This window comes from Haemaphysalis longicornis, unplaced genomic scaffold (assembly GCF_048455015.1).
Source record: "Haemaphysalis longicornis isolate Haplotype H1 unplaced genomic scaffold, Haemaphysalis longicornis Haplotype H1 scaffold_4, whole genome shotgun sequence".
NCBI lineage: Eukaryota > Metazoa > Arthropoda > Arachnida > Ixodida > Ixodidae > Haemaphysalis > Haemaphysalis longicornis.
In genome coordinates this window covers 8,606,396-8,750,574 of record NW_027526361.1, presented here as the reverse complement: position 1 = coordinate 8,750,574, position 144,179 = coordinate 8,606,396, and the positions used below count along the sequence as shown (strand labels likewise).

The window sequence follows — 144,179 nt, the reverse complement described above, 5'->3', positions numbered from 1 at the left end:
GCCAGTCACTTCCTGTGCGCACCCAGCGTCGCATTGCGGTGTTGTTGAAGAAAGGAGTCCAAAGGCACAGCAAAAGAAAGAATACCTCTATTTACATTGGACCGCTATGAATATGGTGGAATGGTGGTTCCAGTAAAATGGCGCGTACCCACTCAGGGGGATTGGCCAGGAAATGGGTGCCTCACCGAAGGAAATTAGGTAATTTTTGAAGGGAAAGAAAAATTTTTAACTATTAGGATGGATCAGCAGTAGATGAGTAGAAAAATAAAAGTAAGGAGATTAGAGAAAGAAAGAAAAAAAGGTAAAAACGAACACCATTTAATGAAAATTGGAAGTAAGAAACACGAAGAAAGTGGTACAGACGAAGCAGTGAGCTTGGCGTGCATATTCTTGACAAGAAAATCCAGTTAAGCTAAATGCTGTCTAGCACGGCAGACGGCCTGATTCCAGGATGAATGAGTGCAACGCACTGCAAAGATCCCCGTGGCAGAATCCCAGTTCCTTCGCCCCGAATGACAAAAGAACTGTAGCAGACAGCGGGAGGTTTAGCCGGCTGCATGTACTTTCTAAGTATCTTCGTCTTATCGAGGAGAACCGTCGGCAGGAGAAGAAGAAATGGTCGATTGTTTCTGGTTCTTTGCAAAAGGCGCATAACGGCGACAGGGCCAGATTAGAGCGGTGCAAGTAATAATTTAAATTTGGCACGCGACAGCGAAAGCTAGTGAGGGTTACTTCACAAGCTCGCGACTGGCTAATGCTGCACTTCCATGAGTACCGGAGGTGCTCGAGCTCCGAGTCGTCGTAAGTAGAATCAGGCAGACTTTGAAGTAAGCACAGCCTACGGAAGCGAGCCGAAGTTATGAGGGAAATGGGCGGCAGAACCTCCACTACTGGACCGCTCAATGCCATTCCCGCCAGAGCATCCGCCGATTCGTTAAGCCAGATACTTGCATGTCCAGGTACCCAGACCAAACGAAGTTCACGAAGGGAGGAAGGCGCTAAAGAAGCAAGGACTCGACGTAGGGGGGATGAAGTTGAAGAAGTAAGGGCAGAACAAACAGAAAATGAATCCGTGAGAATTATTGCCTGTCGTTTCGAGGAACCAAGCTTACGAAGGGCCAAGACTACTGCGAGAAATTCTGCGTGGAAAGATATAGTAAAGTTAGGCAGCCAGAGGGAAAAGGCCCAATCTAGACCCGGGAGAAAAAATACCTACGCCTGCCCTCTCCTCCCGGACAGAAGCATCGGTCGCAACAATAGCGTGGAATGGGAAACCGTTCAGATGATCCTGTAGGAGGCCTGTTAAAAGGTTCAGAGGGAGTAATTTCGCGTTAGAGGGAAAGATTTCATCAAAAGAAATATCTAAGTGTGACACTCTGTCAAGTACTGGAGCCGACAAGAGGGCCACATTTAATGGGCCAAGCAGAGATTGTACAAAGACCGCCTGTGGATGTTTGAACCACGGCCATGAACTACCGAAGAACAACGAAGGCCATGTAACGAAGGCAGTTTGCGGCCTGGATATGGGCGATTCCATGACTACATGGCTTCCATTGATCCTTTTCTTTTCTTTCCACCGTACGCTGCTTCATGATACGTCCTCTTCTTCATTAAAGTGATTGCCCTATGTCCAGTGCAACAGAATGCAACAACTGGGTCGCTTGGAGCACTCGTTCTATTCTTTTGAAGAACTTCTGAAGAACTCCGCTGTTAAACCTCGAATGTCTAGGGATAGAATCACTGGTTTTTGAAAGGCCGGTGTTCACACCCCAGCAACACCAATTTCATTCGGACGACCTGTGAGTTTTTTTTTTTACTTTGCATGTTGTCTTAGCTTACTTTTACGCTTCATTTTCGTAATTAAGGGTCGTTTATTACCTTTTACGTCAGTTCAGGAGCGGGCGCAACATACGAACGCGTTTAATTAAAGTTCTGCATTGCACCAAAAGTGACAATAAAAACTGGCACCGACCGAGAATGTTTAAAATCCAAAAAGGCCAAAAGTGCCGGCCTTCTACCTATCTTTGAACGGAATATGGCTTCCGAGAATGCGCTATTGTTTTCTTTTGCAGCCTTATGTCTCCTTTTTGCGTAGACGGGAAGCTTTTGCTAGGGAGAAAATTACTCCACCTAGTCTGCTGCCGAGACCCATCCGCGGAACTATTAAGTCCTCGGTAACGTAATGCGTTCACGTTATTAAGGGGCGATATCACTACGGCGCTTGTCATTTGTTGAACGGCCGTTATTTTATGCGAAAAAATAGCAAGAGAAAATATCTCGCCAAAATACTTTCACGAAGTCAAACAATAAAGGAGTCATATTGGTGCGCCTGCAACGATAAACCAGGAGAAGTAATTAGCTTTCCCAAAGGAACAAAGTAATTGTCCCAGCATGCCTACTTTCCCAAATATTGCTTTTATTGTGAAGTGACACATGCAAGGTTAGATTAAACCAGTTGGCATTTAACCACTCTACGGAACACCATAAATCGAGTCAGAAGGTCGTAATTACTGAAGCGGCCGACCTACATCGCATATGTGATGAATGACTGGGAAGGTGGCGTACCCTTACGAAGTTGGTTAGAAGGCGAGTGACAGAAAGACCAGAAAGACCTCGACTGCTATAAATGGGCTGGGAATGCGTGCAGATTGCTCGACTGCACCCGAAGATTGTACAGCGCTCATTGTTCTGATACACAGTGAAGCATTAAACCAACATATTCGCAGGAAAAAAAAAACTGAGTAAACGTGCACACAGATTGTGGTTACTGTAAAATACGAGAAAGCTAAAATTTTCCTTGTTAAAGCCTGGTTACCAGGCGGGTATGTTGTCACATAACGCCAATGTTCCTACGGGTGCACTTTCACGGTAGATAAGCAATGCGAGGTAAACCTAAAATGTATAAATTCAAATGTGCAAAAATGTAGAAATACGTGGAAAAATTCGAAATAAAATGAAAATACAGACAGCTCTTCAGAATTCTCTGCGGAAATTTTGGAATTTGAACCTTGTGTTAGGCAGTTAGGGGTAGGTACCTTTCTAAAAGCTCTAGAAAAACTCGCTATGGCGAAAAAAGAGGGGTAAAATAAATGAAAAAATCTCTCTCACTTCCAGAGCTGAGACTAAATTCTTCAAGCTTATTGCAAGAATTATGTAAAGTGGAAATGCCACAGCGGCCATGCCAGAGACAAAGTTGATTCTTAGCAGCAGTGCCTAAAGGGCGCTTAAAATTTATACAAGTCTTGAAATTCTGAGGAAGATAAAAGACGAAACGTGTTATATATCAGTTAAGACGGTTACTAATGGTTTTGCATTTTGAGTATTTATCTATACGCATTTCGTGATTTGTTGCTGTCGCCCAGCATTGAGCAGTCGTTACCCGCTTCAACGACGATTGAGAAAATTGTTGCAAAAGAGTTCGTCATTGAGCAAGTTGGTACTCGGCTAAACAAGACATTAGAGCGCAAATAGCTGCATAAGACTCAGAAAAAGACAAAAGAGAAGTGTTTGCACTGAGTGTTTTCGCAAGGCTCCTCAACTTTTCGTGCGTAAAACAAAGTCGTTTCATGAACTACGGGGAGTGCGAGTGGTGGCGCTCGAGCAGGGGGAGCGCCGCTCGGTTTGACACAGCAGCACACGACGTGCTTGGAACACTCCTGCCCGCAGTGCCACACAGCTAACATCCCGAGTGTCGCTTTGCAACGCGTTTTCTTGCTCGCGAGGCATCCTTTTCCTCCACACTCCGACCGAGCGACGATGCCTATCGAGGCTTCTTCTTAGCTGCCGAGAAAACTGCGGCGAATGCTGGCCGATGGCTTCAAACACCGGCATGGTTATGTTCCAATGCAACGCGCCCTTGACCTTTATTGATTGATTGATTGATTGATTGATTGATTGATTGATTGATTGATTGATTGATTGATTGATTGATTGATTGATTGATTGATTGATTGATTGATTGAACTCGTCAGTCACCTGAAGTGGTAGAGTTGACTAGCTATTGCGCGTATGTGCTACTATGTGGTTGTGTAACACTCTAATAGGTTAGAAACACCGGCATGTTCAGGGTTCAATGGCACGTGCCCTAATTGACATGCTTCATGCATACGCGGGCCACGAGAATCTTTAAGGAGGGCATATGCACCCACTTATAAAAGAGAATAACAATGTCTTAAAAGAAGTCCGAACCCCGAACTCCCTCTGAAACATAGCATTCATGGACAGACGCGCTCAAATAGAGTCGTTAGAAAACAAAGCAAAGCTGAAAACGTAAATTTAGCGCAAAATATATGAAGAGAGCTGAGTAGTCAGTGCTAGCAAACAGGCAGGTTTTCCATTTTTTTAAAGATGCTTTAATAAAAACCTCTCATTGCACTCATTGCTGAATGACCATTTGAATATATAGAAATCTGCACCCATTTCAGGCATGCATCCAGCTGGTGGAAAAAAAGAGAGGGGGGAAACGGCGTCCTGCTTTAAAGGTGGAAAAGCACCTTAGGAAAGCCATCTCATATGAACATGAGCCCATCTGTCACCTGTTTGTACAAGCGGCCTGCAAAGGTTTCGAATAACTGCACGTAACTCATCAGCCCACCGAAACAGCCAAGGCGTGACGGGTGGCACCTGGTCGCAAAGTGAAGCCTGGTCGCGAGGACGAGAATTCTATCGTGCATGCACATGCACTGGGTGCTCCGTGACGTCGTGTTTTAAGGGGCTGAATAGCGGGAGGAAATCTCGCGTGATGTCAGCGGTCAAGACGCGACCGTAAAGGGCAGCCGGCCGCTTTTGTTCGTGCGCCCACGTGCTTGCAAAGGGCGACTGGGCGGTGAAAGGAGTGCGGCGTCTGGGGATGTCCCGAGGCCAGACGAGCCAGGCATCCCGGACCTGCGTGGGGCGGTGGCCGGCGATCGATGGCGTCGCCGGGGGCAACCGACGTAGACGCCGATCTGTCCGACGCCCGCTGCCCCCGAAACTCCGCTTCAGGTTCTCCCAGACACGGAGGAAAGCGAGGAAAGCTGCCATTGGTGTGCAGTTGGGCACAGGCGCTCGGGAAAGTCTCAAGAACCGGCCGGTTGGGGGTCGACGCTTCTGCATATGGAGCAAATGGAAAAGCGAATCGGTAGCCGTATACGCTAGGCCGTGCCCAGTGCCCGCCAGTGCTGATGAGGCCCAGACTTCGACGTAGCGTAAAAAAACACTTCGCCTGGACTATCGTGGGCGTGTATTGCGGCGGTACAGATAGGCTACTCCGGGCAATACCATGCTCTGGTAATAACCTTGTCGAAAGGAGGGGGGGGGGGGGGATCTGAGGGTGATAATGCCAAAAGAGAAAGGACGGAAATCAAAAGATTTTACGGAATTCCGTGATTGTATCTCGGCGGTCCTTAGCCCGTCACACCAGATCTCGCGCGCGTTAGGCAATCCCAAAGAGTATATTCAGACATGCATTTAGAGTTAAAGTTTCGGTGCTCTACGCACTAACTGCGTCCCCCCCCCCCCCCCTCAGTGGACAGTGGAACCACGTAGGAGTTTGTACCGTTAACCGCCCTTATCCTGTCACACCTGTCGCGGCGTTAAAAACAATGCTATGTAGGTATGTATATGCATCTAGATTTCGCTATAAAGTTGACTTTTGTAGGGGGCAGCACAGACTCGATGCCTCCCTGAAATCGGCCGCAGAACGAACAGGCTGTAGCGCATGTCCATATCCTGAATGGTACAGCACATGTACATTATTTGAACACCTGGCGTCAACTACTGGTTTGCTCTGAACAATACCGAGGTCCTCACTAGCAACTGTCCTCCTTCTCCTTTCTATTCCTCCTTTTTTCATTCCCCCAGACACCAATATGTGTCAGTGCTGGAAATAGTGTCTGACCGCAAAGAAATGCATTTTACCATTGCCATTATCACCTGCAAAGAACTCACTGTTCAGCTACCATGACCTAACAGTCAGCTTTCTGACAGGCATTACTGCAATGAAAGAATTGCGAAGTGACGAAATACAACATTGATTGATTAATTTATTTATTCAGTTTCATTTTAAGCTTTGACAGGGGAGCTCGGGCGAAGGGCCTTCGTAGTTTTCCTCGATCATGAATTATGGCGCCCTGGTCTGGGCAACTACAACAGCTGAGAACATTGATAAACTATCGCGTTTACAGAAACGTGCAATCCGCATAACAGCCAAGGCCCATTACTATTCTCACACAGCAGAACTGTTTAGAAAATTTAACATTATCCGTGTGCACTATTTATACACCTATAGACTGACCCGTTATTACAAGTCGGAAATAGTTAAGCATGACAATTCACTAGCTGAATTAGCCGGGCTCACGACGCACCATCCTGCGTATTGTACAAAAAATCCCGAAAAATGGAAAGTTAATGTTTGCCGCACTAATTACGGAAAACAGAGGTTAAAATTTCGCTTGCCGTCAACCCTGAACGAACTCTACGAGAAACATACTCCAGATGTGATAAATAAATCATTTAAAGATTTACGCAAAACATTTCTGTAAACCGAAACAATGTGCAGGTAGCAATATCCTGAGTTCGTTTTCTGTTTTGCGTCAGCTGTACCGTGCCAGTGCTTCTTATCGCGCGCATTTTGTACTCGCGCATACTGTGGTTTGGTGTAACGCGCATTGTCCTAGCGTTTTCTTTTATGCTTCTTTTAATCTTACGCATATTATGTAGATCAGATTATTCTTGTTCTGTCATCCTGATATTGTTTAACTCTCTTATTTATATCGCAATGTTTGTGTGTACATTTGTGTCCACAAGCAGCTGCGTCTGCAAATTCAAATCTACTAAGTTTTTTTTGTTTTCTTTTGTGCTCCGCTTTTACTGTATGCCTTATAGGGGGCACGGACCCCTGTCAAGCCTTTTTTGGGCTTTTTGTCCGTGCCCCTAAGCATCCTAGGATGCTTGAATAAAGTGATTTGATTTGATCTGATTAGTATATAACAATGAAACTATCAACGACTAGGCAAACATTCAGGTGGGGGCCCCTTCTTCAACAAGTGCGAACAATAAGGAAGGCTCTGTCTTTACCGCCGCGAACGCTTTCTTTTCTCTTTTTTGTGCAATAATCACTCTCTTCCCTCGCGTTAAAGGAAATCAATCTTCTCTCTTTTATCGACACTCGATGGCGATCGCACCAAAGAATACGACCAAAGCTGCCGCAGTCATTAGGACCTTGCAGGAAAAAGGCAAACGGTCACGTACTTGCGGCACGGCGCCCTGGGCTCAAGTCGGTGTCGGAGCGCGAGAAGGGTTGCGGGCGGATCGTTGAAGACTGTGGTGCTCCACACGGTGTCGGATCTTCCTTTGATCTTCTTTGCTCGCCTCAATGGTGGGCGCGTTCACGGTGGGGCAATCGCGCCACTTCTAAAGAAAAAGCGTGGAGTATGGCGATCATTTTAAGGCTCAGCATTTTCTGATTAGTAATCTGGGCTTTCGGCTGGTTGGGAGAAAATTTTTGTCTCCGCTTTCTGTAATGCAGTGATTTTTCCTGCAGCAAAAAAAAAAAAAAAAAAAAAAAAAAAAGGAACCAGACAACGGCACTTAGTAGTTACCGCCATCTATGCGTTTTTTATAATAGTGAGCCAGAACACAAAGCAGATATATAGGCACAACCTTTCCAAACTACAACAATCGGTGGCACGATTTATACATGTCAATACTAGTTAGCGACCTGGTGTCTTGGGCAGGCCTTAAGCAAAACACAAGCGCGAAATTAAAAATTCACATCGGATGGGCCTATGCTGAAATAAACAAAAATACAAAAAAAAACGTCATCCAAAAGAGCCGAGATAAATGCAGAAAAGAAAAAAATTGCCACGTATTTGCTTACTTCGCTGCAAATGTCGTCGAAAGACGAAAATCTTCTGCCGCTTCTGTGACGTTAATACCCCTTCTCTCTCCCCCGCCCATCCTAACGCTCTTCCCGTCCCTTTTCGCTCTTCCCCCAATAAACACGGAGGAGATCCGCTAAAGTCAATTGAATTTTCCCGCGTTAGATGGCTCGAGCCATCTACTGGAACCTTTTATTACTGCTGGGCTCGGAACATTGCCACCAGGTCTACGAGCGATTTTTGTATTTTTGGCTCAACTTATTGTTTTTAACGCGTATTTTTTTTTTTTTTTTGATATCGCAAATGTCAATCAGACTGTTACTTTCAATTAAAAGAACGCCGCGAATAGGAGTTGTGCAGGGATGTATTGCCTCAAATATGCCTGATATTTTCTTTTTGCTCAGCATTGTTAAGAAGTATGGAGTATGTTTCCATATTTAGGGGTTTTGAAAAGTTTTGCTTGTATAGACGTCTCATTCTAGTATTCTGTTAACTTTCGGCCGCAAGGATCGTGTGTTGGCTTTGAAAAGTGTGCCAGAAGGATGAAATCTGCAGCAGGGCTCAACGCATCGATTGGCGTCTCTGTGAAAGGCGCTACTATACACTCAAATACTGACGGCCGGCATCTTATAGCCATCCCACAAGGGCAACGTCACTGATACCCGTAGAGGAAGCATTGTGGCAGCGTGCCCTGATCATATCAAGGGAGAGCATCTCGGCAGCGCTATGCCTAACGGTCGCATTTACGGCCCAGTGTTCAGATGTAAAAATGTGTACCTTTACTAACACCGTACTAGAATAAAAAAATTGCACCGGTAATCCGTTTATACGCTATAGTTCTTCGTGGTCAAGAAGCACAGCGCAATCCCATCCCGTGGCCAGGAGGTCGCAGACCACGATTGGACGGAAGTGTCAGTCATTAAAAATGATAAATTTGTCGTCTCTCCACGGACGCTCCTACCGCCAGGAACAGGGGCCCCCTATTCCTACCGCGAACGTTACCAGACAATATGCTACGCTCACCAGACGAGCACAAACGCACTCTCTCGCTTGTGACATGACGGACAGCTCCACCCACAATCTCTCTGGAACACCCCTTTGCCAAGTCTGCAGTAGCTACCCTAATAACGTGCAAAGATAATGGGAATTGCCGAGGGCTCAACGTCCCACGATCTCTCTTCGTTTCTGAAATTCCATACACCTGGTGCAGCTGTACCGCTCCACAAAGACACCTCCAGCCCATACTGTACCCGCTTGTCTTGCAGCACATCCAGGGAATCCTGGAACATCAGGACCACAAGCTAAGACGCGACCCGGACTACAGTCGTTACAATAAAGTTCTTTTCCCTCCCCCTCCTCCCCTGTATGCTTATACATTCTAAATTTTCTCTCGGTTGCAGCGCTTTGCAAACCACGCCCAATAATGTTCTACAGGTGGCATTGCGTTATATGCGCCCTTGTTTACAGCGCCGCCAAATTAGTGGGCTACTTCAGCATTTGTCATAATTAACCCGCAACAACTAGATGCCGGCAATTCCACACATCTCTGAAGTGTTAGTACAGTCGGACCTCGTTATAGCGAAGTAGTATCGGGACAGCAAATTAGTTCGTTATATCCGATATTCTTTGTAACAGCAGAGGTAATAATCGGCTCTTAAAATTCGAAAATCTGCCTCGCGCAAAAAATACTTGATATCAAAATTCATTTTGAAGCTTCCATCCCACTATAAACAAGGTGGCCCTTACCTTTCTCCTTGTTGCATTTCAAGCTAAAGGAGCCGGAACATGAGTGCGTGAAATTACAACAAAACAATATTCACTTGACCAAACAGGCCTGCGTCTTTATTTATTTGATGAAGGATGGGATCTTAATCTGGGGGCTACTCACAGCACTGAGCAGGATGGAGTTTTGCACAGTGTTCACCAACAAAAGGGGCATAATACTTATGCAGTTTCGGGTGCCGGAGGGTTTTTCCAAGTTGCTTCTCAGCCTACTGGTCAAATATTTTTTTCGTTATATCGAACATCGCGCACGGCTTACGGTTTTAGTTTCGTTGTAAAAGAATATAAAGCGTGACCAACCTAAGATCGTATTTAGTTCGCTATAGCCGACAATTCGCTATATCAGTTTTCGTGAGAAGAACACATACGTATGCGTTCTTCTCTCCGCTCGTTTGTTTGGCTATCCCCGCACTGCTGAGTACTTTGGGAATAACCTTAATGAAATATTTGCGGCACATATATATTAGGAAAAATGTCTCCCCGATCAACAAGATATCATCTCGTGTTGGAACGGACCACGCCTGCGAGAATCAGCTTTTTTTATTCTCTGTCAATAGGCGCTTTACTTTCTTTTTTCGCGTGCGGGGCGTATAACCCAAGTGTTACATACACCGTGGTGTCCTTCCAGAATCTTCCATAACCCCTGAGTGAATTAATCGGCATCGCATGCTGCCCCATCTATTACTCCCCCTCTTGACTGCTTTCTTCCCGAACCTTTCTTGTTTTATACAATTGATAGTTTTTCTTGGGCTACCTAAACGCGAAAATTCCTGTCTGTAACTCGATTCAGCCGCCCGGATAGCGAAACAGATTTGAGAATGCTTTAACATGAAGTATACATAGGAAAGACCGTTCCAGACCGCTGAAACTGCTGTCGTGGCTCATAGATCTCGACATTCCCGAATGAAAAGAAAATCTCAAGCATATTTGAGGCAAAATGTAAGTATGTAACTGAGCGAGCAGAGTTATTTTAATTAAGAATACTTGACATATTGGGTTTTACGAAGGTTAATAAAAAAAACTGGTTAAAAGCTCTACCGAATAGAGGCGAGATGGTAGCAAACAGTAATACAAGAAAGCTCGAGCTCTTACAAGCGGAACAGAAACAAACGTCCGAACAGATGGCTTGCGAGTAGTGCTAGCGCGAAAAAATTGAATTTAGGAAACCACTATTGCATTCATTCTACCAAGAGTGAGATGGCAGGAGGAGATCTGAGGGTTGCAGAGAGAGAGAGAGGTACATATTTAATGTACTGGTGAGCAGGAAGATGTTCTTAGGGCCTCCACCCGGTCAGAGGTATCTTTATTCCAAGATGTCTTGGAGCTGGCTGGCCGTCCGGGCCCGTTCCAAACCAGTCGGAGCTGGTCAGAGAGCTCGGAGCTGGTCAGCTGCTCCCCCCACTGCTCGTGGAGATTGAGGGTTAGAGTAGGCATCCGTTGGCACTCCCATACCCCCATACCACGTGGTATACGGTGCCAGCAATAGGGCAGAAGTTACAGGTGGGAAGGCATTGGGTGGGGTACCGTTTAGTAGAGTGTTATGGGGACATGAATTGGTTTGTAGGCGCCGGAAAGTGGTTCCTTCGTCACGTGTTAGTTATGAATGAGGTGGTGGGAAGCGACGGCGGTTGTTTTTGTAGTGGGCTAAGATTTCGGTGTAGGTGTGGAGTGGTGCTGGCTTTGAGGTGGATCGGTCGTTCTGTTGTTCTCCTTATGTGGAAACAAAGAGACGGGGAAGAGCGGGTGTTAAGAGCAGAGGCCGCGAAGATTTAACGTCATTTGCAGGAAAACACTCTTCACCTCTGCTCGTTAGCCACTTTCTCACCTTTCATCCTATTAGCCCCGGATACGGCGCTATACCGCTACTAACGCCCTCTTTAGGAAGGATTTTTTTCTCTCAGCTTGACAAGGTATTCACATTTTGCGAACACATAGTCTCATCGTGAAAAACGTTTCACGTTTGAAATTGTCGATTGGTTTTGTATGACAGTTGCGCTTACCGGAGTGCCTTAAGCAAATCGGCGTGGAGCAGTAGGGGGAAACGGCCAGCACGGAGCCCCTAGGGTGCGTACCAAGCAAACACTCCGCTCTGCGTGCAGCGGTCATTGCAACGTTCCCTGGCGTGTTTCTCAGCGGGTTGCGAACATTGGCCTGACGCTGGCCGCGAAACAAAGTGTTGAACTTGCTCTGGGCTACAATATAAGCCGGCTGCGTTCGTATCGGTTGGTCAGATAAAGGCAGTTGTGTTTGGAAACAATGATAGGCATGTCGCATTTACAGCTCTGCCCGTCGCATTGCTGTGACGATACGTGCGTCCGCGTAGCAGTCATAACCGTGCGACACGGCCATTTCGAAGGCCTTCGAACCAACTGTCTGTAGGGTGGCACCTTGACTACCTATTAGGCGCACTTGTAAGTCAGTGTTCAACTGTCAATTGGAAGTTTCCGTGTAGCACAAGCACTAGTCATGCGTCTATTGCAGAATCCTGTCAACCGCGGCCATTTTAGGTAGTATCATTGCCCCGAGCTCTACTTTAATGTTCAGTGTTGTTTGGACACGTTGAACCTTACAAAATAGGTTTGGTAAATACGTGGTTATTTGAAGCTTAATCCGGGAACATTTCTCATGTTTGTGACTAAGAGGAATAACTAACGTGCTGTTTTAATAGGTCAGTTATTAAACTGTTCGCACGCTTCGTAAACACGCTACAACTTGTAACCCTTGTCGGGAGTGCCGAAACCTGTGCGCCCTTGTTGCCGCCACTAGCACGGTCATCATCACTGTCATCTTTGTGTCCACTGCTGGATAAAGGCCGCTCGCGTAGACATCCAGCCATTCCGGCCTTACAGTGCACGTTACATGAAAACTTGATGTGTGTGAACTGTTAGGGTTTTTATGTCCACTCCCACGCGTGAACTATGGTGTGTGAGCCTCGTGCCACGGACATTATTGTAAAGAACCTTCGGTGCGGTGTACTAGTTGTTTTCTGAACTTGTGTGATGTTCACTTCCTTTCCTCTGTGGCACATTGCGTAAATCCTGTGCCCTGTCGACCCGTGTAGTAGCTAACTACAGCGGGTCCTAGCTGCAACGTGTTTTTAATAAATTCTCTTTATGTTACATGAAAACTGACTGGATAATTTTCTGTACTTAGCGCAGCGCTGCTATCACTTGTCGCTGCACCCTGATATGTGAATTATAATAAATTCTCTGTGCCCCCCCCCCCCACCCAGATTAATCTCTTCCCTCTAATTTTCTTATTCCACCCCTCCATCAGCTGTAATGTTCCCCTTCGGTCCGGTTTCTCCGGTCCGGTCTCTCGGTTGTCAGCTCTCCATATTGCCTGCCCATGCCAAGGCCACTTGCTTCACTTAATTTGAGCTGCAGAGTACATTCCACACTAATTTGTTCCATATTTCAAGACGCTTGTTTCCTGTGCCTAATCGTTCTTCTATCAGCCTTCCATGGCTTGTTGGGCTGACCTGAGTATCCTTTCAGAGTGATCAATAAGGCGTTTACTGCCCCTTAAGTGTTCACAGACTGTACGCCTTGGTTGCATACCAATTTTTCAATGACACGGGTAGACTACCGTTTATTACTTGAGAGTACTCATCGAATTCCCCTCAACGCACAGAGGAGGAGGAGGAAATAACATTATGGTATCAAAGGTTTTCAGTTGATGGGGCCCTTGGTGGTGAGGGGTCTTCTCATTCCAGAAGTCCGTTTGCTGTCCCCGCCAGCGAAGCCCTCTTGACCAGCTAATATTTGTAACATATTTTGGATCAGCCCTGACAACTTCCTCCGTATTGTTGTATTCAACCACCTGTTCGAGCATTTCATTGCGTAGGCTACATGTCGCACTTTCTGCATGCCTGGTTACCATTCTTTCGATTTCTTCATAGTCATCTTTCGCGCCACTACAGATCTGTCTAAGTGCAGTGCCTGAAAAATTTTGCGCACATGTTCTCCAGCGTTACTGAACAAAAAATGTCATCCGGAGATCTCAAGTGCCTCAAGCATTTTCTATTTACTCGTACTCTTCACTTATCGCAGTGAAGTGTCGTAAATACCTCCTCGAGGCTGGCTGCAAAGACTTTTGCTCAAATTATGCCTGGTTGTGTCTTTCCCTTTCTGTTAGACAACTTTTCTCTCTTGTGGAGGATTACCCTGCCTTATGTCCTGCCTAAAATATCCGAAACGAATTCGCTTTGCATTTCCACAAAATATTGAATTTACTAACAATGCGATGCCTAAGGTCAATACTTAAAGAGCAATTGCACATTTATTCTTGATATTTGCAAGCATAACATGCCTCCTTGCCAACAACTCCAATCACCATCAACCGATTTAAACCGAGTCCTTCATTGAAGCCTCTCTCCATGTTTAAAATTTTTTACCATCTTAAATGGGAAAATTAAAAAGGAGCAAAAAGAAACATATAAACAAAATTTTAGCTTGAGTAAAGATTCTTGGTATTCGTCTGGTGGTATTTACGTTGTTTTATCTAGGGAGCTTGCAAGCTAAAGCTAACGTGGGAGAGAAAAACAAAATACTGAATTCTCAATCCAGGACCTGAAATTGATGACGGCGATCTTGCCGGCTGAAACGAGAGGGTGGGAAAAGTGGGAACTACACCGCCTCATGCAAGAATTATATTTCCATAAAATATATGGTGGATTTGTTGGTAAAAAAGCCGCTCTAGGCAGCTTGACAAGCCCTAAAATCCATTGACAGAGGCAGCAGCAGGGGCGGAGTGAGAAAGAAAAGAAAAACAAAGAAAGAAACCTTTTCGAAAGGAAAGGAAAATGAAAAAAAAAAATAACAAAGAAAGAGAAGAGGGACTCCTCCCCTCAAAAAGAAGAAACATTATCAACAGCAACTAGTAGTACTACTACAATAACAACAAATACAGAAAAAAGAAGAAAACAAGAAACCGGCGCTAGAGATGTACAAGTCAAGGCATAGGGTAATTCAATTCAATGTCACAAGTATAACGGCTCGAGCGGGACAGTGTTCAAGCTAGTGACAAGTAGAACGCTTGGGGCAATGCAGAATGAAGGCGACAACCACTGGTAGAGGAACAAGAAGAGTGCAGCTTACAGGCTTCAAACATCAATGATACACAATGCGCATTACTAGAGAATTCAAAGACAAATGTGGTTTTGGCATGGTGGGGAACAATATATCAAATGATATGAGCGTCAAAGAAGAAAATTGGTTCCTGCGCTAAAGAAACGCATTCCAAATTTCAGGCAGGCATAAGAAAGGAAAGCGTGTCACTACAGAAAGTACATACGAAGAGCTGTTAAGGATGTGGATGTGACGTCTGTACTACTTGAGTGAAGTTTATTCAGTAAGATGGGAAGAGTAAAGCTTAGCATTTGAATACCTTAGTTTGTTCTTGGGCAGGGTACATGCCAAAGTTCCGGTGACCGTGTGTTGTAGGTTAGGACGTTTGCTTTCAGATTTGCCAGGGAAGCAATAAAATTGGTCCCACTTTTCACTTCTTTGCGATACGCAGATACTAGTCGGTGGTTTAGCAGATTATGTACTTCCATCAGGGACAGCTCTTGGAATAAGGGCTCAGATGGTGAGCGGTAAGGCATATTCGAAATTATGCGCGCGCATTTTTTCTGCAGAAGAAACAAGTGGTGCAAGTTTGTAGCGGAAGTGGTTCCCCAAACACAAGAACAATAATTTATATGACTTAAAAAGAGAGCGTTATAAATCAGAACTTTGACTCTACGAGGAAGATTTTTAACTGAATACAAAAGCCCGACTGCTTTGGAAAGCTTGCTTATTAGAACATTAATATGTTCATTCCACGACATGCGATGGTCGAAGAGAATTCCCAATGTTTTAGCACACTGTACGAGCTCAATATTAGAGGAAGAAAACAGAATATCGCTACCCACAGATAAGTCTTTGTTTTTCGGCTGGAACAAAATTGCTTTCGTTTTTTCGGTGTTAACTTTAAGACCGTTATCGATACACCACAAGCGCAGTTTCTCTAAAACCGCATTCGCGGTTGAGGCAAGATCATGAGCATCATTTGCTGTGAATAGTAACGTGGTGTCGTCTGCGTAAATTATATATTTTGTGCTGGTGTCTATGTTTACTAGATCATTTATGTAAATGTTGAAAAGTAGAGGGCCTAGGATGCTTCCTTGTGGTAAACCTGTGTGAATTGATTGTATCTGCGAGCGGATGTCGTATTGCTACGTATCTACGTATTGCTGTCTAGAGTTTAGGTACGACTTGATTAGATCGAATGCTACGCCCCGAATACCGTAATGTAATAGCTTCTTAAGTAAAAGTTCATGATTGATGCATTCGAAGGCTTTGGTGAAATCAACGAAAACTCCTAGTGTTAGTAATCGCTTTTCAAAGTTACTTAAAATAAATTCTTTTTGGTCTATTAGTGCAAGCTGAGTTGATCTGTTTTTTCGGAAGGCATACTGGGAACTAGTTAAAAGGTTTTTCGTTTCAAGAAATGTTGATATGCGGTTAAAGATAATTTTTTCAAGACCTTTGGAAAAGACTGGTAGTATTGCGATTGGTCTGTAGTTAGACGGGGCTGTTCTGTCACCTTTTTTATAAAGTGCCGAAACTTTTGCAACTTGCATTTGGTCAGGGAATATTCCGGACAACAGTGACAGATTATATATGTGAACGAGAACTGGTGCTATGATATCTAATACATGCTTTACTGGCCTTATCTGCAAGCGATCGACGTCACAGGCACTGCTATTTTTTAGATCTTGAAAGACGCCAACTACGTATCTCGGATTCACTGGTGGGTTGAAAAAATATAGTCTGAGGGCAACCAGCGCAAATGTTGTTGCAGGCACGTGCATCTACTGTACTGGTCCCACAGTTAACGAAGTAATCGTTAAATGTATCTGGCAGCTGTGCTCCTGATATTTCAATATCGTGGTCAATGATTTTTTGGGTTGGTATTGCTTTGGATACGCGGTTTAGTAATTGATTCAGAGTTTTCCACATTTTACGACTGTCGTTCTGGCATGCGTAAAGCATACTATTGTTGTGCTGAACTCTTGCTCTGCGCAATTCGCTTGTTAATTTATTACGATACTTTTTAAAAGCTCGTAGATCTGCTAAGTCTTGGGTATTAATGAATTTGTTATGCCAAGCGTTCCTTGTTTTCATTTTTTTAAATAGTTCGAGGGTGATCCAGGTTTACGGATTTTAGAAGAGCGACTTTTACTTAAGTACGTGGGAAAAGTTTTGTGATAACAAGAAAAAAATTTGTGAAGGAAGGTTTCATAGGCTGTATTTGCATTTTCTAGGTCATATACGTCTGACCAGTTATTCAGGAGCAAATTTTGACGGAAAAGTTCTAATCGATCTTGACTGATAATTTGTGTGGTATGTTGCAGCGCATTTTGCGGTCTATTGTTCCTCTGAAAGCTCAGAAAAATAGGCATATGGTCACTCAGACAACAACTGAGAATGCCTGCTTTCACAAAGTCAGAGCCTATGTTGGTAATAAATAGGTCAATGCAAGTGGAGCTGTTAGGCGCAATTCGTGTAGCTGATGATATAACATTGGTACAACAGAAAGTATTCAAAAGTGTCTCAAATTCACGTGTTATTGGTGTGTCGGCTAACATGTTTACGTTAAAATCGCCTCCACAGATTACTTTGTATTTGTTCTCCGATACAAATAAGAGGTACTGTTCGAGAAACTGAAAGAAGAGCTGAGAGTTGCCATTAGGGGGACGATACATAACAGAGTAAACTGTGCATCCGCACAGAACAGATAAAGCTTCATAATCATCTGTGGTACAGCAGAAGTCTACAATACTTGTCACATTACGATCACTGTGGGCAAGCAAACAAACTCCGCCGTCACGCCTACCAGTTCTTGATTTTGTGTAACATTGATAGTTGGGTAGATGCCAGATAGCCGAACTTTCTTCATACCATGTTTCAGATAAGAAGATAAAGTCAAAGTGAAAATTTAAACTACTGCAAAACAGATCAAGTTCATCTTTTTTGTTGTTGATCGATTGGCAGTTTAGATGGAAACAAAAAGTAGCCTTACAATGGCCCGTACCGATGTGTTGCTGCAGAAAGTTAGCAGGAAGTACCCATTCATCACTTTGCATATGATAAGATGTACTGTCCGGTTTGACACAAGAGGGTTTGAAGTTGAAATAGCAGGTTTCAGGTTCAACTAGTGGGAATTATCCTTCAGTTTATCGAGGTCAGCACCCGTATAAACTTACGCATGGAACGGGACCAACACATCCGTGAAAACTGTGGTTAGGCCTTTACGTAACACAGGCAAAATGCGGCGCGCCTGCGCTAGTGCGTAATGTGAGCTCTTCTAGGAGATAGCCGCTCAGCTTGCTCAGCTTGCGCTGTCGCACGAAAAGCGACACGCTGAAGGATAATTTTGACAGCTAGTCTCTTGGAAAAACGAGAAGTAGTAAATGTTCACTTCGGGTCTTATATACCTTAAAAGGAAATGAATCGTGTTTTTACCTAAACAGTTCAGCCCTTGTTCTCGACACGAAGTACAGAAAGCTCTACTCGGGAGGCAAGTACAAGCAAACCGTTCGCTCAGAACCCTGAGCTTCCAACTCTGCTTTTGTTTTGTTTACGGTAAAGTGTGAATCTGAATTCACGAGGAAACTTATCTGTCGCCTAGAAAGTAACCGTATAATTATGGCCTTGGTAATATTCATTTCCCTCACCGACTCATGATTGCCTGAGCTCATCTTATTATTGTGCGCAAAGCGGGCGCCAGGTCTGTTTACGCAACGTCGCCTTCGAGTTGCGGTAACCAGAGATAACCTGACTTGCGGCGCGGAAGCTCTCCTTTCCCTCACCGGGCTTCCGTCTGCAAATCCTTTCGCGATGTTTTAATGACGGCCTGATTAATCGACTACAGTTCGTACAAAGCGCCGACGCATTCGAGCGGAGCAAATGCCGGCGAGAAGCTGGCAGGCAGGATTTATCGGGTGGCAGGAAACAGGGCCGCCTCTGTCAACAGTTTTAATCCCTTTTTCTGTATTTTATTGTGGCACGCGGTTGGCGTGAAAACTTCTTTGCCTTCGAAATGCGCCCAGTGGAGCCTTTATAGCCGGATTTCAGAAGATCAAAGCCGCTTACAATTTGCGTCCCCGGCAAGGATTTCAAGAAACAAATTGTGGAGCTTAAGAGCCAAATCTAGGCCATCCTATACCCGGGCAGATGGAGAGCGTCCTTCGTAGTTGAAACGTTAGCGCGCTTGTAATTTGAGGTTTAAAACGCTCGGAGACAATCGTTAATTATGTTATGATTTACATTTGCTTAAAGAAAATGATTATGGCTTCACAGTGACATTCTTGGAGCGAAGATTAGGAGCAAAAAAAAAAAAAAAAAGGACCCGGTAAAATGGCCTTTGAGCTGTGAACGAATAAGAAGAGTATTTTCAGTGATTCTTGCATTCAGAAAATATTTGCAATAAACGAAAGTAGTCGATAACAGTCAAGTCTGGCAATAAAAAAGGCATTCGATTTACACAAAAGCCTCATTGAAATATGCAAGTGGTGTCTGGAAGAGCAGGTGTCAAAGCGCTCGAAAAACCAGCCACCCATTGTTGGCCTGACTTAAACAAATGCAAGCTGATCGCACGCAGTGCCACAATGAAGGAAAACTGGCGCCTCCTGTGTGTGTGGCTCTCTGGGTGGGGCGTATTAGTTCACGCTTACTGCCTGCAACTACTGTGACTAATACAGATTAGGTTCCAAACACACGCAACATTTAAAAACTTGCACTTGTATGCTGTATGGGTACTGCTAAAGAACATGTCCACAAAATAGGAGATCGTTCAGACAGCTATCAAATAAGTTTAGTATAGATGCCGCAATTTTTTACTGCGTGTTTTTAATTCTCTTAAAAAAATGTATGCAATAAGCTGTATTATGCATGGCCTCTTTTTTTATCACAGGGCTACATCGCTAAGCTGGTCTTTTGTTAAGAGAAACACCGGGTACCGAATTACTTGAAATTATTCACGAGCTTTTCATTAAAATATAACCATAAAAATAGGTTTATTATAATGGACCAGAGAAAACTACAGCGTAAAGCTTGCTCTATTTGTTTAACGGAATGAGCTCGTAACTTGAGGAGTACGTCGCCGAGGTCAGCCGCTAAATACGCAATGCCTTTAGATATTGCAATCGAGACAATAGGAGTTCCAAGGGTGTTAATTTATTGGTGTGCGAGCTCTCTTTGCATCAGACCGAATGCGCGCAAGAAAACAGCGGAAGAAACAAACAAAGCCAGTAATGTCTGCGAGGATAAAGTACAATAGCAGTACCGGCAGTTTAATTAAGCCTAAATGTATTCCTACACTGTTTTATCTTTTTTTGGACCTTAGTATTTGGTTTCGTAAGACTGGGCACACCAGTGAAGCGGCTTCAACCGCTTTTATTGAAACAGTGCGCATTGAAATGAGATGCAGCACTTCCGCAGCCTCTCTGGCGGCCGGGCTGCCGCTTGCAGGCGCCCCCACCGGCGTTAAGTTCTTTTTTTTTCTTGTTGCCGCTTCCGGCAGTGCTTTTGTTTTTGACCTGTTTCTGCGGAAATTCATTCCCGCTCTCTCGCTCCCACCGAACACAAAACACACGAGACCCCAAGGATTTCCGCCAGTCGCTCTGTTTGGGTGTTCCGACCCGCGGCGCGCACTTCGAAAGTGCAACCCCCCCCCCCCCCCCCAAACACACAAACACACACAAAAAAACACACACACACTCGATGTGTTCGCCTGCAGTCACTCTGCCAGCAAAAAAAAAAAACACTAAAAGAGAGTTCACCCGCCTGAAATATTGTGCACTGCGAAGCGTTTGCAGTGCCTCTCCACGTGAGCGCTTTAACAAGCAAGCACTGGGGTCTCAGTTCGCACGGCCGAACCACACGAAATGAGCTCTTATCACGAGGTGGAAAAAGATGACATTCACACAACAGCAGAAGTATTTATTTTGTCCCATGTGCAGAGTTCTATACCTATGGTAAATACGGCTAACGCGCATAAACTGTAATGAAAAAGTTTCTTTCGCCTTAGGACTGGGGCAATTCGTACGTCAGTCCCAAGTAGCCAGACAGAACGTGCTGCCCCGCTTCAATTTCTCCCAAAATGCATTCTAGCCCTTACAATTCATGCCACCTCCTGAACTGGTTGTACACAGGCAAGTGTCTTGCGGTAGGTGCTACTCCTCAACGAGGATCCCCCAACTGTACCTCTCTGGTTGAATGTCTTACTCATTGTCTAGGCAAAACAGCGCAAAAAAAAGGCAAGGACAGAGAAAGATACACCACAGGGACTGCGCTGAACTATCAACTGGTTTTATTTTGAAAGATAGACAAAATATATAGCCGTCCAACCTAAGGTTTATCTGCGCATGCGCAGAAAACATTTTTGTTTCTCGGACAGGGTGGTAGAAGCCATGCTGACGCATGCCACACCAAGCGTTAGGATCAGTTCTGATTAGATAATTTCACATGAGAGCCGTTATTTGCACTTTCTAATGATGGAAGTGTGTTGTAATTCTGGCAAACAGTCCCTTCAAGTCGAGCAGTGGCTTTCCAGGAAGCCCTCCGTATGTTTCCTCTCCCGCGCATTCTTCACATTGTTCGCGTGCTCCCGTAGCCTATCGTTGACGCATCGCCCAGTTTGGCCAACGTACACTTTTCCGCACGTTAAGGGAATTTGATAGACTACCCCTTCTGCACATTCAACAACAGGTCGCAATGATTTGTGCCGCAGCCGCTTTGCTGTGTTGCCTCCGGGTCAATCATTTTGCAGAGCTTAGAGAGCTTGTGAAGGGCAGAGAAGGCAGCGTCCATGTCATACCTCTGGGCCACTTTTTTCAGATTATGTGAAATCGTGTGTATACGTAGGGTATCACAGCTACCCTATGCCTAGGCTCTGCGCGAGCAATACACGTTTTTGGCTTGGCGCGAATTTTTGCCAGGGGGATCTCTGCGACCGACACCAGGAGGTGCTGAGGGTATCCGGCACTAAGCAGTCTTTGGGCTTGTTGGCTGAACGCGTCCATGAAACAGTGGGGGCAAGATTTGCCAAGAGCGTTGTTGAAGCACATCAAGGCTATAGCCCGTTTGACGAGCTTTCAGTGCGCCGCGTTGAAAGGCAGAAGTTGTTTGTTGGCTTTGGGATCATCGCTCCAACAGATACCAACATTTTTGAACCGAAACCGGATGTCTAAAAATCTAATTTGGCCATTGACTGGGCGTTCGTGCGTTTCCTAACACGCACATTGCATCATGACACAATTCCAGCACCTGCGGCACAAATCATTGCGACCTGTTGTTGAATGTGCAGAAGGGGTAGTCTATCAAATTCCCTTAACGTGCGGAAAAGTGTACACTGGCCAAACTGGGCTGACCAAACTGAGCGATGCCTGGGGAGCACGCGAACAATGTAAAGAATGCGCGGGAGGGAAAAGATGCGGAGGAGTTCTTGGAAAGCCACTGCTCGACTTTCAAAGACTGTTTGCCAGAATTACAACACACTTCCATCATTAGAAAGTGCAAATAACGGCTATCACGTGAAATGGCCGAATCAGAATGGATCCTTACGCTTGGTGAGGCATACGTCAGCATGGCTTCTACCACCCTGTCCGGAAAAAGAAATACATTTTCTACGCATGTGCAGAAAAACCTTAGGTAGGACGGCTGTATATGCTGTCTCTCTTTCAAAATAAAACCAGTTGATAGTTCAGCGCAGTTCCTGTCGTGTATCTTCCTCTGTCCTTGTCTTTTTTGCGCTGTTTTGCCTAGATTATGTACCAACACGCCCAGTTTTCCACGTTAATCTTACCCGGCGTGTCTTCAGCTCCTCCAAGTTCACGCGGATAGATGGTAGCTGGCATCTTCTGCTCATTTCAACCTACAACTTTTGCTACGTTTCGCTGTGAAGGGGTTCTTCCTCAAAACATTTGCTTTTGTTGGGCTGTGTTTACGGTATGCAATATCACGCAGTTTAGGCCACAAAGCCCGTTTGAAAATCATGAGTAATCGCAGCCTGACAGACAGAGCAGGAGCAACAAAATAGGGTGCCAAAGGCCAACCAGCCAGGCAGGCGTTTGAAACCACAATGAGCAGGCAAACAATTTTTCGTGCGAAATATGGCGTCCGGGTGCGGCTTCATTGCATGGTAGGGCACTGCTGACCGCTAAACACGCACCAGGTGCAGAACCTTCGCTGCGAGCGCTTCATGTCATGACTACAACGCTGATGCCACGGTGAAGAAGGTAGCGCATTCATTTCGGGGAAAGAGGGTTTAACGGGCTTGAGTGGGTTTCGTTGGGTCAACGCCATGCACCAGTCATCAGAATTATCTGCGTTGGTTTAGTAAGAGACAGTTTTTATTAAGCTTTTATTGAATCTGCAACTGTCCTCTTAACCTTTCATTAAGGAAGGCGGTTTCTGAGTTTTTGCAGTGCTTGCAATCCCAGCCCGCGCAGGAGCTCTGAATCCATATCGGGAGGCCGAACTGCGGTTCATTTCCTGGTATCGACGGGAACAGAGTTATCAGGTGTGAGGAATCAGCGCGCTGCCTTTGCTGGGAACGCCATGTAGAGTTTACTTCTGAACACTGAACGCTGTGAGAAAAAATTCAAGGCCATTCCGCCCTAAAATGCGGATGACTGGTGGAGTGCTAAGACACTGTCACTTGGTAACGACGGTATCCATGGGTTCGTTGTCACTATGATATACGCTGATCCGATTATTCGCAACTGTAGACACATTCTTGGATAATGTTAAATCGATGCGCGTACGCCGCTTGCACGTCGTCGGGTGGGCTGGATCGGTTTAGCAACGCAAGCAAAATGCTCCTGCCCCCTTTTTTCCCGTCCCGACACATCCATATTGAAATCACCCGTTACGACCACAGGGGTTGTATCATCGCAGCCAACTCGCAGTACGAAGGAGTCTGGGGTTACCGGAGCACTTTAATTAGTTCTTAATTAGGGAGCATTCCTGCACAACTGAACGCCTGAGACCTCTTGCATCCTCCCCGCTTATCGAAAAGCTTCGTCCTCATGATGTTTGATACTATTGATTCGCGAGCTGCTTCACCGTACGCTTTCGAGTTGCTTCGATCTGTCTCCCACGCGTTGCGCCGCTACTCGTCGCGGTTAAATGTATGCAGAGAGTTAACGACGACTGTGGATTTGCTGCGTGACTGTTCGCTGGCTTGGCGGTGTTCTTCCGTTTCATTACTGCACCTGTCATTTACTGGCGTGGAAGGCCACCTTTCGCAACTGCCGCTTTAAATGTATGTGTTATGGAACACCTTGTGCTGTGGAACGCCTCGCATTATAGGAAATTTATGGAAACCTAGACACGTAGTGCTCTAAAAGTGCTTTCTTTCCGAATGTCAGTAAATTAAAGATTCTTTCAGCAGTAGGCAGATGTACAGACCTAATTATTTCGGGGTAAATGTCAGTAAATGCAAGTCGCCTCTTGGCCTGGCACAATTGTTCGCTGTTACCTCCTACTCGCCGCTATTACAAGAAAAACATACCGGAGTGCGCGTACTGCAAAAAAAATGGGAATCGCATAAATGGTAAAGTTTGCTTCGCCGCAGCAATATACTGTGTGCTGTGGTGCACCCTTTACAGGCCAGACGGGGATACAAGACTGCGGGTAAGAGGCTCGCGTCATACGCCCGTAGTCGCAACGCCAGCTGCTCGGATATTGCCAAGTACATGAAGTAGGCAATAAGAACCCTCGCATCACTATGATTCTGTTTTGCAACGAAAAATATCCTCTCCACAGCATTATGATATTTTTATTATATATCATCAACTAATTATGGCCAACTGAACCGGTTCCCGAATTCATTAATTTTAAAGAAGTGAAAGACGGTGCAGGCGGAACAAGCGAGACAGGTTTCATTCAGTTATAAAGATAAGACCTGTAACTTCCGGAAAAAAGTTCGTCAACCCGCACGCAGTGGTCTTTCTCTCTCTCTCTCTCTCTCTCTCTCTTGCTGCTGTCCGACTTTCGTTGCTTGCGCCTGACTTGCCCCAGGAAATAGGGCCGGAAATGAAATTTTTCGGGATACAGCTGAGAGATAATAAGCTACGGATTTCTTTTTAATGCCGGAAGGATATGAACCGAACCCATCCTAATATATTGCATCCTATGCTCCGACCAGCCGGGATATATATGTAATAAAAGCGTTGGAAGAGGCAGCAAAAAACAGACTGCTTAAATTTGCGCGAACACAGCCTGTGTAATCCCTCATACAGGCAGCGTCACAAACATACACATTGTTGGTCATCTCTGGCCAAGTCTGCACGCTGCTACACCGGTGAAAAGACGAAAACCGGCGCAGTTCTTTTGCAATGGCGCAATAGTTTCGAGAGTGATGGTGTTCACCTGGCCCTGCACACGATGACGCTGCAGAAGAGGACGCGGCGGATCCCGGCGGATATGGGGAAGGGGATGCTTGTAGCCAGCGGAACCTCTTCTCAGATGACGGGATGTTTTGGTGGGAAGCAGCTAAACTGCATCGTTCAGTGCCGCACGAGCGTGTCAAGTTATCATGACTGCTCAAGAGAGAGAGAGAGAGATTTACATCTTTAATGGGCAGGCGAGGTCAACCAGGCTAGCCGCCCGACTTGCTACACCGGATGGGGGTGAAGCTGAGACGAAAATAACTGAAAAGAACTCTCGCATACACATGAATGCTCTAACGCACAAACGCACATGAAAAGTACACGCACAAAATCAGGCGAAATAGTCATTTGTCCGAGAGTTCATAGCTCACGATCAAGTCCAGTGTTCCGGAGAAGCGTAAAAAGCGCCTTTGTTGCGCGGCATGCCATTCCTATTGTAAGCCACGGCCCACGAACATGCTTCGAATATATCTGGGCGGACACGGGCTGGCCCAGAGAAAGCTTACGTGGGGCACGCTCAAACGTAGCGAGGAAATGCGCAAAGAATGTGCTTCAGGTCATCGTGGACTGCACAGGTCTGTCACTGAGTTAAAAAACAAAATGCTTAGTTTAAGGTGCATTGAGCCTTATCCGCTAGAGCACATCTTCATCTCGCTTGCACAGACAGCTTGGCTTTCGAAATCGGCAGTCTGGGTCTCTTGTACGAAACGGCACGTATATGTTGTTGGGGTCGTTCCAGAGCAAACGCCTAGAACTCTTGGCAACAGAGGAAACCAGAGCCGCTCGGTCGCGCCTTGTGAATGGCACGGCAGTAATAACATTGCAGGAAGCCGCGTTGCACGGATGCAGCAGCTCTTCCGGCTTCATCATTGCCAGCCGCACCGCAGTGAGATGGAAGACACTAGATAACAACAGGGGGTTGTTATTTAATGCGTGCGTGTGCAGGTCATTAATTTCTTGAGCAATCTGCTCTTCTGTCAGGACCATCAGGTGCTCTACGCCGATTTGTCGAGGCCACGTGCTGCAAGAAAGGTTGCCATTGAGTTAATGGCCCTTTGATGCCTTGCGCGCAAAATCCGCCGCTTCCTGATCACCAAATGCATATGTCGTTAGCATAAAGAAAAATCTGAACGGCTGGCTGCAAACACTGCTCGATTCCAATTAGACAAATGTTGAGTAACGTCGGGCTTAAAATTCCTCCCTGGGGGACACCTCGACACACAGTCTGAATATCTGTGTCACTGTCCTTCGTGGACATGTACAGGGACCTGCCGGATAGATAATTGCAGAGTTATGCATACTTTCGGCCTCGAACTCCCATGAACTTCTATGGTATCTGGATGGCTTTATGCTACACAAAATCAAATGCTACTTTAACATTGACAAGCACCGCAATGGTGACGCCAAGCAAGGGTTTGGCTCGCTTGACATGACTCACGAGGGCCAGGACATTGTCAATGCTGCTCCTGCCTTTTCTGAAACCAGAAATCTGCTGACGATATATGTGTCTGGTCGTCAAGTCCTCATTTGGGCGTAGGTGCACCATTTTCTTCATGAGATTACCGACACAACTCAATAGAGTGATCGTTCTGTAAGATTTTATGTCCGTGTGAATACCCTTCCGGTTTTCAAAACAGGTACTACGAGACACAATTCCCAGCTGGCCTCTAAACAACCAGAATCCCAGGAACGACTTAAAATGGCAACTAGAAATGTTTTGGACTTGTTTCCAAGGTGAGCTAGGGCTGCGTATGCAATGGGGTCAGAGCCAGGAGCCGAATCTCGGTTAACCGACCTAGGCGCAGCTAACAGTTCGGCCATTGTGAACGAAAGGTATGTGCTAGCAGCATTCCATTGTGAAGTGTGAATGCAACTTGGACAAGTGTTGAAACAATTTTTGGTGCCGAGGTGGTTTGGGTGCAAAGTTCTTCCGCTACGTTCACAACACTAACACGCGGATGGAGGGTACAGACTCAGAGGGACGCCGCTGTATCGGCTGTATTCGAAGGGTTCGGATCAGGCTCCATATCCGGAAAAGAGTCTTTGGAGTGTCCAGTTGAAGCAGAATTTCTGCCATTTCCGCTAGCCAATTTTTGCAGGTGTCTGTGAATGTGCTTCTGCAAACAATGGGAAGCCCGCATGTCTTCTAATGACTTCCTTTTCCGGGACCGTCGTTCTGCTCTACGACGTAACGCGCGGAGTTTCTGGTACTCAGCGTCAGTCACAGAGTTCGGTTTTGGAAGCTGTAGAAATCTGGTGGAGGAGCGTCGAACACGTTTGATCTCGTTTATGAGATTTTCGTACGACGTGAGAGATAATTCATACTCATCGATGGGGCAGCATACATCCCCCAATTAATGCAATTGACTGCGCGTCTGTGCTGGCTATTAGAGACATCATCGAGACAAGCATATGTTTGTACATGATCGCTCCCATGTGCCTCCCCGTCCACGTGCCCGTGTGCCGCGGGCAGCAACTTGAGGGAAACAAAGGCAATATCGAGAGCACTTTATGTTCTGCCGTGATAGAAGATGTGGTCACCGGTGTTAATTACCGCCAGTTCATCCTGATGACAAAGGTCAGAGAGACGCCTCCCTTTCTCTATCACTGACATTTTAGGGCTTCCCCAAGATGGATGGTGCGCACAGAAATCACCAGTCAGGATATGTGGGGGCGGCGTTACCTGGATGATGACAGCGTAGTTCCACAACGGGTGCCAAGAGGGACGAGGTTTGGGCCTGTTTGTGACACATAATGAGATAAAACGCGCTAACAAGACGAGGACGAAGAGAGAATACACAAGCACAAGCGCGAACTTTCAACAGAATGTATTTCGGAAAGAACCCCTTTTATACACTTGCTCACACCACAAGGAAGTATCGCGCATGCGCACGTTTACACATCTCGTAAAAAACAAATTTCTTTTTCGGACAATGATACAGAAAGCGTGCTTACGCAGTTTGCTTTTAAGCGATCTATCATATCTGCTTCTATGATTTCGCGAGTTATTTTTTCTCTGTTTTTCCTGATAACAACACATTTTTGAAAATCCGCTTCACACCCCCCTTCCCATTCGCACGTGCTGCAGTGGTGCGCCAGCCATCCGCTACTCCCATTCCTCACATTAGCGCAGTGTTCACGAAGCCTATCGTTCACGCAGCGCCCCGTCTGCCCTATGTACCGTTTTCCACATGAAAGGGGTATTTCATAGACAACATTTTCCACGCATTTGACATATTTTGTTTCGTGGTTTTTGGCACATTGGAGGGGGGGTTTTCTAAAAGGATTGCTGGCTTTACACAGTTTGGTCAATTTGTCCGGCGCAGAAAACACAACTTTGATATTGGCTCGCCCGCCAATTTTCTTTAGATTGTGGGAGACACCGTGCAAATACGGTATAACGGCGAATTTTGGGCGGCCGTTTGTTGCTGCGATTGGTTCCTCCCGCGTTGCGGCACGTATCTTTTTTAGGAGGGACTCAGCAACCGAAATCTGCACGTGGACTGGATAACCAGACTGTGACAGCCTTTGCGACTGTTGACTAAGGCTTTTAGTCATGGTATGGGCACACGATTTTTTGATTGCATTCGTGAAACACATGCTCGCAATACCTTTTTTCACCAATTTTGTATGCGCTGAATGGTAAGGTAGGAGGGGCTTATTGCTCCGTGGCTGATAAGTCCAACAAGTATGATCCGGGTTAAAAGTTAAATTGATGTCAAGGAACTGGATGGTCTGGTTAACAGGGAGTTCGTGGGTAAATCTAAGCGGTTTAAAATGTTCTTTGACTATGGTTAACACTTCAAGGGCACAAGATTCCAGCACATCAAATTTGCAATCGACAAGGAACAAAAAATCATCAACAAAGCGAAAGACACGAATCACCTTCATTTTGTCAAAGAGGCCGGCAACACCATTGTCTAGTTTAGATAAAAACAAGTCGCTAAGAATGGGGGCAATGCATGAACCAATGCAAATTTCTTCTCTCTGAAGACACGGCATACCATCGTACTCAATGTAAGTGGAACGCAGGTAAAACGATAAAAGCTCTAAAAAACCGCTAACCGAGACCCCAGCAGCATTTTGAAAGGCCACAGCAGCATTTTGAAAGGCCACAACGGGTGTCCACAAAGTATCGGCTGGGTTTGAATAGCTCACCAGACTTGGTGTGGGCGTTGTCGCTGGGCTTGAATTATGGCGACATGGTGCTGTTGCTCTGCCCTAATATTTGTCTTTTCTGCTATCAGCTCGCCCGTTGAAACATGCGCGTTTTAGAAGCGACATCAGTGATTTGAGGTTTACTCCTTGTTCAGATCTTTGCCGCAGCTGTCGTTATACTTTTTAAAAAGAAATTACGGAATGGCTACTGAGGGACGGTAAACAAGACAGTGGAGGTCCAAGGACTCTATGAGGGTGTAGAATCTCTTTGAAGAGGTCACAGCCGCATCGCCATCGACCATCATATGCCTGTTTCAGCCAGCCATTGTTTTTAATGAACTGAGGTCAATCTCCCTTGGCTCGTATCGTCGTCATGTCTCGTGTTTCATGAGCGCACACATCGCCTAGCAAGAGTGCAGGAAGGAGTAGTCACCAATTTTGAAGATTACGTTCATTTAAAACATAATTTGAGTTCCCGTTTTTGCGAATCTTGTCAACGCGAGGTCACATTAGCAAACTTCAGATGTCGAGTCCCCCAACTCAACTTTTATATGCACCGGGCTGGTCTCGCCTCCTCCTCCCGATATGCTGTTTGCGGTGAATATGAGACTTTAGAGCACTTCTTCTTGCACTGTCGCGGCTTTTCTATTATGAGGCAACGTCTCGTTACCACGCTATTGCAACGAATTGGTCTTCCTATTTCCGTGTCTGTACTACTATCCTTTGAGGCCACATCAATGGGATATTGTCACCGAGGGGTGGCTGCAGCCATTCATGCGTACGTTTCCGAGACCAGGCGCCTGCCCTGTAAGCTTTGATCCTTGCTTGTACTTTTTTCCGGCTCGAAAAGCTTATTGTTCTATTTCAAACTCTACGTTAAATTCTCAACCAAGTTTATTTTGTAATAATGCCCTTTTTCTGCATATAAATCGCTAGGTTTATAATTTTCTGTTGTTTTAAGCGGGCGCGTTAGCCCTCCTCACGCCCGAATCCTGGCCAATCCCCCGCGTGGGTATGTGCCAAGACACCGTGAACAACAACACCAACAACAACTGATGCTTCCTTTTCCCTTTCTACCCTCGGTGTTCCGTTAAACAGACCTCGATGGTCGCTCTTCTCTCCCCTTGACGCTCGAGTCTCGTCCCTGGAGGCCGACGAATGCTACAGAGGGACAACTGCGAAAATTCGGCGGCAAAGAATGGACTCGGAAAGCCTAGGACAGCAGAGGCTGTAAATCTTTCGGAGAAGCCTTGCTCTTTCAGTAGACACAAACAGGCTGACGATGATTACGATTATGATGATGACGTCGTATATGATGTTTCTGAATACTGCATCATCTGAAGCACCCTATCTTCATCAGCTTACAATGTTACGCTGCGTCAGTAGTCTGAACATAGCATTGCGGTAGTTCACAACGGGCCAGTTTCTACCATCTGAGGTTCTTTACGTTGCGAGAAATGTCGCACTAGCGGAGGTCTTTGTTCTTCTCAGGAAATAAAGCTGGTGCTGCTGCATGGCATGGAACCAACAGCATCACGCCTAACGGCCGGAGGCTTTCATATCCACGGCGAATTTCTCTCGCTTATTGGGTCAGTCGATCCCCTGACGTGAACACCGCAATCGACCGATGGTTAACACACCCGATGGCTCAGTTAGGAGTGAGCGAGCAACCGGATGTCCTGGGAAACAAAAAAAAAACATTTAACAGCAACACCCTTGAGGCTGCACTTAGGCACCGTTATTACAGGCAATCTTTACTCCGTCATTGATTGGACCACTGGCGCAAAAGCTCGACGAAAATCTTTGATGATTTTCAGCAACCACCTACCGATCCTGATGAGTATAGTGGCTACTTGTGGGAAAACGCGGAAGCTCGATCATCTTCTTTAGTTTTGGCGTTCCGACCGTTCTTATCTCCTCCACGAAAAGCGGTATTGATCCCGATGCGCTCACGAGAGCAACGAAGGACAAGATAAGGGCCCTCATCCATCGAGTTTTAAGCGTTGACGAAGCGGCCTCTTCCCAAATCGATTTAGTGTGAAAGGGAGAAGAAAAAAATAGCCCAGCACCCAGACACTCTCGACGTTGAAATCGCGGAGGCAGCCGCGGACGCAAAAAAAAAGAGGGATTGACCTTGATATCTTTATCCGTCGGGAAGAGAATAAAACAGTTATTCCCCGAATGAAAAAAAAATACAACCTTGGTAGAGATTGTGCGGGCAGCGGCAAATTTTATTGTTACTTTTGGCGGCGAGGGTTGCACGAAAGTTTGATTAGAATTGTAATGAGGAGTTGGGCAAGGTTTATGACGATGATTCGATGATGAGTGTAACCAAAAGTTCTACTACGAGGTCGTCGAGATGCATTAAAAGGAGTGCAACGAGAAATGTAGACAAGTTTGGCAAGGTTTGTAATCAGGAGAATGTGTTGAAGGGACTCTTGACAAAGCGTGGGTCCGGTAGGGTTAAGTTTATAGATTGTGACGAGGGAACTGGAGAGAAACGTATTTATAACTTCGTCAATGAGTAAGGCCCGGATTCTCACAAAAATTCTGGCGATCAGATCAAGTTGTTTGACTAGCAATGTGAGGAAGGCTGTTGCACCAGAAAGGAAAAGGGGTTGTGAAGTACGAAGGATAAGAAGTACAGAAGAGGGCACCAACTTAATGCTGGCTCCCTGCAAGTTCGACTAAGCCAGTGACGGGACCCGCGACACTGCTGTCACGGGATTTCTTTTTTCTAGTCCTCTAGTCTTTTACTGATAATATAGGGCTGTGCTGACATGTTCTCTGAGACAAAACACTGAAACACAGATGAAGTGCGACTAGTGGTGTGAGGAGAGGGTTTAATTCTAGCGTAATGCAGATTATAGCCAGGTGCGTCAGCGCGACAACGAGTCATTCCCCCGTAGAGGGTATGTGGCGATTGCCGAGCAACAGTTATCCGCATCAACGTACATCTTACCCCTTGGGTCCTGCGACGAAGAAGACGCAGAACACTTCGCTCGTGTGAACATACCGCTGGCTGTCTCAGCTGTTCTTTTAAGTGGGGTCTAAGCAACGACTCCGGGCTTCCGGCTACGCCTTTTCAACTGAGAATAAAGCCTCCTTAGACTAGCACCCGCCCTTGTTATGAATTCCCCATTTTGTGTGAGAGGCTTGGTGAGAAGCCAGATCTACCTGATCATGCTCACCACGGAGGCTCTTGATAATCCTTTCTCTTTGGACACACGTAAGGAATTCCATGCTGGCATCTCGGTCATGCCTCGAATACCGATAGATTCGAGAGGATGGGGTCTGCAAAGTTATGTTCCGACTTCTAAACAGTTGGGCTCTGAAACGTGCTTGTTGGTAGCTGTGTTTTAGTTACACCTTCAATGCGCTATGGTTTAGGTAGGTTTCTGTTTTTATTCATTTTTATTGTACGCATTTTTCAAGACTGTGACATGGGTTACAAGAATACCATAAAAAGAGTAGAATGACGTTCGTGCATTGCATTTTCTTTACACCGCGGGTGGCGGTTTCAGTAGATGTATATGAATACATGCCGCAGGATATTTACTGCGTCTGTGAGCAGGCTTTACGATAGTCTTTATGTGTATTGACTGATGGCGCTGTAAATTTTCATGGTAGCCTTTTCTGACGACGCCGAGAGCGGTCTCCAAAAACGAATAAACTGCCGTACAGAGCTAGGACACAGAGTCTTGTATTCATGAAATTGCAATAAATACAATGTACAAAATCTACAAAATACTTTTCAATAGATCTGCGACCGATCTCCGAGTTTCACATAAAATTTTAAATAAGGCATGACACATTTCACATCTAGGCAAATAGTTCCTCGCGTATTTTAGCGGGTTAGTGTACCCCACAAAGGTTTATAATAAGTAATATATGTTCAGACAACCATTCAATCAATCATGCAACCAATGGGCGACGTGCTTCGTTTTACGCTGTCAGGAAAAGCAACAAGATACGTGTACGATAGCAGACTGACTAGTGCGCGTTGCCCAAGACGCTGCCGCCTCGCTTTGTCCGCAACGATGCCCAAGTGCGTATGTGTGAAATAAATACATAAAAAGAACTCGGATCGTCGTCTGAAATGTTTAAAGAAGAAATGTGATGCGTGGCCGTTCTAATAAATGAAAGCAAAACAAACCACTATTCCAGGGGATAACGTAGAAATTAATCAATATCGAGATCCCGTAAGCAATAAACGCCGTGATGGCGTGGTTATAAGGCGTGATTATTTTCAGTGGCTTGCACTGCGCTGTGGATAATTCAGTTTCTTGCAAGTTAAAAATTGGTGTTCCAAATGAACCCTTCAGCCCCGAATGTTTTTAAAGATTGCTTATCTAAACAAGTATACATAGAAAATAAACCTGGCCACCCTAGCTGCCCACGCTGCGGTCACGGGTACCCTAACAACCAGCACTACATGTGGGACTGCTTAGAGATTATACAGACAAGAAACATATACACAGACTCACTTTCCCCTACTCCTGACACTTGGGCGGAGTGGCTTGACCCCCCAGAGGATCCCCCAAAACAACTCAAACCCGCTCTCCGCAAGCGCACGAAAAGCGCCGGCCGGTACGCGCCCTCAGTCCGGCAATTGACCACCTCCTCATTACGACTGACAGAAGAGGAGCACTGGGAGGCCCTCCTCCAACACATTGAGGCAGTTCCAACACATTGAGGCAGTGACAGCAGCTCCTTCCCCCAGCAACGCAGAAGCCTTTATAGAAGGGCAAATAAAGATGTTTTCCTCTCTCTCTCTCTCTCTCTCAAGTATACAACCATGATTTCTTTATACGACGGCGTTCAGTGTAGACGTAAAGGAAAGTTCATTGTTCTGCCTCTCTTTAAAACGGGCATATAGAAACTAGACGCCATTACTAAAACGATCAATGGCCGGGCAGCCAACTGAGCTGAGTGAAAAAAAATATTGAAAGCTAGCAGGATCTTATATCCTCGAGGAACTATATATATACTTGGTGATATCGTATATGGCCTCTTAACCGCCGTGCTTAGAAAGTGACACGTTCAAAAAAAAAAACGCAAAAAAGCTTGAGGAAATATCAGCACCACTCCATTAGGGCTTCATGTGTGGGTGCCGTTTACTTCACTGTAACCCGCAAAATGGCGGAAGAAGTAAACGCGAACAACTTTCACGTGGCGGCGCTGTGAATGGGAAGTGTCTTGAAAGCTTCGACAATCCAAATCAAATCAGGACGTACATTTATTGCTACACCAATGGAGAAGCATTCCCAACTAAGAAACGCCTGGGGGCACCACATGACAGGGCAGCCGTCGTAAACTAAGGGAACATTCAATAGAAAAGGATTTTACGAGCCTGTACACGACATGCTGGCCATCTCGGCAACCAGAAATGTATGCGAAAAAAAAAGGAAATAGAAAGAAAGAAAAAAAGGCGTAGTGATAGGGAGATAGATCCAGAGAGAAAGTGAGAGCGGCGGCGTCTATTGAAGGGCAGCCGAAAACGAGAAGAAAAGGGATCCAAAGTGGCGCGTCCCTCTCCCAGCACTTGAAGGGGAGAACCTAGGGAAAGAAATGTACGGAGGAAGCGAGCTAGATATTTGCTCTTGGGTCCGCTAGTGGCAAACGTGACGGAGAAAAACGCCGAGGATCTGTTGCTCCAGGCGAGGCTTGCTTTGGATTTGTGCGCTTGGAGTCTGTGGCCTGAGGAAGTCTCCACGCGGTCACCGGAGAGCCTAGGAACAAAAAACTGCAAAGGGTGGTGCTGCGTAAGTAGAACTATGGACGAGCGGCTCGCCAAAAAAAAAAAAAAAAAAGGGGGGGGGGGGGGGAGATTGTGACGATAAAAATTGAGCGCAAATAGCGATAGCAGATATCCACGGTGGCAGCCTGGATTAGGGTCACCCTTTCTTTTCTGATCCTTATTGGGGAGTGGTGTTTCAACTCTTTCCTCGATGCGTTTTTTTTTTCGTCGGCGTAAAGACGTAATACATGTAAGTAGAAAAAGGCAGAGATACACAAAGGCGGAGAGATATACAGAGAGAAATTTATCTTTGAGTGAGCGCAGTTTTTTGCAGGGAAGAGCCTCCAAGCTATGGGCTTGCCTAGTTTTTAGCGAACTTCTGAAATAAGTCAACACGTCTAACACTTAAACCTCTGAATGATCAGTTGTATGTACACGGTCTCGCCGGGGTGTCGACCGGTACTTCCAACTTGCATTTAGTGACCTTCGAGCACGCAGAAGGCGTTCCCGATATCTGTTGCAATGTAGGAGTGAGGAAGGGCCAGTCGGTGCGACCACCTCCGTCACTTAAAAACCACGCTTTGCAGCGTCCCTTCGCTTCAGGAAGATGTTGAGCAGGTTGAGACACTCGTCCCACCTGTCACACGTTCACGCTTAGGGAGGTGAACTAGAAGGGCGGCGCCATCGGCGGTGCTGGCCATTTCCGCCAGCATTCTTTTTCTCTTGAGAAAAAGAATCTTTTTACACTGTGGTTCACTCGAGGACATTGAAAGTCGACTGAACGGTTACACTCGGAGGGTTTTGCCTTAATAAATGAAGAGAAATTATGAACGAAATTTGACGGTGATCAGAATTTAGGAAAAGAAAAGCCGGCAGTCAATAACGCCAAGAAGGGTGTAGAGAAAGTAGTTCATTTTATTTTTGTGTGTAAATAAACGCTTGAACTGTGAAATGTTCGAAATAAAGTCAAATCAAGAAACAATTGCTTCCAGAGTGGGAATTTCGATTACATGCCTCTCTCTCACCGTGTGTGTGAATATATATATATATATATATATATATATATATATATATATATATATATATATACACGTGCACCGTAAACAATATGATGCTCCCGTTGCTGCGGGAAAAGGGAAAAGTGCACTTCAGTCGCGCAAACTCGTGTGCAGAACATAATAAGTGACCTTGACAAAGGCCGCACACTAACACACTAATATAACTTTGTTAAGCTTTTTCTCTTTATTTCGGGTGGTTTCACCGGGCAGCGGTTAGCGGTGCTACTCATACAAAGGCGTCTGTTTATTTGTCCCGAAAAGTTGTCTTTCGGCTGTCATCTGCCCTGATCTTCCTCTTTCTCGGAAGCTGTTCCGAATGTCAGTCTGAGCCGCATGAAACGTCAGTCAGCCACGGAGTCTACCGCAGCACCTTTTCTTGCAACTCTTCACTGACATTTGACGTACGGTTTAGGATAGCTTGGGATATCTGAAACAGCCAGGTCATGCCGTGAACGCCATCTTAGGGAAGCATGACTGCCCGTGACACATAAGCAGAGGCTAAATGGTCAGGGTGGTGGAAATGCATAATCATTAAACCGCCACAACTGCCCCCTTCCTTTTCAGAAGTGTAACATTTTCAACGCTCGTTCTAAACTGCCAAAGTAATTCGCTACAGACTATTTTTGTTTATAAAAAAAACTTGAACTTTGATGTTAAAAAAAACTTGAACTTTGATGTTCACGGCATACGCAAATCCTTTCCAGTAAACTGTAATATGGGCTAAAAAGTTACATTAAAGTTAAAAAGCTTAAGTTACGTATCCTTGTTAACACGCTCTATCCACAGACCGCGCAGTGGCAACGCTCCTTCTTAGTTTAACGTTCTCTTTTTTTGAAGTGAAGGCCTGTAAGCACCGCAACTCTAAGACATTATTGTTCATACAACGGAACAAATAAAAGATGAAACAACCAGTTGATAATTCCAGTTTTAAGTTAAATTCTTTTCTGGTTATAAATTATCAGCAGCAAAAATGTGTCAAATCCAGGAGTAAAAGTAATCTGACCTCATGATTCATTCATTGCGAAAGTCTGCGAAGTGGTCGCTGTCCGTGCTGAGACTACTCGACAGATGTTTTTTTCTCCCTTTTTTTATTTACTTAACTTCTTCTTCCAGTCACCTTGTCAAACACGACTGTTTCTTTCAAAGTTTTTCCCCTGCTGCCTTTCAAATGGCTCAACAGCCTGTCTACAACAGAAAATAAAGCAAAGAGAAAGACTCTGTAAGTTCCTAATAACGGTTGGGTTCCCCGCCAAGATATGCAGGACGAAACAAAAACAAAAAAGACGGAGATACGGAGAGGAACAAAGTCTGAAAAGGGCGGCCGATGTCTATGGCGATCGATGGCAGCGCCATTTTCACCCTTCGTAGAAATGCGAGGAAACGGGTTTCATCGAATGGCCGGGGCGGTTTCTAATTTTTCTAGTGTCAACTGCCACCTAATAGAAGGAAAAAGAAACAGACAAATTCAGCGAGTGGTCAGGAAAATAAGACGTGGCTTGTTACAGGGGAGTGCCTGCTGCGATCGGACATTTTTACATTTCTGGCTGTGCCGGTGTGTGCTTGTAATTTCTGAATGTTCGACGGTATGGAAATATATCGAGAGACAAATTATTGATGTAGGTTTAGGAAAACATCTCTCTGCACATCGCAAACAAAGGGTTTCAAATAAGAACAAAACTTTTTCCGCCAGAAGTTACGCAAAAATAGTTAGATAGCATTACATGTAGTTGTAATTTAACAAACGGAATTGGAGCAATTTATATAGATGAAACAAAGGAAACGTTTTTTTTGTCCCGCTGACCGCCTGCGTAGTACTAATCAAGGATTTCATTGCAGTTCGCTTATTATATTTGTGGTCCCCAATAATTTCTTTCATTGCTCTTGGTGCCTGTCTTTTCAGTATTGCAAATATGACTGCGTGCTGGGCGTGTGTTTACAAATAATGGCAAAAGCTGGGCAGCGGTCAGGGTTTTTTTCTTCTTCACTTTCGTGTTGTATCTTTTCCTCGGTAAGAAAGCAAGAATTTACTTTTGTTTTTGCTTCACAGTCGGAATGGTGAAACTACGGTGGCAATAGCTTATCGAACTAATAGTTTTTGACATTCTTTTTCACGATAGGTGTGCGCGGTAGCGTTAAATGGAATTGTACTCTCATTCTCCCACCCCCCTCGCATTTTTCTATTTCATTGCTACCATTAGTCTCATTTATTTGTGAATTTCCTCGCTTTGAGTATTTATGGTGGCGTGTTTTCTTGCGAGGTCCACGGATGTCTCTCCAGCTGCAGTCTTGCGCCTCCACACATATCATTACAACCCCAGCTTAATACAGGCTGCAGAAATCCGGGAATTATCTTTTAGTGCGTGAGTATTCTTACACCGCTCCTCCGTTTCACTATCGTTATAGTGACGTTGAAGACCAACGTCACCAAGATAGCACCTTTTTTTTGCTTTTCTTGCCTTTTTAGTTAATCGCATGAGGGCACCTGATCCAATAGACTTTTTGTATATCGTGAAATTATTTTATGTTTTTTTTATATTCATATTTTTTATTGTGTTTGAGGAAATCAGGTAAGAGCACTGGATAAACTATCTAGTCTTTGTGATTTTGTGGGTGAATGTTTGGGGGGACTTTATTAGCAGGCGAGAGCCCTGGATTAACTATTTAGCATTTGTGATTTCGTGAGTGAATTGTTTTACTGACTTTAATTGCTCTTTCTCTTCTCTTTTTTTGTCAACGCAGCGAAAGCTGTTTATTTGTCCTTTCTTTGCTTCGTTTTCAGTTTCTATATTTTCATATCTCTCATTTGTCTAGTTTTATGCGATGAACGCTGATCGCAAGGCTCAAATGTCAATTGCCGACTTTTCCAATTTGGCTATCGGCAGAAAACTTTGCGAGCTTTTTGTTTTATTTGGTTATATTCTTTCATGTTTTTGTATTTTTTATTTCTTAACAGAGATCTCTGGTAAAGTATTATGGCAGTTTGATGCGCGAGATCTTCGTGTTTTACGTGTTTTCGTGCATTTTATGCTGTTCACCCTCGGTTGCTCGGCAAAGATTGTTTACACATTAATAAGCCTGTAAAACGACCTATATATCTACTCATCATTTTTCTCATTCTCACTGGGACGCCACCAGAGCAGCGGATGCGACACCAACGCCGCTGTTTGGTACAACACGCACGCGCGCAGGGAACTCGCAGGGAACTCTCAGTTGTCCTCAGTAGGCTAATGGACAGCACTTCACCCAACGCAGGGCAGGCGCCGCGGTGTGTAGTGGCGACTTTGACAACCGCAATTAGTCGGTGAGAGGCTCCTACTATTTACCACACACGCGAGGCCCCGCGGATGCGAAAAAGGCGTCAATACAATGGCGTGAGAAGGATTTAATAGCCTAAAGTGGAGCTGGACACACGTAAACAACAACAACATTACAAACAACGAAAAGAAAACAGACGTTGTTGGAAATGGCCTTAGGCTGGGACATTGCTTTAGATAGAAGCAAAGAATTATAGCTATGACTATTTTTACGATAGGCAGAGTACAATCTCCTTTGTCGACGAAACCGCGACCTCGCGAGACAGAATAAAACTGTGGTTGATTCCTCTGTCATAGGAATCGGAAAACACGAAAGTGAAATGTGCAGCGAAATCTGCAGTTGAGCACGATTTGGGTGTCGACGGCTGTCTTGTGGGTGTGCTTAGCGAGCGACGTCCTGCTGGCGACTCGTTTCGGCAAAGGTGTACTGGCGTCATTCCCGTTACTGATATGATGTCAGTGAATATTGGTGTATCCTGGCATAAAACACTTTCGTGTTAAAATATGAAACTTAAAAACTAACAACCCTAAGTATAACGTACTCTTTGGCTCTAAAGGTTGCTTTCCCGCAAGAGGACTCTGTGTACAGGGGTCCACCCTGTACAGACCGCTTCCTTCGTTGTACTGGCGTAATTTCCGTGACGGATATGACGTTAGCGAAATCCTGGTGTCCCCAGGAATAAAACACTTTCGCGTTAAAAATTCAGGAGACGAACCATTCATATGGTGGCGGATCGACGGCTTTGTTTAGGTTGCACACACTGATGAAAGGAAAAGTGTGAGACACCTAAGCACTTCTTATGGTTTCTGAAGGCGAACGCATGAATGTCCTGCTGAACGCCTGAGACCTGAGTGAAGGGTTCGCCTGATTAGAGGGTATCAGAGCCTCGGGAAGCGGCATTTCCAGAAGTATAGAGTGGGAGCCAGAATGTGATCTCTAGTGTGTTGGCGAAAGGTGTTTGCTTGGATGCCTCCAAAGGGGCGTTTTTGTACTTTTGAGAGGTTTCTGCGTGCAGGGGTTCTACATGTTGAAAATACCTTTTAAAAAATTTTCATCTGATATAAAATAGTATACTAAGTGATTTAACGCATGGAATAATGCGGATAATTTTATATCTCAGTTCTTTTATATATGCGTAAAATTCAGAGCATCTTCATTCATCTTACTTTCGTCGGTTCGTCAGCACCAAAAATTAAGTTTTTTGTGTGTCTGTCTATGGGGAAATTATTACTGAAGAAAACAAGTTGAAGCGCGTTCTCACAAATCACATATCTTCATCATTTGGCACGGAATCAGCGAAAGAATGATAAAACTCAAGGCCCCTTTGGTTGAAGGTGGTTAAGATGGCTGATTAAAGATGTTTAAAACGCGCAAGTTTCTCCCGTGCAACCTAAGTCAAATTCAAAAATCTAAGCTGCCTCGACTGTGCCTCCCGATCCTGGTATAACTGTGAGTAGGCGAGGCAGAGACGCTACACTGCTGTGAGGTACCATGGTGGGAGCTCTTTCCTTTCAGCTTTGAATGTTAAATGTCCGTGGTTTACGTAAAAAGAGGCGTCAAGGCCAGCCTCTTCACTTAATCCGGGGATGGAAGCTTGACGTATTGGCCATTGGTCTTAGGGGACTTTAACTGTGTGGGTAACCCGTGTGACAGGTCATGTGAGCACCAACGATCGGACTTTAGTGCGATAAGATTGGAAAACATTGTTCGTGACGTTCACCTTTCTGACACTGGAGAAAATGTCCGACTGCAAAATCGTTTTACACGTTTTCAGGGGGCCTCTCATGCTAGGGTAGATCAAATTTATGTTTCTTTAGGTACCCTACCATGCGTCCATAGCTATATTCTGTGCATCTGGTATTTTTTAGCGACCATTGCCTTATATATGCTGCGCATGGTAGCAAACAGTGTCGGAGTCATCGCCTGCACCGTGAATTGTGGAAATTTAGTAATTCTTTACTATCCCGTCGGCTTTTTTTAAATTGTGTGCCAGAAATTATGCAAAATGCAAGAAAACGCTATGATCTGCCGATTCTCGCACGGTGGGAATTATTTAAGCAAGAAGTGAAAGTCGCTGCTATTGAAGAGGCCGCATTCATGGCGTTTGAAAATTAAAAAAAAACATAAATCACTTTAAATAAATATTTCAGAGCACTTTATGAATTTGAAAGCCGATTTTCTGGTCAATATATGGGTGACATTTGGAATGTGCAGGGGCAGCTACAGGCGTTTGATGTTGAAAAATACCAAAGAGCACTAGTGCGGGCGAGATCACTGCGCTTTGCCGAAGTGCAACCGTGTCGCCGGTCTCTAGGGGATGAGCGATGTCGTGCTCTGTCTAAACAAGTACTTGAAATTGAGTACAAATAAAAAGTTAATTAATGATTAATGGCAAATAAAAAGTTAATGAACAAAGTTGCTTACAACTTTAAAGGTACTAACGAGGAACTAATTTTGATTATTAAAGAACAATTTGAACTGGACCGAAACATCCCACCGGTACGCAGGAACTATCAAGGTATCCCCAATGACCTACTTGATAGAGAAATCTCCAAGGAAGAGCTGCAGCAGGCTATATTGACCAGCAATAAGAAAATTGCACCCGGTGCAGATGGAATGACAAACAATATGCTAAGAAACCTAAACGATTCTCAGATGGAGGCCCTGGCCAAATACTTAAACGATTTGTGGCTCGAAGATCGACTACCCCCTCAATGGAAACACTCCACAATAACAACTATACCCAAGCTGGGGAAACCCCTTGAAATGAAAAATCTAAGACCAATCTCTCTCACCTCATGTGTAGGCAAAATCTACGAATGAATAATTACGACAAGACTTCAACAGTACATAGAAGAACACCAATTTTTTCCTGACTGCATGATCGGTTTCAGACAAGGACTGTCCACCCAGGACGCCTTTCTACAGTTAAAACACGATATCATAGACAACAATAACGACTAAGATCAAATAATCCTCGCCTTGGACCTCAAAGTCGCCTTCGACAATGTATCGCACGATTCTATGCTTAAGGCCGAAGGCGAGACACAATGCGGGGAAAGGACATACAATTACATAAGAACTTCCTATCAGACAGGAAGGAAGGAAGGAAGGATAATACAGTGCATGAAAGGCAGGGAGGTTAACCAGGTTATAGTCCGGTTGGCTACCCTACATATGGGAAGTGGGGAAGGTGGGATTTAAAGAGAAAGAAAGAGTATTGAAAAGACAGGAATAGAACTTGAGGAGCAAGAAAAGAAAAATTAAAGATAACTACAAAAACAAAACAATAGGAGCTAATAAAGCCTAAACTGAAACGGTAAACTAACCAAATAACAAATTAACAATCGTTCAGACAGGCCTGTGTCCTTTAAGAACCGAAGTAGTGCTTTTGTGGCCTTTTCGGACTGTGATTGGCTACGTGTGTGACACAGAACAGTTTGCGCAGTTAATGGCTGGTTGTCGAGTTTCCGGAAAGCGGTTTACAGGTGCAGTCTCTGTATTGCAAACCGGACACAGTGACACAAGAGGTGTTCTACTGTCTCGTCCGTGGCGCACACGTCACATGTAGGGCTGTCAGTCAGGCCGATAGTGAATGAGTAAGCTTTAGTGAAAACAACTCCAATCCACAGTCGGCACAGTAGGGTGGCATCTGAACGTGGCATGTTAGTGGGTAAGTGGCGCTGCAGGTCTGGGGCGAGCAAGTACATGCGGGGGTTTGAAAACTGCGGCGTATTCCAAACGGTCAGCGTGATTTCGGGGGCGATGGAGCGCAGAGAGAGAGAGAGAAAAGACTTTACTGACCACATCCGGCATGCAAGAGACTCGGTCCGGCCACGCAGGGCTCGGCCTCGTCCCCCTGTCTATCAGTCTAGGCTTGACCTTGCTGCATCATGGCGCGACAACGGGATGTCAGCCAATTGGGCACTTTCATGGGCATGATGAGCCGCTTTGTCTGCACATTCATTCCCATAAATGCCGCAGTGGCTAGGGAGCCATTGAAAAATAAAATTGTGCCCACGCCTTGTTAGGAAGTCATACGCTTGACGAATCTCGGTCACAAGCTGTTCGTACGGGCCGCGGCGAAGGGCAGAGTGAAGACTCTGGAGAGCTGGCCTGGAGTCGCAAAGCAGAGCCCATTTTTGTGGTAATTCTTGCTTTAGGTACAGAAGAGCCTCGCGAATAGCTGTGAGTTCGGATGCAGTTGAGGTTGTTAAATTGGACAGCTTGAATTGAATGTCTACCGATCTGGCCGGCAGAATTACAGCTCCCGCAGAACTGGAGTTCGTTACCGAGCCATCGGTGTATACATGAATCCGGTCTCTGTAGGCTTCATGTAAAAGGTGCATAGAGAGATGTTGGAGACCTTGTGGTGGAACATCCGATTTACAGAACAGCAACAATCGGCATAGGCAACACTCGATCCGACTCCTTTAAGGCACCAAACAAGGGTACGCCCCAGGGATCAATTATCTCGCCTCTTCTGTTCAACTTAACAATGATAAAAATCGCTAAGAAACTGGAAGAACGTGAAGAATTGGAAAACTCATATATGCCGACGACATTACTACCTGGACGAAAAGCGGAACTTTACAATCTAAATTAGATCTGCTACAGGATTTTTTCAACGACCTCCAGGATCCCAAGATCCGATTATAAAAAAACGGCTTGAAATGCGCCCCGGAAAAGTCTGAACTCATCAGGCTAGGATCAACGAGAAACAACATCACTCCAGGCAGTATTATACTGGATGGACAGAACATCCGTTTCCGCCCCGCAATACGAATACTAGGCATGGTCATTCAGGAAGACAATAAAGCCACAAATACTCTGAGCAAGCTTGGCAAGACGGCTCAACAGCTGGCCACAGTAGTAAGAAGAATTACAAGAGCTAGGAAGGGCATAAGAGAGGAGGACACCCTACGCTTTGTTTAAGCCCTCATAATGAGCCGCATAGCAAATAGCCTTTCCTTCCACCGGATGGATCAGAAACAAGAGGAAAGGGCCGATAAAATAATAAGAACAGCTTACACGACCTCTCCAGTCCTACCAATTTAGTCATTCAACAAAAAATTCCTGTAGCTCGGCGTACACAACACCTTCAGAGAAATCAAGAACACGCAATTAGATCGCCAGAAAGAACGTCTTTTCAACACAAGAACGGGCAGAGAAATTCTCATATCTGGGCAGGGGGTCCAGTCTTCATTATTAGATTGGTCGATGTAACACCCGCTCAAAAACGCGTATCAAGACCTCTCCCATTCCCAAGAAAATGGGCCCCACTCACAATAAGGGCAGAAGATTGGCAAGAACTCGCTACGTCCAAACGCAATCTACACCGATGCGGCAGTAAACAAGCAAGGCTATGCATCAGCCGTAGCTACCAACACCCATGGGAAGATGCTGGATTTCATCATTACCAAAAAACTAAATATTCAAGAAGCAGAAACTGCTGCCGTCATACTAGCTATCAGAAGGGCTGAATTCAAGAATCAGGACTCAATAATTATCACTGACTCGACTAGGGCCATAAGGAACTTCATCTGCGGCATCGTCCCAAGGAATGCTGAAAGACTTCTTCCAAAAATTCTAAAACAGAACCACGCGCTTGTCAGGACTCCAGCCCATCAGGGGCTAGATGGTAACGAGGCGGCCGATTCTCTTGAAAGGACTACCATACACCGCAGGGATCCGGAACATTCGTACGCCCTGCCTGCTTACTGTCAAGGCACAGACAAATTAACACCCTATAGGCTTCATCGAAGATCGATGCCTACGCCACACCCCAGCGTAATTGCTGAAGAAGCGAGAAATATTTGAAAAATACAGACGAACACCTACTTACATAAGTCCAGACTCTCACTAATGTTCTCAGAAAAGTATAATGAGGACTGCAAGCAATGTCACCAGAAAGCCGATTTATTCCATACAGTCTGGAATTTCCCAATTACTTGGGATGAAAATAGCCACCATACCTCATTAGAGTCCTGGGAGGAAGCCCTGTCCAGCAGCTTGCGCTGCTTAGTAAGGCCAGGGATGGCCAAATAGCTTCTGGGGTCCTGCAATTTGGATCCCACCCTTGATCTCTCCCCCTTTTCCTCCCACTTCTCACAAAATAAAGTTTACTACTACTATTAGTAGTAATTACTACTACTTTTTTACTACTACTACTACTACTACTACTACTACTACTACTACTACTACTACTACTACTACTGCTACTACTACTACTACTACTACTACTACTACTACTACTACTACTACTACTACTGATGACACTAATGTGATAATGATGGCCAGCCTTCGCCAATTATTAAAAAACTCTATTCCAAGCCCCCAAAAAAGCGGCGAGCGAGGAGTCTATTGACAAATTCATTAGTTTGCTGCTCAAATTAAACCAGGATCTATTGACCAGGGGATTGGCATTCAAGAATTGGTATTGAGTCATTAGCTAAAGATAAAACCACAGGACCTGATGGTCTCGCTGCAGAATTTTACCAGACATCCTGCTCTTTGCTGGCTACATTTTTACTTGATGGTTACAGCGAGGCTTACAAGACTGTACATCTTCCACCTACGACTTACGAACGCCACACTGTTAAAGTCCCAGAAAATTACCCTGACAAACTGCGTAAAGTAGAAGGATGTCGTCCCATTTATTTATGTTATGTAGATTATAAACATTTCGCTAAGAGTTTGGCCAACCGTCTTCAAAATGTAATTGATCTCCTCGTTAGTGGCCATCAGGCATGCGGCATCCGTGGGTGATCTATTCAAACTTGAGTGTGTTTCGGGTGTGTTCAGCCCAAGTAGCCCTAGCGCAACTAGATTTGGCAGAGGCATTCGATGATGCCAGTCCCCAATTCCTGTTTTGTGCTCTACAGCATGTGAACGGAGGACCTTGGCTTTCTGAAGGTATTCAAACATGTTATGCCAATGGTTCGATAAGAGTGATAGTCAACGATCGACTAACCCAACCAATTCATCTTCTTTCATCGATGTCAAGGGTGTCTTTTATCACCACTTCTGCTTTGCTTATACCTGGAACCATTATGTACGCGCATAATACAGGACAACAATGTTAGAGGGTTTACGCCATCGTCCTTCGAGGTGAAAATCTTAGTATATGCCGATGATGTCACTTTCTTCTGCTCTTGCCATTACATAGGAATTTTGTGAGTTTTTAGGGGCGGCCCTGAATTTCGAGAAAAGCTGTGACTTTTGGTAGGGAGAATGGGGAACGACACCCGATCGCTTCGTCGGAATCAATTGTAATTGAAGCCTGACGTGTTTAGAAGTTACCCTCTCACAGTTTCGCAATACTGAATCGCATTGGTCGGAGCAGCCGGGGAAGGTACGGCGCCAAGTGAATGACTGGCATGGACGGAAGCTGTCCATCTTTTATCGGGCTCGGGCGTGCAACGCGTTTCTTGTGACCGGTCTTCTTTATAGCCTACAAGTGTTGCATCCCTCTCACCTCAGAATACAGGCTTTTCACCGAATTTTCGCTATCTTCATTTGGCGTTCGCGTATCGCGTAGGGAGCCGATGTGTCGTGATAACCTTTTTCTTCCTGTTGTGCGAGCGGGTCTTGGGCGTGTTCATCTTTTTGTTTGGCAGCTTGTTTCTCGTTTATTCTACTTTCGAGATGTTCACCATCCGTTTTTGTAAGCTGTACTGCAAACACGTCTTGTACACTTTCTTCCTGATATTGTTGTGTCTTCGGTGTCTGTGGAAGCAGTCCGGAGTCCGCGGGGTTTTCTCAAAGAAGTGGCTGGCACGTTTCGCTTCTTACAGGCTAGATTTAGCCATGACTGCATATTTAATGCTTAGCGCGAGTATATTTCCGATTCCCTGATTTGTGGGCTTTTAAAGCAAAGCTTTCTACCTCTACCAGCCTACGGCTCTTTCGTGGCGTGCGGGACAATAAACTCCCAACGCAGCAGAGGCGGCGGCGGCGGAAGGGGAGGTGGGGGGGGGGGGGGGGAGGCGTGCAAAGGGTTTCACTCACGGAGCACGCTGTAGATGGCGCGGCAAAATAACCCAGCGCTCCCCGCACAAATGTGCCTGCTCGCCGGCGGGCGCATCGGTGGCGCGGCTTTTGTCGTCTGCTTTCGTGACGGTTGTTTTGGGCCTGTTTTGGCGCAGCTTCCCATCCATTGTGCGCTTCCTTCGCACGGCTTGATTAACTTGTTCGACAGCACCTCCTGGGCAACCCGGACCCGGCGGAATTAAGTGGTCGTACGGCAAAGATACGTTAAGGATTGGTTCGAAGGGCGGGAAAACAAAATGTAGAGACCACATACAGACATCTGGCCGATAGAGAATCCCTACCTTTTGCGCACTGCTTGCCACGAATGGGACTCCGCTTCTAAATTGATGAATACCAATTCGGTTGTGCTTTAAGAGGTATTACAAAATGCAAAAGGATCAACTGGTTCTGATTCATAGTGATTATAAAAGTTCCCTCAGCTTTCTCGCAATTCTCAAACTTACTAAACTAACTAGTTGAAATCGGTATAGATGGGAATTACTAAGCTCACATGACGAATTGTTTCGGTGTCTATGCTTGTGTTGCGCGATGGTGCAGCCCCCAGCTAGCACATCAGGATGGCTAGGTTCCGCTGTCTCACCCTTCGAAAGACGCTCCTCTTAGTTTTCTTTCTGCCGACGCACAGCTGGTCTACGGCGGCGGCGTCTACCACTCTAGCCCGGCCGTGGCCGACGCTGCTGCGTTCGGAACGCCACCCCATGGATTCCAAGTAACGGCTGGCAGAATCTCTCGTTTCACTCTTTGTAGAGCAAGTGACGTCGCATGGGCAATTGTTGTGGGTGTCGGTTAAAGCTTTGTTTTCCAACCACCTTCACAGCGTGGATTGGAGCCAATTTTTTCCCGTGCCTTTATATCGTGTTCCGTGCCTCCAATGTCCCTGCCACGTTGTCCTCGATAGAGTGTGTAAAATGTGTGTTCCGCCAGGTGTCAAACCATTTTTCTTTAAATTACACGCTGGTGCGTCCCCTGTTAAAACTAGGATGAAAAACCGAAGTCTGTGTATAGCTTGTTCGACATAGACAATTAATCACTCTTTTGCAGATTTCGCAGAGATTCTGTCTTTTTCTGGGACGTTTTGCCACGAACGCTCAGAAAAGGCATGGATATCATCCGTTTCTCAATCCGATTTTTGCCGTTCGGCTATTTTGGTGAGCCACCCTTTGAAATGTTTGGGTTGATTGGTTTATTGATAGGCATGCTGAGCCACCAAGATCAACAAAGTCAAATTTCTGAGAAACTGTGGCGTTTGTACATAATGTGTATAATTCATTTGGCCAACCGCCTGACGGGTTCCCTCTTTTGAACGCTTGTGCGTGTTTGCTTGAATTTCGATGTCTTTGTGCTTTTCCTAACTTTAGTGTATTCTTTTATTTGCTTGACTACGTAGTCCTCGTACTGTCATGTTTGAGCGTATTCTCCCACGTAATAAAACAAAATTCATGATGGTGAAATAGGATATACGCCAGCTTCATAACGCGAGGGACCCAGGTTCGATTGCGACCACGGGAAGCGTTTTTTTTTTTTTTTTTTTTTTTTTTTTTTTGAGGTGCCTGATGTTCCGTTGTTGAAACCCACTGTATAAGTTGGCTTTTCTGCAGTGAGTCTTGGGTGTGAAGACTTGGATTTCGGACTTTGACTTTGTTGACTTGGGCTTTGAATACACTCGCCTCCGAACATAGAAAGCGTCGCGTTTCAACTATTATTTATTTCACCCACGGTTAGCATTATCGTCAGAGAAAGTTGACTTTCCTGCAGCGCGTTTGGGGCAACGTCGGCACCAGTGAGGAGCAGAAAGCTTCGCTTTAATCATTAGGTTTTCTTCTTCGCAGACTATTTACGGCTGATGCCAGAAGAAAATATGAAGTATAGAATCGCAGAATTCTGGCTAAACTGTTGTTCGCGCTCGGGGAAAGAAAATGCCAGGTACATAATGTTGCTCTCCATGAGGTATGTCTATCCCATAGCTTGGGGACTTCCCTTCAACAATGAGAAGTCTGTCCAGTGATGGCGTAGAGTACTCATCCGAGTATCACGGTGCGAGCGAGCGGCGAAATGTCGGTCTTAAACTCGAGCCTTACTTTAACACCGCATAGTCTCACTGGAAAGGCCAAGCGACAGTCCCCCCATTACTCAAAGAATGAGATGCGCCACGCAGGAGCACGATGCACCCCTGAAGTGCAAAGCCCCGAGATCTAAATTAAATTTGTATCCGAGAAGCCCCAAGAAGAAAAAATACGGAATCCATCTAGAGGCAGGTCTGCCGGCACAGCCGCTGCACGTGAGGCGTCCTTGCAGGCTCTTATCAGAGCCCGCAATAAGATTTACCCCGTACAAGACCCCGCGTCACGTCGCTGGCGGCGGCCATTGAATACTCAGCCCGAGAGCTACCCCCGTGTGCCCGGAGCACGTCTGGGGAACGAGGGTAAGCATACAGCGCAGGATGGGGGAAAACAAACGGTACAGACTCGAGACAAACGAGACAGACAGACCCGAATACTGTACTGAGACAGAGGCAGGGACGGGCCTAGTTCGGGTGCGGACACTTACGAGCGGTGGCGTAGCACTGGCGTGGTATTAACCTGGCTAACGTGTCGGCGGTCACTGCATTGCAGGGCTTGCTTGCAACTTGAGTCAGCAGGCATTCAACACCTTCTGTAGACATGTGCGACGATTGGTACTGCGAAGAGTGTATTTCTAAAGTTGTGGCCGCATCGTCTCTCTACCATGAAATAAAGTCCCGGTGTACTGTTTCACCCGATTCGAACATCCGTAATCAACTGCTGATGTATGAAGTTGCGGCGTCTCTTTGAGATGCCGAGTAGATGCGCCTGTGACTGGCGCAGCTCATGGGAGACCGTAGTCCTGGTAGAGCAAGAGTTTTCAAAAAAAAAAAAAGAAAACGCAGCGTTAGTACCATGCTACGGGCACTGGGCAGCAATTCTTGAGTTATTAAAGAAGGGGATAAACACGCAAAGCAAATCCTGAGACCCCGCAAAGCAAATCCTGAGACCGTTGATTGATGACGTCGAGTGAAACAGGCATCTCTTCGACAATACTCACCATTGAATCAACAGGTGAAAAAACGACAGATTATTGTGAGGGGAAGAGAGGTACACGTCAGAAAAATTAGCGGTGCTAGAAACTTCCGTATTGTGCGAGAATGCTACAAAAAAAAAGGATAGTGTTTCCCTTACAGCGTTCGGAGCTGACGTAGGTACATCTAAATCACGTCGGGGCGTGTCCGATGCAAGTGTTCTTTAAATCTATTATTAAAAAATCCAGTGGTAAGTAGGTGCAGTTAAAACAACAGTTTCTTCGGCACGGATAATTTTCGTGAGGTTTACTGACAGAAATGTGATCTCGCAGCCGCTCAGAATACCGAAAGACTGCACTTTTCGGAGTAATATTACCGTTTGTTAACTGAGGCCTGTTCAGCAAACAGCGGGTTGGCTGGCCGGGTTTGCAGTCAAAAACGGTTACAAACTGCCGGTTGCCATCTGATGTTGCAAACAGGGGTCTCCCATGAGCACACCGATAGCCTATAATGGAGTGGTGCGACGTAACAAGTTTCAAACCGCTATCCCCCAGCAGAGATTGACTCCAGGAACTTGGGGTTTGTTGCACGACGCACATTAGGCAGCACATTTGTAGACGCTGGAGAGAGAGAAAGAGAGAGAGAGAGAGAGAGAGAGAGAGAGAGAGAGAGAGAGAGAGAGAGAGAGAGAGAGAGAGAGAGAGAGAGAGAGAGAGAGAGAGAGAGAGTGAGAGAGAGCTTTATTTGCCTAGGAGTTGAGAGCTTGGGCTCTCTTTATCGCGTCAGTCAGATAGGAGACCTCGGTCCCTGGCGGCTTCTTCGGCCAACTGGACAAGCCGTAGTTGCGTTAGCGGATCGGATCTGGGATCTGCGCACCAGGGCTTCCCAGTGCTCGAGGCATTTGATATCTATGGGGGATATGGGGGACTTGTTCCGTGGTTTTCTTTGGCATTTCCACATAATGTTCGTGATGTCTGCGCGGTGGCCGCATTGTTTGCACTTATCCGTGAAGATTTCTGGATGGAAATGACTATATATGACAACGGGTTCGGGTAGGTATTTGTTTGAAGCTGGCTCCATGCCTCGGCCTGCGCAGCGTTGAGTGTGCGGAAAACCCAGGTTTTAAGAAACCTTTAAACCGTACGACAAAGGAGTCATTGCTCCTTGAAACATTCTGTAGATCATTTATGCTGTATAGCAGCTATACGACGTCAGTCTGCTCTCTGATTGGCGCAGGCATCGTCAATTATACTGTCGCTCATAAGAATGATTGTGGTCACAGATATGAGACGTAACTATTTAAAAACTGAAACAAAGAGGCCTGCGGCAGAGTTTCACCACTAACAACGCTTAGGAAACTTTTTTTTTTAATGATGGCAGTGCATTTAGAAAGCTACCTCTTTGTTTTTGCTGAAGTTGCCTTTTAAGTAAAATTTGTTCTTTGTTTTACTTTAATAAAGCAGTTTAAAGGGATGAGTTCACACAAGAAAAGGTTTTTCTAAACGAAACGGTATTCTTATCAAAACACGGCGTAATTACTGGCAGCATGCCGTTACAAAATAATTAAACTCCTGCTGGAATTCTAGTCGGTTTCACACACCACTGTTTTTTTTTCTTTATTTTTCTCTGTTTTCGGCACCTCCGCCTAAGGCCATGCGAGGTTGGTGGGCATGTGCAAACAAAGATGAATGAATGAATGGATGAATGAATTTCAAATAAATAGAAATTTTTGTGAACACAGAAAGACGCCAAGGTTCAAACTCACAAACATTTAAGGAGTTGTGCCGTCTAGTAGAATTGCCAGAACCAAGTTAAATGGCTCATTTGGTACATGTCCGTGTCCATAAACATCACGGCTTCGCATACGTAAAACGCGTTTGTTTTGAAAGGCTCATGGTAAAAAAAAAAAAAAAAAAAGCACCGCTTCCCCAGCAGCACACGAGACATAAGAACCTAGAAAAACGACAGATTATTTCACCGAGGGAGCCCATTTAATTCCCTTCTAGCTAGGCACAGCAACCTAAAAATAAAGCGCTAAAAAAAAAGGCGGCGACTCGCAGTCACTGCGAACAGGCGAGCTAAAAAGCTAAACAAGACAAGCTACACATATACGGGGATATCAACGCAGAAATTGCCGGTCCTAGATTCTTTTTACCGTTATACTAATTGCTCCTGATTCAGAATGGCCTGCCTCATTAGAGGGAGGAAAAAAAGAGGAGAGACGGAACAAGAGAGACGGAAAGAAAGGGAACAAGAACCAAGCAGCGCAACGTGGGCAGGGAATTTTTCATCGATGCGAAGCGCGTTCAGACGCTTTCCAAGCACCATGTGGAATCCATCCTCCGGACGGGTGCAGACGGCATGGCGGCAGGCGACGCTGGCGGCGCAGATTCACTTGAGTGCTATGTAGAACGCCGCTCTCCCGGCTGGAAGAGCTGGCTCTCGGCGGCCAAGACCGGAGATAGCCTCCTTTAAATGGATTACACGTGGCCCCGGTGTCGCGCGGCTCGGGCGGGCCTTCTAGTGGATTATACGTGGTCTCTCTCTCTCTTGGACGACACTGTCCGTTCTCCGCTTCAAGCGCGCCTGTGCAAGCTCTCTTTGCAAATTAAAAGCCGGGAATAAATTTCTCTCGGCGCATTTACTGTGCCAATGGGCCTTCGTTAGTTAGAGCTAGTCGTTGGCTCTTTGCCACGAGTGTGCGACCAATATTTATAGCATCGCACGGATTTCACCCCATTTTATGGTACAGGATTGACGCTCATTGGGTCATTATGGCGTAAGCTGTTCTCGCCGGAATACTAGAAACGAAAGCGACAATTGCTAGCAGCATATATAGAAATTTGTTTTGTAAGAACGATTTTTTTTTCGTGTAGAACATTGATAGCATAAAACGCGTGACCACCAGCGTGATGTCCGCTATAATGAGCTGGTCCTCACCACTCGACCGGCGTTTCGGTTGTAAAAAAATACTAGGTGCTGATTATGTACGCATTAAAAAAAAAGAATGCAGGGACTAGTTTGGGATATTTAAAAAGCAGCCCTAATCATATCCCAACTTTTTGCCGAGCAAAGGAACAGCTAACTTTTCACTCATTTTACTTCCTCGCCTGGGGCTAAGAGTCGCCTTAACGGACGCTTACTTTTTCAATATCGTTATGCCTAGCACCCCTGTTTGTCACGTGCGTGCCACTGAAGGAACAATTCAACATCTCCTTTGCCACGGTGCCCGGTTGACAACGGAGACGCAGCACCTGCCAACCACACCTTGTAAAATCGTCAACCAACCGTTCACGCCACACACTATTTTGAGCCGCAGGCGTACCCCGTCACCGTTACCAAAACTAGAAAATCCCACCTTTGCTTTTAAGTGCGAATGCACTTCTTAAGCGAGCCTGAAGCGTCCACCGCCGTCCGCATAGCAACAGCTGCGGGTGCGCGCGCTCCTCGTCTTCCTTGGCAACGGGGGGAGATGGGCGCGCGCTGCCTGGCCGCTGACATGACACATACCCACGTGGGGGATTGGCCAGGATCTTCCTTGGCAACGGGGGGAGATCGGCGCGCGCTGCCTGGCCGCTGACATGGCACATACCCACGTGGGGGATTGGCCAAGAATCGGGCGTGAGAAGGGCTAATGCACCCGCTTAAAGGAGTACTGACACGAAATTTCAAAGCTGAGATCCGCTCTAGCAATCAAGTACAACGACAACACAAATAGGTGTCTGTGAATAAATGCATCTTTCTTTCTTTGTACTTGTGTGTGTGTGTGTGATCTCTCTTTCGCGAACATTACCGAACCGCGCAAATTCAACTCGTGCATTCGCACTTTCACATTCTTCCCCTCGGGGAAATGCGGGGAATTTTTTTGAACGCCACCGCTTGTATAAACAATTGTAGGGGCTTTCGCCCATTTGGTTGGTTGACCCGCTATGTTTTACGCCTTTTTTTTTCTGTGGTGTTGTCTTTGTACTTATTTCTTCCGTTCTAGCTTTTTGCGAAAAAGCTCCTCGTTTTCCTTTCTCCATTACTATATATCCACTCTTTCTCTTTCAGACCTCCTTTCCCATTTCGCATGTGGAGAATAACCAAATGATGCTTTCTCGGTTATTTTCCCTGCCATTCCGGTGCTGTCTTTTCCATCTCTTTTCCTCCCTCCCTCCCTCCCTCCCTCCCTCCCTCCCTCCCTCCCTCCCTCCCTCCCTCCCTCCCTCCCTCCCTCCCTCCCAGCAATAGAGAAAACACCAAATGATGAAATCCAAATAAAGAAATAAAAAATATGTAACCGACCTGTCAAGCATGCTCTGGGGTTTTACATTGCGTCAAGGAAAACACAGAAACATAAAATCCAAATATAAAGATAGGCACAAATACATACGCAGACTTGCCACGCGTGCTTTTCTAAACTTCTGAGATGGCTAGAAATAAGGAAAAAAAGGCTGATTTCACACTGGGCCGAAGGAAACACTTAACCACGAAATAACAATAGAACAATTAAGAGATATCTACACCCAGACCTGCGACGCATGTTATCCTAAGCTTTTGAGATTGGCAGAAATATATATAAAAAAATGATGTCAGGCGTTGAAATGGCAGATGAGGTTTCCCGGTTCAGGTGACTCTGAGCGAGCATTGGCTCCGGCGCTTCAGCCCATGCATCGAATGTTCGGTGGACGCATCTGCTTTTTTAAGTATTCAGCCTTCGTAGGGCAGCCCTTGGCACCTTGCTGGAAAATTTTTAGTGTCCTCTGCTGCGTAGATAGAGAGGACGTCTCGTTGCCGTAAAAGTTGCGTCATGAGTGACCTCATAACAGGGAATTATACTCTCTGTTATGGCGTAATTTCGGGTGAGTTTTTACCGAAGTAACATCCATCGCGCTAATGGTACGCAGCGCACACATCCTACGACGGCCGAAGAGTCACAGAGGAGACAATCCGCTCCACCACAGAACTGCCGAAGTAAATTTTTATGCAGAAATGCATTATAGTCGGGGGTTGTCGTGCATCCCTTGGCCGGCGTCCGCAGCGCGTCTGATGATGATTGTGGCATGATGCCCCTAGGGATTGGCCAACCAAACAATCCATCACGAGATAGCTTCGCGTTCAACCACCATCGACATCTTCCCGTAGGGGAACCGCTGAAGAAGAAGAAGGAGAAGAAGACAAAGCTGCGAAGAGGAGGGCTGCGTGAGTTTTGGCTACTGAAAACATAACTCTTCTTGGCCAATCCCCCTAAGTGGGTATGCGCCATTTTTCGGGCCACCACCACCACCACCACCACCTACCGTTATCCTCCTCGGCCGGCGCATCTTCCCGATCTGAACCCGGTCGAAGAGCGGCTCATCGCGCCTCGACTCCCCTTCATGAGCATCAGGCGGCTGACTCGAGGCAACGGGCAGTTTGGAATCAAGGGACAGGCGGTGAACGTGCCCATCGACGTATCGAAGGTTGTGCGGTGCCTTCCTCGCATGGTACCCGAAGACGTTGCGTTCGACGTTCGCATTTCTGCATCCTCACAATCCCCCTCGGGGAGGTGCGGGGGAATTTTTTCTCTTTTTTTACCTCAGCGATTGAACAGCTCCGGACTGATTGTTTGTTATACATTTCTCTTCATGTAGAGGAATTAAAATCAAACGCATTTCTTCGTTTCTTTACTAAGCTTCAGTATCCTTTGAAGCACGGGCTGAGTGCGTCCTGTAAAGCTTGCTTTTTTGCACTAAGGCAGTGTATGAGACGAAGCAGACTACTGGGCCAGTACAAGGTATATGGGGAAAATGAAGTGTGAGGACTGTCCAGATCGCTTGGTTTCGAAAACGTGGGCGAGAAAAGTGAAAAATGGACATCAGTTAACCCCGGGAAGTATTTAGACGAGAGCGAACAAGGAATATAAAGCAATGACGATATTTCAAATACAAAAGGTGAAAATATTTACAAACGTCCGCGAAAAATGTACTTCGAAGGGCCGTAAATTTACCGCGTAAACTTGCGCGAAATGTTTTTAGATATGACAGGGCTGCAACGGTACCCACTAAACCTCAAATTTTTCCCGTTGGGGGGGGGGAAGGGGACACCTTTTGTTCAAAGTGCAGCTCCTATGGCGCAGAGTTGCGCACTTGCGATATGAGGCCATGAAAGCCAGCCAGGTAGGCAATTGAAATTGGTATTAATATTGCCAGGTAGCCAAGGAAGACTCAGGTTTTCTTCAAGAAAGAAACGTTTATCGGAGCTAACTTGTGCTCCACAAAAACGCAAAGAAAATACCAGCGGCGTAGAAGCATTCAACAAACTGACGTGCGAAGATTGGTGTCAGTGAGTTGAATACCGCAGCGTCTGCCCTGTGAGTATGTATTTTTCGTCGCGATCATTTCTCGGACCATCGAATTACATCGAGAACACTGAAGGTCAAAGAAGATTATTCTAGGCTTGTGACGTCAGGACGAAACACTCTCCCTGTCAAATAAGATTGCCCGTGCTGCCTTCAAGAGAAAGGGAAGGATTCACGCACTTCGCTTAAAACACAGATAACACAGCCGGGCGCCGCCGGATGGTAAAAACAAAACACGACCGTAAACAATTACAGATTGCATAGTTCGCGTCAATATCGAATACAGTTTTCGCATTACAAAACACGTATGCTAGAGGCAAGAACTTCATGAGCGAAAGCCGATTCTATCTCACCATTGAAGGCATTTTAAACGTCTTAAGAATTAACCATTTAAACTTACCCAAACGTCTGAATATTAAAGCGTTAAGATTTTGTAAGTGCCAGTTTCCTTTGTCAGTGTGTTTAATCTGCCGTTACGAACAAATGCTCAAACGGCAGTCACCCTGAAGGATTCTAAAAAAAACCAAGAAATATGCCGCTTCAGACAGTGTCCCTCTAACAATGCTTTGAAATTTGAAAGTTGCACCTTAAATGTATGGTCTGCGCACAAAATGAAACAATTTTGTACAGCTATTTAATGTGTCTCTTGCCCAATCAGAACCAAATGAGCCTTCATAACTGTTGCAAAGTAGCTGTCTGTTAGCCATAAGAAAGCAGGGCAGGGTGGTGAATAACAGGGGATAATGTGTTAATTGAGTTTGGGGCATCCTGAACTGGGTTTACTTATCCGAAGAAAAGAAATGTATTGTACAGTTCAGTACACTGGAGAGACGAAAGTGTTGAGAGTAACGAATAATGTGGTAAGAACCCCGTGTCTCGTTGCATAGACTGCGCTTGTTAGAGTCACTTATTTGTCTCTATTGGGCTGCCATCCAATAACGTACGCAACTGTTCCCTCTTGAAAATATATAAAGGCATTACCACGCAACTCCCTTCGTAATTGCCCATACCGTTCCTCTGGCTTTTTCTTCCAGTTTTCAACTTGCGCTGCTCGGTTTGGTCCGTCAGTTGTGAGTCAACTTGAGAGGAAGGAAATGTTCCGAGTGTGCTATCTATCCGTTGTTTTGCATAAGGAGGCCCATATTGCATATATCCGGGCATATATTGGAGAAGCGCTGGATTGGCCTCCCCTATCATCCTTGTCGACTCTTCGATTCGCGTCACTCGTGGTCAGAGCAAGTCGTGGCGACTTGGTCCGGTGCCGCCGGCGTACTGAGGAGGCCAACGGCGCAGCCCACGCCACGCCGTTCCCGGTCGCGCACCTCGCGCGCTTCCGGACCCACGGCCGGGACGTGCGGGGTGCGGCTGAAACCCCGACCACGGCGGGCCGGGAGTCGCGCAGGGGGCAGCGCGATCTCGATTAGTTCCACCGGCTCCCGCGCTCACGGCGGGGCGCAAGCGGCGCCCCTGCGATTGGCCGCCAACAGCAAAGGCCACTGCGGCATTCCAAAGCGGCTCTATAGGAAGGCCGCCCGTGCCGCTCCCGTATTTTATTTTCATTCTCGTTTGGCAAAAACGGAGAAGTCAGCGGCTAAGACAGCATCCCCGACGCGACGCTAGAAGCTCGGGACAGCGGCGAACCAGCTTACTTTCGGCGGTCGGTGAGTCGAGCTTTCCCGTCGACGCCCGCCGGCGGCGCCCGCCGGCGGCGCCGGTGCCTCCCTCGCCTCCTCCCTCGCACGCCGCCGGCCGCCAGACACACAGGCGCGGCAGCACACGCCGATCGGCCGCCGCTTTGCGCGAACACAAACACACACGCAGCAATTAATTCGCTGTCGGTGAGTAGCCACGAAGATTTGGCGCCCCACTGTGCCCTGTCGAAGAGCTGTCGCTGACTCGAGCGCTCGCCCAAGTTGTATACCCCGTCGGATTCACTTTGTGCGGTTTCATTTGATCGTGACATCTCCAATGGATACATGTCATGCCACCGCTTCGGCGTTCTAGATGAAATTCGGCTTGTCGTCGCCTCCGTGTACCCTCCCCCACGCAGAGTGAGTGAGATCGGTAGCTACCGACTTACCCTGCAGTTTTCGTTCCGACCGTCGTTACTTCGTAGCGGTTGCGTGAAATACCACCATCAAACTAGCAGGTACGGTAAAGCGATCGTCATGGTTCCAAGGTAATGCCGACTTTTTTTTTTATTTTCGAGGGCTTGTGGTTAGGGTTAACTCTAGGACTTTTAGAGTTGCACAGTTCGTCGCAGTTTTCACTAGCGATAGAGTAGGTTTTACTGTTGACGGCAGGAAAGAAATCTGCCTAATTAGATTCGTGTTCTCATTATTTGCAACCTTACGCCACTGCACCTCACTCCAAAACAATGATATTAAGCTCGCCCTCTTTTTTTAGCGTTAGGACGTCATTGCGCAATCCAGGAGGCCATTTATTTTGGAAGAAATCATTGAATTGCTACTACTGCTCCTTTTTCTTAAAAGTGGTAGAAGCGCGTAGCACGCTTCCTAGCCGCCTTAATACACGTAGAGTGCATCTTCTGGAATGCAAAGATAAAATACTAACTATATAATTTACTGCAATCTGCAACTTAGTTTTCGTGACATCAGGCCCATGCTCGCTACGTCGTTTCTGGAATGTCCGAGAGCAAAAGAAATCTTCATCCCTGTACCTTGAGTCTCATCGCAGTATCTTTATCGCCATCGATTCTACCGTGAGCTCTCGCGCCTTGAGATTTCTGGAATATAATGCCATCTTTGCGCCGTATTCAGTATCCCTTCATCGTGTACGCACGTCCACGCAATCGTGAAAGATATATCAGGCTGGAAGTCGCAAAATTTTCGAGCAAGTTTACTTTTCTTCTTGTTTACTACTTGCAGCTTCGTCCTTTCTATTGTCTTTTTGAAACGTGAAAATTGTCAGGGCAACAACGATAACAACAAAAGGAAGGTTTATGTAGAGACACTTCAACATAGTTAACTAGGTTCAGTGAAACGCTAGGTAGCTTTACGCACTTCCGCTAGCCCTAACCCTAAAAAAAATGAATTAAAACCAACTCTAGAACTAAGTTGCAAAGCGGCGGTCGGTGCGTCCGTTGTGCTTGTTCCCTGGAAACCACGATGGGACGCATTAGCCTAATTGGCAGCGCAGTGAAATTTTGTTTCGGCCCTGTGCTGCATAATGAGACTAGTGATGCATTGCTCGCGTTTTTCACTGTCTAGTAAAAAAGTATTGAAGAACGTGTCTACTCTTTTCATGCAGTACACATTTAGTGAACGCATGTGCACGACTCCTTGCATGCGAAGAAAGTGGCACCAGTGTGTATTTTCAATGACGGGGCACACACGGACGACATTAAAACAAACGTAAAAAGTGCCGGTAAAGAATTTCTGGAGCAGTAACTTGCTGCTCTCTCTCTCTCGCCTTGCATCTCTGACTCACTCTCTATCTCTCTTACTTGAACCATGCTATCCTGATGCTTTTATTCTGTATTGAACGACGATTGTTGTTTCTATGAAGGCCTACTTTGTACCTCAATACTCTGAGCTGGCTACGAAATAATTGTAAACACGTGGTGCGAAAGAAGCGCTATTTGAGCTTGAGAAAGCTTTTGTCAGGCGAAAAATCTGTTCCTTCTTTTCATCTTCTCTTGCGTGACCAGTTCGTCCGCGTTCGATGTCCGCTGGTAATTTGCAAGATCTCTAATCATTAATTCGTCGTTTCTACTTGATTAGTGAGCTAGTACAAACTTCAGCATTCTCCTTTTCTATGCATGAAACCTGCCGTGAGTAAAGAAACAGCATAGAGAAAATATACAATACTTTTTTAACCCAGTAGAAAACGTTCACTTTGAAATAGCACACAGTATACAATGCATCTCCTTGTAATAGCACGGAAGAGTGCACTTATCGACCTAGTTGTCAGGGCATAGTTGATATAAAAATGTGTGCCAGATGCTTTCCGTGACAAAATGATAGAAATTACCCCCCCCCCCCCCTCCCCCACGCCTAAAAAAATCTGCTTATTCACAGGTTTTAGGTTTCCGCGGCATATTGTCCTCCTGGTTTGAAGCATAGGTAGGCACCTGTACTACTGTCCATTGATCGAGCACAATTTTTTTCAACTGAAACCTTTCCAGTTTTCGGGGTGGACTGCCGGGCGATATGCGAACTGTGCTGCCCCGCTTTGCAAGCGCTCCTCCGTGACTGTGACGTGCCCGCGGTAGGCGGCTAGGACAGCGCCCCGTGAGGCGTACTAAATTAGGGTCAGGTCGATGAGGGTGACGTCGACGGTGAAGCAAGCACGATCTTTGGCGCCCGCGACTGCGCGTGCATGGCCGTTGGCGAGCGTGACCCAATGACAGGGGGCACCGCGCCGATTCCCCTTGTAGGCCTCGTGTTTTACGCACGTCTATCTGTGCCTTTCTATGGGTGAGCCTTATCCCAGCATAACATTTACTTCGCTGTTTGCAGTAATTGATATAGGTGATGATGATGATAACATTATTAATAAAATAATAATCGTTGTAATCATTTTCGATAACGAAATCTTGTTGTCTCACGAAATGTTAATGTCCTTTCGCTCTCCAGGTCTTGTTTAATCCTGTCTAAGGCGTTAAACTGCCTTCCCCCTGTTTTCACCGCTACCAATGATTAATCCTATACTGTTTGTGAGGCAGGGGCGTCCCCCAACCCTTTAGTTCAATTCTTATTCCCACGCACACCACGTCCGCATCTCGTCGACCTAAATGTTAACAAAAGCACCTGCAGCTGTCGTAGAGACTCAGTGGCCAAGGCCGTCCGCGGCTAAACCCGAGGACACCGGTTAGATTACCGTCCGCAGCTTTTCTGATGGAGGCAAAATCATAGGCAACCCTGTGCGCGACGTTTCGGCGCACGTTATAGAACCTCACGTAGTCTGTAATATACCACAGCCCTCCAATGTGTTGTTCCGGCACGTAGAGCTCGAACTGATTGAAGAGACTCACTTGCCGTCTTTGAGAAAATGCCCCTCACGGAACCCGTCAGCTTGTATCTATAATTTTCCTGGTATTCTGCCAACTCCAGCGCCGTTTTTGATGCTTTGCATCGCTTTTATACCCTTTCGCCGAAAGAAAAAAAAAAGCACTTTTTTTTTTCGCAGGCCCTTCCGCTAACGCCGTGCAGCGCGGCCCAGCCGGACCGCGTCCCTCCGCCATCCGTTTAGCTTGCAGGGGTGGTAGTAAAACGGCGTGTCTTGCCCCAGTTTCGTGAGTCGCCAGATGACGTCATGGCCCGGCGATGCTTGCGGCCCGCTTGGCAGTGCGCCGTGTCTGCTGCTGGGCGGCCGTACGAAAACGGCGCGTCGCTCACTCCTCGTCTGCCCACTTACTTCCGGCTTCCTTCGCTTTTTTTTTTTTTAATATGCCTGAGGCGTGAACTTGCTTATGTAGAGTCCCTGCTTCCCGTAAAACGGTGAGGCAAACCACGCCTATGCTGTAGCGGTTGTAACACAATCGGCTTATAGCTGGATGAGCCAGACCAGCCGAACTGGCCTGCTCTAACAGACTTGCAGCGCGCCCAGCGACCCCGCTGAAGATGAGCTTGATCTTAGCATCGCCGTGCTCCCGTTACCTCGCATAAAATGCTCCCTGACACATACCTTGAACGTATACTTGCCCTAACCTGCTTCGGAAGGCACGTAACTGGCTCGAAGGCTATTTCTGGTGGCACGTCAAAAGGTGGTGACCTTTCTCATGCGGTGACAATTGCGGAAATAAAACGGCCCGTATCTACCCGTGCGTAATCTGAAACTTGAACGGCCTTATTTAAAGCGAAAGCTTTCTTAGCGGGTCTGATGGGGTCCTGTCAAAAAACTAATGCACTTCCCCATAGACCGGTTGGTCGACCGAAAAGCTGAGATAAAATCTCATGACATACGGCGCATGCGTGAAACCGGGCCTCCGTTCTGTCAAAATGGTTACTTGAAAATCGCGAAAAAGGGACGGTTCTAGATAAGACGGTACACTCGTCGATCATGAAGCAGGGGGAGGAGCAGGAAAAAGAGGAGAAAAATGAACCGAAACAAGTGAACGGCAACAGTATACCTTCATCTCATAAACCACGTATCGGTATGCGTTTAGATCGTTCGTAAATGCGTTTACTTAGTGCGCGGAAAATCGTCGAATTGGTTCTTTCTATGTCTAAGATTTGGGTCTGAAAATTTGACGATCGATTGGACGCACTTTCAGTGAAGGTTGGGTGCACGTTTAGCTTTTGCGCTTATCCCAACTTTCTTTATAAAGGGATGTTAAATTTTTTTTCTTTGGGTTTTATAGGAGCATCCCTAACTAGTGTCCAAGCCTTCAGAGAGCACTCAGGGACTATTTTGCAGCTCTTCTTAAAAAGCCAGGTGTTTAAAATATGGAAATAAAAATAGACATTCATGCCTTTTGGCGGCACCGACTATTGCTTAATCTTTAACATGGAGAAAAAAATCAGCGAAGCTTACTCACGCGCAAGATTTGACTGGCGAAGCTGTTGTAGGTGAACATTGCCGGACACACAGTCGGTGAAATTTCAGTATCGTTGCTTATGTGCATAGTTGCGGTGACAGTAATCGTCGTCATGTGCACCGAAGAGGTCGTCGTCTTCTTCGCGGTGAGTGTATGGATGAAAAGTCATCCTCAGCATTGTAGACTTCCCCCAGCTCGACTGGCGAAGCTTCCACTACGTCGCGCAAGGCTTGAACCACAGCGTAGCTGCAGGATTTCTTTATACGTTAACACAGAAGGACACGCCATCACGCATTTGTACATGTTTGAAATTGTTTACTTGCATGTTCCGTCGTTGCTTTGCACTGTGCTAGTAGTAGTCATCGTCATATGCATCAATGTCGTCGTGTTTATCATGCCAAGCATTACATGCGCGGTAGCGCTTGACGAGAGCGCTGGAGCTTTTTTTCTTTTTTATCCGCTAAAGCCACTGCGCAAGCCGGGTACTCGGCGGTCGCGCTCACAGCTCTTGGCATTTTCTCGCACCTCGTGGTTTTTGACAGTTTTTTTTTTTTTTTTTTTTTGTAAAGCCACTGCGCGTGCCGGGAACACTCAGCTGTCGCGGTGAGGCACGCGCTCACGAGCATTCCGCATTTTCTTGGTATTTTTTCCTGCAACGATGAACTTACGTATTATACGACAGCTCCTCTGTTAAAAAAAAGCAAATAGAGCAAGACCCTGAGCATAACGTGCATGGTTCAAACGATTGATGATTGATTGATTGTGGGGTTTAACGCGCCGACGCAACGCAGGCGATGAGGCGCGCCGTAGTGGAGGGCTCCGGATTAATTTTGACCACCTGGGGATCTTTAACGTGCGCCGAAATCTCACACACACGGGCGTGTTTGCTTTTCGCCTCCATCAGAAAAGCGGCCACCGCGGCCGGGAATCGAACCCGCGACCTCGTGCTCAGCAGCGCAACGCCTTAGCCACTGAGCCACCGCGGCGGGTAGGTTCAAACGATTCAAGCGCGTAAATTTCGTGGAACTGACACTAAGAAAAATGCAGCAGAAATACTTACATATATGTAGAAACAGTCCAGGCCATTAAAAGAGAAGAATAAAACGAGTTGTTGTGTACACGTTGTTTCTCAAGTCTGGAGTTTTGGGGCTCATAAATTTTCAAAATTGCAACTTATATTCTAATTCGAAAACGCAGCTTCCGGCTTAATTTTGCCGCGAGGGGAATATTAAAGCAAGATACAAAACTAGCCACTGCTTTAACTCTTTGCCTTTTTTTTTCACTGTGACACAATTTCGGCTTTTCGTGACAAATGAATTCCGTGTTCTTATTTCAGCGTGTGTTTGGCTTTCTTTTGCCCCCTTTGCTTGCTTCCACCGTTTCGTTTTCTTTTTCTTTTGCTCGTTCCCCTTCCAGAGGCTTCATTTTGTAGTGGAGGAAGCCATTTTTTCCTAACTGGCGCGTCGCTCCCACAAACGTCTCTCATTTGCGCGCAGGAAAACGACGTTGTCGCGACGAAATTGCCTCGACGCATTTTTCATAGCAGTATGGAGATTGGGAAAAGCTGACAAGGAGATGTTATTAGCAGTCTAAAGTGGAACCGAGTGTAGAATGGAAATACAGTTTTAGGTGGCAGAACATTGGGCACGGCAGAACAGAGCAGTCCTGGTTTTGTCAGCTCGAATTTTGTTTGCTCATTGCCTGCGTTCTTCAATAATACCCAGAAGCTAAGTGTACATAAAAATAAAGTAAATATAATAAGCTATGCTTTTATTTAGTCATAAAAAAGATGAATATGACTGAAGAGGCTTCAAAAAATGCAAACTGCTTTGTGGGTATGCGCACGACACTTACGAGATCATGCTGTCCAATTTCGTTTTCACTTCCTAAAGGAATTTAATATGCACTTATTTCACATGAATATCAATGTTCGTTATTGGTGTATCGTGCAGGCTACGCATGCGTCGCACGTAACCGCTTGTAATGACTGACTGAGTTAAGATTACGGCAACACGTGCATGTTAATGCCGACGACTATATATACTCTGTGCGTTCCTTGAATAAACGTTCTTTACCTGCCGCGGTGGCTCAGTGGCTAAGACGTTGTGCTGCTGAGCACGAGGTCGCAGGTTCGATTACCGGCCGAGGCGGCCGCTTTTCTGATGGAGGCGAAAAGCAAAAACGCCCGTGTGTTCGAGATTTCGGCGCACGTTAAAGATCCCCAGGTGGTCAAAATTAATCTGGAGCCCTCCACTACGGCGCGCCTCATCGCCTGCGTTACGTCGGCGCGTTAAACCCTACAATCAATCAATCAATAAACGCTCTTTACGTTCCTGGCTTCTGTCCCAACGATACATGGTGTCGGAAGTGGAATTTGTTTCGGCAAGTACGGCATCTTGATGCGGGTGCGGCAGGTTGTCGTTGTTTTCAAAGCAACTTCTCTCAATGAAACTAGTCAAGCCACTGGAGCCCTTGCTACTTTCTGGCAACATCTCCAAGAACTGGGACCTGTTCATCCAGAAGTTCGAATTGTTCCCACAAGCGACAGCACCGACGAAAAAACCAAGGTTAGAAGCTGTCAAGTCTGCAGCGCTTCTGCTTAGTGTTGCTGGCGACGACGCGATTGAGGTGTTCAACAACTTTACCTTCGTGGAGGCGGAACGCAAGGATGATTACGCGACGGTCGTGAGAAAGTTCAAAGAGTACTGCCAAGAACAACGAAATGAAGTGTACGAGAGGTACATTTTCCGTTCAAGAACCCAGGACGAAGCTGAGCCGTTTCAGAATTACTTGCGCGACCTACGAATGGTATCTCGAAGCTGCAACTTTGCTGGATTAACCGAGTCAATGGTCCGCTACCATACACAACCCAAAGTTGCGGGAAAAGCTCCTCAAAGTAAAAGACCTCACGCTTGTCAAGACAGCAAATCTGCAAGGCGGCGGAACTGGCCGGTCAGCAGAACGAGGCGTGGGCTCAGGCGGAGAAACAAGTCGCGTCAGTGAACAAGCGTCCGTTTAGGTGCGGGAAGTGCAACCGGGCGCACGAACGAAACAGGTGTCCGGCGTTCCGAAAGACGTGTTTGGTATGTAAAGGCGCCAAACACTTTGCGGCGTGTTGCAAGAAAGGGCCTACAGTAGGCGAAGTGGCCGACGTGCAAGATACTTTCGAAATCCTTGATGTCAAGACTTGCACTACGGAAAGATCGAAGGGCTGAATCGTTAGCGCAAAAGTGGCCGGCCAGGACGCCTTCTTGAAAGTGGACACAGGCTCCCAAACAAACTGGTTGCCTTACTCGATCTACTGGAAGTGCAAGGGGGGGGGGGGGGGGGGGGCAACGTCTGAAGACGAGCAGCTCCATTCTGCGGTCTTACAGTGGTGATGCGATCAAACACTTCGGTGTTGCAACTTTACGAGTGACCATGAAGGACCAGTCGGGTGATGTAGACTTCTTCATAGTGAAAAAAAATTACACCATCTTCCCACGTGGGAACCCTGAGGGGATGCAAAGCCGTGGAGTAGTAGCGTGTTAATTGGTTGTCAGAGTAAAGACACGTGTAGTAGCGTATTAAATGTCTTCTTGATTTATCGAGTAGTGGGGAACGTTGTGCGGCTTCTCGTTCTCGAAGCGAGGAATCCGCTGTTCGACTCTGGCGTTTCGAAGCGTTGTCACGTTGCCGAACGCCATCTGAATCAGATACTCGCCGCTGGCGTTTCAAAGCGGCTTCTCGTTCTCGAAGCGAGGAATCCGCTGCTCGACGCTGCCGTTTCGGCGTCGCGAGCTCTCCTCTGTGCAGCTTTGTCTTCGGAGGCACGAGACAAGCCGAGCGGCGAGGAGGAGCGGCGAGGAGAAGAGCGGCGTTATCACAGCTGGCGTGGAGAGGGAGACGGGAGAGCTGCGGACGCCGGATGACGGAGGGTCAACTAAGAGATGCTTTGCATCTAAAAAGGCAGCCAAGCAATACTCGGACTATGTGCAAGTGAGGCGCTCGGACTGGTTTCTGGGTCAGTAGATAGTCACTGACAGCACTTCGGACGGAGTGCTGCAGAGATTTCCTCAATTGTTCCAAGGAACAGGCTGTGTAGTCCGTCAGTATAGGATGGTATTCGGCACAGGTTCGATACCGGTAGTGCAGCCAGCGAGGCGCGTACCCTTGGCACTACAAGAACCACTGCGGCAACAGCTGGACCACATGGAACGGGGCGGCATCATCACAAGAGTGACCGAACCGACGAACTGGGTGAGCCCACTCGTCATTGTTCGCAAAAAGTACGGTCGTAACTACACCATATTTACAAACAGAGTGGCTGCTCCACACAAATATGTATTTTAACGCATACAAACTGGAAATCTCAGTCGTAAACGGGGCGCAAAAGCAGTGGCGACCGTGGGGAGCGGGCCGGAATCTCTCGCGGCTGCTTTCGCAACGGGCCGCTAGGAGGATTTCAGTGGCGCTCCTACAGGCAGCGCTCGAGACGTATACTAAGGAGATTTAGTCTTTTTGCCGATTATTGCGTTTTATACTCTGTCATCCGTAACACATACGAAAGCATTGCTCATCAACATGATATCCAGCTAACTGCAACTTGCTGTGAGAAATTACAGATACCTTGCTAAATGGAAAGCGATGACATGCACCCATAAAATAAGCACAGCAAATTACGCCTACAGCATTGATTCAGTTCCGATCATCCCTACATCATCATAGAAATACCTTCGAGTGTGTACCCGCCGTGGTGGCTCAGTGGCTACGGCGTTGTGTTGCCTAGACCAAGGACGCGGGTTCGACTCCCGGCCGCGGAGGCAGCTTTTCTGATGGAGGCGGAAAGCGAAAACTCCCGTGTGTTTGAGATTTCGGCGCCCGCTAAAGATGCCCAGGGGGTCAACATTGATCCGGAAACCTCCACTACTGCGCACCTCATCGCCTGTGTAGCGTCGGCGCATTAAACCTTATAGCCACGTATAGCGAAGTGCGTATGTCATCGTCGCTATCATGGGCAACCCATTTACGAACCATCTGTTTTAAAGCCTCCCGCATACTCGGACGCTTGCAGGGCAACCTAAAATTAGCTTCACCGGACATTAAAAAAACTAGCTTTTAAACTTTTGGGTGACCGAAACTGGGTTATGCTTGTTCATTTTGGAACCCCTCACAAACTTATCTTACTAACAGTCTGGAAAGAATCCTAAACCGCGCCGCCCGTTTTATTTGCTCCTAGTTCTTCAACGATATCAGCGTCACCGCACTAAAAGAATCACAGTGTTATGTTCTTCGGGTATAGTACACTGGCGGCCCGCCAGCCAGTAGGCCAGCCGGGCGCAGGAAAGAGACGTCTACACGTAGGGAAGTCGAGGCTGAAAGTGTCTGTTTATTCGTAAGGCACGCACGCTTGTTTCCGGCGCGTGGTGATGGTGGTGGTAAAAACATTTATTGGGTATTGAACGCCCCTCTTCGGACGCGGGCTGCGTACTACACATCTCCCCTCTTCAGAGGCGTTGTGCTTGAACGCAGGGAATTGGGCACGATTATTCTCTTCGCTAACATGAGCAGCTCGTCTTCAACGGCTATCATGTGACGTTCGTTCCCGAACGCTTGAATACCTCTCCTAGATCCCGGCGGGTATGGGGCCAACCATTTGTGCTGAGCTCAGCAAGTTGCTGGCAGACGCTGTCCTGTTGCTGCTCCTTGATATTGCTTCGAGGCTTGCGGTTGTAGCCGGTGTCATTGACGTAACAATGCTCATGTAAGCCTCTACTTCAGCAGATAAGTCACCTTCGCATGTTCCCTCGATGGGTGAGCGAGAAAGTGAGTCAGCCGGAATCAGGTCATTCCCAGGAATGTAGGCCACATTGCACTGGTACCGCATAAGTCGCATGCGAAGCCTTTGTAGTCTGGGTGTCAGTTCCGAGAGGTTTTTGCTGCCTAATAATGATACTAGCGGCTTGTGATCTGTCTGGAGCTCGAAGGACATAACGAGAAGGTAATCTCTGAATTTCTCGCATGCCCAGGTGGTCAAAATTGATCCGGAGATCTTAACTACGGCGAACCCCATCGCGTGTGTAGCGACGGCGCATTAAACCTTATCATCAATCCACCAACCAACCTTGGAGTGCGTATGTCACAGTCGCTATCATGGGCAACCCATATACGAACCATGTGTTTGGAAGCCTCGCGCATACTCAGAAGCTTGCAAGGCTACTTAAAATTAGCTTCATCGGACATTAAAAAAATTAGCTTTCAAACTTTCTTTCACCTTTAAGGGTGTGCCGTCTGGTCCGCACAGCTTATTTGGGGGTGCTCGAAGTTCGTACTGCGGAAACAATTGCCGATACGTATTATCGGAGACGGCCGTTTCGTCTTCTCTTTTCCGTCTGTGTCCGTAGTGGTGCGTGACGCGTTGGCTACGACCTTCCAGGTGGAAGCATGATGCCGAGTCCGTAAGCGGACGCGCCTGCTGAGACCGTGGTGGGCTTCCTTGGGTCGTACAGTGCTAGAACAGGAGGAGAACTTGGGAGCTTTTTCTATGCGTTGAAAGCTTCCTGCTGAGGTGTGTCTCAGACAAAGAACTGCTTTGAGGTCAGCATTGACGTCAACGGTGTGATCAGGTCGCCCATGTTGGGAACGAAGCGTTCTAGGTAGGTTGCCGTGCCTAGAAGTCGGCGAAGCTCAGTTTTCAATGTTGGTGGTGGTATATCCTGGACGGCCTTTAGGTGCTTGCTGCTCGGGCGGATACTACGTTCCTCGATTTGTTGCCCCAGAAAGTCATGCTTGTTTCTCGGAACACGCACTTTTCTGCGTTGAGCGGGATGCCTGTTTTCTCGAGGCGTTGCAGCACTGCATGGAGGCGATGGTCGCGGTCTTCGGGTGTGCGCCCGAAAATTAGGACATCGTCAATGTGGCAAATGACACCTGCCAGCCCTTCCATCACTGAGGCCATTCTGCGTTGGAAGTGCCCTGGAGCTGAGGCTACCCGAATGGAAGCCGGTTAAAGCAGTATCTTCCGAAAGGCGTAATGAAGGTTGTCAGCAGGAGGTCTCTTTTCTCAAATGGATTTGCCGAAACCCTGAGTTGGCATCAGTCTTAGAGAACACCTGTGACTCAGATAACTGCACAAGCGAATGTTCTTCTGCGGGAATTCGATGCCATTCTCGGCGCACGTACCGGTTGAGTTCCGTGAGATCAACGCAGATGGGGATGTCTTAGGATCGTTTAGGAACAACAGTTAGAGGCGCACACCACTTAGTGGGCTCCTCCACGGGTGTTATGACGTCCAGCTGCTGCATACGTTGTAACTCTTCCTTGGTTTTGTTTTAGAGAGGTAGGAAAACCCGAAGTGTAGAGGTTAGCCCGAAAGGCTTGGCGTCCTGTTACAGCGCAGGCTTGTATTCTCCCTGTATAAGTCCAAGTCCCAAGAAGAGCAGTGGCGCCGACGGCTTTGCTTCAAGTGGCAGAGCTGCTGGAAAAGTCCGAGAGCTTCGTTAGCTCGCTTTCCTAGCAGTCTCGTTTTGAGGCCCTTTCCCACAACAATGTCTTGTACTGTGAACTTGGCAAAAACTGTCATATGTAGACGCAGCGTACCTTTTACCTTTAAGGGTGTGCCGTCTGGTCCGCACAGCTTCTCTGGGGGTGCACGAAGCTCGTATTGCGATTCCCGATACGTATTATAGGAGGTGGCTGTTTCGTCTGCTCCGGAGTCGATTTTGAAGCGCAGTGACGTGTTGCCATCTGTCACGTCTGTGCTCCACTTGTCGTAGAATTCTTCTGCCCAGAAAGTTGACGCTGGTGCTTGCAGATGGCTGTTTGTTTGCAGATGACAGGCTTACCGAAGCGAAGTGGCCCCTCTTGTGGTAGCAAACAGCTCGATGCTTTCTCTGGGCAAGCCGCACGAGGATGGTTCCCTTTACCGCACCATCGGCAACGTTTCTGTTTGAAGGCTTGACTAAAGTATTTTGCGGGACACCTGGCACTGCGACGATGTGCCTGTTCTTGAATTATGACCTTGCACATGGTCTATGTTGTTGTATTTATCCTCTTGGGAGTGTAGCGCTGATTGCTGGCTTTTGGCGGCTTTGCTCTGACGGGCTTGAATAAGCGCTTTGTAGAGGGCGAGGTTTGCATCGAGCTTCGGTTTCTCAGACAGTTTCATGTCCCTGAGGCCTACAACAAGACGGTTGCGTTCCAGTTGGTCTCGCAAACTTTCGTAGTCACACTGCTCGGAGAGCTTGTGAAGCTCTGTCGCGAACTCTTCGACTGGTTCCGTCGGTTGCTGGACGCGCTTGTTGAACTGCGCTCTGTCAAAATGACATTTTGCCGGGGGACGGAATATGGCTCATACCTTTCGACGACTTTTTTGAAGTCCTCGGAGTCGGCTTCCGAAAGGTTGAACGTGGGCAAGATGTCTTCGGCTTGTGAACCCATCAGGTAGATGAGCGTGTTGACTTGCTGCTGCCCTGCCTGGTTTCGAAGCCCTGATGCCGATGGAAGCGGATGAATAGCTGTTTCCACAATGGCCATTCGTTCGCAGAGAACGTGAACGATTCGGGTAGGAGGTATCGTGAACGATGACGTCATGACGGCGTAGCTGCTGTCGCTCGAAGACTGATACTATGTTGTTCTTCGGGTGCAGTATCACTGGCGGCCAGCCGGCCAGCCGAGCGCAGGAGAGGGACGTGTGCACGCAGCGAAGTCGACACCCAGAGTGCCTGTTTATTCGTAAGGCAAGCCCGCTCATCTTCGGTGGCGGGCTGCGTACTACACACAGCCTGCCATCACGTGAACCTCGCCGTAACATTCCTCGACTGTACGTTATTCACGCTTTTAAGTGCAGAGCACTTAAGGCGCTCGCCTTGTCGTCCTAGCTCGCTCGTTCGACCCAAGAATATAGAGCACCAAGGCAGCGTCCCGGTGTAACGCTGTTGTTCGCGCCGTACCCCAGAGGCTTCGAAAGCCAAGCGGTTTACATAGTCATAAGCGTTCGAAACTCGTGAAACGATGGCGCTTGTCATACATCTTCCCGTTGTTTAGCGCAAAGAAAACTATAGGTTACATAATTAACCGGCAGCGCCCGCGTTCCTTTAGTTAAGGACGCCCGTTGGGTTGGTTTTTGCGATAGTAAACGCAAACTGTGGCAGTGCAACGCCGGCACGTGCGGGGAGAAAAGCATAAAGAGAACAGAACTCCCGCTGGCGCAGTTTCAGGCAGGGGGCGCGCGAGCACTACGAAGGCGGTTAATTGGAATTGCATTTGGTGGTAACAGTGAGCGGATAACGGAGCTGCAGCCCGTTATGGCAAATAACTGTTCTGTACTTCCGACAGCTTTCACATTGAGTGGAACGGCTTTAATATTTTTTTTTCTATCACCCACAGTCTCGGCACGTGCTCTTGCACCCATCACACAGAAGTTCATCCCGCGTAAACAACAGCTACCCTATACAGTCAAACCCGGTTATAGCAAACTGCAACATGCGCCACGATTATTTCGATATATCCAATAGTTCGAAATAGCCGAACCCGCCTATAACTAGTTTTTTGTTACGAGTTCGCAATACGCGGAACCCCCCCTCCTCCTCCTCCTGCCATCCCCGCATGCAGAAACGAACACAATAAAGTATGCCATTACCATACACAAAACTGTCTATTTACTGCAAGCAATGAAGCAACTTTCCGCTGTAACTACCTACTTGCACAAAAAGCGGTGATTCTTGTTTTAACTTTCATTTTGGCGGCGTCAACTAGCATAGCATTCTATACCTGAGAAATCATTTGCATCAGTTGCAGTCCGTGTCCTTCAGTATCAAAGCAATATTGGCGGAGCGCATTGACTGCCACTCGCGACAACCCTGCCTCTTCGGTGCTTCCAGCGGCGCCAGCAGCCATGACATCGGTATCGGTGTCGGCGTCCGAGGGGCTCACAGTGAAGGAAACGTCGTCTACGACACTCAGGCAATCCTCGAAGGGCACTCCTTTCAGACCAACATCGGGAACGTTGGCGAGCTCTACTCATAGTTCATCGATGCTTCCATCTTGGTCAGGACTCGATGACTGGGAGGGTGTAATCATGAGACAGGCGCGTCGGAAACAGTTACGGAAAGTGCCGGGAGTCACGTCGCTCCATGGGAGGATCAACATCTCCATCGCAGCCAATCAACATTTCAATCGCCGCTCCGAAACCATGCGTTTTGGCGGCAATTCTAGGCGCGCCGAGTTCAATATATATCAGATGTGAACTTCGTTATAAGGAATATGCTTCGCGTGTATTTTTGTAATTGATGTTTCTTTGTTCGATATATAGCATAATTCCCTCTATCCGGGTTCGTTATAATCGGGTTTGACGTAGCGCCAACCAACGGCTGCACTTCTACAATAAATAACTCCTCCTTTCTCCATGACACCGCACTATGAAACAACCCACCCGACAACATAGTCACGTGCCGTAACCGCCACACTTTCTGAAATAACCTAAACAATTTCATGCGCAATCAAACTGAGTGTGATATACCTATGCCATTTTACATTACTCTTAAGTCCCTTTTTTGTGTAATCGTTGTTCTTGCAATGCTTACCCTTCGCACTGCGTTCTTTTTGCTGTTTAAGTTTTTTGCGTTGTATATCATGCCATGCACGCCCCCCAAATCCTTATGTAATGCATTCGGGCCTTTAAATAAGCGAAAGAAAAAATCTCATTCATTTATCCGTTGTGACTTTCTACATATCGCATACGCTACAACGGGTTCATCTCGGGCGGAGACCTCCAAGTCCTGTTAAAAGGCGAATTCGGCCCTCATACCGCCCCCCTCACGAGACGTCGGCTTCTCACTGTGCTTTAAAAACGTTCCCCTGCAAGGTCTGACAGATTGCGCTACCTCCTCGTTTGTTCGGTAAGAGTTATTATAGAAGTGCCGCCCGCAAACGTAGACGCCCTTTTGCCTGTTCGACGCCGAAAGTGGGATGCGATGTAGCGGTGTTTGCCGCAGCTTACTTTATAATATTACGTCACCTAAACCTCTGTGTTCTCTTCGCTGGCTTTGCTCCTGTCGACTGCACAGAAAAGAGAATTGGCGGATTATCTGCGATTTCGAAAAGCGTCGCTTTGCACTGCTCACTCAATAGGTTCATCGGACTCCCTCTAAGCATCGAAGGGAGGCCTCTACACATCCATTCCTCTACGGGACAATTACGATTTGGAAAAGCGGCGGCTGCGTTCTTCAGCCAGAGAGAAAGCTTTATTGAAAACTGATGAGGTCAGCCACACTAACGACAGGATTTGTAACCTCAGACGAGGCAGATGAACAAAGCAAAATGAAAGAGCGAAAATAATACGGGGGGAGGGGCAAAAATAAGGTACCGTATGTACATCATGGTTTACAGATAAATGCAAAGATAAACTTATAAACCAGACTAAGGCATCGCTAAAGACAGCATGATGTAACCAGCAATGTAGATTTGTTCTGAGATGCACAGATTTTTTTTTAAGACGTATAGTTTTTACAGGATCTGATCCAACTCTTAGACCGTGAGGAAAGTCAACAGAGTTTTTTCCTAGCGCCGCTTCGTCATGATTGCGCCAGTGACCAAGGAAGTGGCGAAGTTCGAGTCCACTTCTCCGTCGCACTGGCACTAGTGCTTTCAACGCTGTGGCACGTTTACTAGCGAATCGTGGCCAGCAGTCTAACATGTGCTTGACGCCTTTACTTGTAGGGCATGCTAAATACGATGAAAACTCAATCCACCCCAGCTTATACAAGAAGCTGGAAGCGTATTCAGTGTTCAGCAATTAACAAAACAAAAAGGCTAAACCTATACGAACAGAATAGGGCGTAAGGGCGCGCATGCAACGCTAATTAAGTGAAACTGCCGTCGACGACGCACCCGCCGACTGTGAGCCCACGACGTTTTCTCTCGCCCGAAGTGCACAAAAAAGACATGCAATACCAGGAATATCTACACCGTGACGCGTACACGCGCAGTATGATGGCAGGCTATCAAAAGCAATGAAACGAGGTTACAAACCTTGAAGACAAACTGTGAGCTTCCTTCTGTAGATAAAAAGAAGTCATAATTGACACAGATGCCATTTACCCCGTAGGTTCACGACTGCGTTATTTCTTTTGGTTTGTACTTAGAAGAACTGGTACAACCTCTAATGCTAATGAATTTTAGTGACAAGAATAAACGCGCCATTATGAGTTAGTATACTTCAACTTTGTGGCTCGTAAATTCGCACACGCCTAACCGCGCCAACTAAATCATGGCTGAGCACACCGAAACGCTGGTCAAACAATGTAATTTTTTAGTTAGATTATGGTATTAAAGGACACGAAACCAGCGCTCACCACTTGAAGAACGAGGAGGCTATAAACACAGTGCTGGTTTTCTCACCTTACTATAACTAACAGCCCATCTGTTTGCTATGGTATCTAGTTTAATTAACATGTTACAAGCACAGTGCTGTTTTTCTCGCCGTGACCTAACCAGCCTACTAGTGCCCTTGTTATGGTGTCTAGTTAAATGAACGACAGTGTGTCAGCGCGAAGACAATACAGCGCCTCGCAAATAAAGAAAAAAGGAAACATCAAGCTATCTAAACAAACGAAGGACACCCATCGATTCCGAGATGTTTGCCATGCGACGCCGCGTGAAACAGTGACAACGAAAAAATCCGCAATACTGAGCACGCCTGGGTAACTATTTACGTACGCATCTAACGAATAAAGAGTGCCGTGTTTGTTTAGGGCTTACAACAAAGAACATAGACGTTTTCCGGTTTTTAACTCTTTAACCAATGACTGGGGAATGCATTGGATAATGCGCTACACCTGCCCTTCATAAAATGCAGCTGTTCCTAGTGCGACACTTGAATGTTATTGTGTTCAGGACAGAGCATAACCCTCTGCTCACGGATAAATATGTAATACGCCATCTCGCTCGATCTTTCTCGGCTTAACTCAGATTTCAAAATGTTTTGGAAGAAACCTTTCCTATGTTTGGTACAGGTTCTTTTTGAAGAGAGATATACTGCTAACACAAATGCGTCTGGGAATATTTTTCATGCAAACATAAATCTGTTTGTTATTTCGCTCTCGAGGGAGATGTACGGCTGGTGGGCTCCTGATAACGAGCTTAGCAGGATTCCCAGGCCGCTGTGCAGACAACCTTCAATCGTACCCGACCCGTTTACTCGTTACCACGGTGACCGCCTGTTCAACTTTTTTTTTTTTTTTTTGTTTCATGGGCGTCTGGAGACCGGACTGGCCGTAATCTGTTAAGCTTCCCGCATCGTGCTGCAATGACACCAAATGCACATTTGATTCTTTATGTCTACTTGCACGGTGAGATAACGCTCGAATAATTAGTGCTTGAATGTCGTGTTGTAGCCTACTCCTAACTCTCGGGCAGGGTTGCCATGGATCTAGCGATTTGTCGCCACGTCTCGTGGCGGCGGAAATTTCAGTGGGGCGACTTGGCTGCTTTGTGACTGCTTTGAGCATTGCTTATTTGATATATTTCCGGCCGTTTGCGACGCCCCACTATTAAAAAACGGTCTTATACGACCTTTTATTGCATTTCAGCTGTCGAGACAGACTGAACAAACAGAACAGAACAAATTTTTAGGCATGCGACAGTGATCTGGCAAAGTCTGGAATAGGTCCCGACGAATCAGTCACTGAAGAACACCACTGTACAGCGCCACTTCGGCCCAAATCAAAATTCGTCTTGGTCTTTATACTATCGGGCACCTGGTGTCGCATAAATAGCGTCAAAACCTTCGAGCAACGCTGTCGGTTTAAAGAGTGATGCTTCAGTAAGTAGTTTACGGGAGCTTGAGAATTCATGAAGACTGGAGGGAAGTGTGCGCTCGAGAAGCGCGTAGTAGACGGAAATGAACATTTACATTGACGAGACGATTAACGAGACGTACGTTGCAGTTGCAAATAAAATGTGATACTAAAGTCGATCCTAAAAACACAATGTTCTTCGATGGCGGTAAGAACAGTTCCGAATTCAGTCTAGAAAACACACCCGTGATATAATTAATGTTCCACGTGGTATGGCATAGTCGATGAGGTCGATGCTTGTCGGTGACCTCTTGGTGGTGAACACAGAGTGCACAACGTTGCACAATGGAGGCCGGCTATTTAATGCGCGGTCGACGAGGTGCTAGTAGAAGGAACTGCCACTACAGCCTGACTGGGTCTCCGGGCGTCCTGTCGACGGCCTCGAGAGACCACGGCTACCGCATCATTGCAGGTAGCCTTCTGAACCGTGGGTCCTTAGAATCCCTCCGTGCTTCGTCACCCCTAATCACCATCTCCTCTCTCTCTTCTTTGGACGTCACTTTAGTGCTTCGGATCATTCTGCCGGTTCACTTGTGGGGACACTCTTGCGGGGCACATACCCAGAGAGGGCGATTGTCCACGTTAAGCCATTACACTTCGTTGTCGTCTAAGCCTTCTCTTACGCGCACACCACTGCTGTCCCCTATCTCATCACAGTATACTCTTTAAATGCTTTACGTAAACCAGCATAATTTAGCTTTTTTGTAAACAGTAGTCAGCCGCTCTCACTTTCCCGCACCACAGGAAACGAATCAAATTGGTGCTACGATATTCTACTTCTTGGAATTTCTGCCTTTTTTCCCCGTGAAGGTAATGCAAAACTACTCACTAGCATTGGTTTGCTGAAAATTTCGGTTTTGCTGGCTCATTTTTAAACATTCACCTTAAGGTGGCGACTTTTCTGGCTACTTTCGGGAATTTCCTGGCGACTTCTCCTTCTGAGGACCTGGCAACCCTGCCCTCAGGCTTCAGGTGTTAGATGAAATATGCGCAAAACGTCGACACACGCCCAGTGGCATTGCTTAGTAAAATTAATCTTTGACTAGTCGTTCTTGGGTGCATGTGTTCGTATTGTTGAAATGCCAAAGTTCACGAAAACAATACTGTGCACAAATACAAGACAAAAAATTAAAAAGAGCGCAAAGAACGAGGACAGAGAAACACAGTAGACTGGACGAGCGCTCACTACCAACTAGTCTATTTCGAAACCCTTCTCAGCATATAAACGTCAACATATCAGAGGCGCGCCTGCGCACAGACCGCCTGAAGAGCAAGCCACATGCGCTGCTACTGATTACGGCATAAAAGGCGAAACTCACTCTCCCGCAAATACACCGACGTCTGACTGACACAATCTGTGACCCTCTTTTTGATATAGTAGGCCTCCGAAAGTTCGCGTGCCACCGTGCCTTTGCTGCGGCCCAGCACCTTCAACTCATGAAATAAAGGCACGCATTTACATTCTGCGCAGTGCGAAGGAAGCTGCGCACGGCGACCACTTGTGAGTGATAGCTCATGTTCATGGGGTCGCGGTCGCTGACACACCGGCCGGTTTGTCCTATATGGGACTTGCCGCAGTCCAGTGGCGACTCGTAAACAACAGACAATAGCGCCTGGTGTGCTTTTTACCACAAGCCGCCCCTTTTTTTGCATCTCCAGGGATGCGCGCACACAACTTCGATAGCTTGCGCATCGCTGAAAAAACGACAGGAACATTGTGCCTGCTCGCCACCTTCTTAAGGTTATGTGTCACCTTGTGGATATTTGGTATCACCTCGGGCCTCGTGGCGCTCTATTCCATTTCTTTTTCCCTCACCCTGCCTTTCAGTTTCTGCAGCAGGGATGTTTCACTGATTGATGCATCCAATCGGTTCATCATCATCTTGCTGGTAAATGTTATTCGTAGAAGCGCACAAAACCAGTTTCAAACACTTTGCTCTGAGACGCGGCTGAAAGAGCGAAAAACATTTTGTATTTAGATTTTATCATTGACGGCTCGAAAAGGCCTAACCGATGCTGTCGGCGCCCAGCCATAGTTATAGTTCTACAGGCTTCATGTTTCAGGATTCATATTGCTGAAGTTTATAAAAAATTACACCCCTGAAAGAGTGAACAGCCCTAAAATATTTCTTCACACATTTTTCTTTTTGTCGCAGGCCCGTTGAGATATCGAACAGGTTTCAGTTTATTTGGTAATCCTTACACATGTCTAAAAACTGTTTCACAAGATTTTTCCACAACAGCCACCTGACAGGGGGAATCAGGATTTTGAGATAATGACGCGTTGTTACGGATTTCTCGATAACTATCCAAGCTGCTGATATATCCGATTTGTTTTTGCTTGCAAATGCTGCCCATACAAATTTCCAAAAGCAATTTCAGGATTTTGTCCCAAAAAAACAAAAACGCGAGGGATTTTTTTTATTACGCCCATCCGGAAGGGGAAGTCAGTTCAGTTTTCGTGCATTCGAATTGCCGTCGCCATCCGTTGGGAATTTCTGCAACCACACGCCTCACGTAGGAGCCCATGTTATTTATACGAAATAACTCAACACTTGCTATTATACCCATTAGTTTCATTACTGTAGTACACGCCCATCTTCGCATCGCCGGGTACTACCGCTTGTGCAAGATAAGCTTACCTTTACCGAGTACGAGTGCTACAGGGTGGGCAGCCTGGTTCGTTTACAATCGTCGTTTTTATTTATTTTCTTCGGTTACTCATTGTGTAGCTTTGTTGCGTTGTTAGCAATTGTGTCGTCTTCCCTGGCTTTGCTACCATCTCCGATTCTGAATAACAGTCACCCATGTTCCTTTCTTACCGTTTTCTCCCCTAGATTTATATATTTGGTCGTCTGGGGAGATGACCAAACAATGGAGCGATCAAATGCCCCCCCAGTAGCCCGCCTGCCAACGTGCATAAGGGGTGGGCATGATTCCCACTACTGATAGAACCGACCGCCAAAGAAACTGTGTGATATTAAGGCGAAATCCTTAGATCTCTGTGTTTCATGGAACGCGCAAGGTACAGAAAATCGTTGTGAGGTAGGCAGAATCGCGTAGAAAATCGGAGCGCGCACCGGGAGAGGGAAGCAGCATCGCCGGAAGAGGAAGAAGGAAGGCCGCACGTTCTATGCGAGCCGCCTTGAGCGCTGAAGGCACTGACGGGGCCTGATTGGATGCTCCCAGAGATGGCTAACGAGTGAAACGGGATTCGGAGTGTACTGTCCAGGGGACTGGTCAAGTAGGGACGGGCGCGGCCGCAAAGTTCACCAGAGGGTTCAACAGCATAACAACTGAAGGTCCAACTACTCTTTTGCATTCACATTCCTAGAAAGTTCTAAGCATCCCCCGTAATTTTCCAACTGTGTTTATTTAAAAAAATATATATATATATATATCACCATGAACGTGCCATAAAAGAACAGCTGATTACCCCGCCTCGCCATATCGCATCTCAAATGCACCATAGTTGCAAAGTCGGCCTGCCGTCTTGTCGTAATAACCTGTATAATGACTGTTTTATTCCTAACACAAGTGTACAGGGGAGTCACCTACCTGCCGCCATCGCAACCGTTACTGATACAACCCTTTTTAAAACAGCCGTACATAACGCCTATTGTTCCTAGAATGTCATAGCACATCTGTATTGTTTTGCCATGTTCACAGTGTACATTCGTTGTTGTCATATGCGCGTCTGAATCATTCCACTGTTGTAAAAACTGCCCATTCTTATCTGTCATGTTTCACCGCTCCTTTCTGTTGTGAACTATGGGCCGTGAAAGTGTCTGTAATAAATAAATAAATAAATAAATAAATAAATAAATAAATAAATAAATAAATAAATAAATAAATAAATAAATAAATAAATAAATAAATAAATAAATAAATAAATAAATAAATAAATAAATAAATAAATAAATAAATAAATAAATAAATAAATAAATAAATAAATAAATAAATAAATAAATAAATAAATAAATAAATAAATAAATAAATAAATAAATAAATAAATAAATAAACTTCGGTGCTTGACATTTATCGGACAATATTGTATAGTGCTGCCACCGCGGCGCACAGCTCGCCTGTAGTAAACAACGAGGAGATTATGATGTCACTTGTGAGTTGCATAATTACTCTTGTGTTAACGAACAGCGCAAAACTCCAAAACATTTTGCCCACATGGACCCAATATGTAAAGCAGGTTTCAGTGAACCAACGCTCGGAATTCTTTCGTAAAAGGGATGCCGTTATTGGCCCTTGCAGGCTTATTTTACATACTCCGCCTGTGAACTTTCATGCATTCATATGGAGCGTATTGAGAGCGTAAGTTTTTCTGCAGACGATTCTATTTTGTCTAATTTGCTGTTTTATTTTATTCTTGTTTCATGAAAATTCGTGGGATTACGATTTGATCTTGTTCGTGTCCTCCCTCTTGCTTTGCTTCCCACGACCCAATTTTCCGCCCCTGTGCTTTCAGACGCCTCGACGAGAGCCGCTTCCTTTTTACTTTTTTAACCCCTAATGCTATTTTATGCGTGCTCATAAAATATTCGCTTATTGAAGCTTTAATCGCATATGTTTCTGTTCAACGCAAAAGAACTGTGCGCGAAGCATGAGCGCAATGCCCCTTATCTTGTACAGCGAAGGCAATCGTTGTCATGCCTTGTTACGAACCATACATTTCTGCCCCGGAAACAGGTTTAGTAAAGAGAACAAAACCACCCGGTTAACTGGATAAAGACATACTGCCCATATTGCAGCTTATAACTTCTCTTACCTTCAAATTTCAAGAGGAATTGCCTCTGTGGTGGCGCTGTGGGAAGCGCCCTGAGATCACAGTAAAGGCTTCTCCTCGCTTTAGTCGCCCCACAAAATGTCGCTGGTTTCTAAAGGAATTTATTTAAGTGGGTAACATAAATCCCTTTATCGTGCGCATATTAGGTTAAAGCGAATTAGAATGCATTATTTCCTGTATTTAGGCTAATATTTTTTACTTCTGACACTCTGCAGAGAAGTTAAAAGTGCGATTACTCGGTGAACCTCCCTTTTCTTTCCAAGAGATCTCTTTTCAAGAGATCTCTTTTTCCAAGAGATCTCTTCCAAGATCTCTTTTTTATTGGCTGAAATGTCGCAGCGTATTTCGACCTTTTTTCAACTTGTGGAAACAACGCACGACGGGACAAAGTAAGGACAACATGGCGAAGCTGCTCGTCCTGTTGTCCCTCCTTCGTCCTGTTCGTGCGCTGTGTTCACAAGTTTGAAAGCCGTCTTAACAGCTTTTATGTTCGTAACGTTTCCCCCTAAGTAGAAAATCAGATAAAAAATATAAATGAAATGAAACAATGTACCAACCAGCAAAACTTTTCACTTTTGTTGACGTATGTTTTTGAAATATTTGGCAGCAAAGGTGAGCTAACACGCTAGAAATGATTCCTTGCGGGAAGGTCGCGTAGTTTTACTTAACAGGAAGCCCTTTTTGTTCGCTGTAGTGTCAAAACGTGGAAAGGATTTTCACGAGCCTTCGGCGCCGTGAATTTCCCGGATAATTGACTGTATCCTAAGAGATACAATTTTATATTCTTTATTGTTAAATTCAATAACATAATTTAGGCCACTACAAAGATAAAAAAAGTTGAGCGTAAAAATTTAGGCTTTATTTTACAAGTACAAATGAACAAAAACAGTATTTATTGGATTATGTGTAACACTGCCATGAGAGGGCAGAACATGCCTTTTCGGCACAGAGAAATGCGGTGCATCTATCGAACCTTTTTCTCGTATGCTTCTGGGTCAGATATAATGAAAAAGACAAGCAAGAGAACCGTAACCAAATCAAATGGACGCTTCATTCACTATTATGCTTATTGAGTTAGAGCTTTAGGCGTGAGTCAATCGGAAGGTAAGACACTTTCTTGATTTAATTGTTTAAAAGTAGTTGATTGAAAGCTTTACAACCGATAAGGGACAATTGAAACAGGCGAAAACGATAGACCACACATGCTTGCGTTCTCGTAAGCCACCTTGAAGGCTTACTTCTCCGCATAAAGCGGGTGTATGTAAAGAAGCTTGACGTAGGGCGGCTGTGTTCTTTTGGTTGATACCAGTGATTTGCAACTGCTCATAAATATTATCGGTAATGGAGCAACAAAACACCGGCTAAACTTTAGCATTGAAAAGTAAGAATATTGGGTTGTAGTGACCGTAACACTGACAGTGTCAATCCAGTATTTCGAAATACTCAGAGTCAATGAATCTGGGAGTGTGGATAAACGAAGGAAAAAAAAAAACTACTTCAGAACTAACGAGGAGCAAATTAATTTAAATGAGAAGAAAATGCAGCATACTGAAGCGTAGAGTTCTCTAGCGTAGCAACAATTACAAAGTACTGTATCAATTTAGAATGACGTAATAGTTGCAGGTCTGACATTTTCGAATGCAGTACTCTGCAGAAAATCAACTGCGATATCATGCATAGAAGTAAACCAGAAAACGAGGCGACATGGCTTTGGGCGCGCGAAGTAAAACAACTAACAAATAAGTGCACGGAGATGTGGGGTGGGCATTGCTTGAAGTCCGATAAGCTCCGAGTAAAATGTATTTTAAGGAAAGGTTAAGAACGACGGATCCACGTAGGTGGGCAACTAAGTCGTTTAGGAGCATCTGTATGGAAAGCGTGGACACGCATTGGCCAAGAAATACAAGAAGGCTAACGTTGAAATATCTAAAGAATAGTGAAGATGCAAAGGCAGCGAAGACAACAAAAAGGCAAAGCAGAAAGTAAGCAGGCAGCAAAATGTAAAAAAAATTCCTCACTGCCCTCGAAGTATACGTGGCCGGTTTGCGAGCTACGGTGGAGCCTGCTAGAGGCAAGTGGATGAAATGTGGGCGAGACTGAAATGGCTGCAGAAAGTACACAAGAACCTTGGTTAATTAGCGCTATCACCACGTTACCGTAGGAAGTATAAAAATGAAGTCAACAAACATTTTCTTCACCCAGTGTATAATTGCCGAGCAAAGAGCGGTATTATCGCATTGGGTACAGCGAATTACAGCGTAAGACTCAATGCAATCGCTTTTCGCGCCTCGAATGATGCGGTCGCTGTTCATAGCTTTGAGTTGGAAACTTCAATTAAATGGGAAGGTCAGTCTGAACCGCAGCCTTGTTAGCTTGCTACTCTAGACGACAATGAAAAAAAGCGGCGAACGCACACACACACAAACGAACGTCGAGTGATGCGACCGTTACCGCAGCCCGTGCCGAACAGAGTACCATGCATGGTCCGAGGAGGTCACTTGGTGTGAGGGAGGTGGCAGCACATGAACGCAATACCACCTCCGCGGAAAGCCTGGTTGGCATGAGGGAAGACAGACGCACAGTGCATGTTATATGTACCCATGGTCACTGCAAGTCGGACAAAAGGAAGTGTTGTAATGTCGTTTGTGAAGACATCGCTGAGGCGAAGCGGCCTGGGTGCGCGCTCGCGAGGACAGTGCGGCATGCGGAAGGTGCAGGCGGGGTCCAGTGCGCGCGACCCCTGTTCTCAAGGGGAGCGTACTTCACCGCTTGGAGTGGAACCTCGGTTGCGCGGCACAAAACGGGGAATATTAAGTGTCACTTGTAGAGGTGACACTGACCATGCGTGGCGGCGACAACTGGGCAAAAAAAAAGAAACAATAAAAACAACGGCAACGCCAACGACAATGACTGGGAGATCAAGAGCAACAAAAAGGGACAACTACAGCGATAAAACGACGACTGAAGCGAAACTACGCCGGCTGCACAAGACAGCGTTCAAAGGGCTGTTTAAAATGGCATCGCCGCAGTTTAGCAGGACCATTGAAGGACTCTCGTACCACTAGTTACGCCCAGAGCTGCGTACGTGGCTTTTGCCTCGAATGTTTATCGCTTTCTTTTTTTTGCTTGCAGGTGTTCTAAAAGCAGTAGGGAACTAAACGTACTCCTATTAAAGTTAATTTTTTTGTTTCTCAAGCACCTCCCGACGAGGCTATGTGTCCCCCATGCCGAGTTTAATTTGTTAGCCTACCCTGCCCCGAGTGCGCTCATCAGCGAGTGCCCTCGTTTTACCCTGTGACTCAACTAAAAGTGCAGTCGCAGTGAACGACACTTTACGCAAGCGCACTTTACCTGTATGCTTGACAGGGGCATACGTTACTAGCAGTTCTTTGCTGCACATCTACACACGGGTAGTTGCCGCACCACCGTACAACGCCAGCGGTACACTATCGAGCTCAGTGACGAAAATTGGGATTACGATATAGAAAGGCTGTGTGCTGCGAAAGCTGTTTGGGAGGGCCACCCCGTTTCACTGTAAGCTCAAGGAAAGCTTGCTGCATAAGCTCAGTATACCGTAATTTCAAATACAATGAACTCTAGAACCTGAGGCAACCCCCGGGGTGGCTTCGAATCTAAGGCGCTGATTTGCTGAGCACGGGGACGGGATTTGATCCCGGACAGGCTGCCGTTTTTTTGGAAGCAAGAAAGAAAAACACCCGTGTGCCGCGATTTCGGCAAACGTTCGAGGTCCCCAGTTGGTCTAAATACTTCTGTAGTTTTCCGCTACGGCGTGCATCATGTCACAGGTGTAGCTTCGGCGCGTAAACCCGTGGAATTTTAATATACGCGAGGAAAGCTTTCTATAGCTGCTGTTGCAACAACTCATGAGCCTCCCGTATTTCTCAATCGGCTAATCCCTCGGCGGGTGTAGAAGACACTATGGTTGGTAGCTAGAATCGCGTGAACTAGTGACTGATGTTTGTTTTTTCTTTTTAACACAATACGTGATTCTACCATTGAGGGTGGATTTTGGATCTTTAATTTGCACCCGGGTATATTATTAGAGTTTAACCGCTTGTAACGAACAATGATATAGTAAATTATTGTATATAACCAACAAAACTCGGAGTTCGTCGGTTATTCTGAATTCCAATGGCATTTCGACTGTCGTTAACAAAACATTTGGGTATTAACAAATGAATTTCACTCACCGCGTGGCTAAGCATAGTATTCAAGTTATCGTGGCGAGTCAAAGCTTCTCCAAACACTCGTTTTTTGGCTCAGAGTTTGAATTCCGCGGGCGACTGTAAAGAAATGAAATGGGATAATATTTTTTTATTCTTATATGCGAGCACAGCATGGGAGTGCGGGCAATATGAAGGGGTGAGTTATGCGGACGAAAATACCGCACACATTTATATTGTAGCCCAGGTCTTTACACAGTGTGCTTTAGCTATATTACGTTGTGCATAGTAACTGCCAGCTGTGTGCTGGGCTCACCTTCCGTTCTATATACAGCAATTTTTCGGTGTCTATATATACATTTAGTAGGAATGCCGGATATAACGAATGAATTCTCGCTGCTCGCGTGACTTCGTTATGACGAGGTTCTGTCTTTTAGAGAGGCTGCAGGGATTTGTACGACGCATATTATAGTTGCCTCCACAAGCATTGAGCAAATGAAAAATAGAAGAGGGGTAAGATTTTTTTATTTGTGTGTTGTTTTGACGTCCATGCTGCGGGGTGTGCGCGGCGTCTACTCGCGATATCGTTCGTGGCTTGTCGCGTATCCCGAAACAGATGAAAACACCACGAAACCAGCTTGCGCTGCGAGAGCCCACCGGCGGATGTAAAATATTGAATCCCCCTGGGAAATAGGCACCCGCTTATCCTCGCCGTCGCTGCAATCGAGATGCGTTCTAACGGAAGAAGCTGCGGCGTCCAGAAACTGCCGCTGTACACGACACGCGCGCTCGCGTTAGGCAAACACCGTTTATGTGACGGGAAGCCTGCGCAGTGCCTAGCCCCCCATGTTTTTACACCTTCGCGAATGGCGATATAGTAGACGCTCTCGGGCATACTTCTTAACCGATAGAGGCAACGGCAAGTCGGTTGTGCGAGACTACAAGGAGGCTGTCTCCCCTAGAAGGTGTTGTTCAGGCCTTCTCACCTCCTGCACTCGGCGGCCATCTCGCGGTGCCTACTTTCGTTCGAACCGAGCGGGCGCGCCAGTCGGAAGCCGGCAACGTTAAAGCCGCCACCACAGCCGCCGCCAGTTTCCATTATTTATCTCCGCCAAAACACGTAAAGAACAATGCGGAAGAGGGAGCGGAGGGGAGACTGGGATCGATACGGCGGCGCCTCCTCCGACGAGTTGGCTTTCCCGGCTGCATCCGGGATGGGGTTACAGTGCGGGGCTTCTGTCAACCGCCAGAGGCAACGACGCTCGATATGCTCAATTTAAAAGCAACAAAATCAGTAGACCGTAAAAAATGACAGCACTAGAGGCAAAACAATACTGGCACCGTTATGGCATATTGAAACAGTGGTTAATATATTCGCATTGCTACGTTCGAGTCAGCTTTGGTTATGGTAACATCTCAAGACCTTGCCACATCTTCGACTGCTCTGATAGCCGCATCTGTCAAGTGTTTCTTTTCTATCGGCACTGCAAGTACACCGGTTTTTATTGTTCTTGAAGAAGTTTCCTCTTAGTCATTCCCTCTTCCGCTTTCTCTTCGATGATTGTCAAACACGAATCGTCAAGGTTATTGTGCAGACGCAGTACGTGTCATAGCCGGAGATTCATCCCTAAAAGAACAGTGGAAATTCTCCCGTGAGTCTAGACAAATTATTCACAATCCTAAGCAATACTGATAAAAGAGGTTCCTTTTAACAGAAATAACAAGAAGTGCACCGTGTGAGTTTTAACGAAAGCTACGGGCTTGTTTTTCAAATAGCAACACTGGCTCAGGAAAATAAAATTAACGTCAGATACGCGGTGTATTTTTGAAGCCTTGTGCGGTCAGCAAAACATCTCAGTTTCAACGTGATGTACTGCGCGCCCATCATACATTGGTGCCATGATTAAAACAGCGCAAGGGACAGGACACGAGTAAAAACGGTCATGGACAGCCGCTGACTGACGACTAAATTTTATTGATATAAAGCGCAGTTAGATATGAGAAATGCAAGAACACATAGTAAAAACCAGAAAAGTGAACAGAAAGGTTGGAATAAGATTGCTAATCAGTGCTGTCACCCACCACAGTCACGCGGCCTAAATATCTTATCTCTTTTGCATGCAGTGCGATTGGTGGCATGCTAACACTAGAGTTCCCCATTTTGTAGATTGTGAACGCCTCCAAAACTTCACGTGTGCGTTGGTCCGGGTACCTGCTCACAATCGAACCACATTCAACTTTCGGCGAGCAGCCATGTTTTCCGCAGGAGTAGCCAGATTGCTCCCCTAAAATGTCTTGAGAGACATTGCATGCTCGCGCAGGCATTCATTAATGCAACGCCCTGCCTATGCACGGCTCGCCGCAGGACAACGGGACGTTGCACACAACACAAAGCCTTCAATCCGTGCAGGGGCTTTTATGCCTAACGTCATAACGCTAGAAACTTCGGTCATAACTGCCCACTTTTCTGCAGAGCTGGCACTGTGACGCCAGCCTTTCTTGCCGTTTTTAAAAGCTTGTGGGACACACCGTGCAAGTATGGGATGACGGCCGTTCTATCGTTTTCTTTGTTGAGGTTCTTCTTGGGCCTGTCTTTGCGGATTTCCTTCAGGGAGACTCCTTCAAAGCACCTGATCAAACATTTTGGGAAGCCCGCCCATTTGAGCCGCGGTTCTCGCGCTTTGAAGCTCTCTGGGAAAAGGTGGGGGCAACTTCCCTGGAGAGCATTCCTCAAGGCAACTTGAGGGATTCCGCGCTTGACCACCTCAGAGTCAGCCGAGAAAAACGGCAATGTGCTTTTCTGGAAGCGGGGGGAATACTACTAACAAATGTGTGGCGCGTGAAGGGGCATATTTGAATCCAAAAATTGGAGCTCCGACTTGACCGGAAGTTCCCTTGTCAAAACGAAGCCATGCAAGGTCTACTCGAAAATGCTGGAGATGTGTTCAACATTGATTAAACACTGGTCAGCCTAAATTAACTCAGGACACAGACAAAGACGAAAGACGAAGCCCAAGTCTGTGTCCTGAGTTAAATGTAGGCTGACCAGTATTTAATCAATTCTGATCCAACTAGCTCAGATTCTGCCTATTCTAGTCTTCAACATCTTGTTCAGACGTCACACCCTCCAGGCACTCTTACAAGACCGTCAACATGTCTAAAGCCTTCGTTTCTCAGGTGGCACGCAACTCGTCGCTCAGTTTCCTGTCAAATTGCGCCAGCAAAGGAGTCAGGCAAGGTCCAATGCAGACACCGGCCTTCTGCATACACAGGTTTCCTTGAAATTTCACGAGTGAAGAGGGGGTGCGATAAAATGAACGTGCCTCGATTGTGAGCAGGTACCCGGACCAACGCAAACGCGACGTTTCGGAGGCGTTCACAATCTACAAAATGGGAGACTTTCGTGTCAGAATGCCATCACTCGCACTACACGCAAAAGAGATAAGCTGTTTAGGCGGCGTGGCTGTGGTGGGTGAGAGCTCTGATCAGCAATCTCATTCCAATCTTTCTGTTTTCCTTTCTTGTTTTTTACTATGTGTCCTTGCATTTCCCATATCTATTTCTCGGTGTATTTCAATAGAATTTAGTCACCAGTCAGCGCCCGTCCTTGTCCATTTTTACTTGTGTCCTGTCCCTTGTGCTGTTTTAATCATGGATCCTTACCGACTCGCCCAGATTGGCACTCTTATGCTACATTGATGACACGCTGCATCGAAACAGCTGTGGCAGCTTTTAATGCACTCCTCCACAGCAAGGTCTACAATGGCGCAGCTACACCGCAGGTCAAGAGTACAGATTCCTGGGCTAGTTGGTGTTGCACTGTCAACGAATTCATAGCTCATCCGTACAAGGACAAGCAAGAGAAGAGGCACCACGGAGCGCTACTTTCGTCTAGTTTTATTTGAAAGACTCATCCATATATATTCACACACTTATCGCACTCTCATGGCAAATGGCCACATTTTGCTGTCATGCGAAGAAGTGCCGACTCTTTGTCTGTTAAATTCAATGATGGCACGCTCACACACTTCAAATAAAACTATAGTAGCGCGCCGTGGTGTCTCGTCTGTTGCTTGTCCTTGTCCGCACGCGCTATGAATTTTTCGAGCGGAAATCAGCCGAAATTCGAGCGTGACCAATGTCGGCAAACAGCGACGTTGCGTGGACGCTGTCTCAGCCGCGATCATGATCTACGGGTGCGAGAAATATCCAGGCTGTTAACCTTCAAAGTGCGATGAACTTGCAGCGAGAACTGCATCGTGTTCTCGCAATGTGGACGAAATGACCGAGGCTCCGCCTCAGTCAGCACCATGACGAAGAGGCGTACGATAACCAGTTGTGTTCTTTTCAAATGAATTTTCATTTTGTTGTAAGCGGAGGGGGGAGGGGGGTAATACAGCTGGGCTTCAAGGCGCGCCGTAGTGGAAAGCTAGGGATTTGTTTAGACCACCCGGGTATCTATAAGGTGCGCCGACATATCGACACCCGGACGTTTTCGTGTTTCGCGTCCACAAGAAAAACGCACCCGCTGCCGGGACCGAACCAGCGTCCTCTAACGCAGCACGTTTTTAGGTTGACTTCCACCACAGTCGTGATATTATTTGTGAAATTAAACTAGATAGAAATATGATTAAAGTAAGTTTTATGCGCTTGGACAAAGCAAGCTGTAACTGCGTTTAAGGAATGGCCATTGAAACTTGCAGTTTTTTTCTCAAATCCTCTGCTGTGGCAGTGTAGACGTTGGGAGTTCCGGCATCATGACTATCGTTTTAAAACTGCAATTGGCAGTTATTTTTTGGTAAAGAAATAAGGAAAAACTATAAGTCCGGTTATAGAATCATGTCATTAGCCCGACGTGTTGTGACTTGCTTCGAAGGAAATTAATTACTGCTTTTATGACAGCTGTTTTCTCAGAACGTACGGCTCTCACAGGACCCAAAGTGCTTGAACAGTGGAAGCCCCGGCAGTAAAATACCAACTTCATTACGAACTAATAATCACTCAAAATACGGGATACCATTCAAAGCTATATTCATGTCTAATTAATCAAACTTCGCACAATCTTTTCTAAGGTACATGTGCTAGAACGAGAACTACAGCCGTTTCTCGGGACAGTATAATAGGCGAGCATGGTGCTTTCCTGCACATCATTTGGTTAGTACCTATGCATATCAGATTTTCCTACTACAACGTATGTGAGCACTGGGACTCGAACTCACGCCACGCTGGAGTGGAATGAAATAAAGCCTTTATTGAATACCTGCAACGAACACAACTACGAAGCGAGAAATGCTACCGGTGCTTTGATATTTTAGCGCGTCATTTTTGCGCGTCAACTGAAAAGGCTCATTCATTGTGGGATCCAACCCTCGTGGCTGCAGGACAGAGCCCCAATGTGGCGCCGCTAGCTCACTCACTTCCTTGTGTTGCCGCAGTTTACCTTCGATGAGAGAACGGTCTGCGCACAATTCCTTGCCGCTTGCACTCGATAAATCGCTCACCAAGGCCTCCAGCACAATTCACCTTCATGTATGGACATATTTGGAGCGAGCGAGGGCAGCGACACCATTGTATTCGTTTTGTAGCAAGTTGGGTTTTTTTGTTAACGGTTGCGTTGGTCGTGACGTGCGCAAAAGGACCGTAGTGGACTATTATAGGGCGAACAGCCTCATTATCGACCCAGACGGCGCAGCCTGTGCTCGAATTCGGGAGCCGCGTGACCTGGTGTCCGTAACGTCACCGATTCGAAGAGGCCGGCGATGGTCGAACGAGGTCGACGACCTTCGGCCTCCAGCTCCGTTGTTATTCGGGAGGACGTCGGGGGAAAGCGGCCGCCCTGTCAAGAAATATCATCTCTGAATGACGGACGGCAGTAATTAGAAAGGCCCGAGAAATCGAGCAGTGCGCAGGCCGATGATGATAGCCTAGACGTCGCCGCGCATGTTGACGTCAAAACCTTACCTTCTGAATTCCAGTCGCCGGGCTTTCGCCACAATTTCATTCCATTACAACTTTAAAAGGAATTTAGTGAGCGACTACATTCAATCGCGTTTCTGCTGATGAAAATTGTTTAAGTAGAGGAGCACTGGGTTTGAATGCATTGTGTACCTGCCAGAAATTCTTCGCTCATTGCGAGAAGAATCCCTTTTAGGAAAACATATCTCAGTCAGATATCAAGAGTCGGTCATCGACTGCATTTGTAATTCGATGTTCGAAAAACTACAAAAATCAAACGCCGAGTGGACGGTTCTCTATTAATTTGACACCATGGGGTCATTTATTGGCACCAAACGCCTGTCATACGGAAGGTTTTTTTGTTTGTTTGTTCGTTCGTTCTACACCTCGCCTGCATCACAAATATCACGGTGGAATTGAAACCAGGACCCTGTGCTCTGAAAGAAGCCTCGGAAAGAAGCCACAGCCTCGGTCACTGCTCCCCATGGTAGCCTGAGCCGGCGTCCCCGCGCTGCCTTCACACTTGGTCGATGCCTGGCACGCTTCCCGCATCCTTAATGGAAATGTTGGCTGCGAGCCAGAAGCAGCGCGCACATGACTGACACGTCGGAGTCGGTGACATGACAGGGCCGCTTGTGCGGTAGCCTTTTCGCTGATAGCTTATTTCCTGCAGCCGTGACATGACTTCCAATACAAATAAAAGCAAAATGCATTTGTATGCACTTGTCGTAACGTCGTGATTTAGGCACCCTTCGCGTGATGCGATAATGACGTGGTCACCCTTCCCAGCTGAAGGCAACCGCAGGCGTGCGCGTATGTGAATGTTCACATATTAATCCATCAACAAAGCGCCTTGCAGACAGTACAAAGCGGCTACTCTGTCAATTTCTCGAAGAGAAGCTCTCAGGAAGTGAATTCGAGAGAGTATACTGTTAAAATCGTATGAGCTCAAATTGCATAGCCAGTGACCTTCCATTTTGGAATCCTCTACCGAACCCGCAGCGCATGAATTCCTTACGCACCTGAAGGGGCTCGGCAAGATGGCCAGTTTTACGGTTATCACCCCGTTTGAAGCTTGCGGAGCCCGGCTTGTGCGCGCTTCATTGATTATGTAGCTGGGTAGTGCGCGGAAGAGTGGGCGCACGTACGCATACCTGACCCATTTATGGCGTCTGACTCGGGGCGCGAGGCGCCGTTTGCAGCGGCATTTCCAGCAGACGCAGCCGGCATGCCGCCCCTCCAAAGCCCGCTGCGAAGTCGTAAAGGCGGAGCCGTAAAGTCGAATCTTTACGAGGTGCTCGAGGTGTGTGCTCCGAGGCGCTTCTATGAGCAGCTCATTAAGCAAATTCTCACGTTTTGCCTTTCCGTTTACTTTTCGTGAGGTCTCATTGACAAAGTTGCAGTACTTCTGCACTCCTGCAGAACTTCTTTAGGCATTCTTTGAGCGCGGAACTAATGAATGTAATTTCTCCGGCACTATGCAACTGGGACTGTTTCAGCGCCCACAGACTAGAGTTAGTCCTCCGAACAACAGGGCCGAACTAGAGCCATTAAACACAGGCCGAACAGTGACGCGTAGCTTCCAAACGAATACTGAACGTGGACCAATAAATCCAATGGTAAAGAGTAGCTGGACTGATGCTACGTGACAATACGGGCATTTGGTATTTTCTTGAAAGGGTGTTTCTGGGTCTGCAGAACACCTGCAAAAATGCTTGAAGAACTGAATTCAGAAAGCAGGGTCGTGGGGCTAAAAATTACACCATCTTCCCGTAGAGGAACCCTGAGTAGTATGCAAAGCAGCCATGGGGTCGATTCAAGTGCCCATTAGTTTTCAGTTCGTCGTTTCCGTTAAGTTGAGGTACGCAGCTACCGTTATATTTACAGTTTGGTTTCCATGGTAACTACCACACTTTTCACTTACCGGAACTACGAAATAGGAAATCGCGTTGAGCCCATGGCTGTTTCGCATACTACTCAGGGTTCCCCTACGGGAAGATGGTGTAATTTTATTAGATGCGACGGGGCTATGTCCCTCCCTTGTCGTTGTTGCGCCGTCCACACCCCCACTGCGCATGCTCGGCTTGCTGAACGCCCGGTGGTGTCTTACCCTTTAATGGCTCCTGGAGCGACAGTATTACCGGTGTCTTCCTGGGCCGGCCCGAGATGAACCGAGCATGCGCAGTGGGGGTGTGGACGGCGCCACAACAAGGGAGGGACATAGCCCCGACCATGAGATGCTGGAGCAACAGTGTTGCAGGTGTCTTCCTAGGCCGGCACGAGACGAGCACGCTTCCCATTGAAGGGCTCCTGGAGCGGCAGTGTTGCCGGTGTCTTCCTGGGCCGGCGGATAGCTGGACGACGGACGACGGAGCCGGGAGCAAGAGATGCTTTGCATCTAAAAAATGAATAAATCTAAAGTAATGATATATAAACATGCCGAAGACGCCCTGTTAAGCTTATGTAAGGAAACGGTAGAAGAAGTAGAAGATTATAACAACCTCAGTAAGGTCGTCTGTGCTGATCCCAACCACGAGAAACAAATCCGACCCGCCGCGGTGGCTCAGTGGCTGACGCATTGTGCTGCTGAGCACGAGGATGCGGGTTCGATTCCCGGCAGCTGCGGCCGCTTTTCTGATGGAGGCGAAAAGCAAAGTGCCCATGTGTACTAGATTTGGGAGCAAGTCAAAGATCCCCAGCTGGTCAAAATTAATCCGGTGCCATCCACTACGCCGCGCCTCATCGCCTGCGTTTCGTCGGGGCGTAAACCCTACAATCAATCAATCAATCAATCAATCAATCAATCAATCAATCAATCAATCAATCAATCAATCAATCAATCAATCAATCAATCAATCAATCAATCAATCAATCAATCAATCAATCAATCAATCAATCACAAATCCGGCGCAGAATAGGTATGCGCTGGGGAGCACTCGGCAAACACTCTCAAATAATGGAAAGTAAGCTACCTCTGAAACTGAACACCAGAATATACAACCAATTCGTCCTACCGGTAATGACATATAAAATGTAAATTTGGCGCCTTGCTAAACAACTTGAAAGCTAACTTAGGTCGGCTCAGCGGGCCATGTAAGGAAGAATGATAGGAGCAACGTTAAGGGGGAGAAAATGGGCTTCCTGGACCGGAGAACAAACTGGAGTAGAAGATATCATAGTCCAAATAAAGAAAAAGAAATGGACATGGGCTGGCCGTGTATTTAGGCGTAACGACAACAGGTGGACGACCAAGGTGACAGAGTGTATACCGAGAGATAGGTATACAAATAGACGAAGGCCAAGAACTCGATGGAGGGACGAAATAAGGAATTTCGGAGGCAAAGAATGAACCCGCGCGGCGCGGGACAGGAGCTGTTGGAGGTCGATGGGAGAGGCCTCCTGAAGGGGACCTAGTGGACGTTTGGTGAGGATTATTTATGATGATGATGATTATGATGATTATGATGATGTGTCCCTGTAAGAGGACGAAGGCCTGGCAAGGGTGTGTGGTTACCTTTGGCGCCAGCTGTAATGAAAGATTGGGCCAGGATCGAAAATTCTGTGAAATATTTAAAAGCCGAGACGAACAGAGCACTCGGCAGAAGTTGTTTTTCACGCATAAAATATGAAGGTCTCATCATCCTCATCATTATTAATATTATCATCCTTACCATCATCCTCAGTTTGCTTTCCAGTTGTTTAGTATGGCGCCACGTTTCAGCTCCGTATGTCGTCACCGGCAGTATACACTGTACATTTTTCTTTTGAGTGACAGAAGCATCTTACCTTTCATTATTTGGGAGTGCTTGCCGAGTGCTCCCAAGCCCATACCAATCTGCGGCGGATTTCTCTCTCGAGGTTGTGGTCAACTCTGACAACCTGTCTGAGGTAGATATATTCTTGTACTTTTTTATGGAACTTTTAACAATGAGAAATTTCCAAGGTGCTGAGGCAACATGCCACTGTAATAGTCGCCTGACTAGGCCCCTAGCACTTGACAGCGACAGGAACAGAAGCAGCTATACATGCCTAAATAAATACAAATATACATCGGCACTTTTAGAGTAAAAAGAAACAATAGACATAATGCATATATATATATATATATATATATATATATATATATATATATATATATATATATATTGCCGCGAACCATACATTGGGTTTGTTTATTTGTGTTTTGCTTTTACCGCCCGGCTGCGCCGGTCTGTGTTATCTCTGCGCCAAGGGAAGCGCGTGTTCCATTCTTTCTTTCTGTGCCGCATGTGTTATCTGTCGTGATAGGGAGAGCATTCCGATCTAACGTGAACAGCCCAGAATAATCTTCTTGGATCTACTATGTTCTCGATGTGAATCGACGTTTCGAGAACCACGCGCGCCGAAAGATAAAAAGCCTGCAGTGCGGACGCCGGAGCATTCGATTCTGCGACGCTCGCTGACGCAAGTCACTTTGTTGACCGCTGCTTCGCCGCCTCTGTATTCTTTTGAGTTGTTAGGGGAGCACAAGTTCGCTCCAATAAACTTGTTTCTCCTGCAAGACAACTGCGTCGTCCTTGGCTTCGTGACATCTGGTGGAGGTGCTGGGTACGCACCCTTCATGCCCACTACAACCTCGAAAAGCCGCCAAGCCAGTCCAACAAGAGCCAGCCCCCGCCTGCAAGATTTACCGCCCGAGTTCGGTTTGATGCCAGAAGGGCCCAAGAAAAGGAACGCTGCAACCAACACCATGGTACAAGAAACAACGTCGCCAATCATGCTGCAGCAGCCCCGGGAACCGCCATCGTTCCGGGGAGCCCCCGCTGAAGATCCAGAGGAATGGTTGGAGAAGCTGGAGCGCGTGCGGATCTTCAACAGGTGGGACGATGAAGAAACCTTCCGGCATGTTTTCTTTTACTTGGAGGATGCAGCCCGAACTTGGTTTGAAAACCACGAGAGCGCCTTGACCGACTGGACGCAATTCAAAAGCGAGTTCCTTAAGACCTTCACGACCGTGGTGAGAAAAGAACGAGCTGCGATTTTACTGGAAACTCGAACGCAACACCCGAACGAAGGAGTCGTAATCTTCGTCGAGGAAATGAAGCGACTTTTCCGCCGTGCGGACCCAGGAATGACGGAAGAAAAGAAACTACGGTTTCTGATGCGAGGTGTGAAGCAAGAGCTCTTCGCGTGCCTTGTTCGCAACCCCCCCAAGACCGTGTCCGAATTCGCGTCTGAGGCCGCCGCGATGGAGAAGACGCTCGAAATCCGAACGAGGCAGTACGACCGCCCAATCAATGCGCTGGTTTCGGAGACGCTTGGTGCCAGCGCTATCAACTCCGACTCACTACGCGACACTATCCGCGAAATAGTGAGGGAGGAGCTGCGGAAACTGCTCCCGACGCCGCCGCAACCGCAAGTCGCTTCTCTTACCGACGTCATTAGAGAAGAAGTGCAGCAAGCGCTAGGAACTTCAACGACGCCAGTAGCACCTCGCGAGCCGCAAGCCATGACCTACGCGGCTGCTGTACATCGCCCTCGCCCACCTGCACCCTATCGTCACGAGGCTCCGTACCGTCGTCCCCTCTCGCCGGCCCGACCACCTGCGGCGCAACCCCCTGCCCCAAGGAAGACCGACGTGTGGCGAACGTCCGACAATCGTCCGCTGTGCTACCACTGCGGAGAGGCCGACCACGTCTACCGTCGCTGCCCCTACAGGAGGCTCGGTTTGCGAGGGTTCTCCGTCGACGCACCCCGCCCCCGAACTGGCCAGCGCCCATCGGAGATCGAAGAGTACCTGTCCAACACCAGCCGTCGACCAGCCCGTTTCAACCGTTCGCCGTCACCCTACCCATACCAGTCGCCGAACCGCCGTAGCAATGCTGAGTTCTCACGTGGAAGGTCCCCCAGCCCACGCGGGGGAAACTAAAAGATGCAACTTCTGGAGGTAAAGTTGCACGATCGCGGAAAAATGAAAACCCTCCAACGACGCAACGACTCGCGGAAGACAGTGACTCACAACATGCCCTCATCCCGACGACCCGACCCAGACCTGACGAGACTCCCGTACACGACGACAGCTATACGCCGCGACGCGCACCCGACCGGACCGAGACGTCCGCTGAGAAGACGATGACAACGACGACGCACAGTGCCCGACCGTCAACACGCACAAGCCGAGATGCGACGCCCCGACGCACCCGGAACTCGAGGAAGGCGGCATCCGACGTCAAGGTGTCCATCGACGGCTTTGATGTAGTCGCCCTCGTAGACACGGGAGCCGACTACTCCGTGTTGAGCGGACCATTTGCGTCTAAACTGAAGAAAGTTATGACCAGATGGGACGGTCCGCACATACGCACAGCAGGAGGCCACCTCGTGACGCCAAGTGGAACGTGCACATCGCGCGTCACCATAGACGGCACGACGTACCCTGCGGTGTTCGTCGTTTTGCCCAACTGCTCCCGCGACGTAATTCTCGGAATGGACTTTTTGACGGACAACGGCGCAATAATCGATCTGCAGACGAAGTCGATAACTTTTTCCTCCGACCACTCCATGACGCCGGAATCGAACCCCGAAATCCGTGCAGCTGTAAGGATCGCCGATGATCACGTCACCCTGCCACCCCGCGCAAGCTTGATGGTCGCAGTCTACTGTGAAGATGCTGCTCCTGACGTCGACGCTATCGTAGACACCGATCAAAGGGTGCTTCTCAACCGTGGTGTGTCGGTCGCAAGAGGCATTGCGCGCTTCAAGGAACACCAATCCCACATTTTGGTTACGAATTTCACCGAGGAGTACCAGCATTTAAACAAGGGCGCGGCAATTGCATTCCTCGAAGAAGCGCAAGAAGCAAGTGACGTGATCGCGGTCGCCGACTTTGAGCGCACACCCGTTGAAACCTTCAAGCTCCCGCAGCCTTTCGACGTGAATCCGGCGCTACCGCAAGAACAACGGAACAAGTTATTGGCTTTGCTGCGTCGCTATAGCGAATGTTTTTCGTCGAGCGCAAAACTACGTCAGACCCCTCTAGCGAAGCACCGAATAATAACCGAAGATGGAGCCCGACCCACCCGACAGTCACCGTACCGCGTCTCTTCACACGAACGGGAAGCCATCCGGACTCAAGTCGACGACATGCTCAGCGACGACATTATACAGCCCTCGAAAAGCCCCTGGGCTGCGCCCGTCGTACTCGTAAAGAAAAAAGACGGCACATTAAGGTTTTGTGTTGACTACCGGCGACTGAACAAAATCACGAAAAAGGACGTGTACCCCCTCCCCCGAATCGACGACGCCCTCGACCACCTCTGCCACGCAAAGTACTTCTCATCGATGGACCTGAAGACCGGCTACTGGCAAATTGAAGTGGACGAGAGAGACCGAGAGAAGACTGCATTTATAACCCCAGACGGCCTATACGAGTTCAAGGTGATGCCGTTTGGGCTGTGCACAGCACCAGCGACGTTTCAAAGAGTCATGGACACTGTGCTAGCTGGCCTTAAGTGGCACACCTGCCTCGTATACCTCGACGACGTAGTGGTATTCGCCCGGACTTTCGACGAACACCTTGCAAGGTTGGAGTCTGTACTCGAGGCCATTCGTACGTCGGGGTTGACACTGAAGCCTGAAAAGTGCCGTTTCGCATACGGGGAACTCAAGTTCTTGGGCCACGTCGTCAACGCCGCGGGAGTCCTACCTGACCCGGCAAAAACTTCAGCCATTGCGAACTTCCCAAGGCCGAAAGACAAGAAGGGCGTGCGAAGATTTCTCGGGCTGTGCGCATACTACCGGCGCTTCGTCGCAAACTTCGCACGCATTGCCGAGCCACTCACGCGCTTGACGAAAGATAGCACCCCTTTTAGCTGGGAAAACGACCAAGAAAAAGCATTCTGCGAGCTGCAAAAACGCCTGCAAAGACCGCCCGTGCTCGCTCATTTCGACGAAAATGCCGAAACGGAAATGCACACGGACGCCAGTGATATAGGCTTGGGTGCCGTCCTTGTCCAAAAGCAAAGCGGCTGCGAAAGGGTAATCGCCTATGCCAGCCGTGGTCTGTCGAAGGAGGAGAAAAACTATTCTGCCTCTGAAAAAGAGTGCCTGGCTATTATATGGGCGATTTCAAAATTTCGCCCATACGTGTATGGAAGGCCATTCAAGGTTGTAACAGACCACCATGCGCTGTGTTGGCTCGCCAATTTGAAGGACCCCTCTGGCCGTCTTGGGCGGTGGAGCTTGCGCCTGCAGGAGTTCGACGTTACAGTCGTTTATAAATCCGGCAGGAAACACTCCGACGCCGACTGCCTGTCCCGCGCCCCCGTCGACCCACCACCACAAGACGCTGACGAAGACAGCGCGTTCTTCGGGATCGTGACGGAGAGCGACCTAGCCGCCCAGCAGCGTGCCGACCCCGACTTACGCGTCATAATCGAGTACCTCGAGGGATGCAACGTTGCCGTTCCTAGGACCTTCAAACGCAGCTTACCAGCATTCAGCCTGAGAAACTCCGTCCTCGTGAAGAAGAATTTCAGCACCGCAACAAGAGCGAATTACCTTCTCGTCATCCCCGCGGACCTTCGTGACGAAATTTTGGAAGCGTGCCACGACGACCCGTCTTCCGGACATCTCGGCACAGCGCGCACTATTGGAAAAATCAAGGCGAGGTACTACTGGCCCGGCCTTACCTCTGACGTCACCCACTACGTCCGGAGCTGCCGTGACTGCCAACGACGAAAAACGCCGCCGACAAGACCCGCCGGACTTCTGCAACCGATCGCCGTCCCATCGAGACCATTTCAACAGATTGGAATGGACCTTTTAGGCCCGTTCCCTACGTCACGATCACAGAACAAGTGGATTGTCGTAGCGACAGACTACATGACGCGCTACGCAGAGACCGCCGCTCTTCCGAGGGGGACTGCACAAGAAGTGGCGAAGTTCTTTATAAGCCAAGTTGTGCTGCGACATGGAGCCCCGGAAGTCCTAATCACCGACCGCGGAACGGCATTTACTGCGGAGCTGATGCAAGGAGTATTACGCTACAGCAACACGGATCACCGAAGAACGACGGCGTACCACCCCCAAACGAACGGACTAACAGAACGTCTGAACAAGACAATCGCAGATATGCTGTCAATGTACGTTGACGTTGAACATAAAACTTGGGACGAAGTGCTCCCGTATGTCACGTTTGCGTACAACACGGCTATCCAGGAGACGACGCAGCTGACGCCGTTCGAGCTTGTCTACGGTAGAAGGCCAACTACGATGCTCGACGCCATGCTTCCGCACGTAGAAGACGACGACCTCAACGCCGACGTCCACGGATATCTTCAACGTGCGGAGGAGGCCCGCCAGCTCGCTCGAGTTCGTATAACGGACCAGCAGCTGGTGGATGCGGGCCGCTACAACCTCCGACGCCGAGACGCCGAGTACCAACCAGGGGATCGTGTGTGGGTTTGGACTCCCATCCGACGACGCGGACTCAGTGAGAAGCTCCTGCGACGGTATTTTGGACCCTACAAGATTCTACGACGTGTTGGCCAACTTACCTACGAAGTGATCCCCGATGGTGACTCCGGCACATCACGACGACGCACGCGGCCTGAAGTCGTCCACGTGGTTCGCTTAAAACCTTTCTACGGACGATGACGAACTTTTATTTTCATTTGTTCGGACTGTCGCTTATGTTAGCATCGGGTCGATGCACTCTTAGAGGGGGGGTAATGCCGCGAACCATACATTGGGTTTGTTTATTTGTGTTTTGCTTTTACCGCCCGGCTGCGCCGGTCTGTGTTATCTCTGCGCCAAGGGAAGCGCGTGTTCCATTCTTTCTTTCTGTGCCGCATGTGTTATCTGTCGTGATAGGGAGAGCATTCCGATCTAACGTGAACAGCCCAGAATAATCTTCTTGGATCTACTATGTTCTCGATGTGAATCGACGTTTCGAGAACCACGCGCGCCGAAAGATAAAAAGCCTGCAGTGCGGACGCCGGAGCATTCGATTCTGCGACGCTCGCTGACGCAAGTCACTTTGTTGACCGCTGCTTCGCCGCCTCTGTATTCTTTTGAGTTGTTAGGGGAGCACAAGTTCGCTCCAATAAACTTGTTTCTCCTGCAAGACAACTGCGTCGTCCTTGGCTTCGTGACAATATATATATATATATATATATATATATATATATATATATATATATATAACTGAAGAGAGACACTCGGATTTGTTGCATAACAAAATAATAAATATAACAACATGAAAACGAAATTATCATGCAATCACTCCGCTTTTGTAAAAGAAACGAAGATAGCGTAACCATAATGACACGAAAATACAAGGAAATGCTGCACTTCACGTAGAAAATACATTGTTGTTTTCAGTCTAAAGCGGCTGCCGAAGAAGTGTGTTCAATTATATCCAACAGTACCTGGATGACTGTTCACGAGATTACTTGTTCTAGCGTTTCGTTGCATATGCTGAAGAGAACCTTTTCGGCATGTCTATTTATCATTACTTTAGTTTTATTCATATTTATTTTTAGCCCGGAGGCCATGCTTTTTGATTGTAGTTCCTCCAGCATTTCTTGACGTGCCGAAGCTACATGTCAGCTATGAGGCACACCGTTGTGCACCGATGCGAATTACATGAGAACACCTGAGGATTTTGACGTGCGCCGTAAAGCTACACAGAAGGAATTTTTTTACTAAGATGGAACCATCTATGTTACCTAAAGTTTTTTTGGAAAATTTAGTTTTATTAAACTTTAAATACCCTTGCCAGGATTAATGTTTAGTATTGTATCGCTTATGTTTTGTTTCCTATCCTATACAGCGTCGGCCACAGTTATCATGCCTTAGAGTGAAGCATCCGCTTTTAAAGACGATAGTCTTTCTTGGGCTGCTTAACCCCATAAATTTTAATCAGTCTATCTGTCTGTCTTGAAAGGATAAATTTATTATCAAAAAATCCTGGTATCAATGATACAACGTAACAACCAGAAACAATTAAACAAGTGCAGCGCCAGTTGCTACAAAACTAATAGAGCGCAAAAGCTGCCAGTTACAGACACTTACAGAAACACATAAACAGTTTCAAGTTGATTGTAGACAAAAGATTAACATACAAATAATTTAGAGTTGCTTACAACCAAAAGATTAACATGCGAGGAAAACAATTATACAAAAATTATACAAAAACTCGATTCAGCCACCCGGTCAAAGGGAAAGAGAAGCTGCGCAATAGTCTTATACACCCACAGCCAAATCTTAACGTCTCAGCCCGGTGTCAGTGTTCATACTTGTCAACACTGTTGAACAGGAACAAGACATTATGCAAATATAAGGCATAAAATCAATACATAAGTGATATTTGCAGTTTTACTTTATTAAAAAATTCACAGATGCCTGGTTTTTGTGATAGCAAATGAAATACTACATGAACTGCAGAAAACCGTCACCTGCTGTTGCCACGGCTATTATAGCTCCTGCCAGCTTTTAAAGAATCAAACGGTAAACGCAACGAAAGGTTCCCTAGATAGCTTCCACGTTGCGCTTTGCACGCTCGTGGAGTAGGGCAACGTGGTTCTATAAACGTTTTAGTAAAGTGCCTCGATTCACGCGCGTCTCCGCCGTACGGCAGCGCTTGAATCGAGGCACCCGACTTTTAGAAGTAGAACGCGGTAAATTTAAACTGACTTGAGCAAACCCCTAGCGCGTTTGTCTTGGGAGGAGCGAGACGGGAGAAGGACAGCGTGAAAGGTGAGCGGGAAAAAGAGGGGAGGCATTTACTTGGCAGTCAGTCAGTCAGTGAAAACTTTATTACACACCAGTCAAAAAGGGAGCGTTAGGTGCTCCCTCCCCCCATCAGTCGGCCGGTATCCCTTGGGACTTGGCGGCTTCTAGGGCGAGACCGATGATCTTGCGCTGGGTTTCGGAGGTTCAGCTGAGGAGTAGTGCCTCCCAGGATGCTACGTTTCGGTGTGGTTTCTTGTACGAAGGACAAGTCCACACCATGTGGACGAAGTCCGCTCGACCCTTACATTTCTTACATCTTGGATCGACGACTTTGGGATGCCACTTACTATATAGGACTGGGTTCTGGAAAACTCCTGTCTGCAAACGTCTCCAGTAAATCTCCTCTTTTCCACTTAGCTGCGGATCCGCAGGAGGTAGTATCTTCCTCTCCAGTCTATAACATTGCGTGATTTCACTGTAGTCACTCGGCCCTTCGTTCGCCGTCATTTGGGAAGGAGGTTCGGCATGCAAAGCTGAGGCCAACGACTGGACATCAGCAGCGGCGGCGTTGGCGGCGGTCGCCCGGACTGTAAGACCTCGTGCGGTCGCGTGTGCTTTCTCATTCCCAATGAGTCCCCGATGAGCTGGTGTCCACACTAACGTTACCTCTTCGGTTGTAAAGTTTTTTTACGTTTGCGAGGATACTCCAAGCGGCGCTGGAGATCCTCCCTCGGTCGAAATTTGTGATGGCTGATTTAGAGTCGCTCACTATCGTTCTAATTTCCGGCCGGGTCATTGCTAAGGCAATGGCTAACTCCTCGGCCTCCGTCGCGTCCCTACTCAGTAACGTGCAACACGAGACTGGGACCCCGCTTTCAGTAACCGCTACTGCTGCGAAAGCGGTTTTACTCTGATATGCCGCTGCGTCGGTGTAAAGGAAATCCGTCTGTCCACCGTATCTGGTTTGCACGGCTTTGGCTCTGCTCTTTCGTCTAGCTTCGTGATACGCGGAATGCATGTTTCTGGGCATGGGTGTTACCTTAATTTTCTCCCTGATCGACTTTGGTATCTCGCGTGTATCTTTGGCTAGTTCACTGGTCTGGCGACTTTTGGTATCTCGCGTGTATCTTTTGCTAGTTCAGTGGTCTGGTATCCCAGACGTTCGAGTATTTTGCGACCCGTCCTGCTGCCCAACAGTCTCTGCTGTTGCGATGCCTTTGCCGCCTCTATGAGTTCATTTAAAGTGTTCGATACGCCCAAACTAAGAATCTTGGCCGTTGACGTGTTCGGGGGAAGACCTAGCGCACATTTGATTCCCTTTCTTATTATTATGTCCAACTTATTCTTCTCGAATTTTGTCAGCCTCATGTAGGGGGCTTCGAAAAGGATCCTACTGATACCGAAGACCTGAAACACCCTGAGGAGGTTGGGCTCCTTCATCCCCCCATGCTTGTTTGAGATGCGTTTCATCATTCTGCAAACATGTGCCACCGCATTCTCTAGTCGACGTATGGTCTCCATGTTTCTGCCGGTGTCCTGGACATGAAGCCCCAGTACTCTGATCTTGTCTATCGCGGGGATTTGCTGTCCTCCTACTTTAAGTCTTATGTTGTGGCTGTTCCTGCTCGCTTTCCGCTTGTACTGGGGGACGAGGAACAGTGCCTCGGATTTTTCGGCCGAGCACTTGAGTCCCAAAGTTTCTAGGTAGTTTTCAATTTCATCTATGGCTTGCTGTAGTATATCTTCAATGTGCCCGACACTACCACGGTTGATCCACAGAGTGAGATCATCCGCGTAGATGGTGTATCTCAGGTCTTCTATCTTATCGAGCCTCTTGGATAGTCCTATCATGGCTACGTTAAACAATGCCCGAGATAGGACCGACCCTTGAGGCGTGCCCAGTTACCTAGTTCGATGTTCTGGAGGGAGGCACCCCCTAACTCTATGTTAACCGTACGATTTGAAAGGAAATCCCTGACATAGTTGTATGGTTTGGTCCCCACGTTTAGGGCGCTCAGTTAGCGCAGGACGGCCGAATGTCTGAAGTTGCCGAAAGCTTTGGCTACATCGAGGCCAACAATGACTCTCGTATCTTTACTCATACTGGCAATTATATCCTCCTTAATTTGTAGCATTACATCACAGACCGAAAGGTTGGCCCTGAAACCTATCATGGAGTCTGGGTACATCCCCTCGTCTTCCAGATACCCACCAAGTCTAATTTGAATTACATGTTCCATTACCTTGCCAACACACGATGTGATGGAGATCGGTCTTAGATTCTCTAAACCTAGTTTCTTGCTGGGTTTCGGGATGAGTGCCAGATTAGCCGTTTTCTATTCCGGTGGAAGCTCGCCCCTGTCCCAACATCTCTGCATATAGCCGGTTAGTTCACGGATGGATTCGTCATTTAGGTTCCTCAACATCTTATTGCTGATTCTGTCCGGTCCAGCAGCCGTTTTGGACTTGAGGCGATTTATCTCGGCTCTAACCTCCGCGATTGTGATTACTGGGCAGAAGCGCCAGTTGACTATCGTCTTTCGTCGACATTCGCAACGAGAGGAGCAGATACGCGGGACTTTTTTGTATAGCGTTCTGAGCTCTCCGTAACCCGATTAGATACTGAGAGGGTGTTCCTGGTTCGTTTACGCGTTTCTGGAAAGAACAGAAAGTGTAACGTAACTGCAGGCCGACTAAACAAATTTGGTTCGCAGAGTGTCAACTGTGAAGCATCGGTTTCGTTGACTAGTTCACCATTGTTTCCTTATTACCCGTTTGTGCAGGAGCGCAAGTTTGCTTCAATGCTTGAACACTTGTGCATTTTGAAGCGTAGAAAAAAAGGAGACAATAGAAGATACGTACACGGTGTGCTTTTTTAGGGAATCTTCAATATATTCATACACGAACTTTCTCAACTGCCGCTGCTGTTGCAAGTTATTACTTTTATGGTACCTCGTCATCGTAGTTTTTGTGACGAAATATATCAATGCTGGTATCCAGTACTGCATGTTTAAAACAGAGCAAAGCGCTACAGACCACATATTCCTGCACTTCCGCCAAAGGCAAAGGCGTTTCCTGCAGGAAGATTTACCCTTAGCCCCATTATCACAAAAGAATAAAGCTTGGACCATACATGCAAAGGCACCATACCTGCATAGGGCACCCTACCTACATAAATAAACGTACACAGTGATACTAGAGCAAACATTGACGCGAACTTATTATTACACTTGCTATGGTAGCTAACTGACTCAGGTGTTACGCGCTGCGCTAATTCTCGTTTTCGATCCCTGAAAAATATTATGAACGAGAATCGTTCATTTTGCTTTTGGTGTTGCAATTCCTGAGATAGTATGAGCACGTGCGTGTAAGAACGTAGCCTTGTCATTCGCTTCAAGAAGAAATTGGAGGAATAAATATATTCGCACCATTGGTCTTCACTTGATTTCTTCTCATGAATGCCAGAGCAAAACTTCTGTGTGAGTGGCGTTTTCGCGCAAGCTAAGCCTACCTAGTCGCGTGCTTGTATTGCGTTGTAGCCGATTTGCCACGGTGTTAAACGAGAACTGAAAACTTAGTGCAAACTCGTCGAAGACCGAGCATTTCAACATTTTCAACAAAGTGGCTGCTTTAATGGCGTTGTAAGACGTCAAAGACTGGAGTGTCAACAAAGTGTGTAAAAAGCAAAAAGGTGTAAAGGTAGAAAAATCTCAGCCAAATAATGTGATTGACATAGCCTGTTTATTTCTATCTATCGTGGACAACATCTAATATTTGCATCCAGAGCATTTAGGGCATTTATCACACATGTAAGTAGTCCTAAATACGACGTACTGAATCCCAAGTCCCAAGTACGACATGCTTAGGACTTTTCTGACGCGCGATATAAGGCACCTTGGACAAGGTAACTTTTCATAACTGTGCCGTGGTTCGCGTAATTATTGTCGTCTGCGCTACTAGACGTCTGGTATTTGCTCCCGTCCTCTTGTGCAGTACGAATACTTGCAGCGCGTCCTTCTAAGTGCACATCAGGACACCAGTGTACAGAAACTTCCATAACTTCACCGCATCTATTAAGTGTTCCTTATATGTTACGCTTCGATTTTTATTGCATGATCTCTTGAAATGATAATTCGGCATTATAAAAGATATCCCTGGTATACTTTGTTCTTACGCGAACCGTAATCACTTGGAGAAATTTTCAATGTTAGGCACAACATAAAAAGCCGTCTTCCTTGTCTTCGAAAAAGTATAGGTTGTCTTTTAGGCCGTCGTTGCACTGCCTAATAAACTAGTTTTCCTTGTCATTCTCTTGACAACTAAAAAGCAATGAACACAAAAACTGCCAATGTTTTACCTGGTTGGTTATTGTAAGAAGTGCCCTTTTTCATGCTTAAGTCAAAGCCCTTATTGAATTTACATTATTTTTTTATGTTGTTATGTCTATTTGATCATTCGTGTAGGCGACGAGCTCTTCCGTGCATACTAAAATGCTTTTTTTTTTGTCGGGCGGAATGCATGTAGATGCAGTTGAAAAGAAAAGTACAGGTATGTCACTATTCTAAAAACGGCATAGCAGAGAGAGAGAGAGAGAGAGAGAGAGAGAGAGAGAGAGAGAGAGAGAGAGAGAGAGAGAGAGAGAGAGAGAGAGAGAGAGAGAGAGAGAGAGAGAGAGAGAGAGAGAAATAAAAGGAAGAAAGCATGCATGAAAAAAACAGACCTTGGTTGACATAGATTTCAGGGCAGTCCATAGCAAGAAAAACCTTAAACCTCAATATTTTCCATCTGAACGTTACAATGTGGCCGAAGATTCATCTAGTATGCATCAGGACAACATTGGTACGCAAAGTGTGCCAGCGGTTCATAATGCATCCGTTTTGGCCGTAACAAAAATGCGCCGGCCATACGATGGGGGGGGGGGAGCAGGGAGGGGGCTGAATGAAGACAGTGCCCACAGAGAGCACCATTCTACTATTTCTTGTAGCCATTACATTTGTGCCTGAGTCTTCCCGGCTTCCCCTGTCCCCATCCATAGCAAAGCTTACCTCACTTCTGTGCCGTTACCATAAGCCGTTGAATAGCGCCTGTGTCGTTGTCGCAGAGACCCGTGCCGCATGGACCAGGCCAGCGGCCCACCGGAAGTGTCCCAGCCAAGTGCCGTTCCACCAGCAGCTAGAAGCGACGGATCAGGTTCGGCCGCAGACGCCACCAGGAGCTCGGCGACTGCGGCCGGCGAAGCGCGAAGCCATGACCTGTCTGGAGGATCCCTGGGAGTTACGGACTCTGTTGAAAGGCGCAGTGTGTCGCACGGGCAACAAACAAGGACTACTGAGATCGCGGCCAGTGCAGTCGCAGCGACGGGTTCTTCTCCCGCTCCTTCAATGAATGGCGCTGGCCACGGTGAGCACACGGCGTCCCCAAGCCTACACTCTGACGAGAAGAAACTGTCCGAGGCGTCCCCGAGTGCATATCGCGAGTCAGGCGGCGTGGGAGCACTATCGCCGGAGAAAAAATCTGTGATTGAGGATCGGGAGGAGCGCGTGGGACCAGAAGCGGAACTGCAGAGAGTGTCCCCCTCGGTTGCCGACAAAGACAGTGCAGTGCCTTCGCCGGAGAAGCAGCAGCCGGAGGAAGAGACTAGGGGGACTGAGAAGCCTTCGAAAGGAGCCGAGGAAGCTAACGGTGCCAAAGAAACTCCGACGCACTCTGAGCAAAAGGTCGATGCAATGGATAAGCCCGGTGCGAAAACGACCGACGCAGCTCCTCCTGCGCCGAAAGAAACGCCATCGGGTGAACCAAGCAGCGAAAAAAAAGACACAAGTGAGGCAACAAAACAGAGCGTGGGTGGCGAGGCAAGCAAGGGTAACGAAGCAGAGGAACACACACCCGCAGTCACCGTCGAACAGCCGGCGAAGAGCGATACGTCCAAATCTGCGGCGGAAGGGGGCACTAAACTTTCCGAGAAACCTAGCAGTCCCTCAAAAGATGCCCTCAGTTCACAGACTGTTACGGACGGGGCCGGGGATGCTACACAGCCCACGCCGGACGACACCAGGCCCAAATCGTCAATTCCGCCACCGCCGGTATACGAGACACCATCCAGGTCCAGCACAGGAAGCGCCGATAAGAGGGAGCACCGGGAAGTCGAGGAGACCAAGCCGCACGTGAACGGGCTTCCTGAAGAACGCGGGGCAGCGTTGAAGAAAGACGGCCCCAGGGAGCCAACACAGGAGGCAGAAGTCACCGAATCGATTCAGGCAGCGACAGCCTGCCACACTGGCATTGTGGAAACCACTTTGCCAGGGACAATCCAGAAAGAGGTTGCGCCTAGTGAGGCCCATTCCAGCAGGGGGGTGTTAAACGACGCTCTAGATGAGGAGGCGATAAGAGCGCAGCTGTACCCATCCATGTATGAAGAAGCACCCAGAAGTTCCGGAGCGGAAACAAAAGAGCCGTCCACTGCGCAAGAACCCGAGAAAGGTGTCGCTGATGGTCTGCCAAGCTACACAGAAGCGTTGCACGATGCCAAAGACCAGCAGCTGAATATCACGCCAAAAGGGGCTGCGGCAGGGAAAGAAGACACAGTCGACGACAAATCAGACGATCCGACGAGGCTCAATGTGTCAGAAGTTTCGCAGCAAAATCTGGCTGCCACTACTAGCGATGACGTTAAAGACAAAGAACATGACAAGGCCGCGAAAGACGCGTTTCCCACTGCCGAACCCGCAACTACCACGGAATATAAAAAAGAAGCAGCGCAGGAAGAACGGAAATCTCCTGCCGAAGTCGCTTTGTCTGATGAAAACAAGATGCGAGCTGACGCGTTAGAAAAGAAGGCTGAAGTAACTCTTCCTGAAAAAAAGACCGACGACACAAGTCTGCCTGAAGACAGCGCGAAGAAGGACCAGGCAGAACTAAAAATGCGAAGTGATTACACCAGAGAGAAGGGAATGGAAGAGGGCAAAGAAACAGAAAGAAAGACTACTGAGGAGTTTGACGCCAGTAGGGAGGCTTCATCCGATGCGGTACGAGAATATCACGAACCATCCTCGAAAGAAAAGCCTGCGCAAGTCGGGGACGTCACTGGAGACGAGGACAACGCCGAAAAACAACCGGAGCACGTTCAAGAGGACGAAACCGTAAAAGACACGTCAGAAAGCTTGCCTGATCACGATACAGACATAGGTCAACAAGAAGTTGAATCTGCAACGAAAGAATCTAGCCCTAAAGAAAAAGAAAAAACGAGGGAGGAGGTTTCGACCGAGGCACCAAGTGTGGGAGAACTCGACGTTCAAGAGCTTCCTCCAGAACAAGTAGAAAAAGCACTGCCCGTCGGAAACCAGGCGAGTGACGAAGCTACCTCGGAGCAAGTTTCCGACACCCTTCCGGAAGATAAAGATAATGAGAAGAAAAGTGAATCGACGGATGAGGCTCCCCCCGAGCCAGCAGGAGAAGTCGACTTGCCTGGCGTTTCAGAATCCTCTGACAAGGAAGAAGCTCAGGGCATCGCACAAGTCGCAGAGAGCGTCGCAGAAAAAGGTGAAGGCGAGCTTGCCGTAGACGAAACCGTTCAAGAGACGGAGGTACCAGAAACTAAAGCAGTTAAGGAAGAAGCAGCGTCGCGGGACGAGCCCACCGAAACCGAAAAGGAAAAGGACGCAGGGGAAGAGGGCGCGGAGACCGAGGAAAAAGCGAGCGAAGAAAAGACGCCGCAAGTCGATACTGGCCAGGGTGCGGCTGATGTGGCTGACGCGGCCCTGTCCGGTGTTGCAGGCGAGGAGACGACGCCCGGCAAAGGAGAACAAGAAGAAGCAGCCGCTGAAGCCGAAACAGAGCCGCTAGGGCTTCCTGAGGAAGGCCAGCCGACTGCTCCCGAAGAAGCCTCTAAAGAGGAGCCCCCCGAAGAAAAGAAGACAGACGAAGCCACTGACGAAGCGGCCCCTTCTGAACTCGAAGCCACGCCCACTGTGGAAACTGTCAAGAAAAAGTCTGGCCTGCCCAAGTCGCCCTCCAAGCGCGCACCGGGCAAAGGTCCACCAAGGTCTCTTGACAAGAAAGGTGCGGCTAACACAGCCTTCTCATTTTTTTTCTTGCTCCAGAGTTGCGCAAACAAAACGAAGCCAATATTGCCGCTATGAGACGAACGTAGCTAACAATTTAGAGTGGTGTTCTAGCCCATTCATGTTCATGACCCACGCGCACAATTATCCCAGCAAAAAGTTGGCAGCTTGCTGTTTAGCAGTTGTGGTGCAGCAAATGTGACTTCAAAAAGGTGTAGAGGTAAGTATTCATCCGCTTGCCTCGGCAGGTATGTTTCTTGCGGGGCGGGGCTGTGTTGTGCCCTTTACTGTCCAGTGGTTCAAATACCACGATGTTTTGATAACCGCGTCTAGCCAGTGCCACGCATCTATAATACACTTACTTCTTCTGAAGAGCTGAAGCCATCAGTGCCGGTGATGGTTCACGATTCACAATACATATATTCCCGGGCTAGTCATGAAAAATAGCCTCCAGTCTCCTCCACACACAACCAAAACGCCATTGCAGCAGGTATAGCCGTGGCCTTAACTCCCTTGGTGGCGTTATTCGGTCCGGGAGCTAGACGCGTGGCCAATTCGGACCACGCGTGACTGTGCCCTTGACGTTGGCGCCCCGCTCGTGTCTCGCCCGTCCGAGTTTTCGCTGCTGAGGGAAAAGCACGTCCGGGGCTTGGAAATGGCTGGGCGCGTGCTGTTCTGGTCTCGGCGCGTGGGCGACGCAAACACGACAGACGCCTCACGAAACGTGCGTCGTTTTTTCTGCGTCAAAGCCGGCAGAGTTTTTCAACTAGTGCCAGCCTCGATGTCCGTTGGAGAAGCAGCGAACATGCAGGACGCTGCCGCAGCGCGGGGCTTGCCCTATTTGCTGACGTTTCCCTTCCAGAGGTAGCTTATGAAAGGTCAGTGTGCTGGCGGAAGTCGGTCGTGCTTGCCCAGAGCGCGTACTTCGCCTCCAGGGGGTGTTGTCCAGAGCGGGACCACGCGGAACAGTGCACCAGAACATGGTGTGGTAAGGAGTATTCAACCACAGTGTAATGATTAATGCGCAGAGATTTAATGCAGCGGCACGGAGCGTATACCTCTAGCTGGCCAGTTTTCAGAGGGAACTCCATAGGTATGCCATGTTTGCTCCATGCTTGATCATGCGTAGCATTCTTTAAAATAAGCATCTTTCAATCAAATAAAATTTAAATCCAAGATCCTCATTTCACGCGCACCTTCACGTCCTTCATTTCCCTCTTTATAATTTTTGTTAACTTTCATTTCAAAGCAAAGCTTTCTGCGGTGCCTTATGCATCTATGCTGCGAGACCCGTGATACCGACATATTGGACTCCGGTTACCACGCACGTTAAATCTTAACTTTTGGCGAGAGTGTACATTACCAGGAGGACAAAAAATGTATCGATTGGTTAGAAAATCGATGAATGACGTCCTTATTTATTTTGTGGCAAAGAAAACGGTTCCGTGAATGAGTAAAACCAGCAAAGCAGTAATGATTTTTTAGGCATAAACTGAAGGAAGTTAATACTATGGGATAAAACTTTTCTACACGTGAAATGCGGAACTTTATTACCTGAAGGCGTCTTGAATTTCGAGACATTTGGAAAGAGCTTTTTTCTCTATATTCTTGTAGAATAGTGTATAGATTAGAAATTGGCCAGTTCGGAGTATGTTAATATTTAAAATTTCAAATACAAACAGTTCCGAATTTTCACGTAAAGTAGAAATCAGTTACGTTTGTACTAACTCACGCATGGGAAAAAAGTGTTTGGAAAGTAATCAAATAAGTTTGTAAATACTGAAGGAGAAAATAACGATATGTTGGTGCAATTGTTGAAACAAGGTGCAAACGAAAAGACACGGACAAAAACAAGAAGACGAACAAAGCGCTGCTTGTTCGTTCTCTTGCTTTCGTCCGTGTCTTTTCGCTTGCGCTCTGTTTCAACTTGCATCACCAACTAGCTGGCCCAAATTTTCGCGTTGCTAAGTAGTTACAACTATTTTTAAAAAGTATAAACCGTACAGGTCACGCTTCCTGGTGAGATCAAGCAAAATAATAAATGCACATTGTATTTCCGCTAAGTCGGCGATCATTTCGGTGGGGCGAAAACATACGAAGTTTATATGCGGTACGAAGGCTACACGTTAATGTCAACTTATATGTCCATTGCTGTTTATTGCCCTCGTTTCCGTACACTATTCGTTAAATCTGGGGTTTCGAGGCTAGGTGACGGCAGTCTTCTTTCTAAAAGTGTAGTTGTAGTGAGACGAGAAACAATGGAAACGTATTTGACGAAAGGCTTTATTTAGACGTCACAATAGGCGCAGCAAAATTTCTCGAGACTACTGAAATGTCAGCTCTGGGGTCCGACAGTCAGCAGACGTGCCAGGGTGTCCACGTATGGTCACCAAAGCTGCAACAGAAACACCAAAATGTTGCAAACGTGACGTGGAGGAAAAACGGGTGAGGCCGGGATGGCTTTACATCTCGCACGGCGAAGGCACGTCGTATTAGGATCTGCAGTCGGGGGACACGCGAGGCCGATGCCTACCGATTCTGGTGTGGCGCAGTGATCTGTCATCGACAAACGATCGCCTTCAGAGCGTCCGAAACGCTCGTGCCGTTTTAAAGCGAAGCTGTATACCGCCACAACCCGACGGTTCAATCGAGTCCGCCGACAGAAACGCTTTGCGAAAAAGCTAACTTTCTGGCGAATGCCCTGTAGCTCTCAATTTAGATATTTTTGGGTAACAAAAAACACACTGCAATAGACCGTGAACACGACTCTCTCACTGCAATGAGTTTTATTTACTTGTCAAAAGCACTTAATCCACCGTGGAGTTGTAAACAATTGGGAATGCCTGTCTGCTGCCAATACGTAGACTTCTCAGGACTAGTGCGGTGACAGAAAACGGTTGTAAGTCGCTTTTTATCGGAAATATCGAGAAAAGATAACTATATAACTTTGTACTGCTGAAATGGCTGGACAACTGTGAGGATGTTTATCTCAGCAGTTACCACGTATAACTACCAGTCATGATTTAGTACAAATAAAACGAAACCGCCGCTTTTAAGCCATATTGGAACGGCATCATAAATTCAGCATGAAAGGGACAGCACCATTTGTCTTTGCCACGATAAAACTGTAGCCCTCCCAAGTTTCATTGAGTTAATTATTTATGAAAAATTGCGCAACGCAAATGACAAACAATCGTGTTTTGTTTCTTGCACTTGTTTGGACTGCCCCCCGCTCAATCGTGTTTTGTGTCGTGCGCTCTTTTCGCTTCCCTGCACAACCCCGTTCACAGCGCGGATCAAGGGAAATTTTTTGGCGCACTTTTGGCCTTTTAATGCAAGTGTCACTCACGCATCAGTTGGCTCTGCTGGCGAAAAACACTCCCTTCCCTCATCCGCATAACCACAAAGTGAAGGCAGGAACCTGTCATCGAGCTTCCTTTTGGCGGCGAACGCCAGATGCGTTGGCTACGCACACCGGGGGGCGCCGGCCGGACGCTCCAATCAGCTGCGACGCGCCATGTAGTAGAATAGAAAAAAGGGCTGGTGGGGAAGATGTCGAAATATACCCTGCCGAACTTCTGCGCAGCGGAGACAGGTTGATGCGCTGGAATACAATGGCGCATTGTTGGGCCTTACGTAGCGTGTTGAGGTCTGACCGCGTCAACAGGTACTTGCTGTGTAACCCTGATTTACAATCGTTCGTCCGAGACAAAATTCGCCTAATTGGTACACAAGGAAAGTTCTTTTAGAGGACTTTAACCTGCTATATACCGCAACTGCACGCGACGCGATGTGGGATCTCTACCAACTGAGTTATCTCACCGAAAAAATTTGAGCTTGCTCAACGAGGTTCATAAATAGCTCACACATCCCACCTCGGTAATGTACCATCGAAATCGTTCTATCCTGTCTACGAAAGTCAGCATTTCTTGACTAGCACTTGTACAGCAAGTCACATCCAAGACTTAATGGTTGGTTACTTAGCAGCTAGTGGAATATTTGTGCTAGGCCGTGCATTTTACCAGAAGACAAATGCAATCCCATCCATACGCCTTAGCCTGCAAGCTGAGCTTTCTTTGTTATTGCGAGAGCGTTGGATGCGCCATTCCTTCAAAAGCCGATTCTGTAGCACCCTGAGCAAAAGAACGCCCGAGAGAAGAACGCCGAGCCAGCAAAGAAGAACAGGGCTCGTCTCTGTTGCTAAGCAGCGCCCATGCACGTCGCGCATGCGCAGAGTGGCTCTTTTGGTGCAAACACAGACCCGTCCTCCTCTTTCTCGACCTTCTTCTTTCTCTTTTTGTCTGTTCTTTCATCTTTTTTTTTTCCGGCCTCGTTCGGCTGTCTTTGTTCCCTGCGGCTCCGCATGAACACCACATTCACCGGAGGAATGGCACCACTTTTTTTTTTTTACTTTAAGAAACAAACATTATACGCATCTCGCGTCTTTTCATAAAAGTTGAGTGTGGCGTGGATATCTTAATACGACTTTTATTCACAATCTACTCGAAAGGGTTATAGAATATAGCTGTTTTACCATCACCGTTTTCGGTCGAACTGCGTGAATCAGAGTATTAGACTATTTCCTTTGCAAATCGTCGAATCTAAAATTGCCGCGGTCAGAAAAAGGCCATTCGGTGCTAAATAAGGGGAAATCCGTGCACCTACTCTACAAAATCATTATAAGAAATAATAAACCAATAAAGTTTTCCATCAAACAAAAATAACTAAAAACGTGCCATAATAGGCTGCGATGAGAACAGTTTTAAATTTGGGTTGATTAACACATATAAATTAGATTTTCTTGTTTAATTTTAGTACCCTATATGTTGATTTGGTCGCTTAAAATCACTGAAGTTCCTTACCTCATGCGAAACATTGGGCTAGTGGAAGTAGCCAGGACTAGTCTATCAGCCTACAAGTGGAAAAATTTATTCGCTTTGTTTTGCCAGCCACGTATGTGTCTTTTGATGGCGGATTTCAACTCACCCCTTCTAACGTATGTGATGTCGCGGTGCATACGAGGAGCTGGAGTTGAAGAAAGCTGCTAAAAAAACAGCGTCTTGTTCCCCATGTTGGGCCTGCCAGATTTCGATGTCATGGATTTAGCAACACCTAGGCAATGTAGTTTATCTGTTGTATTTAAATTATTTATTCCAATAAGACAGGTAGTTGCAGGTAGTTGTAAGTTGCGTTTCTGTGTGAGGTGGCGTTGGACAATAGGGGTAGAGTGAAATTAATTTTGCCATGCGTATTGCTTCGGAACGGCTTAAAAGGCCTTGCTAAAAAATTTAATGTCGATTTTATTTCTCGTTTTGCAGAATCGCCGGCCACACCAGATGCCAAATCCAAGGTACGTATCATTCCCGAAATCTTACAATCGTCATTACGTCGACGAAAAATTAAACCTGCAATATCACTCGACGATGGGTTGCCCACTGCACAGAGGCTACAGGAGTCGTAACAAATGGGAAAAAAATATGGGTTAACTTTTCTTGGAAGTAATCAGTAAGAGCGCGCAATGTGATGACTGTAAGAAAATGACACATGTTACTCTTCTAAGTAACTTAAATAAAGGGTTGCGCAAACTAGAACCCTTAAAATATGCAATTAGAGCACATCAAAACAAAACAGTGTCCTAGGTGCATGCATATTGGTCATAAAGGTACACATTTAGTTATACACCTTAGCAAGAATGAATGAAGTAGTATTAGAAAGAAAGCTGTCTAATCTGTGGCGATAACCTATGTGACGGGAAGTGTACATAGGTTCATATAGAAGCGAATCATTAAAGGAGCCATGACGACAAAATACAAGTTTGTTTTATTCAAAATATTTCATCTTTATAGTGCCCCCAGCCCTTCTCCGGATACAAACGACGCTTTATTCACTGAGAAATTGATCAATTTAGGTTAAAATTTTGATTTTCTCGCTAAATCGTGTGGTTTCGTGGTCCGCAATGACATCACGGGAACCGACCGCTGGGCAGCCGATTCCGAAGCCTTGTCTACCGTTAGTGAACCTAGATGGCGCCACCATACCGTTGCAAGCCGTTTTCTGCCTTGGTTTTGTTTTTGACCATATTTAAAGCTGGCTTGGTTTTGTTCTGGGAGATATAATCAGTTCGTGAAACATAGTGCTCGCTCGACAAATATGGTCACGTAAGACAACGTGCTTGCGTCGATCGGTTAGTGTCGTCTGAGACAACCCCAAAGGCCCGCAATGCTGTACAGCTAAACCAAGCGTAGTGCGCAGCACACACAGCAGCACGCATCAGTACTATATTTACGTGTGCTTTCGTAACTTCCACTGTTTGTCCCATCATTCTTACTGATATCAAAAATGTGCGCTAAATTTAAGCGCAATTAGCTCGTTCGGTAAGCTGATAAGCTCTGCCTAATTTGCGTTTGCTTTTGCCGGCCTCCGCCAATAGCAGAGCTGGCTGGTATGACATCATAGGTTCTGTTGCGGGAAATCAGCTAGTGGGTCGCATGGCCATTCCCTTTTTTCCTAATTATGTAGCTTATTTGAGTGGAGTTCGCGTTAAAAGTGGTGTCAGTATGATTATAACGAGGCAATCTTTCGAATGAACCAAACTTGTGTTTTGTCTTCAGGGCTCTTTTAAGCACAACGTGAAACAAAATCTTGTGTAGCCGAAGTAAACAGACTCTTTGATGATGGGATAATAATCTAGGCAAAAGTATACTTAATTGTTTTATGTTTTTAACACTGGTGGTGCGAGTATGACTGATACAAACGAAACGAGCAGAACGATAGATCGATTTTGTACAGCTTCGAGAGTGTTTGGTTCTATTTAAACGCTGCGTATTAAGTTTTGGGCGATTAGTATTATGTGGTGGCACTTTTTTTATTAAATCAATGTAATAACGAAATCCTGATTTAGATAGCCTAGCGCGCGATTACAATTATGTTGTTCAACTCTTCTTTTCAAGTGTTACGTAAACGCCAAAACATTTACAATATTTTCTGATTATTTTAGCAAATTTTGCGCAGTGTAAGAGAAAAAAAGATGGTGATTACGGGAAGGAATTTGTGCATTTCTTAATTTTAAGTGTCATTGAATTCGTCGCACAGAGCAGTACTAGGGTCCAGGTCATAATGAAGTACATAAGTAACCACAGCAGCTATCATCTTGCGAAATAAAACACATCCATCTCCAAAAAATTACACATTCATCTCCAAAAGGTGTTATTTATGAATGATATCGAGTGGGCAAAAAATTAATAATAACCCCAGTCCAAGAAGCGATCCCTGGAAGACCCCAGAGGGAACGTTCGACAGGGACTAAACGCGGTTAAATAAGTGTTACAGTTATTCAACTGACTTTGCAATCTAATTAGGTCATCGGTCACCTTCACTCGCAGTGAATGATCGTTAGTTTAGTTTGATGAATGAGTGTACTGTTTCGTTTCCTCTTACGTTTCAATGTTAAAAGTGAACAAATCAGCAGGATTATCGACGTCTCAGCCTGTAATCTTCCTTGCTTTCTTGAGTTCAACTGGCAGGAGATACGTAGATCATCCGCAGTTGCCAGCTCGTAGTAGGATCGCCTCAAGTGTAACGTGCTGTCGCAGGCTCCGAGTTCTCCCAAGAAGCCCAGCAGCATTCAGGACAGAGGCGGCCCGTCTCCGAAGAAATCGGCACAGCCCAAGAATGGCGCCACCTCCCCGTCCAAGACGGCACGGACACCCGGCTCGGAGCAGAAAAGTGAGCCTGCCACCTGCAGCTTCTCGACTTCATTGTTAAAACGCGTTCATCTTGAAGGGACCGTCAACACGGGCATAATATAAAACGGCATTTCGAAGCTTTCTTTATTCTTTTTTTTTTCTTGAATGAAGGCACCGCGAACGCAGAAAGCGGCGCACTACAATTGGCTCCGCGCAGCACGAATGTGTAGGCTGCTTTCATTTTGTTCGTTTTCGTTGGGTTCATCAAACACTTTAAATTCTTCGGGTGGTTTGAAAGTCGCTTAGTGAAAGGCGGGCACATTTTGCATGGTATGATGCATTTGAGGAAGTAGAGATAGCGGGGATTTAAACTCGCACGTCACAAAGTAACAACTGTTTGAACTAGCGTTTTAGGGTATCTTTCACGACCGCTCATTCCGTCACTCTACTGAATTGTGGGTGCAACTTGACTCCTTTTCGAAAGTTTTGATATCAGTAAAGCTGCGCTGCTTGCAGGAATCTGAGCGCGCATCAGTGTGCACCTATATCAATAACTGCACCAATTCTGAAGATGTAAAAAGTGTTTGACCCGAAAAATTTCATTTTGTCTTGAGCATTAAGGTCAAGTATACTGTGTGCCATTTGTAAAACACAGCGCAAAGCAATGATCAATATTTGTCTATTTCGTAGCATGCTGACATGAACTTGAAACTTTTGCAGATTTCACCGTTTATAAGAGAGTACAGCGAAGTTAAACGCTTAACGTAGGTAAAACAAAATAGACTCAATAAGCCTAAAGATTTTACGCAAGAAAACATGAGCATTGAGACATCCAACCACACCTAGATTCACCCACCCCCGTGGTTTAGTTGCTAAGACGTTGGTCCGCTGAGCACGAGAACGGGCCGGGGTTGGACCCCCACCGTGGTGGCTGTTTTTCTGGTCGAAGTAAAAAACGAAAACGCCAGATTGTCGCGGTTTTGAGGTTTGTTAAAAATCCCCATTAGTCTGAATTATACCATAGCCTACCAATACAGCGCGCATAACGCTGCTTAAAACCCGGTGAGCGAATTCAACTCCAACGATTTTACAACGATCATTCCCTGCCTCATCTTTTTCTAGCTGACTTCTACAAATGCGTACTTTGTGAATGTACCTTTTTTTATTGCATTTGAATGAAAATGGTGACGCAGGTTTAACACTTCTGACACGAGCGAAGGCAGAGCGAAAGTTACACGAGCGAAAGCAGACTATGCGCACAGTTGTCCGTGCAAGTTAGCCTTTGCTTGAGATTTCGCAGCTTGCCGTCCAGCTGTATGTGCCGGATTACTGGATTCACCCTTTCGCTTGCGCTAAGGGCGGGCGCAGACAGCCCTGTCCGCGCGCCATAGATAGCGAAAGTGGGGGCCCTAACGCCGGCGAAGCGGCGCTTTCGCGCAGTTGCAGCATCTGTTTCTCTGGTCTTCGTTCTTGGAAACTCAGTCGGCGCAGTGTTTTTATATTCCTCACGTGGGTCGCTTGCGCTCAACCGTACGCACAGATGGTCAAACTTAGAGCGCGTTTCAACAAGAACGACAGAAAGACGACAAACACAAGCGCTTGTGTTTGTCGTCTTTCTGTCGTCCTTGTTGAATCGCGCTCTAAGTTTGACCAAATATGCATCAACTTGCCTAACAGTGCGTTCTACCGACTTACGCACAGACACTGAGCCGCCGCTGGGCGAATAGGCGCAGGAAAAGCGGCCGTTTCACCGCCGCCTGGTCAGGTGGTACCGCAGAGGCGAAGATCCGAGCAAGCGAAGTGATAAACAGGAAAGACGCTCTCCGGTGGCTGAATGTCACGGCGACGCGATGAATGACCTTGAAAGATGTAGCGTAGTAGAACTTTCGATATAAAAGCACAAGTACTTGATGCCAAGGTAATCACAGGGAAGACGTTTTTAGTTTTGGCAAATGAAGACTTGGGAATCTGGTATGCGCTTGCGGCTTAGCGTAGTGTAATTTGCTTCGTTTGGCTTCGGTACATTTACCTGTGCCGAGGAATTCCAAAGCAGCAAAAGCTGTGCTTCGGACTGTTATAAGTGGCTGTGGTCCCCTTGCAACGGAGGAGGCTTCCTGTGTAAAGAGGATTGAGACTTGAAGAAAACATATGCCCGTGGTGGGCTCCGATCTCCGCCGGCGGCGTAACCTATTGGCCAACGGAGTAATACAAACAGCCTTTAATAAGCTGGAATAGGCCAAAAGCAACAGCTGCTAGTGTGTTCACTTACATCGCACGATAGCATTGTCAGATGTATAGAGCATGGCCACAGCAAACGTGTAGCCAACTCGTAAAGATATCTTACAAAAGAAGTGCGCAAACGGACGCGACGAAAGACAAGCGCCCCTTTCTTTCGTCCCGCTCATTGGCGCCCTGTTTTGTGTATGACATGCTTCACCAACTTGCCCACTTTTCAGTTTTGCTTCATAAATATATAAAACCCCAACTCGGCTCAGTCAGTGGCGTTTGCGCATTCATACAATAACAATTTTTGCGCTACTTGTACAATAACAAAACAGAGTCTCTCTCTTTCTGCAAGCCCTTTTAAGCTTGTCGATTGATAATCGCGTTGCGTTCATTTACCCGTATGCTACTAACGATTTAGCGGTTTGGCTTTAGCCTTTGGCTCCCAAACTTGTAAGATGGGGAGGACTAAACGAACGAAAGGCAGGAAGTTCACCGTACCCGTAACCACGTTCGCTGCCTTAGTCGGCGAAGAAGGGTTGATGCAGTGGAAGAAAAAAAGAAGGAAAAGAAGGGGGGATGCGGATGCTTACACTCAGACTTCTTCTGACAGGCGCTTCAAGCGCTCCCGCAGGCCGGTAACGTACAGCGGACGAACTCTCAACCAGCGTGTCGGAACGAAATGTTTTTCGTTTCGGTTTCTGTTTCGTTCCATAAATAAAAGTTCCGTTCCGTATCAGCTCCGGAACGAAAAAAATAATGGTTCGTAACGGTTCATAACGGTTCGTGTTTGCGCGAAAAAAAAAATAGATTTGTGAAATTGTTGAAAAGATTGAGAATTATGAAATTTCGTTAAAAAAGGTGAAGTCATGCCTAATATGTTATTGAAAAATATAATTTCTGAGGAACTCATATAGTTGTAATGCCATTGTTAAAAGTTTAAAATGGTCTGTCTCACGGAACACTGTAAAACTCCTGTTTTTAATCTTAAAACAGATTGTAAGAGAATAGGTACCATTGGATTAACATCAGTACCTTCAGCAACCCCCCCCCCCCCCAATATATATCCAGACAAATTGGTGAATATTAATGGCGTATATCCGCATTTAAAGCGTATTTTTCGAAAAACTATTAGAGATAATACTGCCCTGCTCGAAACTGTTGCTTCCGCTGCTTATGAAATGTTTTCTGCTGCACTCTCGCAGCAAGTGTAGCTGTTTGCATTGAGTGCGGCTGTAATCTGCTGTTCGCGCTGGCAGTGGTGTACACACCAAAAGCTGTTCGCCCTGGTAGTGGTGTACACACCAAAGGTTGTATTTTTCCTCATTGTTTTTATGTCTTCTTTTAGAATATTAGTGTTTATTATACATGTATCACACCCCCTAAACAATGTAGGGTTAATATAGGTATTTTATTAAACTAAATAAATAAATAAATAAGGCCGTGACGTCTGCATCGCAGCCAGATGACCGCGGCAATCCCGCGTGGAGCTCAGCACTGCGCCTATCGGAACAAACGGATAGAGTATGGAAGCAGGCAGCAAGCCTTCCGAAGGAGAGTGGGTGCCAGAAAGACGAAAGACGATTTTATGCCAGAGAATCAACGCAATTTTTGTCTTGCTGAATGGAAATTGAAATAATATCTGAAATACCTGAAATTGCCACTGAAACCAAAAACCGAAACGAAATTTTTTCGGTTTCGCTCCTGAACGAAATAATTAATATTGTTACGTTTTCGTTTTCGTTCCAGCCAAAAATATCGTGTTTTTTTTTTTTCGTTTTTCGTTTCCGGTTTTCGTTTCCTACACCATGCTCTCAAAAACACTGAGGGCGGGGTTTGAGGTGTTGCAAAGGCCTGAACTGTTATCGATTGCAATATTTTTGTTGATGCAGAGCTGCCTCCAATCAAGGCTCCCGTGGGCCAGGCGCCTAAGCCAGACCTGAAGAACGTCCGCTCTAAGATTGGGTCGCTGGACAACATCAAGCACAAGCCGAAAGGAGGAGAAGTCAAGGTGACGAAAATGTTTACTGGTCACGAACATGCTAAGGCTTTCGCTGTTCACAGTGTTTATCTGGCATCTGAAGAACAACTGCGAATATACGTCCCCTTTATGCTCTGTTCAGCTAGAGGAATGCACTGACGAGCACTATTGGAAACTTGTACGTTATGTACGTCCAAGAAATTATAATTCCTTTGAGGCCTTTCGAAGTGTACGGGCCGCAGTGACCTGCGCGAAAAAAACAGATCATTCGGCGGTGTTGCACAACGATGGCAGGCCAATGCACTGCACGATTATTCTCGTGTTTCACGTCCTCATCTAACCCTCCAAAGCATCTTTCGTGAGAGTGAGCAACGTCATTTTGCTGCTGCGCACAGTACGAAGAAACTCGTAAGATTTTTGCATTCGTCACAATTTCTATGGCCACGCAGTGTGATGTTCGAGCGCATTTTTAGCTTGTCTAAGATGCGATGTTGCGCATGCGCCATAATTTTCAACCAGCGTAAGCACACACGGTAGAAAATCTGTGCTGGACTTTTAGATGGTCAGGTGCCACCCACGAATGTCCCAAAGGTGGCCACTTGAGCTTGCGGGAACAAAGGGGTAGCCATTTACGTTTAAAAACGACGCTGCAACACCACTCCGCAGTAGACGGAAAGCGCAGTACGTTCGCGTTGGTTTTAGGCACGCATAAAACAGGAGGGAGAGGAGGAGAAGTAATGAACGTTTACTGATTCAATTGAGCGCTGCATGATCTTCACGTCAGTAGCGTTGATCATCCAGGGTGGGTGGCGACATGAACCAAGTGTAATCACTATGCAAGATAATGTCCGTTGTTTTGCTTTATTCCGCACGCGTCGTCCCTTTATTCGCGCGCGTTTATGCACCCATTTAAGCACCTGTGCACTTTATTCTGCGCGCCCCCGCTGTACAAGAAGAAACCGGTGTACGTTAAGCATTGATCAAACAACTTTTGCAACGAAATTATTTTGCTGTGTCGCCACCCGATCATCCTAATTAATTGTCAGGAATTACTTCTGCAGCCCGTGTGGTAGTCTCCCATCGCTAAATAACGTGCAGGTCGTAGAACGCAGCAGATCATGGCTGATAAGAGAGTTGCTTAAGGCAGCCACGTTTATGCCTGCAAGGACGACAGCTCCAATCGCGAGCCTTCAGCTCGCAGGCTCTTTGAAAGAGCTAATTTTCATACGATTAGTGTCGCAATATTCAATTGTTCGTTGTAGGCGTCCCTTGATTTCTTTTCGCCATCTTCCTTCCAACCATGTCAACTTACATCACCAGAGCGACGTATGTGAAAAACTTGCTGTCAATTAGTTCATGGTATAGGGACCGGGCGGCCGTTGTATGGCACCACCATCGCTTCAGCGAACAGCGCCGCCCGTGGCGAACCGCTCGTCAGTGGAATGCCGGTGGCGGTCAGCGCAGCGTTATTGGGCATGGCTTTCTTTTGTTCTGCGGCGGTGCGGCTTGCAAAGCGTACATAACCACAAGGACTTTTTTCAAATCGGTAAATCTCGAGTGTGGAGGTGACCTTTACGAGGCATGTCATGTGTGTGATTTACGCCCATACTCAGTAATTACAAATAGCAGACGACGCTCAATGCACCAAGCTGGAAGTCAAGCTGGAAGTGAAAGTCCATTTCTTCATGTAATTTCTTCATGCGTGCATGCAGTTTGGCATACCGAGGAGTATATTGCAGCTAAATGCTCCCACAAAGCCTTTATGTGCAACCGATCCAGGAATGCTGCGGCGCTGGCCTTTGGCAGTTGATGACGAAACGGTGTCGCGCACAAGCGAAAGACAAAGTTAAGGGGGGGGGTGCCTTCTAAGATTTATCTCAAAACAGAAATTGTGATGGACGACGTTTCGATAGCTTCATTAACTACGGTTGAAACGTGTTTAATTTCACAGAAATGATCTTACTACAGTTATCGGGAATCGTTTACAGAATAAATACCGCATGCTAGTAGAACGTTCTTGTTTGTCGTGGAAAATCATTGCTTTACAAGAAACGCAATGGTTGCTGGCTAGTTGGTCAATGGTTTTTCAAAAACCAATTCTTGCGTGGCTGAAGTACGCCAGACAGGAGAGTGCCGAAAACCTGTACTCAGTTTCACAACTGAATGCTGCGGTCGGTTTACAAGCCGCCACCAAGCTTTCTCACTTGGGTTCCCTTGGTTGCCTTCTGGATTTAAACTTTGACTAGTTGAGCTTAGAATTCGACCAGCACGCAGTTTGGTCTTTTGATCGCAGCGTCTTTGACTTTGACCATTTCCCATTACATTTCGGACGAAGAAAGATTCGCGTTCAAACATCGTAATCGTTAGACAGAGGGCTGGATGATTTTGCTCTTCAATTTTAAACTTTAATGCACCCCTCTCCAAATCCAAACTGCTTCCAGCCTGTCGGAAATGTGTCTGTGCTGGAGGACTCGGGCTGATGCACCCATATTTGAGGCAACTAATCGCGCGTTTAAGGTGTCTTCACAAGGCATTACGTGATTTTTAGGTACTCTGTAAAGAATACTTAAGCATTAAAAATACAGGCTAAAGTTAAGACTGTCACATTTTTAACTATCGGTGCCAGCCGTTATACCACGCAGTTGGTAAAACGGGAACGAGGAGGGATGGTTTGTAGCTTGGGCTGTTGGGTGGTTGAATAACTTTGGCTCTTGATAAAATGACCACTACAAACGTGGGAGTTCCACTTCGGCACTCAGGCTCCCATGCTGTCACAGTGCCGCTCACCAAAACCCAAGGCACAAAGCTCATGGTTAGAGAAAGTGTAAACTACCACGACATTTCCACGGCTACACGGTAATCGATCTCGTACGCAAGTGCCTTTCTCTTTCAAAGCACACTTATCGAGGTACCCAATGTTAAGGCTGGCGTGGAAACCGTAGTCATTGAAACCATTCAAGATAATTTAATGTGGTTGGAATGAATATCAATATTAATAGTTTTATCCCTACTCAAATCGCGCGGAGCCATGCGCAGAGCGCTGCAAAAAGCGCTCATGTCAATGCAGCCTATTCCCAATCTGAGAAGCGTCAAGTAAGTTTACGTAGCCGCTTGTAAATTTAACAAGAAATGAATACTAATAATAGTAGTTTTATGCGTATACTCAGAACGGGTGGAGCCAAGCGTAGATCGCTGCAAAAAGCGCTCATGTCATTGTAGCCGATTACCCAACTTTAGAAGCGGCCGAAAAGTTTTTGTAGCCGTTACTGCACCTAAGAACTCAACACATCTGTCTAGACTTAGTTTCACCGCACATATCCGCTCACAACACCACCAAAACATTCAAAGCACCGAAGCAAACATGGCAAGAACAACGAGAGGCTGTGTAGTCCAATGCACCGGCTCATTCCACTAACGAGGGGAGCGCCGAGTGGTGGCGCCATCCGTCCAGCTGCCCGGTCCCTATATATATGTCCGACCACCTCATTCACTGCTTGAAACATGGAGGAAAGAAAAGGTTGCTTGAAACGCCACCCAAGGCCACCCGTTGAAGGTGATGGGACTGCTCATGCGAACCTTTGTAAGCGCCTCGCAAAGCCCTAATAAAATTGAGTGGCGGTTCAGCACTATTTATTCTGATAGTCCCTTCGTCCTGTCTTTTCGTCCTGTGCCCGTCGGTTCCGCCAGACACGCCAGCAGGCGACGCTCATTGATTCTCGCTTTGCGGCTTGTGGACTAGCTCACCTTGCGGCCTCGCGCCCGGAAGAGCGTAGAGAGGACGAGCCGACGTTGCTGGCGGGACCTTATCAAAAATCTGGGAGGGTTTCAACTCTGGACGGAGTCGATACACTGGGTGTAGCCAACGCACCTGTTCTCTGCGCCCAGGTGACGACACAAAAGCTCGAGTGGCGGGCCGCGCCCAAGGTCGGCTCTCTCGACAACGCAGCCCACAAGCCTGGCGGCGGGGACAAGAAGATCGTCTCGCAGAAGCTCGACTTCAAGGCGCAGTCGAAGGTCGGATCCCTCGATAATGTCGACCACAAGCCAACAGGGGGCCAAGTCAAGGTGAGTGTCGAGGAAGACAAGTGAGTCTGTATGGCATGACCAGTGAAAGAAGTTTATCTCCCCGCCTTATCTCCGAATTTGGAGAGGGCGCACAAGCGGGTAGAAGAGAGTCCCTCGAACGTCGTGAACCGGGGAGCCAGCGAAGTTCCAGAACGGCGTGCCGGAGTTATCGACGGCTATGCCATGGTCCAAGTATTCGGGAGGGGGGTACGCCACTAGTGCGGCTACTGCAGCCAGTGGCGTAACAAGGTCAGTTCAGAAAAAAAAAACTTTATTTTTGTCACGGGTGGGACCTTTTCAGGTCGATTTAGGTGTCCTTTCCGTGACGGCGGCATTCATAGAGGACTCCTCGGCGTCCTCGGCCACCTGGGGTAATGAGGCCTGGGTCAGGGGATCTCTGTTGAACAGCACGGCGATCTACTGCACCGCGTTAGTAATTTGGAATAAAGCGGGATGCTTCTTTTCAGCGCTGGTAAGGGTTTCTTTTCGCAAGACCAAACCACATAAGACAGGTTTGCATGTGTGCTTAGTGCTTGGTCTCCTCCTGGCTTGTCTGTGCCCTCTTCACATCACGGGAACCGGGTTACTACACGTCGTCTCATGAAAGCCACGACCAGGAACACTTTCGCTGTTAAAGGGGCCCTGAAGACAAAACACAAGTTTGGCTTATTGGAAAGATTGCCTCGTTAGAATCATACTGACACCACTTTTAACGCACGCTTCGCTCTTATAAGCTATATAATTAGGAAAAAAAGGAATGGCCATGCAACCCACTCGGTCATTTCCCGCAACATAACCAATGATGTCATACCAGCCAGCTCTGCGATTGGCGGAGGCCGGCGAAAGCAAACGCAAATTAGGCAGAGCTTATAAGCTTGCCGAACAAGCTATTTGCGCTTAAATTTAGGGCACATTCTCTTTATAGCAGTAAGAATAAGGGGGGGGGGGGGATAAACAGTGGAAGTTACGAAAGCACACGTAAACATAGAAGTACCGATGCGTATTGTTGTTGGTACTGAACGCACTATGCTTGTTTTAGCTGCGCAGCAGTCCGCCACTTTCGAGTTATGTTACACGCCCCGGCCGATTGGCGTAAGCGACGTTGTCTTGCGTGACCCTGTTTGTCAAGGATATTCCATGTTTCAGGAAACGATTACTTTCTACCGTAACAAAAACAAGCCAGGTGCAAGTACGGTCAAAAAATAAACAAACGGCAGACAACGGTCCGTGCATTAGTACGGTAGCGCCATATGGGAGGACTTACGGCAATTAGCGCGGCAGCCGAATCACGCAGTGCAAGTTGGTTTGTAAACGCGCTTATATTGCTGACGCCCCGGAAACGCACGATTTGACGGGAGCATAAAAATTTTAACCTAAATTGAATAATTTCTCTGTGCAAACGGCATCATTTGCTGCCGGACAAGCGCTAAGAGCTCTATAAAACACAAAATCTTTCGAATAAAACAAACCAATGAAACGATAAAGCCACTGCGGAAATAATAACACACACGCACACACACACACACGCACGCACGCACGTACGCACGCACTCGCGCACGCACGCACTCGCGCACATGCACACGCACACACTCGTGCAAGAAAGAACGCAGACGAACCATAAAATTCCTGTATAATTGTTGAAACACCTAAATAAGGGCCACTGTTTAAAGTACAACGCGGTGTCTAAATGAATCGACGTGGTGTGTAAATAGCATCGGAGAAAAAAGCTTGAAAGGAGGGAGAGGCGGCGGTAGGGAGGTGTGCAGAGCGTGTAAAATTTCCGCGGTTGTTCTCTGACAACGCAACACCCCCCTCCTAGAAGACGCTCCTGACTTCGAGGGTCACTTAGGAGCCTCTTTTTTCCTATTTTATCCGCAGTTCAACTATATAGCTGTAACGGAGCTCACCGCTTCTCTTGAGAGTGCTCTCGTGCGGCGAGAGCATTCCAGACTCTTCTGTTTTGCAGTTATACGACCTCTTGTCCACACTTTTTAATGCAGAAGCAATATTTAGCGACACCACGAGAGAGTCCGTTTGTTACATAAATGTCGCGATGATAGAGGGCTACTGTCTCAAAACCGAGGTTTAATGGCGGGGAAGAAATGCAAATCACCCGCCAACACAGGAGAAGCTGCTTTCCTTCTTCTTAATTACTACTGAAGACAATGCTTTACAAGTTCTCGCCCACGCCAAGTGAGTTGGGGATAGGAGCGTCTATTTAAAGCAGACCTCGGAGAGTGTAGATGCACCTCGTAGACCGACGCAGTAGCTCCTTGTTTCTCGCCCGTAGTTGGCCTGTTCCAATTACACCGTCACGTCCAGGATACATCTTCCCAATGTGACACATCATCCATGATGTCCTTAGTCCACAATTCTTGAGGAGTACTACGTCCGCTTCTGAAAGCTTGCGTTTATTGCTGCCGTGGTGTTGAAAGTGGCTTCGATGTTTCGCAAGTACTCCCGGCGTCGTCTTATTCAGCAAGACAGAATGACCATCAAAGCGTTCTGAGAGGCTAGTTAGTGTATTGACATGATGTAATAAAAATGCGCATGTCAGGACGGGACAAGTGAAAAGAGACAACGCTGTGTGTTGCGCCGTGTGTTGTCTCCCTTCACTTGTCCCGTCCTTGCATGCGCATTTTATTACATCAAGACAGAATTGGTCGACAGCGCCTTCCTAAGTTTCTTCGATATCCGTCATTTGAGGCCACCTTCTTCCGTCGTAAAATTTCAGTACTCCTCCAGGCACATCCGCAGATGTTATAGGCAGCTGTTTAGATTCAGAGTGCAGGTAGGTAAAAGGGTGGTTATTTAGCGTATATTGAACTTCTTAACTATGTAGTTTGCAAATCTCATAAGGCGATCGTAGCTTTTCCTATATTCTTCCGCACTGACGTTTTTAAACTGGATGCACGCAGGAGACTCTCCACCAAAAGGAGCACTCTTCGATGGTATTGCAGCTTACCTTGCGTGCAGGACATTATTCTTGTGTTCCCTCGTCCTTCATTGATGAAATTGTTTTGTTTATGGCTTTTGATGCTTCTGGAATATCTTACCGTCATCTGAGAAGATGACCAATGGTACACCCCATACGCTGAAAATCGTATGAACATATGTATGAATCGTATGAACATATGTTCATCCGACTTGCGTACAGTACGTGCATACATACGACGCAGATCTTTATCTGCTCGTCTTTTTCATGTGTTTTGTGTGCCCGCAAAGTCGCCACCTCAGATCTAAAATGACAGCGCTTCATTCACGTTTTCTGCCGTTAATGGTGACGTACCTCGTGTCATGGGTCTCACGTTGTGTCGTTTGAAACAATCATTCGCTCAAAATGTTATTAAAACAAATTTCATCCAGCCTTTAGTGTCCCTTTAAGAGTTGGATATGGGGGCCCCATCACCGGTCTCTTATCGCATTTTTTTGCGCGAAACGGGCCAATGCTGCACCGTTGAGCACTTCCTCTTACGACGTATGGCAATCTTTCGCAAATAAAAGTTATCATACTTTTAAGCCAAAAGTTTTTTATAAACGTTTCAAGGTCGCTTTGTGGCGTACAAAAAAGCGTCGTGATGTACAGAAAATCTGAGCGCGCGCCAGGAAAGGGAAACAGCAGCGCCGGATGAGGATTCTAAGAAACGGCGACGGACCGTATAACGTTCCCGACGCACTTCTTTAGTATACGTCGATGCGTGGGCTCGGAGCTTCACTCCACATCGCCATGGTTGAGGGTGCACCAGGCCCTAGTCGCGGGCGGGAAATAAGGCAGAGAGAGTATACGCCCCGGCGGAAGAGGCTAGAGCAGCTCTAAATGCCGTTCGTCTATAAGCGGCTAGGTAGGAAGCGGCTGCGGGTGAGTCTGCGGCAGCGGCCCAACGAGAGCTGTATACAATGAATGTACAACTGAAGGTCCAATGAGGCTTCCGCCTTCACATTGTGAGAAAGTGCTAAGCATCCTCCGTAATTTTTTTTAGATTAATCTACTCTACTGAGTACTTTTTCGGCATCCTTGTATAGGTTTCTGGCTTCAGGTATGGTTGATGTATTCAGCAGCATTCCATCAATGTAAATGACTTTTGCTTTCTATTCAGCGCTAAAATTCGGTTTCCGTTACATTCAGATTGTCTTTGATCGGGTCCACTAGCAGAGACGTACGTGCTCGATGTTGTTCCCAATGTTACTCTTGTCATTCGCCGAGCTTTAGGTTCATCAGTGATTCTGCCTATAGTGTCATGTTTCTACCACATTAAACTGAGGTCATCGTATTCTCTTCATAAATTGATATTTGCAATTAGTCGAGGTGTGCGAATGTTCGAAACTTTCTAACACCGAAGCGAATTACGCAATATTTCAGCCAGCTTTGAATCGGATAGCACCATTTGGAAATTAAAAAAAAAACATACAGGGAACCTGGCACTCACGCGCAAGACTTGAATGGCGAAGCTGTTGTAGGTGAGCATTGCCGGACACACGGACACATAGTTAAGTTTCAGTATTATTGTTTATTTGCATAGTTGCGGTGCTAGTAATCGCTGTCATATGCATCGGGGAGGTCGTCGTCTTCGCGGCGAGGGGTGGACGCAAAGTCACCCTCAGCATTGTAGACTTCCACAGCTCTTCGTCGTCGACTCGAGGCAGCGATGGTGTGATCTGCAGGTCGTCTGGGGAAGTAGTGGCCCACTCGTAGCCATGTCTGCAATTAACCACAAGGGCTTCTAGAGAATGCGGTGGCCGCGGTGACCTCTCCAAAGCACGATGTCTTTTCATCTTTGGCCTTAGCACTGGATTTTTTTTTTTTTTTTTTTTTTTTTTGGCTAGAGCCACTGCGCGAGCCGTGAACACGGTGGTCCCCGCAAGGCACACGCTCAGGAGCGCTCGCCATGTTCTTGCTCCTCAGAGTATTTGTCAGTTTTTTGTATTTTTTTTTTTTGCTTAAATCACTGCGCACGCCGAGGACGCTCAGCGGTCGCCGTGAAGCATGCGCACACGGTCGCTCGTTATTTTCTTCGTAATTTTCTTTGCAACGGCAAACTTACGGCTTGTACAACAGCTCGGCTGATAAAAGTTTTTGAAGTATTTCGAAGTTAGAGAACACCAAGGTACAGAATTGTTTCAGTAAGTTCGCATACATGAAATTTTACCTTGTTGAAAACCAGGAATGTCCCGCTTAAACACACGCATACATTCCGGAAACATATGCATCCACCGGAAACATATTTATCCGCATTCTGCGCTCGCGCGACGAGCTTTCCCGCACTGCTGCCGTGACGTGCGGCTAAGCAGCAAAACGAGGATGCTTTTGGGGAGCGCCCTTTATCTCCTTGGCATTGGGCCAACTCCGCCCTCCTGCTCTTCTTTTCGCACCGCGATAACATGGTTTCGCTAGAACTGGCCTGGTCAACAATATCTAATTAATTGAGGCCAGCTATGTACATACTGTCATAGCCTTTGAGCCCCCGGCTTTCTGATCAAATGATGCGAAGAGTTAATCCTTTTTAATGCCTGTAACGTTTCTTTTGTTTTATATGGGATATAAGTGAAACAACAAATGTCTGGATTCGCGCCCCTTGAAACCGAGATAAATCTTTTTTGATAAAGAGGTGTTGACGCGGCAACACTCGCGAAGTTGGTTGGCGAACTGTTGACGTTTCTTATCACGCGCTTGTGCCAATTTCGGTCTCCACTATTTTTATGCCTTTATATAAGGGAGACGGTGTGTCGAGACACAAAAACGTCACTCATATTTGTATACTTACTGTTAGCGCAAAATTGTCGCTTGGTTATCCCAAATCGCGGCCTGTCTCTTAGCGGACGTCGCAGATACCTATCGGTGTGCCATTGGTGTGGCTTTTTATTACGAACAAAGTTTTCGGAAGACTTGTGATCATTGCCCGATTCCACCGCAAATAATCTGTGAAATATTTCTTTCCGGGCGTGCAATTCAAAAGTTGTGGCTAGCCAATGAACCAAATGGCTGCTCATTGACGGGAATCGATTTAATGCAGGTGGAGACCCAAAAGCTGGAGTTCAAGGACAAGGCGACGCCCAAGGTTGGCTCCCTGGACAACGTCAAGCACAAGGCGGGCGGCGGCAACGTAAAGATCTTGTCCGAGAAGCTCGAGTTCAAGGAAAGGGCAGCTTCGAAGATTGGCTCCTTACCAGCCTCGGACACCGGCAGCACCCGAGGCTCGGAATCGCTAGTGCGTACACCAGCTTCCCACCCCACTCTTCTTGTCATCGCGTTATACGCGTGAGCCGAAAATGGTACACGTTCACACTTGTCTCAGGAACAACAAGACATTTACCGAGCGGGAAAAGGAACGATAAACGGAGAGCGGTGGCATGGACAGGAGCTTTCGTTCAAGTGGCTTACCGGAAAAATACACAGTAGTGGCACAACTGCATAACTGGTGAAACAAACTTGTAAAAGGCAGGCACTGCACATGATTGCAAGCCACGCTATCCTATTCGGGAAAACAAACAACGTAAAAACCACAACAAAAAGGGAAAAGCTTGCGTCACCAGTTGTCGTTCCACCCCCTTTTAAATTTCTCTGGTCAATTGATCGCTGTTTCAAAAAACAGCCACACGCTCATTTAAAACGGCGTTACATGCAACCACCGCCTTTGCAATGCGCGCTCAAATGCCAGGTATTGATACTCCCCACATCACAATGAAGCTCATCCAATCGAACGTTTAAACATCTTTAAAGGGGCCATGCAGACAAAACACAAGTTCGGTTAATTCGAAAGATTGCCTCGTTAGAATCATACTGACACCGCTTTTAACGCACACTTCGCTCAAATAAGCTATATTATAGGGGACAAAGGAAATTTCCGTGCGACCCACTAGCTCATTTCCCGCAACAGAACCTATGATATCATATGTGCACAGCTGTGCGATTGGCTGAGGCCGGCAAAAGCAAACGCGAATTGGGCAGGGCTTCTAAGCTTGCCGAACGAGTTTTTTGCGCTTAAATGTAATGCATATTCATTTTACAGCAGTAAGAATGGTGGGGTAAACAATGAAAGTTACGAAAATACACGTAAACATAGAAGTACCGATGCGCACTGCTGTTGGTACTAGGCGCACTATGCTAGTTTTAGCTGCACAGCAGGCCGCCGCTTTGGAGTTGTCTTACACGACACTGGCGGATTGGCCTAAGCGACGTTGTCTTATGTGACCCGGTTTGCCGAGCATGCCCCATGTTTCACGAAAAGATTACTTTCTACCGCAACAAAAACAAGCTAGTAGCAAATACGGTCAAAAACAAAGCGGGGAATAACGGTCCGCGGCTCAGTATGGCGGGGCCATCTGGGAGGACTGACGCTAAGCAAAGCTGCAGGGCCTAATGACGCACTCGAAGCTTGTTTCAATAACCGGCCTTGTGACTTCATGGCAGACGCCACGAAAACACCCGATTTGGCGGGAGAACCTGAACTGATTAATTTCTAAGTGAATACGGCATCGTTTGCTGCCGGATAAGCTCTGGGGGCACTATAAAACACGAAATCTTTCGAATAAAACAAACTTCAATTTTGTCTGCATGGCCCCTTTAAGTAAGAAACCGGAATGACGTGCGCGTCATTCACACGTTACCCTCGTTATCTGCACAAGGCACAATCCGGAGCCCTCCACTACGGCGCGCCTCATCGCCTGTGTAGCGTCGGCGCGTTAAACCTCGCAATCAAATCAATCAATCAATCAATCAATCAATCAATCAATCAATCAATCAATCAATCAATCAATCAATCAATCAATCAATCAATCGATCAATTTTCTCATATGTTCCTACGGGGCTCCCGGTCCGAGGGTAGTCCTCTAACTGCCCGCGGGCTATCCAGGACTGGCTGACCGAGGATGCCCCACATTGAAGCCGTTTCTACTACAAATCAATCTTCGGCGCCAAAACAGCACTGAGCAGGATACGTTCTAATAGCCTCAGAACTGGATGTTTCGTTACTTGAATGACTTCCTACTCATATTCGATTCATCCATCCAGTGCTTGACTCAGTCGTACCACTCAACCCTGTTTTTTTTTTTCGGACATCTCTCAACTCGCTGGCAGATACACATGGGTTGCCCGGAGGTGACACACTTCGATTCTTGGATGTTCAGCTTCACTTCACAACCAACCATGTCTGCTTGTAGTATGAGTCCCGCGCCAAGAAGACGCCTCAGTCGTATTAATCACGCCGCGCTGAAGGGGTGCAGTTCGGTGCTGTCCAACCCTAGCTGACTGACGCCTTCCCTAATACTTGCTTATACAGTTGCTGAAGCTGTTTTTGGGGTCAGATGAACCGTCCCAAGACACCGGGTACAGGCGGCGTACCATTTCCCTTGTCGCGAATCGGCTGCCCAAGGAAGCAAAGCACTTCTTTCCGGCCGCTCGTAACCGGGTGGGGAAGAGAACAGGCAAAGTGGCTGTCAATATCTCCTCTCGCATTCACCCGGTATCACACTGGCCTGAAGAAATAATGGCGCATTGCGGCTTGAGGCGGGTTTTTCCGCATACCGGATTCACCAAGACTGTGCAAGCAAATATCCCCCTCCAACAAAAGAAAGGCTGCCAGATCAAGCACAGAATCATGCTTAATCCGATAGCATCATGGGCGAAATCCTCCTCCCCCAACAGCTCAGGATTTCTTAAGGAACAATTGATCGGTAGTGACTTTTAATTTGATGAGAAACCAAAAGTGTGACAAGGAGGCACCTCATCACCAAAAAAGACGGAGAATCTGCTGTCGGGTTTACTTCCGTCAGAACTGTAACACCACCACATTTATTTGATTATTACCAGAGAAATTTCCGTCCGGGAATTTTTTTAAGTGCTTCTTGAGCGAGGTTTTAGCTTGACGTCAGTTTTTTAACGTTCGAGTTTCACGCACATATATTGGTTCGCCGCAGACCATAAGGGTTTAAGGCGAAAACCTTAAGTGCCCATTACGTGAAAAACCGTCGGCCATCGTTGTCCTGTCAAGAAAATAGCGGCCGCTGCAAACAGTAAGTTCAACCGCAGCGAACGACAAGACACAGAACGATAGCAAGAGGACACACGAAGCGCTGTGTCCTCGCTTCATGTGTCCTCTTACTATCGTCCTGTGTCTGAGTCGTTTGCACTGCGGTTCAACATGCATCACCAACTCGCCCAAGTTTTCACGTTGTAAACAGTAAGTTCTACACACATTTTAGTTCACGTGGGATTTGAAACCGCGTCTCAACACAAGAAGGCCAATGCGCTAACATTGCCCTCTCTTCGCGCGTTGGCAGGGGCGGAATAAAAGTTTTTAGATGCGACGGCATCTCATTCACTCGCCTTGTCCCTCCTGACGGCGTCGTTGTCCGTCCACACCCCTCCCCCATTCTCCTCGCCGCGCGAGCTGCGCTCTCCGCCGCTCACCCCCTCTCCTCTCTGATAGCGAACACTCTCTCGCGAAAGGCATTGGATTGGCTTGGCTTGGCCAATCTTGTATCAAAATTTTCACATTTTGTCTAGACTTAATCTTTACTACGAATTGTTTTTTTTTTTAGGCGCCGCAATAAGTGCTGTTGCTTCGGGGAACCTGGGAGAAGGTTGAGCATTTTATTTCTACTCAAGCAATATTGCATTAAAACAGCTAAGCAGGTTCCTGAAAGGACACTCAAGTTCAAATTGACTTTTTCGTGTGTGCGTGCATATGTAAGACTAAAAAATACGCTTAAGACAGTTTGAAGGGCACACCAGCTCACTTTTTGTAGACAGCTTTGGCTGGGGAACCAGAATACATGAAGCGACCGCAGGACCTCGAAAAAGAAAAGTATAATGGAAGACTGCAGGTGGTATTTACGCAACGTACCGATCAGATATGCAAACCATTCTGGGTCAATGTGTTTGATATGGTGATTTTCGTGCCTTGGGGCGCCGTTTTCTGCGTATTGACGCGTACAGGCAGTTAAGTTGACGTACGCGTCTTCTATTCCCGTTCTCTTGCTTCCGCAGAGTCCCACAAACATGACCAGTCCCCAGCCACCAGAGCAGAGCCAGGAAGGTGACGTCACAGCTGCCAATGGACACGACGAGTCGGACGTCTCACCCACCAAGGAGGAAGCCTTGCCGGCCGGCGGCGTCCCCGCCACGGCGCCACCGCCCGAGGTGGCCCAGTGTTAACTCCCCGGGACGGACACGCGAGGCTCTCCTGTTCGAAGTGCCCGGCGGCCAAGGAAACTGGCATCCTCTCTAATAGGCTCATCGTTCTGTCATTCTCGAGTAACCATGGTCCCTTTCACGTCTACTGTTCCCTCCAAGTGACCGTTATCCCTATCCCCGGTTGGGTGATGCTGAGAACAGGGAGGGCTAGATAGAGGCAGTGAAGATAACAGAAAAGAGGTCCAACGCAGTCCTGCTCCTGTGAGCGGGTGGTACCTTAACGGCTTTTATTGCTATTGAATAGTGAGGGCAATAGGCTGGCACGAAGGGCTTTTTGGAGGGAAAGAGGGCGCATGATACACGCTGGGCCGCACTGTCACATCACGGGAGCATCCGCTCAAACGGTGGGGCAGAAAGGCCCAAGTGCATTCGAAGACAAAGTGTCCCACAGCAGCATAACGCCGATTTATTACTAGAAACGTAAAGCTAGCTGTAACTATACTCAAACGCAACAGGGTTTGAGTACTGTAGTCAAACCCAGCAGTCCGAATGAGTGCTGAACGGGCACACAAAGAGCACGTGGTCTGGCAGGAAGCAATGCAGTAGAGAAAAACAAGTGTTTAGAATTAAGTCTTAGTGTAAATGTACAAACCAAAAGGGTGGAGTGGTTCTTCGACGTCCACTTCACACGGTTAGCCGTTCTTGACGTTCGCAGCCTTTGTCTTCGTCAAGCTGCTTGTGTGGCTTTGAAGAGGGCTTTGAAGAGGGCACAAAATGAGTAAGGCCAGGTTGTTTCGAGAAAGGCAGAATGGTGACCCCTCTCCGCTTAGCTGCCGTAGCCGTGGGCGTTTCGGAAAGAGCGACTATGGACGACACGTCAGACTGCCGCCTCTTTACTTAACAAAGTACATCCACTTCCCAGTGTCTGTGAGGGAGACAGGTGCCCTGGATTTTTGTCTTTGTGTAGGACCCCCTTCACGTTTTACGCATCTTGGAGACTCCCCTTACGATGACCATGACTCCTGCTTGACCTCTATATAGTGTCATCTGAAGACGCGCGGACGGCTTGGATATTACAGCTGGAGGGTTCCTAGTTTTTGGGCATCCTCGAGTGAGCCACAGAAAACGGACTCTGCATTATTTCGTCTTTTTCTACTACCATGACGCAGCCATCTTTGATGAAGACGAATTCGCCCCTCCTAAAATGAATCCCGTTATTCGCAATGAAGTGGTCACGTTCAGTGCGGTGAACCTCCCTGGAGAAACGTTGCGCTAGCGCGCTCCACCTGTAAAACATTTTATGCCAGCATATCGCGTGTATCGTTCCTCAAATTTTGCATATGTTAGGCGCCCGGACTGGTCGTCTGTCTCACCTAACGAGACCAACGTGGCCGCCAGTGCATACCAAGGCAGTAGGCGGCAGGCTCTTTTGATGGTGCGCAAAGGTTAACGTGTTGTCCCTCTAAACCCAGTGCCCATCTCCCTTGTCCCGTTCCCTAGCTTTCGTGTAACTATGACCTATGTAGCCGCTACCAAAGAATCGTCTCGCAGCAGCATGCGGCTATATCTTCAGACCCAGACCCGTCGGGGGCGCTCTGACCACCATGAGTTGAAATCGGGCTGAGTTTCGCCAAAGCGTCCCTGCTCCCTCGATCCGGGAGGCCTCTAAGTCGCGCTCTAGAACTTGGGGCGTGAGGTTACAGCACAAGTCGTCTTTCGTCCTCGTCTTATCCCAGAGCACTACCGTAACACTATAACAGTTGTTGTACTGTGACTGCCTTTACAATAGCTTGTGGATATTCGCTTACGCGCCCGCTGGTTATCCAGGGTTTCAGCATCTCGAGCCCGCTATGTTTCCTGTTGTACGGCAACCCCGCCCCGTAGCTACTCGTCGTCGTACTAGACGTATGGAAAGGCAGAGCGGGCACGGATTCGGACCTTGGGAAACAGTGCGAGGCGTGCCTGTTTGTTCGCAGTGGTAAGCGTTACGTTGAAGGGTCGACTGCAAATTAAATCGGTCTTTGGGCCGATTGACGTTTGCGAAATGAGTGCCTGTAAGTCTAGCTCGTCGCTGTGGCTTGCTCTGTAAAGGACTTGCTAGGGTTTTTTCTGAGGTTTAGAAGATTGCGTAAACGTAACTAGGTAAAAAAAAATATGTAAGAATATACGTGGCTGGTAAGTGTAGTGTCATGATATTAAGCATGCTCTTATTTTCTCTGGAAGTGGTTCAGTTGGGTATACTGCGTACAATTCTTTGGCGGCTATACTATTTGTGCACTCGCAACCAGGTTCCGAATTATTGGGCGGCCAGCTAACCTAAACTGCAACAAACTATTCTGAAGAAAACTCAAATTGCGCAACACTCCCGAGTTCTCGCTAAAAAAATGTTTTCGCCAGAAGTGCTTTGAAACTTACGCCTTAGGATCATATGGCACAAGCACAGTTTCTCAAAAGCTCCTATGGCTGCATAAGCGGCATTGAAAATTACTTGTATGTCAGATGTGTCGCACCGTACGCGTACTAAAACAATGCGAGCTACTTCGCTCCATGTGACTGTAAAATCAAGCTCAGATTACCGAGCTTACGTTGCATGCAACACTACAGTGGACGACATTGTTGAATGTGATTTTAGTGCGCAAATATTTTTTTAAAATTATGGCGACTCAAATGACTTCGCCACCAGTGGAATAATAAGTGTTACCAGAAACTTAACGCCCATTTGTACCTCAGCGAAATATTGCCTTTCGGCCGACTAGTTATTTAAAAATGATATTCAACGTCATCCACGTCACAGGGGTATCATATTGCCGTCAGTTGCAAAGTGCTGCGAAAGCTTGTAGCAACATGCTAACACAATGACACATTATTTGATGAGGTTCATTTGGAACCTTTAAGGGGCGTTGCTTCACTGCGCGTAACATAAGGCGACGTAATGCTCTTGAACATGCCACTTAAGCTCGCCATGCCAGAACTCAATGAATTTGCTTGTACATATATAAACTGCTGGAACGTTTTCTAGGATACGCTGTTTTCAAGTATCTACAAAATGTACCCCCATCGGAGTCGGGTCTTTTCTCATAGCCATCTTCTAACTTGCTTAAGTCACAATCCCCAACACACCAGTCTGTTGCGATGCTGCCCAAATTTTCTAACGGTGTCTTGTAAGTGGTCTGTAACTTGCGTGGATTTTCCCGTTGAAATGCGCTTCTATTCTTGGCGCTATGATACGGTGCGAAGCATGTCTTTCGGTTTGTGCCATTTGTCTATTACGTGTTATATAATGGGTGATCTCCACAGTGGAGCTTCACGTTTAACCAAGCTGTTGGCGTTTGAATAGATAAGAACAGAAGACAGATGCTACATTCCTTTAGCTGATAACTGTTCTGCGAGGTTGTTTCCAACAGTCGGACGTGTTTTATGATGCAGTAAAGAAGCATGCGTACTGTGATCTTGAACAAGCAATTTATGTCGGAACCCTAAAAAGAAAGAAACTGAGCAAAAAGTGATCTGTAGTCCCAATGCGTTTTTTTTTTGTTTTTACTAGTGACCGCGGAAATGTTCTTTTCTGCGTAATTACTTTTAAGTGTTAACATAGCGACGATAGAGGGACGCAGTACATGCGGAGATTAAAAAATCCACAAATCGACTGGCTTTTTATTTCACTGTTCTTCACGAAAGCCCCCAGGACCATTGAAGACAATGCTGTTGGTTAGTGCAGTGTTCTTTCCTCGGTTCCTTGTCGCGACGGGCTATGTCAGGGCTGTTGTATTGTCAACGCAAAGTGTATACTAAAGCACTGCTTGTGTATACTCTTGGCTGTGTCGTAGAAGTATCCTTTTTTGGTTGAGAATTGCGGCCAGCGCTGTCTGCGTCCGTTTTGGAACACGATGAGTGTCGGCTGTAATAGATATTTGTGTAAAAAGTCGGCACACACTACATATAAATAGCGCCTGCTCTCAGTGGAGTTGACGTGCCATTTTGTACCGAATTTTCTATAAGAATTGTGCACTGTAGGCTGCTTCTCCTGGGTTCATTGTGCACGCACAACTTCACTTTTCTTGTTGTACAGCTTAATTTATTGACAAAAGTGTTTAAAGCCAATTCCAAGATCATTTCCTTTGCTATTTTTGGTGAATACAATAAATAGGGCAATCTAGGTGCCTGAAAAATTGAAGATTTTTTTTCCTAGTCGTAAGTAGGTTGTCGAAAGTCTGCATGTATTGACCATTCATGCTGTGGTTTACCTACAAAAATCGGCCACTGCTTGAATTAATCGTCATTCAGACGCTGATCGTGCATACAGTATTGCTGTCTCTTTCCTTTTGTTTGACGCCGGAGGCTGCATAGAAGACGTGATTAACCTATTTACATATTGTAAAGATATTTTGTCATGCGCTCACTCCTTCTATTCACTAGCTAAATTATGCTTTTCTTTCTAGCTCATTTTGCAATCTCCAACATTTTTACTGCTTGAAAAGGGTATGTGCAAATGAGAGGAAACTGCCGGGATGTACATGAGTACGAAATGCAATGGAAACATTTGTCAGGGCCAGGCTATGGGCTGCGTCGCGGCCACAATAAAAACCAGTGAAATTGTGCCGCATCAGGTCGCTTACAGTCGTTTTGCCAGTGGAGAAAAGCACCCGTGGCCAAAAGACTTATGAGTCTAATATCAGGGCTAAGTTGATACGTCACGACCTCTTGCATTAGTCAAACTAAGTTTGTGTACTTTTAACTGCTGCTCGGGCTGTCTTGAGCTATTGGACTATTGTTGAATTGGAATGCGCTCTATGCATCATTTGCCAAACTTAACCGGTTGATGCACCACCACTCTGCCTGCTTCTAAAGGAGAACTGTATTTTGTAGGCCCAATAAACCATAGCAATCAAACGATCACACCTGAAGCTCGGTCGAGTCCTTTCTTATCTTTGACTCGTGCATGTATGCCTCTAGCGCGTGGTTAAAAAACGTCTGAGTACTCCTAAGCGCTACTGGTGAGTTGTGCATGTGATAGCATTATTGTATCATACAACTGAACGCTCTGTGGGTGACGTGGCACCGGGCGAATATGCCGGTATTGTGGACGCCTTAGTGTAGAAGGAGCGGCCGAAGCGCTTACAGTGACTGCGACGGCGCGGTGTGCAGAGCGCCTTAGATTTCATTGAAACATTTGTCAGTCCAGCTGGTTTTAGGACAGCGCATTTTAAAACGTCGTGGAAAATGCTGGGCTGGCAGGAAGCTACTTTATTTAATGGGACCGGCCCCTTAATCACTAGGCATTTATAAGCGGTGTGACTTTGGATTAGGCGCAGCACGAATTGTCTTTCCTGCGACAGTTACGCTCCGTAAAGAGAGAGAGAGAGAGAGAGAGAGAGAGAGAGAGAGAGAGAGAGAGAGAGAGAGAGAGAGAGAGAGAGAGAGAGAGAGAGAGAGAGAGAGAGAGAGAGAGAGAGAGAGAGAGAGAGAGAGAGAGAGAGAGAGAGAGAGAGAGACAACTTTATTGATACTCAAGGATCAGGTGAGGGGGTGGGGCACATTTGTAGCCAGAAATTAGAAAGTACGCTTAGGAAGTACGCCAGCCACACAAGATTTGAACGGGCCGTTTGGTGTCGTTTTTTAAGTAGGACTCTAAACCACAACACTCGCGAAGTACAGAGCGAAGTAGTCATCGACTGTGCTACTGCCGTGCAAAAAGCAACTTAACTGTATGAGCCTTTACCAACTGGCCCAACTTTGTGTTCTAGTTGAGATGAAGTCCTGCCACGGCCGACCATTTTAAACAGTCATGAGAGCTTTCATTCAACGGGTTTCATTCGCATCCTTTTAACCTACATTTGCGGCTGGGTCTCAGGGTTGAGACAATCGGAGGATGCTGTCATCAAAACCGAAAGCAAAAAAGAACAAAACATGAACAGGATTTGACGCACGTCCCTGGAAGTGCTCGCTCGGCACATTTGCGGATTAGTAACTGTCTGCCTTTCTGGCAAGGGGTGCCACAATGCTATACATGGCGATTCTACGGGGAATTTGCTGCTTGGCCGTTTTCGGAGCGCCCGTCACAACCGGAATACAATCCGGCAGTCAGTAAGTACACGTTTCCTTTGTTTTAAATAAGTGGTGCGTTTTGAGTACGAAAAAATTTGCTGCTGCTACGAGGAATAACGAAGTACACCAGACGCCGAGAAGAAACAATGCTGCATCGATACATGTTCGGTATTTCTTGCTACGTTGTCGGGAATGCTCAAAAACAAGTAAGTCAGGTCAACAGCGGACAAAACGAAACAA

General features: G+C 46.9%; 1 protein-coding gene across 1 annotated transcript; it reads left to right on the top strand.

Annotated features, from left to right (window-relative positions):
- Nucleotides 1-58,282: 58,282 nt before the first annotated feature.
- On the top strand, nucleotides 58,283-142,798 carry LOC144178218 (uncharacterized). The gene is made up of 8 exons (XM_077705901.1): nucleotides 58,283-58,423; nucleotides 108,850-111,806; nucleotides 117,127-117,158; nucleotides 119,401-119,533; nucleotides 123,609-123,727; nucleotides 127,583-127,762; nucleotides 133,774-133,968; nucleotides 137,748-142,798. The coding sequence occupies exons 2-8, from the start codon at nucleotides 108,863-108,865 to the stop codon at nucleotides 137,913-137,915; spliced, it is 3,771 nt and encodes a 1,256-aa protein (XP_077562027.1). The 5' UTR covers nucleotides 58,283-58,423; nucleotides 108,850-108,862; the 3' UTR covers nucleotides 137,916-142,798.
- The last annotated feature ends 1,381 nt before the right edge of the window (nucleotides 142,799-144,179 follow it).

What these genes read in the sequence shown, in the direction of transcription:
- LOC144178218 (XM_077705901.1), top strand. Translation starts at nt 108,863, where the DNA reads ATGGACCAGGCCAGCGGCCCACCGGAAGTGTCCCAGCCAAGTGCCGTT. An exon ending in CACCAGATGCCAAATCCAAG is followed by an intron (nt 117,159 to 119,400) that starts GTACGTATCATT and finishes GTGCTGTCGCAG; the next exon opens with GCTCCGAGTTCTCCCAAGAA. An exon ending in CGAAAGGAGGAGAAGTCAAG is followed by an intron (nt 123,728 to 127,582) that starts GTGACGAAAATG and finishes CTCTGCGCCCAG; the next exon opens with GTGACGACACAAAAGCTCGA.